This window comes from Megascapheus bottae, chromosome 14 (genome assembly GCF_031878675.1).
Source record: "Megascapheus bottae isolate mThoBot1 chromosome 14, mThoBot2.hap1, whole genome shotgun sequence".
Lineage (NCBI taxonomy): Eukaryota > Metazoa > Chordata > Mammalia > Rodentia > Geomyidae > Megascapheus > Megascapheus bottae.
Window position 1 is genome coordinate 52,472,424 of NC_143522.1, and position 121,896 is coordinate 52,594,319.

General features: G+C 46.9%; 6 protein-coding genes and 1 long non-coding RNA gene across 16 annotated transcripts; 3 read left to right on the forward strand and 4 right to left on the reverse strand.

Moving 5' to 3' along the window:
- The first annotated feature begins 4,681 nt into the window (after positions 1–4,681).
- Positions 4,682–5,588, forward strand: LOC150055290 (uncharacterized). The gene is made up of 2 exons (XR_016537693.1): positions 4,682–4,849; positions 5,372–5,588. It is a non-coding gene; the product is annotated as an uncharacterized LOC150055290 (long non-coding RNA).
- Positions 5,589–24,037: 18,449 nt separating this feature from the next.
- Positions 24,038–28,988, reverse strand: Psmb5 (proteasome 20S subunit beta 5). Its single transcript, XM_090345235.1, has 3 exons — positions 28,771–28,988; positions 27,095–27,401; positions 24,038–24,523 (listed from the first exon to the last, which is right to left on the reverse strand). Exons 1-3 carry the CDS (start codon positions 28,966–28,968, stop codon positions 24,237–24,239), a joined length of 792 nt encoding a protein of 263 aa, XP_090201361.1. The 5' UTR covers positions 28,969–28,988; the 3' UTR covers positions 24,038–24,236.
- A 10,146-nt stretch (positions 28,989–39,134) lies between these two features.
- Psmb11 (proteasome subunit beta 11) lies at positions 39,135–40,159 on the forward strand. The gene has a single exon (XM_090345473.1). The coding sequence runs from the start codon at positions 39,135–39,137 to the stop codon at positions 40,125–40,127; it is 993 nt and encodes a 330-aa protein (XP_090201599.1). The 3' UTR covers positions 40,128–40,159.
- A 3,574-nt stretch (positions 40,160–43,733) lies between these two features.
- On the reverse strand, positions 43,734–52,135 carry Cdh24 (cadherin 24). The gene is made up of 12 exons (XM_090345236.1): positions 51,917–52,135; positions 51,427–51,721; positions 51,144–51,263; positions 50,903–51,070; positions 50,519–50,706; positions 49,892–50,145; positions 48,990–49,126; positions 46,405–46,526; positions 46,215–46,326; positions 45,783–46,031; positions 44,082–45,081; positions 43,734–43,994 (listed from the first exon to the last, which is right to left on the reverse strand). Exons 1-11 carry the CDS (start codon positions 52,115–52,117, stop codon positions 44,582–44,584), a joined length of 2,346 nt encoding a protein of 781 aa, XP_090201362.1. The 5' UTR covers positions 52,118–52,135; the 3' UTR covers positions 43,734–43,994; positions 44,082–44,581.
- Positions 52,136–54,660: 2,525 nt separating this feature from the next.
- On the reverse strand, positions 54,661–104,823 carry Acin1 (apoptotic chromatin condensation inducer 1). 9 transcript variants are annotated; one of them, XM_090345241.1, is made up of 19 exons: positions 104,629–104,823; positions 103,179–103,244; positions 99,800–99,911; positions 99,274–99,393; positions 83,985–84,073; positions 80,980–82,233; positions 79,886–80,104; positions 79,219–79,334; positions 66,835–66,973; positions 63,377–63,419; positions 61,979–62,109; positions 61,727–61,843; positions 60,957–61,098; positions 60,467–60,612; positions 58,790–58,897; positions 58,547–58,654; positions 57,994–58,318; positions 57,811–57,911; positions 54,661–55,508 (listed from the first exon to the last, which is right to left on the reverse strand). In XM_090345241.1, the coding sequence occupies exons 1-19, from the start codon at positions 104,806–104,808 to the stop codon at positions 55,170–55,172; spliced, it is 3,855 nt and encodes a 1,284-aa protein (XP_090201367.1). In that variant the 5' UTR covers positions 104,809–104,823; the 3' UTR covers positions 54,661–55,169. The 9 variants fall into 9 exon arrangements, with proteins under 9 accessions (XP_090201367.1, XP_090201365.1, XP_090201366.1 ...); XM_090345239.1 differs by having other exon boundaries at positions 61,727–61,879; XM_090345240.1 differs by having other exon boundaries at positions 61,979–62,112.
- C14H14orf119 (chromosome 14 C14orf119 homolog) lies at positions 104,811–109,317 on the forward strand. 2 transcript variants are annotated; one of them, XM_090345248.1, is made up of 2 exons: positions 104,811–105,281; positions 107,849–109,317. In XM_090345248.1, exon 2 carries the CDS (start codon positions 107,850–107,852, stop codon positions 108,276–108,278), a length of 429 nt encoding a protein of 142 aa, XP_090201374.1. In that variant the 5' UTR covers positions 104,811–105,281; position 107,849; the 3' UTR covers positions 108,279–109,317. The 2 variants fall into 2 exon arrangements, with proteins under 2 accessions (XP_090201374.1, XP_090201373.1); XM_090345247.1 differs by lacking the exon at positions 104,811–105,281 and adding an exon at positions 105,440–105,641.
- Positions 109,318–110,037: 720 nt separating this feature from the next.
- On the reverse strand, positions 110,038–119,928 carry Cirop (ciliated left-right organizer metallopeptidase). Its single transcript, XM_090344175.1, has 14 exons — positions 119,631–119,928; positions 118,180–118,273; positions 118,043–118,094; positions 116,434–116,577; positions 114,231–114,356; positions 113,951–114,041; positions 113,480–113,619; positions 113,231–113,402; positions 112,977–113,046; positions 112,790–112,886; positions 112,285–112,557; positions 111,328–111,554; positions 110,795–110,974; positions 110,038–110,230 (listed from the first exon to the last, which is right to left on the reverse strand). Exons 1-14 carry the CDS (start codon positions 119,926–119,928, stop codon positions 110,038–110,040), a joined length of 2,157 nt encoding a protein of 718 aa, XP_090200301.1.
- Positions 119,929–121,896: the final 1,968 nt, after the last annotated feature.

Below are 121,896 nucleotides of genomic sequence, written 5' to 3' on the forward strand. Positions count from 1 at the left end.
TATTTATTTGAGTTTTTTAAAAAACTAACATTATGCAAAGAGTTTAGTCTAAAACTTACATGAATGCTGAGGAAAAAGAACCTATTGTTGTTTTGTTCTTTGTAAGGTTTTTTGTTTTGGTTTTACTTATGAGGCCTGAACTCAAGGCCTGAGTGTAGTCCCTGAGCTTTTGCACTCAAGGCTAGCACTCTGCCACTCTGAGCCACAACTCCACTTCCATTTTTCTGGTGGTTAACTGAGGATGAGTTTCACGGACTTTCCTACCCAGGCTGGCTTTGAACCACAATCCTTAGATCTCAGTCTCCTGAGTAGCAAGAATTACGGGCATGAGTCACCAGCGCATAGTTCATCAGTTTCCTCTTTTTGTGCGTGTTGGTATTAGGGCTTGAACTCAAGGCCTGGGTAGTTCTGTCTCTTAATTTTTTCATTCAAAGCTGGAGCTCTCCAATGGGCTATAGCTACACTTCTGGATTTTTGTTGATTAATTGGAGTCTTATGGATTTTCTTGCCTAGATTGACCTTGAACTGTGATCCTCAGTTCTGAGCCTCCTAAGTAGCTAGGATTACAGACATCATGACCCACTGGCACCCTGTGACTGAGAAAGATTTTTTTTTTGCCAGTCCTGGGCCTAGGCTAAGAGAAAGCACTCTACCACTAGACCAGAAAGAGTTCTTAAAGAACCCAAGGGGCTGGGAGTTTGGCCTAGTGGTAGAGTGCTTGCCTAGCATGCATGAAGACCCAGGTTTGATTCTTCGGTACCACATACATAGAAAAAGCCAGAAGTGGTGATATGGTTCCCGTGGTAGAGTGCTAGCCTTGAGGAAATCCCAAGGACAGTGTTCAGGCCCTGAGTACAAGCCCTAGGACTGGCATAAATAAATAAATAAATAAATAAGCCAAGCTCTAAGCCTTGAACACTAAAAGGATGAACGGGGAGGGTGGTACGACATAGTAGAGAAAAGCCTTAGTACCCCCACCAAAAGAAAAAAATTGTCAACCCAGGTGTGATGATGACAGTGAATTTTAGATATGTATATGAATGATGGTTTGACCTGCTGGTGGAAGAACTGATACTTCTTTGCTTAATAAATATGGGATTAAGGCTGGGAGTTGGCCTAGTGGTAGAGTGCTTGCCTTGCTTGCATGAAAACCTAGGTTCCATTCCTTGGTATCAGATACATAGAAAAGCTGGAAGTGGTGCTGTGGCTCAAGTTGTAAAGTGCTAGTCTTGAGGAAAGCCCAAGGACAGTGCTCAGGCCCAGAGTGCACTCCTCAGGACTAGCAATAAATAAATAAATAAATAAATATATAAATAAAGGCTGGGAGTTTGGACTAGTGGTAGAGTGTTTGCTTAGCATGCATGAAGACCCAGGTTCCATTCCTCAGTACCTCATACATAGAAAAAGCTGGAAGTGGTGCTGTGATTCATGTGGCATGGTTCTAGCCTTGAGAAATGCCCAAGGACAGTGCTTAGGCGCTGAGCTCAAGCCCAGGACTAGGGAAAAAAATAGTAATAATAAAATAAATAAACTGGGCACCAGACACTCATACCTGTAATCCTAGTTACTTAGAAGGCTGAGATTTGAGGATCACAGGTTGAAGCCAGCCTGGCAGAATGGCAGAAGAATCTCTGTGAGACTCTAATCCCTAATTAACCACTCAAAAACTGGAAGTGGTAGAGCATCAGCTTTGAGCAAGAAAGAGCTCAGGGACAGCATTCAAGTCCTGAGTTCAATCCCCACACTGACAAAAATAAGTAAACAAATAAGTACAGATGGGGGGTTAGAGATACTGATTAAACATAATTTATAAGACGGAGGTCCACACTGAGACAAAGATAAGGCAGTTGAGAAACACAGCAGTATGTTACAAAAGATGTGTACTTATCTAATACGTTAAATCTCAACTGATGGCAACATATGAAAGTGTGATGTAAATTTCTGAAAACAACTGAGTAGGTCTGAGAAACAAAGCTCAACAGGAAGGTTCAAGCTAGAACAGAGATCTGGAGTCATTAGCAGAGAGTTAGTGTTGAAGATGAACGAGTGGAGAAACTCTCCAACAGTGTCAGGAGTTTAAACCCAAAGGCCAAGGGCAGCCCTTCAACTTATTCAAGGAATGGATTAAAAAAGAAATTTAGGGCTGGGAATGTGGCTCAGTGGTAGAGTGCTTGCTCAGTATGCATGAAGCCCCATGTTCAAATCCTCACTACCACATAAACAGAAAAAGCTAGAAGTGGTGCTGTGCCTCAAGTGCTAGCCTTGAGCAAAAGAAGCTCAGGGACAGGGTCCAGGCCCCTCAGTTCAAGTCCCAGGACTGGTAAAAAGAAGAAAAAGAGGAAGAGGAAGGCAGCTAAGGGCTGGAAGTTTGGTCTAGTGGTAAAGTGCTTCCCTACCATACATGAAGACCCAGGTTCAATTCCTTGGTACCACATACAGAGAAAAAGCCAGAAGTGGTGCTGTGTTCAAGTGGTAGAGCTCTAGTCTTGAGAAAGCCCAACGACAGTGCTCAAGCCCCAAGTTCAAGCCCCAGAACTGCAACACACACACACACACACACACACACACACACACACACACACACACACACACACACAACCTGAAAAATAAAACCAAGTTTTTTGTTTTGTTTTGCCAGTCCTGGGGCTTGAACTGGGGGCTTGAGCACTGTCCTTGGGCTTTCTCAAGACTAGAGCTCTGCCACAGCAACACTTCTGGATTTTTATTCTATGTATGTGTCACTGAAGAATCGAACTGGGGTCTTTGTGCATGCTAGGCAAGCACTCTACCACTAGGCCAAACTCCCAGTCCCAAGTTTTATTTTGAATAAAACATAGTTTTGTTCAAGAAAAAAATAATGAAAAAACAAAACTTGACTACCATAAAATAATATACATGCCTTTTACAAACTCTAGAACTTTTAGAAATGGGTGTGAAGATCTATAATTGTATGAGTTGCCAACAAAATGACAACAGATACCAAACTGAGGTTTGCATAGAATTCAGTATTGGTTTAATTTTAATTCATGTGAAATGAGCCTAGAAAATGTACTTCTCAATAATCTTGATTTTTTTTTAATATTTAGATTAAAAAGATAGAAAACTCATCTTCTCTAAACAGACAGTTCAAGGTGAGACCGTCTATAATCTTAACTATCCCTTCTCTCCCTAGTCACATGTATTTGTGTTAGGACTAAATATATCATATACTCTTGGCAGCTGTCTAGCTTGCTTTTCCCCCATTCTGAGTTTGAATTTTCTGCATGACTGAGTCTACCTCCAAACTATGAAAAAAATATAAGTTTTCTCAGCATTTAATAGATGGATATGATATGGTATCCCTCAGATGATATATGTTCTTAGAATGGGTCTCTGACTCGTTCAGGGTCAAGCTAGAAATGGACTTTTCTTAAATGTGACTGTCGGAAGCATGGCAATTTATATCATAATCTTCATTTTAAGAAACAAAAAAGGAAAATGGACCCTAAAAGTTCCTGCTCTGTTCTCAGTCCTGTTCTTTGACTTCAAGTTGCAAAATGGCTTACTTGTTACAAGATCCTCTCAAAGTCAGTGTGTGTGTGTGTGTGTGTGTTCAGATCCTGGGGCTTGAATTCAAGGCTTGGGCACTGACCCTTAGTTTTTTTCAATCAAGGCTAATATGTTGCCACTCTGAGTCACAACTCCACTTCTGGCATTTTGCCAGTTGACTGGAGATAAGTCCCCTGTTCCAACCAGGATCCACAGATCTCAGCCTTCTACATAGCTAGGATTACAGGCATGAGCCATACTACCCAGCTACAAAACCTCTTTTTCTATCAGAAATGACTTCTCACACAAGACCAGGTAAGCAGATACCATAAAATATGATTTTCCTAAACTTTAAAAGTGAGAGTCTAATTGCCAAAGAATCCAACACCTTATTATTAGGTGTAAATGATGGGGCCAGGACTTTGGCCTAGTGGTAGAGTGCTTGCCAAGAACTAGCATGTGCCAAGACCCGTGTTCCATTCGTAGGGACCACATACATAGAAAAAGCCGGAAGTGGTGCTGTGGCTCAAGTGGTAGAGCTCTGGCCTTGAGAAAGCCCAAGGACAGTGCTCAGGCCCTGAGTTCAAGCCCCAGCACTGGCAAAAGCAAAACAACAACAAAACAAAAAAACAAAATCAAAACAAAAAACTCTACACAGGTGTAAAAGAGACCCACAAAGCAGAATGGGAGCTTAAAAAAAGAATTCCAGATACTCTAATAATGACAAGATAGTTTTGTTTCTGATTTCTGAGACCTCTGCGAGGTAGCCAGGCTGGCTTGGAATTCACAAACCTCCAGCCGCAGTCGACTTGACACCTCCAATAACAGTCCCAGCTATTTATTTATTTACGTTTGCTTAAGGGCAACCTTCGCGGATTAAACTTTCCAGTTAAATATATCTGATGTGAAAGGAGGCTTTTACTGCATTGCTGAGAAATTGAAAAGTTGCGCACTGGAGACTCCATCCTATACCCAGTGAGTCCAGGGTAAATGTAAATATTAGCCGATTAAATATTAGCCAGAGTTGAGGAGGTGAGCAGCAGGGACAGCAGACCCATTCCTGCCCGGGCGGGGCCCTGAGCCTCCGGGCCGAGGCGCGGCCGGGTCCGAGGTCGCTGGGGGGAGCCGTCCGGGGCTCCGCGGAAGGGGTGGCCGCGAAAGCTCGGAGACCCTGGGCTCGCTTTGGAAGCAGAGGGGTCGGGCTCCCGCCGCGTGCGCCCGCGAGGCCTCGGCGGCCGGCTCGGCTCTAAGACCGCGTCGGCAGGCGGCCGCCGAGCCACCCCGCGGCGCCGGCCGTGTACCCGGCTAGCGCGCGCAGGAGGTAAGGCACCGCCCCGCCGGCGCTCTGGCTCGTGGTGATTGGCAGCTGGGCAGCGGGGGAGGCACGGGCCTTGGGACGCTATTGGCGGCGACTCCCTGTCACTCCAAGAGCCAGGGAAGGGAGGGCCTGCTCGGGGAGGGACACGACTGCAAGGCTTTGTCAAGGCCGCCCGACGCCATTTTTAGCTTGTTTTTCTGTTTACTCGCTTTTGTCCTTTGCTGCTGGCAAAGATGTGTACACGACTGTAAGTCCAGTGGCCACACACTGGTTTTCGTGTTTGGTGGTGGCACATTTTTAGTGACGGATCTTTCCGCTTCACACTTGCTAAGTCACGGTTTCCCTCCCTCAGGCGCTCGGGCCCGCCGGCCGGGCTCGGCCCGGACGGAGTCCGGCCAGCCATGCAGTCGGTGTATTCGCAGGGTTCCCCTCGCAGCTACCGAGGAAGGGGCCCAGTGAGGCCGCGGGGTGGGTGCCTGGCCGCCCTGGCCGGCTGGGTGCCTTTCCACGCGCCACCTCCCGCAGGGACGGGGATGGGGCGAATCCCGCCCAGCGCCGCCATCACAAAAACCACCGGGAGCTGCGGGTCTCCGTCTGCAGCCGGCCACCGTCAAGCCAGTCACGGACCCCGCACTGACCTGACCGTCAGGGAGCAAAGACACACCCAGGGTGGGACGACCGCGAAGCCTGCTCCCAGGGCCTCCTTCCTGCTAATCAATTCAAGACCTGGTACAAACACTTACATTGCTGTTGTTTTTTGGGTGTCTTTAATCCCTTCTTGAAGGAGAGTAGGGCACTAGCTGGATGGGAATGCTTGATTACACGAAAGCGTTTCTTGTAATGAAATCTGAACCCTGCCACACAGTGACATTCCAGTTTCTCCCTACTCTTCCCATATACTTCCTATGCTTTCTCATCTTAATCTGTGAGTACACTTTTGGATTATGGGTATTTTCTGTCTGACGCCTGAGATGGGAAATAGTAACAAAAAGAAATGACAATATAGCTCCTCTGATGGGAGAGGGGGTGCTCTGCCCTGAGCTGATTGTCCTCTAATTTATATTTTTCTCAAAAAATAAAAACAACTCCCTAAAGCAAGGGGCGAAAACTTTTCATTTCAAAAATGCAACATAATAACCGAAATGCATCTCTTTATGATGTGCCTTTAACTCCTCCGGCCCCCTTTTTTCATCACCACCACCACCACGAACAGTTTTTCCAATTTGGACTTAACTGGATTCCCCCCTCCCCCGCCCCAATGCTCTACCAGCTGTGGAGGTTTTCAGACAACTCCCAACCAATAAACGACCATTTTGTCAAAAAGCCAAGAAACTTCCCATCTGAACACATCACCCAAACCACACATAAAGGCCAAAATATACACAGCTGTACATTTAAGAACGAGAGACAATAAAAAGCAAAACCACTTAGGAAAAACAATCACTAAAGGCGTTTTTGAACCACACATTTCAATAAACTGCCTGTTCTCATTTGCCACATGCACTATATACTACTACTCTGGCAATTATTATTTGCTACTCCAATCCTTTCAAGAAGAGCAAGAAAACATAACAAATACAGATAGAATGAAAGTGTCTATGTTAGGTATAGGGTTTTAAATTTTACTTTTTTACATGAAATCCTACTTTGATCACATTTGGGAAACACAACAGAAACATTCACATCCTAGGGTCTACTTTGCACACATAAACACTTGAAAATAAAATCTGATATGGCACATATACACATACTGTACACATAAAGAATAAACCCCAATAAATCTTTATGAGATTGCTTAAGAAACACATATACATTGGAAAATGTCCTCATGAAATTGTGTGTTCAAGACACACCGTCAGCAAGGCTCTCCCCTCTCCCCAGGGAAATTAGTGTTCCAACTATAACACCCCAATATTTTCAATCTATTGGCCTTGGATAATTGCCACAAACAAGCCACTTGGTTTTTATTCTGAAGAGGGTGTGTAAAATGCACGCCAAATGGCTTTATGAAGGAGCCTTAAATCTCTCTGCTTCCTTCGATGTTGCTCGTGGTAGAAATTTACATTATCCCTTCAGCCCAATTAAAAAGAAATCTCTATGTCCCAAGAATCTAAAACACTAAATCCCTCAACCATAAAGATTTACCAGTTCTTAAAATGTGATAGTAAAAAGGTGGGAAAATCTCTGTAAATTTGAGTGGAAACAGTTGCACACGGCCATCCTGCTTCTCAACTTCTTGGTATATTCAAAACCTCGGCCAGGAAAAAGAAAGAGGAAGAGAGAAAGAAAAAGAAATGGGGAAAAGAGCAAATTCCCCTTAGCAACAGTTTTCTCACCCCAGCACTGCCACAGATCTCTATTTAAAAAAAAAAAATTTTTTTTAAACACACACACAAGATTAAGGAGGGGAAAAAATGGAAAAAGGATACCCGAAGGTCGTATGGCTCTTTGTATTCGTGTGTGTGCAAAAAGAAGGACTCGCGGAGCCAGAGCGGCAGGCCCCGCCCCTCCCCGGATGCCGGCGCTGATTGGCCGCGGGGTGCCCCGCCCGCGAGCACACGCGCGGAGCCGGAGGCGGCGGCCCCGGGGGGCCTCGGAGGGCCGCCCGACCCCCGACCCCGCGGCCCGGGCCCGGCCGCCCCGCGCTCCCTGCCGCCCCCCCACCTCCGGCCGCGGCTTAGGACTTCCCAGCCCTCGGGTTCAGTCACCAGCACCACAGATCCGTGGGGCGCTGCTGCCCACACTTAGCTAAACTTGGTCAACTACTTGTTACCGGGGACGTTCTAGACGGGGATTCCACCTCGCGGGTGTGGGGCCCGGGGTGCGGGCTTCCGGGCGGAAGGTCTCGGGTCACGCCCGCCCCTCGCAGGTGAGGGGCAGAGCAGGCTTGCCCTGGAGGGGTTGCTTGTGCAGTCTGCGCACCCCGCTCTCCTCCACGGCTAAAAGCGTGTTCTCAGCAAAGTAAAATGGCGTCCTCTCCTCCCTGCCCCTTGCCTGTCGCCGCGTGCGGGGTGGTCGCGCGGCTCCCCGAGGGGCCCTGCTCCAGTGGGTCGGTGGGTCCTGGGAAGCGACCCGGCTCCTCGCCCCGTGCCGGGCCCGCACTCCGGGCCTGCACTCCGGGCCTAGCCCCGTCCCTGGGCTGGATTTGTTGTTGTTGTTCGGTCTTTTATTTTTCGAACTCTGGGCCTGGGCGCTGTCCCCGAGCGCTTCAGCTCCAGGCTGCCGCCCTACCCTTGAGCGCAGCCCCGCTTCCCGTTTTCTAGTGGTTCACTGGAGACGAGAGTCTCACGGTCTGGCTTTGAACCTTGATCCTCAGATCTCAGCCTCCTGAGTAGCTAGGATTACAGGCCTGAGCCACCACGCCGGAGTTTTTCTTTTTTGCTCAAACCTGTTGCTCTACTACTTGAGCCACATCCCCAACTCTGGCTTTTTGCTGGTTAATTGGAGATAAGAGTCGCAGCGACTTCACTGCCAGGGCCAGCTTCAACAGCCGCCTGAGTAGCTAGGATTACAGGTGTGAGCCCCCCAGTCTCCTGCTGTTGGCTTTTTAATTTATTTTATTTTTCTTTTGCCAGTTCTGGGGCTTGAACTGAGCACTGTCCTTGGACTTTCTCAAGGCTAGAGCTCTATCACTTGAGCCTCAGCACCACTTCTGGCTTTTTTTCTATGTATGTGGTACTGAGGAATGGAACCTGGGTCTTCGTGCATGCTAGGAAAGCACTCTACTACTAGGCCAAACTGCCAGCCCCTGTAGTTTTATTATAGTACCTGACACTTAGATATTTAGTAAATGCTGAAAAGAAAATCATTATTATAGTTGCAAAGTTTCATATGCTACAAGAATTTGTCTTTTACAGCAATGGTTTGTATACATTTATCTGGATGGTGGCCTAGTGGTAGAGTGCTGACCTACCATGCTCCAAGCCCTGGGTTTGATTCATGGAGCTCTAGCCTTGAGAAAGCCCAAGGACAATGCCCAGGCCTTGAGTTCAAGGCCCAGGAATGGTGCTGAACACTTTACACATTAATTTGTATACCACTACTTTCTCCATTTTAGAGACGCTATTTAAGGCATTGGGTGGTGCCTAAATTTAAATAGCTAGCAGAGAAGGCCCCATAGCTCAAGTTTATAAACATGGTGACTCACTGATTTTACAGCAGTAAAACCATACAGGGTTATCTGGTTTGATCTTTACAATATTCCACAAGACAAATGGCTTGACCACTTCCAAGATATCAGTAATGATGCAGCCACACACTGAGATAGCAGGACTGTTCCAATTTAAAGAAAAATAAAACATATGACAACTAAAAGCAAAGTATGTTCTAGATTTTTTTAAAGTTATAATGGCTACTGCCAACATAAATAGGGAAAATGAAATATAGCCTAGATACTCTGTAATTTGACTGACACATTGCTGGCATGAGTATTTTACAAGAAACAGATTGCTTACTCAAACCAGCTTATCCAGCACCTCCTCACACACATTTTGGCACTGGCCATCAAACCTTATGCGTGTCGGTTCTCAAAGTCCAGAACATTCTTGGTAAGATCTGATCTCAGCAGAAAGGCCTGCTGTTGCTTCTAATTGTTATTATTTTTACCCAGCAGCACCCACGCGTATGTTCAAACTCTGTAGTAGCTAGCATTGCCTTTACCTGAAAATGAGATGCTAGTGTTTATGCTCTTCTTGGTTATAGGCTTGCTTGTTATTATTTGTTGTTTTAGAATAAATTAGCTGAACAAGGAGGAGGGAGGTTTATGATTTATCAATTCATCCATTCATTGTACTCTGATCAAACTCACCCTCTCCGTCTCCTCTCATCTCTACCTTTTCTTTTTCTTTTTTTTTTTTTGTAGTACTAGGTTTTGAATTTAGAATCTTGCACTTGCCAACTGAGTGCACTACTACATCAGTCATGCCTCTAGCCCCATTTCAGAATAGTTATTTTAAAGACAAGAGACTTGGTTGATGGCCAGATTGGCCTATTTGTGCCTCTTGGCTGTGGGATAACTAATCCCAGCCATTGTGCTTTCTCTAGAGCTTGGGATGAGTTTGAGCCACTGCTCCCCACCCCCTTCTAGCAGGGTTTAGAGGTGTGGCTCAAGTGGTAGAGGACCGGTCACCCAAACTGAGGAAGCCCTGCATTTAAATCCCTGTACCAGAAAAAAAAAAATTGAAGAAACCATTTTTATGCTATTAAGTAGTAACAAGACCAAGAAAAATACATCTTTTTCATCTAAAAAAATGTACAATTCCAACTAAAGCACTTCTGATTTCAGATGTTAGACTTCACAGGTGACTTGTCAGATGAAGAAAAACTGCTTATTTGACTTTGGGTCCAGCAGATCTTCTATTGTCTTTTCTGTGTGTGAGATCTCCAAAAGGGCCTTGCTTGGGAAATAGAACAGGCCTTGGAATGAGGCTAGGAAGCTGATTCATTATCACAACGGAGCATTTTAGAACACGAGTGCAAGGAACTCCTAGGATCAGCTGAGAATATGTCCTCAGAGATAGTAGAGAGGGAAAAGGGAGAACTGGGGTTTAAAGATGAGCGGATACAGAGAGAGAAGACAAAAGGAAAAAAAGACAAAGAAGACAGAAGAGGGAGAAGGTGACAGAAGACAGTGCTCAAGGAAGAATGAATAGGAGTTTGTTTTGTAGAAACTAGGAAGTTAGGCTTTGTTGTTGGTTTTTGCCAGTCCCGGAGCTCATGATCTCTGGCTCAGGACTGGCACTGTCACGCTGGAGCTGAATCTCCCTTGCCAGGTTTTGTTTTGTTTTTTGTTTGTGATCAGTTGGAGTTAATAGTCTCAGCTGAGACCTGAGGATCATGGTTAGAAGCCAGCCTACGCAGAAACATCAGTGAGACGCTTATCTCCAATTAACCACCACAAGAAGCTGGAAGTGGAGCTATCGCTCAAAGTGGTAGAGTGTTAGCCTTGAGTAAGAAAGTTCAGGGACAGCCAGAGTGCAAACCCCAGGATAGGCCCCCCTCCAAAAAAAAAAGAAAAGTTTCAAATTTGTCTGCCTGGAGTGGCTTGGAACATAATCCTCTGATTTCAGTAGCTAGGATTACAGGCATGAGCCACTGGTGCATGTTAGGTCCACATGGAAGAAATGGCCCCTTTCCTTGGCTCTCTCCCCCTGCACCTTGGAAATCCCCACCCAGCACTCTTAACCCTAGAAGCTAGAATGCCTGGGTGCAGTGGGAGATCCCCCAGACTGAGGTATTTCCGCATCCTCTGAGGTCACCACCACTTCCTCTGTGTGGCCACAACCCTTCCCTTATACAATCTCTCTCCTCCTACTTAGAATCCCTTGCTCTTCTGGACTCCATTTTGAGTGGCTGGACATCTCTTTTCCTCACACAATAAACCCTCTTATCTTGAACTTCATGGAGTTTCCTTTTGGCAGACCTTACAGTGCATAGTTATGTTTTTGTTTTTGTTTTTGTGGGCTTGAACTTGGCCTGGGTGCTGCCCCTGAGTGCTTCATCTCAAGGGTAGGACGGTAGCCTACCCTTGAGCCAAGCCCCACTTCCCATTTTCTAGAGGTTAATTGTGTTTTCTAGAGGTTATTGTGCCCAGGCTGGCTTTGAACCTTGATCCTCAAATCTCAACCCCTGAGTAGCTAGGATTACAGGCATGAGCCACCATGCCTGGCTTTTTTTTTTTTTCAGACAAGGTCCTGTTCTATACCCAGGCTGGCCTCCTGAGTGCTGGAATTACAGGTCTGCACCACATCTGGCTCAAGGAATTTTTTCCTAAAGATCATTATTGCAAAAACAAAAACAAAATTAAATATGAACAAATGCAAAGAAGTAAAAATCAAAAGATGTCTGCCGTGTAGCAATGACAGAATGTTTTTTTCTTTTTAACAATTTAGTAAATATAAATGTCAAACTCGGGCCAGGAGTTTGGCCTAGTGGTAAAGTGCTTGCCTAGCATGCATGAAGACCCAGGTTCGATTCCTCAGTACCACATACATAGAAAAAAAAAATAGCTGGAAATGATGCTGAGGCTCAAGTGGTAGAGCTCTAGCCTTGAGAAATTCCAAGGACAGTGCTCAGACCCTGAGCTCAAGCCTAGGACTGGCCAAAAAAAAAAAAAAAAGAAGTCAAACTCCATGAACATATACATTTAAATTTAAATATCATTTTAAGGAGCCAAGGCAGGGGGCCTGGTCCTCTCAATGACAGAATTTTTTAAATCGCCATTTGCAAACACAAGTGGAAAACAGAGGAAGGTTCAAGAGTGTAGGATTAATTACTGTATTTGTTTGCTGGGCCTGCATAACAGAATATGACTAACTCTATGTGGTCTATACAAAAGACATTTTTTTGAAGCTCTGGAGATAAGATTTCCAAGATCAAGGTGTTAACAGAGCTTATTTCTTCTGAGGCCTCTGTTGGTGTCCTTTTCTTTCCTTCTTTTTCCTTCCTTCCTTCCTTCCTTCCTTCCTTCCTTCCTTCCTTCTTTTCCTCCTCTCTCTCTGTCTCTGTCTCTCTCTTTCTTCTCCCTTAACAACCAGTAAGTCAATTTATTAACACATTTGACTTAGGCATCTGCAATGGTCACCTTAGCCTCTACTCCTGGCTCGATATTGATGGACAATCTCAGAAGAACAGTGTATTCTCTCTAATTTTAGTATATGTGCTGCTGAAGCAAGCACCTTTTTCTTTCTTTTTTTTTGTAGTGTCCTTCTTGTTCTGTCCTCTGTGGTCTTTCCACTGTGCACCCTGGTGTCTGTGGGTTTAAACTTCCTCTTGTAAGACCTGTGGTCAGCTGGATGCTGGTGGCTCACCCCTGAAACACTAACTACTCAGGAGGTTGAGATCTGAGAATCTTAGTTCAAAGAGAGCTCAGGCAGTAAGAATCCCAAAGATGATCACCACTTCACCACCACAAAGCTGGACATAGAGCTAATGAAGAGCGTAGAAAATATCTATATATTTTCTATAAACCTATGATTAGCCATTTGTATTTTTATACTTGTATTCATTAGTATTTTTATACTTATACAAGGTCGGACTTGCTAGGGCCAGCGAATTAGGCACAAGCCTGTTAGCCTGTCAGCGTCTGGCCCCTTGTCAGGTCTTTCTCCACTGACCCCATATTGGGTCTTTCTCCTCCCCTGTTAGTCTGGCCCCTTGTCGGGTCTTTCTCCACTGACCCCATATTGGGTCTTTCTCTTCCCCTGTTAGTCTGGCCCCTTGTCGGGTCTTTCTCCACTGACCCCATATTGGGTCTTTCCCTTTACCCATTAGCCAATCAGTTCAAAGCACGACAGCTCGCTAAACTGACCAATGATTAGTCACAACCCTCTTCCCGGTTTGTATTGCACCAAGTGATTCGTTGCCAATGCTTGCTGGGACCTGCCCCTACCAAAGAATGTATTAAAGGTGCTGTAATTTTGTGCTCGTGGCCTCTGGTCTGCACTCGACTATCAGTGCACAGAGACCCGTGCTCGAGCTTGTCAATAAACGACTCATTGCAATTTGCATTGATCTTCGTTCTCTGGTGATCCTTCCAGGGGCCTTCAAGTTTCTGGGCATTACACTGTGGCTCAAGTAGTAGAGCACTGTCCTTGAAAGCTGGCTGGGAGTGTGGCTTAGTGGTAGAGTGGTATCTAACAGGCATGAAGCCCTGCCCTGGCTTCAATTCATCAGTGCCACATGAACAAAAACCCAGAAGTGACCCTGCAGCTCAAGTGGTAGAGAACTAGCCTCAAGCAAACAAAAGAAGCTCAGGGACAGTGCTCAGGCGTTAAGTTCAAGCCACAGGACTGGCAAAAAAAAAAAAGCTAAGAGATAGCACTTAGGCCCTGAATTCAAGCCCAGAAAGATCCTGGTCAGACATAATTAGGATCCACCAATGGCCTGAAGTCAACTTAATAACTTCTTTGTAAAGAGCATTGTCTCACAAGCCATGGGGGTTGACTTACACATATAGATTTTGGGAAAACACAATTCAGCCCATCCTAGGTGTTCTATTATGATTAGCTTACTACTTAATTACAAATGGCAAGCATACCTTTACAATGGGGATGTCTAGCAGACAAATGAATATATTAAGCATGATCAATAATGGGAAAATCTGACTTTTTGTGCCTAATGAAATGTAAGAAAAGGTTACTATATATTCTCCTTTCCTTTATTTTTTTCCTCTTAGTCCTGGGGACTAAGCATAGAGCTTGAGTGCTGTTTCTGAGCTTTTGTGCTCAAGGCTAGCACTCTTCCACTTGAGGTTTTTGGTTGTTGTTGTTGTTGCTTTTTTTTTTTTTTTGCCAGTCCTGGGCCTTGAGCCACTGTCCTTGGGCTTTCTCAAAGCTAGAGCTCTACCATTTGAGCCGCAGCACCACTTCCAGCTTTTTTCTGTGTATGTGGTACTGAGGACTCGAGCCTGGTCTTCATGCATGCTAGGCAAGCACTCTACCACTAGGCCAAACTCCCGGCCCCCTAAAACGTAGTCTTTACCTGACTTAAGTAATTGTACCTTCTTTGTATATTACCTTTATAGTAACAATAAAAAATAAAAATTAAAAAAATTTATGATAGATATTATTGGGATAATGAGGAATTTGAATATGAATTAGATAGTAGATAATATCAGCATTAAATTTCTTGATATGATAATGATATTATGTTGGGGGGGTATTTATTTTATTTTTTGCCAGTCTTGGGGCTTGAATTGTGGGCCTGGGCTCTGTCCCTTTTTTGTATTCAAGGCTAGCACACTACTGCTTGAGCCACAGATCAATTTCTGTTTTGTTTTGTTTTCCTGTGATTGATTGGAGATAAGAATCTCATGAACTCCTGCCTGAGCTGGCTTTAAACTGCAACCCTCAGCTCTCAGCCTCCTGAGTAGTTAGGATTATAGACATGAGCCACTGGTGCCTGTCTCCCGGATGTCTAAAGGTTTGTGTTCTACCACTGAGCTGCATCTCCACTTCTGGCTTTTCAGTAGTTAATTGGAGAGATATGTCTCATGAACTTTTCTGCTTAGGCTGGCTTCAAACCACACCATCCCCAGATCTTGGCTTCCTGAGTAGCTAGGATTTTTGTTGTAAACCAATAGTGCCTGATGATATTATAGTATTTAGTTTTGTTTTGTTGGTCATGAGCTTGAACTCTGGGCCTGAGCATTGTCCCTGAGCTTTTTTTTTTGTGTGGGACATGGGCTTGAATTCAGCCTAGGTGCTGTCCTTGAGCTCTTCAGCTCAAGGCTACCACCCTATCCCTGGGCCTGGGCACTGTCCCTGAGCTCTTCAGCTCCAGGCTACTGCCCTAGCCTTGAGTCAAGCCCCACTTCTCATTTTCTAGAGGTTAATTGGAAATAAGAGTCCCAGGTCCTTTTGTGCCCAGGCTGGCTTTGAACCTTGATCCTCAGATCTCAGCCTCCTGAGTAGCTAGGATTACAGGCCTGAGCCACTGGCACGGGCTATATTATTATTTTTTTTGGGGGGGGGGTAAGAGAATATCTTAGCTGAGTGCTAGTAGCTCATGCCTGTAATACTAGCTACTGTGGAGGCTGAGATCTGAGAACCACAGTTCAAAGCTGGCCCGAGCACAGAAGTCCATGACACTCTCATCTCCATTTAACCGTCAGAAAACCAGCACTGAGGCTCAAGGGGTAGGGCAGCAGCCTTGAGCTGAAGAGCTCAGGCCCCAGGATCCACGTTTGCGGGGTAGAGGAGAGAGAGAGACTAAGAGAGAGGCTATCTTACTCCCCCTATTTAGGGGTAAAGTGTCATGATTTCTATAGCTTTTTAATGATTTAGTAAGATAAACATTAATAAATATACACATACCTAAAGCAAATGAGGTAAAAATAGTAACAGTAAATCAATGTAAGAGTGGTTTTTGTACTGTCCTTTCAACTTTTTTTTTTTTTTTTTTTTTTTTTGCCAGTTCTGGGGCTTGAATTCAGAGCATAGGCACTGTCCCTGAGCTTCTTTTGTTCAAGGCTAGCACTGTACAACTTGAGCCACAGCACCACTTCTGGCCTTTTCTATTTATATGGTGCTAAGGAATTGAAGCCAGGGCCTCATGCGTGTTAGGCAAGCACTCTACCACCGAGCCACATTCCCAGTCCTCCTTTCTTCTGTTTTTATTTATTTATTTATTTATTTGCCAGTCCTAGGCCTTGAACTCAGGGTCTGAGCACTGTCCTTGGGCTTTCTCAAGGCTAGAGTTCTACCACTGGAGCCACAGCACCATTTCCAGCCTTTTTCCATATATGTAGCACCAAGGAATTGAACCCGGGTCTTCTTGCATGCTAGGCAAGCACTCTCACCACTAGCCCAAACTCCAGGCTCTCCAGTTCTCCTTTCAACTTTTTTGATATATTGCAACATTTCATCTTTAAAAATATGCTGGACACTGGTGGCTCAGACCTAGCTACTTAGGAAGTTGGTGATCAGAGGACAGAAGTTCAAAGCCAGCCTCAGCAGAAAAGTCCACAGGACCCCATCTCCAATATAATTAGCAAAAAACTGGGATGGAGGTGTGGCTCAAGTTGTAGAACATCAGCCAAGTAAGCAAGCAAGCAAATAAGGTAAACTTGAGCCTCCAGCTCTTAGTTCAAAACTCTGGACCTGGCTTGGATGCCAGTGGCTTATGCCTGTAATCCTAGTACTTAGAGGTTCAAATCCAACCCAGGCATGAAAATCCATGAGACTCTCACCTCCAATTAACTACCAGAGAACCAAAAGTGGCTCTCTGGCTCAAGTGGTAGAGCATTTGCCTTGAGCTGAAATGCTCAGGGGCAGTGCCCAGGCCCAGAGTTTAAGCCCCACAACCAACAACAACAAAAGAAGAAGAAAGCAAAAACAACTATGGAGCTGGAACAAAAAAAAAATGGATAACGTGTATTTTTTTTTTTTTTTTTGCCAGTCCTGGGCTTGAGCTCAGGGCCTGAGCACTGTCCTTGGACTTTCTCAAGGCTAGAGCTCTACCACTTGAGCCTCTGCACCACTTCTGGCTTTTTTCTATGTATGTGGTACCGAGGAATCGAACCCGGGTCTTCATGCATGCTAGGCAAACACTTTAACCACTAGGCCAAACTCCCGGCCCCGATAACGTGTATTTTTAAGCCAATTTAAATCATTTTCACTTAATAAAATGTAGAGGTTGTAAATCCAAGATGAAATAGTTCCTTCAGTTCAGCTTCTAGTAAGGTCCCCTCAGCTGGGCAGGAGAGGGAAGGATCACACAGAAAGAGTTTTAGTTAGGAACAAGGAAATGATTTCATGGACTCTGGGATTTTATGATTTATTTTAGGATTCCACTGGAAAGCTTCAGAAAATTCCAAAGTAAAAACAAAAAACACCACCTAAGTTGTTAAAGCAATCTTTGTAAAAAAAAAAAATAAGTAGGAAAAACAAGTGGTGATAATTCTAGATTTTGACAGAAACCAAAACATCAAGAAAAAAAATGGCTTGTCTCCCTTTTGAGAACATGAGCCTCTTTCACCATCAGGTGTTAGACCTGTCTGGGAAGAGCAATCCATCCAGATACCCAGACATGGGAGGGGGCAGAGGCCAGGAGCAGGCTAGGCCTTTGAAAATGGATCCAGATATGCTAAAGAGATGCTGGGCAAACTACTCTAGAGACTGAGGTCTGAGAATACTGTTTCAAAGTTACCCTGGGCAAACAAACCTGAGACTCTTATCTCCAATCAACCAGCAAAAAGCCTTAAGTGGGGGTATGGATCAAAGGGTAGAATGCCAGCTTTGAATGAAAAAGCTAAGCAAGAGCAAAAGGCCCTGAATTCAAGTCCCAAAAGAAGTAACATGCACTGCCCACATGCACTGCCCCACCTTCAAGTAAGTTCTTTCTAGGACATGGATCTTGCCTCTCCTTTTCCCTCACCTTTAAGGGGTATTAAATGTAAAACACAATACACAGTGTTTAATGGAGAAAGAAGACATGACATGAGGGCTGGGAATTTGGCCTAGTGATAAAAGTGCTTGCCTAGCATGCACGAAAACCCAGGTTTGATTCCTCAGTACCACATACATAGAAAAAGTAGGAAGTGATGCTGTAGCTCTAATGGTGGAGCTCTGGCCATGAGAAAGCCTAAGGACAATGCTCAGACCCTGAGTTCAAACACCAGAACCGGCAAAAAAAAAAAAAAGGTTCTACCTAAAAACTTTATTTTTTGGTCGGTTGGGGGGCCTTGAACTCAGGGCCTGGGCACTGTCTCTGCGCTCTTTTGCTAGCACTCTACTACTCTGAGTCATATCTCCACTTCCAGTTTTCTGGTGGTCGAAAGCCATGAGGCTCTTATCTCCAATGAACCACCAGAAAACTGGAAGTGGGGCTGAGGCTCCAGGGGTAGGGCGGTAGCCTTGAGCTGAAGAGCTCAAGGACAATGAATGCCCAGGCCCAGGGTTCAAGTCCCACAACCAACAAAACAAACAAACAAGAAAAAGGAGGAAGAGGCTGGGAGTTTGGCCTAGTGGTAGAGTGCTTGCCTAGTATGCATGAAGACCCTGGTTCGATTCCTCAGTACCACATACATAGAAAAAAGCTGGAAGTAGTGCTGGGCTCAAGTGATAGAGCTCTAGCCTTGAGCAAAAAGTCCAAGGACAGTGCTCAGGCCCTGAGCTCAAGCCCCACGATTGGCAAAAAAAAAAAAAAAAAAAGAGTTGTATGTGTGTGATTAGCAGGCACTGAGGCATGGAGAGAAAAAAGGCTGTTGTTGACCCTAGAAGCAGCCATTCAAAGATACTGGATCTATGATTCCATTTACCCTCTTGCTCTGAGAGCAGTTTCTACTTTTCTGCCTTTGGGTGGGCTAGGTTGAGAAGAAGGCTAACAGCTCCCACTTTCTTTCCAACCTTGCATAAGTAATGTAGACACTGGAGAGATCCTTGCCGAGTGTAAGTGACTGTGACAGTACGGGGCCAACATACAGGGAGGCACGTGTTCATTATGTATGGCTGGAGAAATTATCTGTCTCCAGGGGAACATGTTTCACTGTGCATTAGCTTTGAGCCGCTTCCTTCCCTTCTGTCTTTGCACACTCTTCCTACCATTGTCCTTCCTGGTCTCCTTTCCCACTCCCTGTCCCTTGACTACCCAGTCCAGTTCTGCCTGTCAATGTCTCCATCCATCTTCCTCTCCCAGTCTACATCTCCCTCTGCACTTTGCTCCAACTCAGACTTGCTGTTGGTGAGCTGCTTTTCTGCTCTTGTCTCTCATTTTTCTCTGGTTCTCTCTAGCTCCCTTTCTCCCACTCCATCTGAGCTTTCCTCTGCAATACCAGCTTCCTGGATACCCTGCAGCTAGTGATAACCTTTGCTTGCTACAGTAAAGCCTATAAGCAGCACTTGGTTATTGACTGGTTGGTTTTCATTTAACTTCTGTGGAGGAAAGTAGCTTGAGCTTCCTTCTTTCTTTCTGGATCCCAGGCCTGGCACATGCTAAGCACTCTTTCTCTAAGTGAACTACATTGCCAATCCATGAAAGGGATTTTTTTAAAGAGAGAAAACGAAGGGCTAGGTGCTGGTGGCTCATACTTTACTACTTAGGAGACTGGGATCTGAGGATTAAGGTTCAAAGCCAGCTCAGGCAGGAAAGTCTTATGAGACTCTTCTCCAATAAATCAGCAAAAAGCCAGAAGTGGAGCTGTGGCTTAAGTAGTAGAGTGCCAGCATTGAGTGAAAAAACTAAGGGACTAGGCACAGGCCAAGTTTAAGCCCCATTACTGGCACATGTGCACACACATGCACACACACACGAGGTTAGAGAGAATGTGAAAATTGCCTAAGGGCTAAGTAGAGAGTCATCAGAAGAGGTGCACCTGTGGTGTCTTATTCCCTTTGTAAGAAGTCACATCTAGGGACAGCTTAATCTGGACCATAAAGGGTTAAGTACCAAGTTAGGCTTGGCATCTCACTCAAAGGCAAATGCTTCTGGGAAAGGGAGTTAAATAAACCCAAGAAGCTGACGTGGGTAGAATTTCTTCTGCCTGACCCATTAACAACTATGAAGGGGACATTTTAGGAATGTTGAAACGAGTCAGTGGGGCATAGCCTCTGGAAACCAGCACTTGGCTTTGAGGCCAGGCCTGGGGAGTACAGAGGGATGCAGACTATTAGTTGGCTGACAAGGAAAGGGAGGTGAGGGGCCGCCTGGGTCAGGAGAGGCAGCAGCCACTGATCAGGGCAGCTGTAATGGCTGTGTTTGCGCTTGCCTGCTGTAATTAAAGCATTCCCAATATGATTCTGGCTTCCTGAGGACACTAGAATTTACAAAAACAAGTAAAAAATAAACAGAAATGGCAGCGCTGATTGGCTGAAAGGGATGCGTCCTTTAGATCATAAAGCACTTAATTATGTTGTTAGATCACTAGTGTCAATCAGTTTCAAAGCACCTAATTGGTTGTAACCCAGGCAGGAGAGGTTCTTTTAAGAAAGTGAACAAAATAAGAGAAAATAACGAAACCTAGTTACTCACCAAAATAGCCATGTTTTCTTCATGGGCCCCCAAATCCGCGTTTGCTCCTAGCTCAAGAAAATGGTCCTCTCAGAGATCCCTCCATTTCTTCCACCTACCTTATTTTTTAAATTCCATCCCTTAAGTCCTTCCCACACAGAATCCATGGGCCAGAATAAATCAGATGTTTTATTTCCCCTCAAAGGATGTGACCTTCTCCTCCCCAAATGGCTTTGACAGTTTTCTCATTTGCCAGCTGAGAATGGCAAGAGACACTGACTTTGTGGTTTTTGCCTAAAGAGGGAACGCTCAGTACCTATTATCCTTCTGTCTTCTGATCTCCTTCAACTACCCTTCCTCCTCCCCAATGCCTACCTCTTGACTCTGCTCACCCTGCAGTGCTTGGTGGCTCCTCAAGCCTGCTATTGCCTAGTGTAGGGGCACTGTAAGGCACATCTCTCTGCCTCCCTCCCCACAGAGCTCCCTGCTAGCAAGAGAGTGCTCCCGGCCTCTATGAGTACTCACTGTTTTTTAACCTGATTAGTCCTCTTATCTACCATGAGCCATATTTTAGTGCCATTTAGCTATCTATGGAGGGAAGAGAAATGGTCAGATATCACTTAAAGAGTCTGTCCCTTGGACACTTGGGAATTGCTGAGAGAAATGAATCTTTGAGCTGTTTAAGGCAATTTCTTTTCCATCATCCTTTGTCAAGACAACTGCACTGGGAAATGAATCTGAAGGGAATCCCTGAACTGGTCCTCTCCACTCTACAGCATCTTCCCATCGCAAGCAGCATCCATTATCCATCCCCACACAAGCACAGACGGATGACACCGCTGCACAACTCCCTAGCAGTACCCAGCAGCAAGAAATCAAATGCACAGGGAGGATACCACTAGCAGTTTCTCCGTAGCTGTTTTTTGTTGGTCCTGGGACTTGAACTCAGGGCCTGGGTGCGGTCCCAGAGAATCTTTGTGTTTAAGGCTGGTGCTCTACCACTTGAGCCACAGCACCATTTCCAGCTTTTCTTGAGTAGTTTATTGAAGAGAGGAGTCTCCCGGGGACTTTTCTGCCTGGGCTGGCTTCGAACGATGATCCTCAGACCTCTGAGTAGCTAAGATTACAGGTGTGAGGCTCATCTCTGTTTTTTCTTTCCAGAATACCTACCAAGAAACAATCTCTTTCTTTAGAGTCTTGGATCTCAACCCAGGAGGACAGAGAACTTAAGATGGTAGGTTATGCTTCTTCCTGAATTGACTGGAGGTCCAGTGTTTACATTAAATACACTACTGTCCAAAGCAAGGAACTAAGACAGGATCAGGGGAAGTTGACATGTTGTTTGAAGCTCATTTCTTTTCCAGACCCAATTTTCTATTTAGGGAGAGATTATAGAGAATCTGCTTGCTAGCATCATGTAAGGGAATTTCAACCTTCGACTCATCCTCTAGGTTATTTTCCAGGACAATGGTTTCCAAACATTGTTGAGGTTCCAAGAAGAGCCAAAGAGTATGTGTGTATTCGAAGGGGGAAGGGAGAACCAAAAGTGTTGAGGAGAGTGGTTGAAGCAGGAAGCTCAATGGCTGATTCTCTGACCCCTAAACTCTTCTCCAGCCTGGTTTGATTTCTTGCAGGTGTTGCAATTTCATTTTAAAAGGGGGAGGGGGCACTCCTCAGAATGTTGCTTACCGATACGAGTGCTTGCCTAGCATGCTTGAAGCCCTGGGTTCGATTCCTCAGTACCACGCACACAGAAAAAGCTAGAAGTGGTAGAGTGCTAGCCTTGAACAAAAGAAGCTGAGGGACAGAGCCCAGGCCCTGAGTTTCAGCCCCAGGACTGGGAGAAAAAAAAGTGTTTACACAAGCCAGGTACCAGTGGCTCATGCCTGTAATCCTAGTTACTCGGAAGGCTGAGATCTGAGGACTGGGATTTGAAGCCAGTCCAGGCAGGAAAGTTCTTGAAACTCATCTCCAATTAACCACCAAAAAATTAAAAGTGGCTCTGTGGCTCAAAGTGGTAGAGCACTAGCCTTGAGCAAAAAGAGCTTAGTGACAGTGTCATGGCCCTGTTCAAGCTCCATAACCAATAACAACAAAAGCTGAGGGATGGGAAGGAGAATGTAAAGGAGAGCAGATACTGTAAAAAAAAACAAAAAAACAACAACAAAAAACTCATTACTGATTTATGAAACAGCAGCCCCTCTGCACATCTTAGCCTGGGTGACAGCACGACTATTTCAAAGAAAATACAAGGCCTAATTTCTTTCTTTTTTTTTTTGGTTGGTCATGGGACTTGCACTCTGGGCCTGGGCATTGTCCCTGAGCAATTCAACTCAAGGATACAGCCCAACAGCGTAAGACAGTGTCACTTCTTGTTTTTTGGTGGTTAACTGGAGATGAATCTCATGGACTTTAGTACCTGGGGCTTTGAACCGTGATCCTAAGAACTCAGCCTCCTGAGTAGCTAGGATTACAGGCATGAGCCACTGCACCTGGCTACAAGGCCTGATTTTTAAAGATACATATACCATGTCCTATCCTGTGAGAAGATGCTGTAACGTCTCAAGCATCACATATGTATAACCATATGTGGATGATCCATACAGGAGGAAGCTGAGGCATGGCTCCTGCCTGTTTTCACTGTACTTGGGTACATGCTAGTGGACTCCTGGGGCTCCTGAGATACTTGTCAGCAAAATGAATCTCCTAAGGCACAAGTCATTTGTTTTCCAAACTCCGTTCTCCAATCTCACTAATTCCCAATTTCCCTGCATTTGACAAACGTAATTAACAAGCCTCGATCAGTTCCTGGTAGACAGCCCTCATCAATCAATACAAAAACTGCATCAGCTGAAGAACAAGGAAGCCAGCAGGCTGCAGCTTAGGTGAGATGAAGCCTTCCTCTATCTAGTTGTGTGAATGACTCCTCCTAACCTGTCTGAAAAAAATGACACTGGGTTGTCCTCTCAACCACCACTCTCTTCCCTCTGGTCAACTACATACAAAGTGGTCTTAGGTTCTCCCCCATTTTCAGATTTCTCTTGCCAGCACCCTGTATCCTGTCTTCTAACAGAAGAGTCTGCCACCTGCCACCACGACAGCTTGGGAGCCCTGCCAAGTTCTGGGAGTGACAAATGGGCCATCCCTCAATGCTTAGTAGAGCCTCTTCCCACCATACTCCAGTGCTAAAATTCAGGGCTGCTTCTTGCCCAGGCTACAAGACCACATCTCCTTTTGCCATGCTAGAAGACCAAAAGGAAAAGAATCTCCAATGTGGTCACCAGGCTTTCACATTTTACTTTTCTGTTCTTTCTTGAGGTCTAATGCCTTTCCTTCCCATCGGGCTTAACACTCTATCTATAGAGGACCTCATCTCAAAAAACCCCACAAAATTCCTGCTCCCCTCCCCTCCTGCTGAAAATATTGTCAGCTTCCCCTCCCCCACAGCAGGCCAAGAGCTTTTCCCCTGCAGCCTTTCTGGTACAGCCTTGTGCATCTTTCCACCTCATCAACTTTTCATCTTTTTGCAAACCGAATTGGGAAGTCTCTCCCTCTTCCCTGCCTCTCTCTCCTTCTCCTTTGTTATTAGCTTCATGAGTGGGGACATTAATGTATTCACTAGACAATGTCTTCCCACTACCGTTTCCTATAATTACAGTCCCTTCCCTCCCACTGTCCTGGCTTATTTGACTGCAAAGTGCTTAGAGGAGGGACAGTCTGGACAAAAGACAAGACAGGCTGAGGTCGAGTACTGAGTGCTGTAATGGTAACATCCAAGAAAGTAAACAAACAGCAGCTTCTGTAGCAGCTCAACTGTAATGGGTGACACACAGCGCTCAATGTTTCAGGGGCTTTATAAAAAGGTACAGATACAACTGTGGACTCCTCCATTCTAGGGGTGTTGAAATATTACTAATTACAGTCACCCCAAGAAATCCATCATTCAGGGGCTAGATTGACTATACTTTTCATGTAAATCGGCTACATTGTCACTGGAGACTCGGATCCAGCCATCTTCACGCACGTGGTAGAGGTTGACTGAGCCTCCGGAGTAGGCGTCTCTGTAGGTGGCTTGGTAGATGGCTCGGCGGGCCAGATCATAGGCCGCTGCCACTTCCAAATCATAGGAGTAGCCTCGATCCATGACCCCGTAGGCATACACAGAGCCAGAACCTACAGAAAAGGTGGATCCAGAGATCCTGTTCCCTTCACTGTCCACATAGTAGAGGCCTGAAAAGCAGGAGAAAAAAAAAAATCACCATGTATTTGACACTACGAATCTTTTAGGGAAATTTTCTATCCCTTTTGAAATCCAGAAGAAATCAATAAACACTCAAAAAGCTTGACTTCTAAAAAATTATTAGAATCAGGAGCTACTGACTCACACCTGTAATCCTAGCTACTCAAGAGGAAACTGCAGTTTGAGGCCATTCCAGGCAGGAAAATTCATGAAACTTTTTTTTTTTTTTGCCAGTCCTGGGCTTGAGCTTAGGGCCTGAGCACTGTCCTTGGACTTTCTCAAGGCTAGAGCTCTACCACTTGAGCCTCAGCACCACTTCCAGCTTTTTTCTATGTATGTGGTACCGAGGAATCGAACCCGGGTCTTCATGCATGCTAGGCAAGCACTTTAACCACTAGGCCAAACTCCCGGTCCCTCATGAAACTCTTATCTCCAATTAACCACCAGAAAACCAGAGGTGGGGCTGTGCCTCAAAGTGGTAGAGCCTTGAACACAAAAGCACAGGGACAGTGCCCAGGCCCTAAGTTTAAGCTAACAACAACAAAGAGGCTACAACATGCCACCTGTCTCCCCTCACATTCTAATAATTACCCTGCCTGTGTTCTTAGCCCACCAAAAGCAAAAGACATAAGTTTCAAGCATAAGATTTTAGGCACTGTGGGAGAAAAACATGGGAAGTGGTAACAATGCTCAAGAAGTAAATGTACCCACTACCTGATGAATGTATCTGTAACCCTTCCATACATCACCCCAACAATAAAATTTAAAAAAATATTCTAGGCACTAAGGGAGAAAACAAGATATAATCCTACTTCTCCAAGTTCAGGTTAGCTGGAGACGATAGATATCATAGAGCAGAACAAAACCTAACGTTCTTAGTAATGTAGTAAAGACCTGCACTGTCCAGTATGTGACCATCGAACAACTGAAATAAAGCTAATACTATATGCTAAAGTAACAATGGTTTGAATATCCAGGGATAAACACAATATATTCTTTTTTTTTTTTCCTTTTTTTGGCCAGTCCTTGGGCTTTCTCAAGACTTTAGCTCTACCACTTGAGCCACAGCACCACTACCACAGCTTCAGGCATGCTGGCAAATACTCTACCACTAAGCTGAATTCCCAGCCCTCAAACGACTTTCTTCTTCTTCTTTTTTTTTTTGGCTAGTCCTGGGCCTTGAACTCAGGGCCTCAGCACTGCCCTTGGGCTTTCTCAAGGTTAGAGCCGTACCACTTGAGCCACAGCACCATTTCCAGCCTTTTTTTCTGTATATGTGGTACTGAGGAATTGAACCTAGGTGTTCATGCATGCTAAGCTAGGCCAAACTCCTGGCCCCAACATGACTTTTCTATCAGCATCTCCTTGAGTTTTTCTCTTAGCCAATTTAATTCTCAAATATAATTTCTAGGTCTTCTCATTTTATGGAGTAGAAAAATATGTACAATGTTTCATATTAGTTGCTTTACATTTGGTTATTCCTTTTTATTTGGGGATTTTATTATTTATATTATCTTTAAGTGGTTTTCAGAGAGGGATTTTATTTAATTCATTTATGCATGCCAGTCCTGGGTTTAAACTCAGGGCCTAGGCACTGTCCCTGAGTTTCTCTTACTCAAGGCTAGCACTCTACCACTTGAGCCACAGTGTAACTTCTGGCTTTTTTTTTTTTTGCCAGTCCTGGGCTTGAGCTCAGGGCCTGAGCACTGTCCTTGGACTTTCTCAAGGCTAGCACTCTACCACTTGAGCCTCAGCACCACTTTTGGCTTTTTTCTATGTATGTGGTACAGAGGAATCCAACCAGGGTCTTCGTGCATGCTAGGGAAGCACTCTACCACTAAGCCAAACTCCCAGCCCCGAACTTCTGGCTTTTTTTGTTCATGTGGTACTGAAGAATCAAACCCAGGCATGCTAGGCAAGCATTCTACCACTAAGCCACCTTCCCTGCTCTACAAAGGGAGCCACTGGCTTCCAACCCTACTTTTTTTTTTTTTTTGCCAGTCCTGGGCTTGGGCTCAGGGCTTGAGCACTGTCCCTGGACGGCCAGCACTCTACCACTTGAGCCTCAGCACCACTTCCAGCTTTTTGCTATGTATGTGGGGTACCGAGGAATCGAACCTGGGTCTTCGTGCATGCTAGGCAAGCACTCTACTACTAAGCCAAACTCCTGGCCCCCCAACTCTACTTTTTGCTGGACATTTTGGACATGGAGTATACTGAACCTTGAATAGTGTCAAAACTCAATCCTCCAGGTCTTAGCCTTCAGAATAGCCAGGATCATAGGTGTGAGCCACTAGTACTTGGCTTACATATATATAATCATACTCAAGCAACATTATAGCTCACCACTCAATGTAACAGATGAAGAAACAGGTTGAGAAAGTAAGTAACCTGGCCGGCTGACTAAACCAATAAAAAAACACAGCAGGTCTAACTCAATGTCCTTTCTCACCCTGCAATCAATGCCTTCCTTGGACAAGAAGGACAGGCTAAAAGCACATTAAGTCAAAGCCCTTTTACTTTGTCCTATCCTTCCAGGTGACAGACTTGGGACAACTCACCCGGGCCTCTCTTGTCCCAGCCACAGATCATGGTTCCCATGGACAGCCCCATGCCTTTGTACTGGTAAACCATGTTGGCAAGAAGCTTGGATGCCGCTGCTACGGAGATACGTTCCTTATTCCGAAGCTCATAGATTCGACACTGCCGAGCCAACAGCCGCTCCCAGAAGCTGCAATCTGCTGCACCTCCAGCCATGGTGCCCAGAAGGTAGGGGTTGATCTCTATCACTTTCTTCACTGTCTGGGAAGCAATATAGGCTCCAGCTGTGGCCCGGGAGTCAGCTGCAACGATGACTCCATGGAGAAACTGCCAAGATGAGAGAAAAACACAAAACAGGCCCATTAGACCACAACAACATTCCCAATATATCTGTATCTCTCTTTTTAGTGCCATTATAGAGCTGGGCTCTGTCCGTGAGCTTTTTTGCTCAAGGATAGCTCCACCACTTGATTTATAGTTCTACTTCAGGCCATTGGAGGTAAGAATCTCATGGAACTTTTCTGCCTGGGTTGGCCTCAAACTGATGATCTCATCCTCTTGATTTGCTAGGATTACACGTGTGAATCAACAGTGGCCAACTGCTTTTTTCCCTTTTTTTTTTTCTGGTGGCAATACTGGGTCTTGAACTTGGGGCCTAGATGCTTTTTCACTCATGACAGGTGCTCTACCACTTGAGCCACATCCACTTTTGGAGATAAGTGTCTCATGGGCTTTTCTGCCTGGGCTGGCTTTGAACCTTGCCTTCAGATCTCAATCCTAGGTAGCTAGGACTACAGATGTAAGCCACTAGTGCCCAGCTCCCGTGATGTTTCTTTTGTCTTTCTTCTTCTTTTTTATTTTTATTTATTATTATTATTATTATTATTTTGCCAGTCCTGGGCTTGAGCTCAGGGCCTGAGCACTGTCCTTGGATTTTCTCAAGGCTAGAGCTCTACCACTTGAGCCTCAGCACCACTTCCAGCTTTTTTCTATGTATGTGGTACCGAGGAATCGAACCCGGGTCTTCATGCATGCTAAGCAAGCACTCTACCACTAGGCCAAACTCCTGGTCCCCCCATGATGTTTCTTTTGCGGTAATGCAAACCCCGCAAATCTTTCACTGCTCATTCTTTTTTGCTTTTGTTGTCGGTCATGGAGCTTGAACTCTGGGTCTGGGCACTGTCCCTGAGTTCTTCAGCTCAAGGCTAGCACTCTAGCACTTTAGCCACAGCACCACTAACCCGGTTTTCTAGTGGTTAGTTGAAGGTAAGCGTCTCACATTCTCTTCTGCTTGGGCTGGCTTCAAATCCTGATTCTCGGATCTCGGCTTCCAGAGTAGTTACGGTGAGAGGACTCCACCCCGGCGCCCGACTTCGCTGCTAGTTTGCCTAGAGTTGGGCCCGGGAATCCCACTGTCTAGCTCTTACTACCACGGTCCTCGGACTTGACCCAGCTTCTGGCTCTAGCCCGAGACTCGGCAGCGCAGCCCACCCCCACCTTCCCGGGTCGGAGCGAAGGCCGCGCGGGCCAGTGAGTCAGCGAAGCCGGGGGGCCGGGGCCAGAGGAGCGGGCCTCGCCGCCTGCGCTCGGGGGGGGGCGCGGCCAGGGCGCGCGCCCTGCCGCCGGGGAGGCCGAGCCGGGCCGGGCGCTTGCGGCTCGGTCGGGGGGAGGGGGTTGGGGACGAGGCGATCCGCACCTTGAAGGCTAGCGTGGTGGTTCCATGAAGCATTTCGATTCGCGGCTCCTCCGGGACCCCCCAGCCAGGGGCAGCCAGGCTCAGCCCATCGCCGGCACACCCCGGACCCAAGTCCACCAGATCCGCACGACCTCCGAGTCCAAAAAACCCTTGCCGGTTCACCGGCAGCGGCCTCTCCAACACGCTGGCCAGCGCCATGTCTAAAGAGGGCAGGCGGAACGGACTCCCAGAATGCCTCGCGAAGACCTGCCGGGCAACGCCTCCCCGCCACAGCTTCACTTCCTATTAAATCTATGCCGCCGCCCGCCATCTTTACTCCTGGCAGCCACGCCTCCCGGAACACGAGCCTGACGGAGGAGACCGTTTTCCCCGAGGTCGGGGTGCTGGGCGGGGTGGGATGGCTCCGGTACGTTTAAAGGGTAAAAGGCTGTGATCAGACGTTTTTCTGTCTGGTTTTGAAAGCCGTACCGGATCAGATCAGCGGAAGGAGCGATTGGAAGCGTCCGTGTGGAGCGAGGCGAGGGGGGCCATCTTTGAAGAGGGCGTGACTGGTTGAAAACTGGTGTGGCCTCTTGTGGTTCCAGGTCCCCGCCGGGGTCCCCTGGGGTCCCCTGGGGTCCCGCCGGAGTTCCCTCTGCAGCCCAGCTTCGCGCTGAGCCTTTTGTGTAAGGGAGTCCCTGACACAAGAAAGAACTGGAGATGGTTTCCCCGCGATAGGCACACCGAGCCATTGGGGACTCATTGGTTTGGCCGCACTCGTCGCCCTACCACCATCATTCCCGAACGGTGACCAGACTTTTAGGATCCAGTAGTGTCTGTATGTCCGCTCTTTAGTGCGGTTCCCCGACCGAAGGATGGAGTCCATACAAATGCACCACCTCCCAGCCCGGGGGAGGCCTGCAGCTCCATAAAGAGATGCCCCCGCTTCAGAGGAGGCCTCTCTGTCAGGAGTGGGTCGTATTTCATCACCTCTTCTCCTCCCACCTTCACTCTTCTTGAGGGAACTACAACAAGTCAGCAAGTGGGCATATGTATGAAATATTGCCTCCCGCTCTGTGGTTCTGTGAAGTCGGTGTCTGGCCTTCCTTGTTGGATTCCAGCAGCAACATCTATCAACATCTAAATTCCACTTTCCTCTGATGCCCAACTTGGCCCCTCCTCTCCCTTAGCAGACTGTGCATCTGCTGTATTTTTAATGCTGAAATTTGGCAACCCTTTTCAAACCCAACCACCAGACTGTAAGGAGGTAGATCTTTATCAATGTCTCACACTTAAATGATGTGGAAAATGCAAAATACCTCTGCTTGTTGGACACGTATTATTTTGCAATTGGTCTTTGTTTCCCATTTCTTCAGAGGTTCTTCCACTTTCCACTAATAACCACATTTTACCTGACTAGAAATGTTCAAATGTGCATTTATCTCTTACCGGGAGGGTTTTGTTTGTTTATTTTTTGATGGAGGTGGGAGGATGTTAGTTAGAGTTTCCTTCTGTGTGGCTCAGGCTGGCCTGGAACTTGAATTTTGATGCTCCTACCTCAGCTTCCCCAATGCTGGGATTAAAAGTATGTATTCTGAAACTACAGTTATATAACCCAATGATTGGTAGTTTAGGTTTTTTTGGGGGTTTTTTTGTTGTTGTTTTTTTTTAGTGGGTCATGGGGCTTGAACTCATCTGGGCATTGTCCCTGAGCTCTTCAGCTCAAGGCTCCTGCCCTAACCCTGGGCCTGGGCATTGTCCCTTGGCTCTTCAGCTCAAGGCTACTGCCCTACCCTTGAGCCAAGTGCCACTTCCCAGTTTCTAGAGGTTTATTGGAGATAAGAGTCTCAGGTCCTTTTGTGCTGGGGCTAGTTTTAAACCTTGATCTTCAGATCTCAGCCTCCTGAGTAGGTAGGATTACAGGCATGAGCCACCACGCCCGGCTTTTTGTGGGTCATGGGACTTGAACTTGAACTTGGCCTGGGTGCTGTCCCTGAACTCTTCAACTCAAGGCTACCACCCTACCCCTAGGCCTGGGCACTGTCCCTGAGCCAAGCCCCATTTTCTGTTTTCTAGTGATCAATTGGAGATAAGAGTCTCAGGTCCTGGGCTGGGAGTTTGGCCTAGTGGTAGTGCTTCACTAGCATGCATGAAGACCCGGGTTCGATTCCTCAGTACCACATACATAGAAAAAAGCCGGAAATGGTGCTGAGGCTCAAGTGGTAGAGCTCTAGCCTTGAGAAAGTCCAAGGACAGTGCTCAGGCCCTGAGCTCAAGGCCAGAACTGGCAAAAAAAAAAGAGTCTCAGGTTCTTTTGTGCCCACCATGGCTTTGAACCATGATCCTCAGATCTCAACCTCCTGAGTAACTAGGATTATAGGCATGAGCCACCTCGCTCAGCCAGTTTAGTTTTTATCTTATTTCTTTCCCTTCTCTTTCTCCTTCTCCTCCTCCTCCTCCTCCTCCTCCTCCTTCTCCTCCTCCTCCTCCTCCTCCTCCTCCTTCTCCTCCTCTGCCTTCTCCTCTTCCTGCTCCTTCTTCTCTGTGTGTGTTCATGTATTGGAGTTTTGGTCTCACTCAGCTATGTCACTTAGGGGCTAGTGCTATACCATTGAGTAAGCCATGCTTCCAGTCTCTTAGCCTGGAAACAGTCTCCCAGGGTTTTCTGCCCCGACTGGCTTCAAATCATAATCCTCCAAGTCTTAGTCTCCTGAGTAGCTAGAATTTCAGGTGTGAGCCACCAGTGCCCACTGTGAGAGGTTTTAAGCCCCTTAGTAATAGAAGGTGAGGGCCGGGAGTTTGGCCTAGTGGTTAAAGTGCTTGCCTAGCATGCACGAAGACCCGGGTTCGATTCCTTGGTACCACATACATAGACAAAAGCTGGAAATGGTGCTGAGGCTCAAGTGGTAGAGTGCTAGCCTTGAGAAAGTCCAAGGACAGTGCTCAGGCCCTGAGCTCAAGCCCAGGACTGGCAAAAAAAAAAAAAAGTAATAGAAGGTGAGGTTTCTCCTTCCTTCCTTCCTTTTCTTTTTGGCTTTTGTAGGGCTTGAACTCAAGGCTTTGACACTGTCCCTGAGCTCTTCAGCTCAAGGCTAGTGCTCTACCACTTTGAGCCACATCTCCACTTCTGCTTTTCTGGTAGTTAATTGGATAGAAGAGTCTCATGGACTTTAGTACCCATGCTGGCTTTGAACCACGATCTTCAGATCTCAGCCCCCTGAATAGCTAGGATTATAGGCATGAGCCTCCAGTGCCCAGCTTTCATTATAACATTGCCACACATGTACAATATATTTCAGTCATAGATGTGAGTTTTGAATTACAGGAATTTCGTCTTGGTGCTCATTGTATGTGCTCAGTATACACTTGCCAAATGATCAAGTGAAAGAATGACAGTGATGACCTTCTAGTCAGAGTCTTGAAGCCCAGACTCATCTTTGACAGTTTCCTTCCTTTCCTCCTCATCCTGGGAGCTTCAAGTAGATTCTTCCTCTGCAATACACATCATATTCCTTTTCATTACAGTTGATAAATTGATACCACTTTGTGTTGGGGGAGGGGCCAGGGCACTATCTCTGAGGTTTTGAGCTCAAGGCTAGTGGTCTATCACTTTAGTTACAGCTCTGCTTCCAGCTTTGTGATGATTAATTGGAGATAAGAGTCTTACTGAGGGCTGAAAAGGTAGCTTAATGTAGAGTGCTTGGCTTGCCTAGCATGCATAAAGTCCTGGGTTTCACATAACAGAAACATTTGAAGGTGGTGCTGTGGCTCAAGTGGTGAGTGCTGGACTTGAGCAAAAGACTCTCAGGGACATTGCCCAGGCCCTGAGTTCAAGACCCAGGACTGGCATAAAAAGACAAATAAATGAGAGAGTCTTACAGACTTTTCTGTCTGGGTTGACTTCGAATTGCAGTCCTCAGTTCTCAGCCTCCTGAGTAGCTGGGATTATAGCCTGAGTCATTGGTGCCCAGCTTTTGCCTTTGGTTTATTTATTTTCTCACTCTGAAGGACTGACCTATTTTCCTAAATGAGTTTTCTGGTCCTAAATGGTCACTTTGATTCTCTTGGTAGAACACCAGATTCTATTTCTTATTTATTTTAGCGAGTGGAGGTGGAGTCAGGAAGAATTACCCAAGGTTGAACCCAGGGCCTTAAGCATGCTAGGTAAGTTCTCCACCACTGGAGCCATAACTCTAGCCCTTCTTTTGTATTTTGTTTTGTTTTGTGCCAGTCCTGGGACTTGAACACAAGGCCCATATACTGTCCCTGACTTTTTGGCTCAAGGCTAGTGTTTTATCACTTGGAGCTACACTTCTACTTCCAATTTTTGAGATGAGTTAATTGGAGACAAGAGTCTCATGGACTTTAGTGCCTGGGCTGGCTTTGAACCATGATCCTCAGATCTCAGCCTCCGGAGTAGCTAGGATTACAGGCATGAGCTACTGGCTCCAGGCTTGGCTTTTTTGATAGTTAATTAGAGATGAGTTTCATGAACTTTTCTGCCCAGACTGGCTTGGGCAGAAAATTCACAAGGCTGAGATCTGAGGATAGGGATTGAAAGCCAGCCTAGACCTCAGGAAAGTCTGTGGGACTCATCTCTAATTAACCACCCAGAAAAAATTGGAAGTGAGGCCATGCCTCAAAGTGGTAGAGTGCTAGCCTTGAGCAAAAAGAGCTCAGAGACAGAGCCCAGGCCCTGGATTTAAGCCCTAAAATGGACAATAAATAAGAATAAACAACAAATCCTACCTACTCAGGAGGCTGAGATCTAAGGATCAAGGTTCAAAGCTAGCCCCAGCACAAGTGAGGCCGTGGCTCAAAGTGGTAGAGTGCTAGCCTTGAGCAAAAAGAGCTCAGGGACAATGCCCAGGCCCAGGAGTAGATTGGTAGCCTTGAGCTGAAGAGCCCAGGCCCAGAATTCAAGCCTCGTCACCTACCAAAAAAAAAAAAAAGAAAGAAAGAAAAAAGAAGAATTGAGCCAAATTTGGTGGCTTACACCTGTAATCCTAGCTACTCAGGAGGCTGAGATCTGAGGATCAAGGTTCAAAGCCAGCCTGGGCACTACTGAGCCAATAGTCTTATTTTCATTTAACCACTAGAAAAGGGGATGTGGGGCTGTGGCTCAAGGACGGTAGCCTAGAGCTGAAGAGCTCAGGGACAGTGCCCAGGCCCAGAGTTCAAGAGCAATACTCCCCCCTCCCCCCACCAAAAAAAAGAATTGAGTGACTGGCTGGGAATGTGGCTTACTGGTAGAGTGCCTAGTGTGTATGAAGCCCTGGATTCAATTCCTTAGTACCACATAAACAAAAAAGGCTAGATGTGGTGCTGTAGCTCCAATGGTAAAACCCTATAGCCTTCAGCAAAAGAAGCTCAGGTACATTGCCCAGGCCCTGAGTTCAAGCCCAGGTCTGGAAAAATAGATAACTAACCATTGAGTAACATCTTAGGGGGGGAAAAAGTGTCCTTATGGAGGGTTAGATTAGAGTGGAGGGCTGGGAATGTGGCTTAGTGGTAGAGTGCTTGCCTAGCATGCAATGAGTTCAATTCCTTACATACACCAAAAAAAAAAGCCAGAAATGGCACTGTGGCTCAAGTGGTAGAGAACTAACCTTGAGCAAAAGAAACTCAGGGTCAGTGCTCAGGCCCTGAGTTCAAGCCCCAGGACTGAAAAAGGAAAAAGATTAGAATGAGAGAATTGAGGGTAGTGATTTAAGAGACCATTCAAGTTATCCAGACCTGACAACTGAGGCTGAGGCTGAGGCAGATGGGAACCCCACATTACAGAGGTTGTAAGACCTAGTATTTAGAAAGATGAAGGTAACTCACACCTATAATCCTAGCTGCTTAGAAAGCTGAGATTGAGGGCCGGGAGTTTGGCCTAGTGGTTAAAGTGCTTGCCTAGCATGCATGAAGACCCGGGTTCGATTCCTCGGTACCACATACATAGAAAAAAGTCGGAAGTGGTGCTGAGGCTCAAGTGGTAGAGCTCTAGCCTTGAGAAAGTCCAAGGACAGTGCTCAGGCCCTGAGCTCAAGCCCAGGACTGGCAAAAAAAAAAAAAAAAAAAAAAAAAAAGAAAGCTGAGATTGAGGATCACATGTCAAAGCAAATCTGGGCAGAAAAATCCTTCAGATTCCCCTCTCCAGTGAACAACCAAAAGCCGGAAATAGATATGTGGTTCAAGTGGTAGAGTACCAGTCTTCAGCCTAATAAAAGCTCAAGGCCCTCAGTTCAAGCTCCAGTATCAAAAAAAAAACAAGAATTCGAATTCTGACTTTTTATCTCTCTCTCTCTCTCTCTCTCTCTCTCTCTCTCTCTCTCTCTCTCTCTCTCTCTCTCTCTCTCTCTCTTCTTTTTGTTCCAATTCTGGGAACTTAAAATCAGTTCCTAGGCACTGTCCCTGAGCTTTTTCTGCTCAAGGCTAGTGCTCTACCACTTTAAACCACAGCACTATTTCCAGGTTTTTGCTAGTTAATTGGAGATAACAGTATCGCGGACTTTCCTGAACATGCTGGCTTTGAATTTTGATGCTCAAATCTCATCCTCCTGAGTAGCTAGAATTACTAGATTGGAACTCTACCTGGCTTCTGAATCGTCATCTCTGTAGGACAAGGGAAGAAAGGACTTATTGAATGACAGTTTGTACTTCCTGGTTTCTCCAGTCTTTCCATTACTGTCTCTGCCATCTTACCCTGGTCCTCAGTAGTAAGACCTCAGAAAACTATGATGCCATAGTCCAATCATTACAATATCTGAAAAATAAAGGAATCCTTTTCATTTATTTTTATTTATTATTATTATTATTATTTTTTGCCAGTCCCGGGGCTCAAACTCAGGGCCTGGGCACTGTCCTTGTACACTTTTTGCTCAAGGCTGGTTCTCTGCCACTTGAGCCACAACACCACTTCTGGCTTTTTCTGAATATGTGGTAGTGAGGAATTGAACCCAGGGCTTTGTGCGTGCTAGGCAAGCACTCTACCATCCGGCCAAATTCCCAGCCCGGTCTAAGACTTTAGACTCAGTGTTTCATGGTGGGGGCCAATTGTTTCTCCTGCACTCAAATTACAAGCCAGCTTTCTTGCTATTGTGAACTATTCGACAGAATAGAGAGCAGTGGAAAAAAGAGAATTCTACTAGATCCTTTCAACCATATACTCAGGATTTTTTTTTGTTGTCAGTTATGGGACTTGAACTCAGGGCCTGTGTGCTGTCCCTGAGCTTGAGCTTTTACTCAAGGCTAGCACTTTACCACTTCAAGCCACAGTGCCACTTGTTTTTGGTTTTTTTTGCTGTTGTTTATTTATTTATTTTTATTATTATTACTTTGTTGCTTGTGGGACTTGAACTCGGGGCCTGGGCATTGTCCCTGAGTTCTTCAGCTCAAGGTTACCAACCTATCCCTAGAGCCACAGCACCATTTCCGGTTTTCTGGTGATTAATTGGCTATAAGAGTCTCATGGGGGGCCGGGAGTTTGGCCTAGTGGTTAAAGTGCTTGCCTAGCATGCATGAAGACCCGGGTTCGATTCCTCGGTACCACACACATAGAAAAAAGCCGGAAGTGGTGCTGAGGCTCAAGTGGTAGAGCTCTAGCCTTGAGAAAGTCCAAGGACAGTGCTCAGGCCCTGAGCTCAAGCCCAGGACTGGAAAAAAAAATAAAAAAAAAAAGAGTCTCATGGACTTTTTAGTGCCTTGGCTGACTTTGAACCACGATCCTCAGATCTTAGCCTCCTGAGTAGCTAGGATTATAGGCATGAGTCACTGGTCCTAGCTTCACGTCTGTTTTTCTGGTGGTTAATTGGAGTCTCACCAACTTTCTTGCCTGGGCTGGCTTCAACCCACCATCCTCAGACTCAGCCTCCTACACCTGGTTTATTTGTTGAAGTAAAGTTACCCTGAACTTTCCCTCCTAGCTTGAATCATGATCCACTTGACCTTCCCCTTCTGACTTCCGAGCACCTGGGATTATAGGCATGGGTAGTGTGCCTAGACTTTATCTTGTTGTTGCTGTTATGTGTTTCTGATTATAGAGAAACACAGAGCTTAGCACACTTGCTCAGATTTTTTTGCTCACTGCTAGTAGCTACACCTCCACTTCTGGCTTGTTCCTAGGTAATTGGAGACAAGAGTCTCTCAGATTTGTCTACTAGAGCTGGCTGATCAGACCCTCAGCCTCTTGAGTAGCTATAATTCAAAGCTACCAGCACTCACTTTTTTATTTATTTAATTAACTCATTAATAATTAATTTTTGTACCAGTTCTTGGGCCTGAACCCTGTGCATTTCCCTGAACCTTTTGCTCAAGGCTGGTGCTCTACCACTTAAGCCACAGCTCTACTTCCAGCTTTTCAATGGTTAATTGGAGATAAGTGTCTCATGAACTTTCCTGTTTGGACCAACTTTGAACTTCAATACTTATGTCTCAGCCTCCTGAGTAGCTAGGATTAAAAGTATGAGCAACCAGTGTCTGGCTTCTTTTTATTTTATTTTATTTTATTTGTTTGTTTGTTTGTTTTTGTCGGTTGTGGGACTTGAACTCTGGGGCTGGGTACTGGTCCTGAGCTCTTCAGCTCAAGGCTACTGCTCTACTGCTTGAGCCACAGTGCCACTTCCAGTTTTCCGGTTGTTGATTAGAGAGAAGAGTCTCACGAACTTTCATGCTCAAGCTGCCTTTGAACTGCGATCCTCAAATCTCAGTCTCCTGAGTAGTTAAGATTACAGGCGTGAGCCACTGGTGCCTGGCTTTCTTCTTTATTTTTGACAGGGTCTCACTATGTAGCCCAAGCTGGTCTCAATCAACCATTCTGTCTCAGGCTCCTGAGTGCTGGGGTGTTGGGTGATAGGTGTAAACCATCACATCTGACCACCCTTAGGACTCTGTGTGTGTGTGTGTGTGTGTGTGTGTGTGTGTGTGTTAGGACTTGGACATATTATTAGGCAAATGCTCTACTATGAACTCTATTCCCAGCCAGGAATGACATTTTTTCTGTGCTTAACAGGATACGTTCACCCCCAAGGCAGAAGATTGGGGGACCCCATGTTTCCCTTCCCCTTGATTTTTCAGTAACCTGCCTCTCTAGAAGGTATTGGAGCCTCTTTCTCTTTTTTCCCTTTACAAAACTCTTAGGTAGTGCAGGGAGTTTGGCCTAGTGGTAGAGTGCTTGCCTAGCATGCACAAAGACCCAGGTTTGATTCTTCAGTACCACATTCATAGAAAAAGCCAGAAGTGGTGCCGTGGCTCAAGTGGTAGAGTGCTTAGCCTTGAGGAAAGCCCAAGGGCAGTGCTCAGGCCCTGAGTTCAAGCCCCTGGACTGGCAAACAAATAAAAAAAAAACCCAAATAAACAAAAAACCCCACAAAAAAGCAACCTCTTAGGTATTCTCTACTTAGGCCATTTTATTTTTTTCTATCTTGCCCAAGGATTCAAAGTCTGAGCTGAGTCTCAGAGTTAATTGATCTCCTACCCGAGGTCAGTCTGCAGTATTAAGAGATCTTGCCTCGGTGGTCCATAGGACTCTTTCACTTTAGCAGAGTAGAATATTCTCCTGTGCTGATACCTCTTTCAGGCCAGGGCAGAGCCAGTGTGTGTGTGTGTGTGTATGCAGGTACTGCGGCTTGAACTCAGGGTCTTGACACTGTCACTTCATTTTGTTTTTTGTTTTTTTGCCAGTTTGAACTCAGGGCCTGAACACTGTCCTTGGGCTTTCTCAAGGCTAATATGCTCTACCACCTGAGCCACAGCACCACTTCTGGCATTTTCTATGTATGCGGTACAGAGGAATTGAACCCGGGTCTTGATGCATGCTGGGCAAGTACTCTACCACTAGGCCAAACTCCCAGCCCCTGTCACTTTGGTTTTTGCTCAAGACTGGTACTCTACCACTTGTGCCACACCTCCACTTTCTCCATTTTGGAGGTTGGGTGGAGATGAGAGTCTCACTGACTTTCTTAAGCTGCACACCTCAGACTTCAGCCTCCGGAGTAGCTGGCATTATAGGAATGAGCTACCGGCACCTGGCCTTACTTGGTTTCTTCATGCCTATGTCCCATACAGGAAAGGCAAGAGACCCAGCCCTGCTCCCTTTTCTTGTGCCCACTTTCCTTTGTAGTTTCCCTGACCCCCCTCACCCCCGGGAAGTGGAAGGTGACGGTCTGACTGGCCTCATCCCAGCGCTGCCCACTCCCTCCATAGTACTCTGGGGAGCCGGGGCTGTCCCCCTCCGCCAAGCCCAAAGCCTGATTGGGAGTGGGGTGAAATGGAGAGTCAGCATGGATGCTTGCTTAGCGTTCTGGCCGCGGTCCAGCGTCTGTGCAGCGTCCCTCACCCCCCACCGCACTGACCTGAGCCTTCAAATCCCTTCCTGCTCCTTCCCACCTTCACTCTCAAGGATGGCTCTGCAGGATGTATGCAAATGGGAGGCCCCGGAGGCTGAGGGACTGTCTCTTTGCCTGCCTCCTGCTGGCAGCTGGGCTGTGCCCCGAGGCTGTGACCCTCGGACCTTCCAGCAGACCCAGGGCCCCAGCCTGGCCCACGGCACCACCACCCTGGCCTTCCGCTTCCGTCATGGGGTCATTGCTGCAGCGGACACGCGGTCTTCCTGTGGCAACTACGTGGCCTGTCCAGCTTCACTCAAGGTCATCCCTGTGCACCGGCACCTTCTGGGGACCACGTCTGGCACCTCTGCTGATTGTGCCACCTGGTACCGGGTGCTACAGCGGGAGCTGCGGCTTTGGGCACTGAGGGAAGGCCATCTGCCCAGCGTGGCCAGCGCGGCCAAGCTCTTATCAGCCATGATGTCTCGTTACCGTGGGCTAGATCTGTGTGTGGCCACTGCCCTGTGTGGCTGGGACCGCTCTGGGCCTGCTCTTTTCTATGTTTACAGTGATGGCACGTGCCTACAAGGGAACATCTTTTCTGTGGGCTCTGGGTCTCCCTATGCCTATGGCGTGCTGGACCGAAGCTACCACTATGAGATGAGCGTCCAGGAGGCCTACGCCCTGGCCCGCTATGCTGTGGCCCACGCCACCCACCGGGATGCCTATTCGGGGGGCTCTATAGATCTTTTCCACGTGCGGGAGAGTGGCTGGGAGCATGTGTCTCGCAGTGACGTCTGCACGCTGAACACACAGCTACAGGACCTCCCTGAGCTGCACCAGGAGCTGGAGGCTCAGGTGGAGGCCAGCCAGACTCAGCCAGGATCTACCACTCCCCACAGGGCTGGGGAAAGTGGAGAACTGTTTGTGGGGCCCAGAGAGGAGATACCCGAAGACTCCAGGATGCCTGCAGAGACTGAGACACTTGGAGAAACCACAGGACTTGGGGATCCAAACGCAGGAGAGGGTGGGAGCACAGGACAGCTGGACGGTGTCCACGCTAAGTAGCCTCCCTGCACTGGCCTCCAGCCCTGCTGGCTTGCTTGTTTCATTCGTTCCATGCTTCCACCCTCTCTGCCTGCAAGAGAAATGTGTTGATGGCTCTGTCGAACATGTTCCTATTGATGGCCCATCATTTGCTCCAGTCTCCTTTTTCGCTTCAACTTGACCTTCAGCCAACACTTGCTGTGTGCTTAGTGCATCTCAGATCCTGTTCTAGGTACTAGACTCTTTGGCTGTCCTCTTTTCTGCTTCTCTCCAACTCATCCCTAGCCTCGTTCTCTCCCGGGGTGTGTATGTGTGTGTGTGTACACACGATACATGTGTGCACCAATACTGAGGCTTGAACTCAGGGCCTGGTGCTATCCCTTAGCTTTTTGGCTAAAAGCCAACACTCTTACTACTTGAGATACACATCTCCTTCCAGCTTTTTGGTGGTCAGTTGGTGATAAAAGTCTCAAACTTTCCTGTCCAGGCTGGCTTCAAACCATGATCCTCAGATCTCAGCCTCGCAAGTAGCTAGGATTTCAGACGGGTGTGAGCCACCAGTAACCAGCTTGTTTTGGTCTTTTATTTGTCTCAGAATCTTGCCTTTTGAACTCAGGGCCTCACATTCTCCCTTGGCTTTTTTTGCTTTACTGTGTGAACCAAGCTTCCGTTTCCAGCCTTTTGCTAGTGAATTGGAGCTGAGTCTCATAGATCTTCAGATCTCAGCCTCCTGAGTAGCTACAGTTAGGATATGTGAGCTCCCAATGTCTGGCCTTCTGGTCATCTCTCACCTTGTTGAGGTAGGAGAGCAAAGAAGGGAGCAGCCAGTGTTCGAATGACGTGGGGAGAGTGGCCCGGTGGGCTTGGGGCCTAGTGCAGGGATGAGTTCTTGGTGGTGACGCTCTGTCCTGTAGCATGACATAGTGATAACGGTGTTAGTGCAGTTCTCACAACAGTCCTTTGAACACACTGCTCCTCACATGTCGGAGAAAGGCCCAGGTCACAGGGTCATGTGATTTGCCCTACTTACACAATAGGCACAGTGATGGGGCTTGCCTGGGGGGCTCCCCTTCTAGAGCTTGTGCTTCCTCACCCAGGCTCAAGGCCCAGGCTTTCCTTTCTTCCTCACAGGCTTCTGGGAAGAAATGGGGAAGGAGAAGAGCTAGGCCAACCCCTGGCTAGAGGTCAGGGATGAATGATCCTCTCCAGGGGTGAGCCTGGGGAAGCTGCCTCCCCCCCAGCCCCAGTCTTCTTTGGCCCCAGGCCGTTCTCCATAGCCTCCCCCTTGCTTCCTACCCTGAAGACTTCACTCCTGGCCTCCTTTCCTTCATTTCAGTCTCTCCTTCCTGATACTTCCTCTGGAGAATAAAAAAATTGAATTCAAAAAAAAAGATGGAGGCAAGTTCATGAGACTCTTTTTTTCTTGTCTGACAAAGGGCTTGATCTCAGGGCTTCAGTGCTATCCCTAAGCTCTTTTTGCTCAAGGCCAGCTCTGTACCACTTTGAGCCATAGCTCTACTACTGGTTTTCCAGGGGTTAACTGCAGGTAAGAGTCTCATGGACTTTCCTGCCTGGAATGGCTTTGAACCATGACCCTCAGATCTCAGCCTTCTGAGTAGCTAGGATTGTAGGTGTGAGCCGACAATGCCTGGCTCATGAAATGGTTATTGCCATTTAACCACCAAATAGCTGGAAGTGGAGGACTGCCCCCTCCCTCCAAAAAAGAAAGAAAGATGATAGTTATTAATGTTCCTTGTCTCCCACTTCTAAGCTTCCAGTTCTAAGAGTTGCAGTCACTGCTCCTCTCTCCTAGATACAGCAGTACCTCAGGTTAGAAATTGCTCCAGGCAGAGCTGGGCAGATAGGGAAGGATTTCTAGACTCTACCAAGACTCTGCAGCCTCTGGACAGGGGGAAGGAGAGTCAGGGAGCTCCACAAAGGAAAGCAGCGGGGGAGGTGGGATAGAAGCAGGGAGCAGGGGACCTGTAATGAGGAAAGGAAACATAGAAAGTTGCTCAGTATAAAGACTAGCCTGCAATCTAAGCTCAGGAGTCTGTCCTTTACATCAACCACACCTCTGCCTTTTGCCAGTATTGGGGTTTGTACTCATATTCACTTTTTTTTCAAGTGCCTTTGACTGGTGCTTTACCACCTGTGCTACAACTCCAGTTTCACCTTTTTTGCTGGTTAATTGGAAATGAGAGTGTTTCAGATTTGTCTATTCAAACCAAACTGAGATCTGAGATCCACGGTCTGTAGCAAACTTAATTCCTTGCCTATTCCCCAGTCCCCCTAGGCTGGGAATATTCCAGAAGACATAAACCAGAGGTCAGGGTCTTGGGATGCTCTAGAGCCTCTGAGGAAAGGCAGCTTTACACAAGGTTTACATGCTTGACTGCCTCAGGCCCATAGAGGGTGCTGATTCCTGTCCACAGATATGGGTAAGCCTTTCATCTAGGTGGAGGTGAGCATGGACCGGGGGTCTGGGCATTTGAGTGTGGCAGGTAACACATGGGCAGTTGTTGCATGCAAGAATCAAAAAAATGGACCAAAGAGAAAAAGGCAATTTCTGAATAAGGAGGGCAGCATCTTGTGGGGAGCAGTGCCAAGCTTTGCCTCTCCTTTTGGTGAAATGCACCCCCTCACCCCCCCGTAAAGTGGATCAGACAGTGAGTCAATTCTTTCATTTGTCCAGTGATTCCTAGAGGTTAGATGTAGACATCAGGGGGGAGATCAGAAGGGCAGAGATGACCTTCCTGCTTTGAACCGTAAGAACTTGCCCCTCTGAAGCCCTTCTTCCAGTGCTGCCTTTTCAGTCTCCGAGGCCTTGTGGGAATTGTGGGAATAGACAGCTCCTTGGCCTGTCAGGGGTCCAGGAGAGCAACTTTCAGCAGTCAGGAACAGCCCTGGAGGTGAGGCTCCAACCCCCATGGAGCAGGTGTGAGAAGCCGCTTTTTCTTAGTTGTCAGCGCATATGCTTAGCAGGGAGGGTATGAAGATGTCTTGACACACCTACCCCATGTCAGAGAAGCTCGGCCTGGGTCTTGTGGACCTGGGTCTTGTGCTGTTTCCCCAAGGCTCTCCTCGCTTGAGGAAATGGGCACTGGAGGGAGGGCTGGGTCCTGCAGTCCCCTCTCCACTGCTTCCTCAGATGACCTATTCTGCCCAACAGCCTGCTAGTCTGCATCCTCTCCCGCCTTCCTGCTCCACCAGGACTAAGCAAGGAGGGAGCATGTGCTGGGGGAGCAGGGAAGGTGTGAGCGGCGGGCTGAGGTTCAGTGTGACTGTCTCACTCTTTCTCCACTGGCACTCCAAGCTCGGGGAAGGCTGGCTTGCACTGCTCAGCTGTCTACCCACCCACATATTTTTTCCTAGACTGGTGCCTCCTCTTCTTGTTCTCATTCTTTGTCCTCGCCAGCTCCTCCTTGCATTCATCCTGCCTACCTTTCCCTCCTGCTAATCTCTACACATGGACAGTCAATTCCATGCCCTCCAATGGGATGACCCAAATCCAAAGAACAGGACATGGCTCTGTCCAGAAACCTGAATGCAGACACACAAGCAGGGCTCCCGTGTTACAAAATAAAGTGTTTGTTTATTATGAAATTAGAGATGGAGGCCCCTCCCCTTCCTCCCTCTTTCCCCTTTCCCCAGTGGCCTCCCTTTTTCCTTTCCCCCCTTTTCCCTCTGACGTCTGGGAAACACACTAGACAAATGCCTGGAGCTGGAATGCCCAGGGCAGGCTGACAGCTGGGCAGAGCTCCAGGGAGGCGGCCACGCGGGGGCTGGAGTCCCAGTCCTGGGAGGTGGGCTGGCTCCTTCCTTCTGCTGGGGGCCAGTGGAGCCAGGATGAGGCCATGAGTGATGGATGGAACCATGCGGGCAGGTCTGGAAGGACAGGAGAGCTATGAGAGACGGGGAGTGAGGAGGCGCTTTCTCCGACCCTTCCTAAGCCAGCCGCCTAGGGTCACTGACCTGGGGCAGAGCGTCCCCTGCAGGAGGGTGGGCAGCAGTGGCTGGAAGTTTCTCTTGCTTTGGGGATGGAGGAGACAACAGAAGAAAACTGAAAAGCAGTCACGGGGACCCAAGGAGGAGGAGGAGAGATGGAGGCAGGAGACAGACATGGAGCATGGGTGTGGGCAGGGGAGACAGCGCCGGAGAAGTTTAGAATCGCAGAGACAAAAACAGCCACGGAGAGTCACAGTGAGAGAACAGAGAGGTTCAGGGTGAGAGTCACAAAGCCCAGACCCTGACAGAAGGGAGAGTGTCACAGACAGACAGAAATCCCTGGAGAGACACACAGACCGACTTAGGAGTGGGGATAAGAGCAAGGGTGCCCTGGGGAGGGAAGGACACAGGAGCCAGGAGAGGCCCGGGGGCCCCTAGGTTGCTCCCGACTGCCTGGACCCTGAGGGGCTCACTCAGAGGGCCTGTGCCAGCTGCCCCACCGTGGCGGGCAGGGCCAAGGCCAGCACTCAGGGGGCCGGGGGCTCCTTGGCCCCATAGAGCTCAGCCAGGGTGTGGAAGAGTGGACCCCAGTCGTCCAGCGGATCCACAGGTCCTGGGGTGCCACCAGCCTCGCTGCCAGAGCCCAGGGAACTGAGCGAGCCGCAGGACGAGCCCCGCCCCTCGTAGCCATACACCTGCACAGAGTCGTAGGGGGGCACGCTGGGGTCCTCGTCGGCCTCGCGCAGACGCAGGGCCAGGAGCTGGGCCACATCGGCAGGGCCTGGGGGCCTGGGCTGGCGCGGTGCCCGGGCCCGGGGCAGCACATCGCGGCGCACGGGCGGGCCAGGCGGTGGTGGGGCAGCCCCGTCTGGGTTCTGCAGGGCTGTGATGTCGAAGGCCTCCGTGTCCTCTTCGCCGCCGCCCTCGTCGTCGTAGGTGATAATGTTCTCCCGGACATCCTCCTCCTCCAGGACCATCAGCGCCTCTTGTTTCTGCCGCCGCAGGGCCGCGAAGAGCACCACCAGGGCTGCAAGGCAAACGCACACGGGCCGCTGGGCTGGCAGGGCAAGAGCAGGGGCCAAGTGGCACAGGTGTAAGAGGGGTCAGGGGGTCTGAGGTGGAGAGCCCAGGCACTGACATCTGGGAATCCTGACTTACTTTGAGACCACTGGGAAGTTGCTTAAATTCTTCTGAAGTGTGTGTGTGTGTGTGTGTGTGTGTGTGTGTGTGTGTGTGTGTGTGTATGTGTGTCTGTCTGTCTGTCTGTCTGTCCTGGGACTTGAATCCAGGGCTTGGGCACTGTGCTCAAGGCTAGCGCTCTACCACTTTATGCCACAGCTCCATAACTGGCCTTTTGGTGGCTGAAGACCACTAATCCTCGGCTTTCGGTCTCCTGAGTAGCTAGGATGACAGGTGTAACCCACGAGGACCTGGCTCTCTCATCTTCTTTGCCCTTAGTTTACCTATATATAAAACATAGATCTCTTTGGATTGTTGACAGGATAAATAAAATACCACAAGTGATATGCCTAGCACTGCATCTGGCACAGAACAAGAATTAGATAGTTTTTACGGCTGTTACGGCCACAGATATGCAAGTCAGGGATATGAGGCTTGCGGCCTGAGCTGGTGGGAAATCCAGGCATGAGTGGTCATTCAAGCCCTAGGTCCTCCCCCTCCCCAGCAGGCCCAGATCCCACCTCTGTGGCCCACTGTGGCCTGACTCACCAAGCAGGGTGCCCACACAGGTGACAATGGCAAGTAGGGCACCAGTGCTGAGACCGGTGGGTGAGAGCTGGGCTTCGGGCCGGCAGGATGCTACAGAGCCATCTGGCCGGCAGCGGCATACGCTGACAGTCACCGTGGCAGTGCTACTGAGGGCTGGCTGCCCCCAATCCCACAGTTCTATAGGCACCAGGTAGGGGGCCTGGCGAGGTGGTGCAGGGCGAGGGGGCAGCAGCAGGCTGGCAGAGCCATCTGTGGGAAGGAGTTGTTGGACCACATCTTAGGACATCTTTCTGGAAGGGCTAGTCTAGCCCACTGAACGAACTGAGTGCAAACCCCATACCTGTGTTGGGACAGGGGTCAGGCGGGCTGGGCTAGGGGTGGTATTGAGGAGAGAAGGAAGACAGGCATGGGATGGTTGGGGAGGCTACTCACCTCGGTTGTCCCGGACCGTGAAGTTAGCATCAGGACCCACAGGACCTTGAAGGGAGACTCGGCTGCTGTTGCCGGCTTCGTCTCTGTCCAGGGCCCGGATGACCTGGATCAACTGGGAGAAGCAGCAATGGCTTGAAGGAAGTAGACTTGTGGAGCCCTGAGACCCCAGCCGTCCACTTCAGTGGCTCACCTGGCCAGGAGCTGCAGAATCACACACAAAGGTGTCGTAAGGCTCGGCCAGCTGCGGCGCGTTGTCGTTCTCATCCAGGGTCTGGACGGCCACTTGCACACGGGAGGCCTGTGCGGAGCTGTCTAAAGCCAGAACACCCCCCACATACCACACACACACAAAATACATTTTACCCACACCATAGAGTGCACATGCAACAAGTGTAATGTGCAAGCAGCAAGCCATGTGGTTAGGCGAATGGAATAATGCCAAGTGGATGCGACAGTACCAGAGATAAGCATAATAGAAAATATGTGGGCAATAGGAATATAATACCCATGACACAGCAAGTACAACAACCCGTACGCAAGGTCCATGCAGCATGGGTACAAGTGAACAGTCAACAAGAGGGTACATACAGGTGTACTAGCTACTCAGGAGGCTGAGATCTGAGGATCAAGGTTCAAAGCCAGCCAGGCACAAAAGAACCTGAGCCTCTTATCTCCAAATAACCTCTAGAAAATGGAAGTGGGGCTTGGCTCAAGGGTAGGCCAGTAGCCTTGAGCTGAAGAGCTCAGGGACATCACCCAGGCCGAGTTCAAGCCCCATGACCCCCCCCCCCACCAAAAAAAATAGATATGTTTAAATCAAGTATAACATACAGGAGTTTGATATGCCCTCCCATGCAGGGCCCAGAGAACACATTTTTATGCAAAGCCATGTATAGCAATCATCAGATGGACATACAGACAGACACACAAACACATACACACACATCATTAGAGATGAGGTCTAGACAGCTGTAGTACAGCAACCTGTATCACTTTAGAGTTGACCTTGGAAAAGAAAGAGCCTCATGGTCTACCCAAAGCTGAGGTCCCCTCTTCTCTCATCCCCCTCACAGGGAGTTCCCCACCAGAACCCCACCTTGTCTCTCCCTGTCCATGCCACTCAAAATAGAATGCAGAGTGTGCATCCCCATCTCCTAGGCGGGGCCTCCCAGTTCCTTCAGCCATTCCTTAGGCAGGGGAACTGGCTGCCCTGGCCGAAGGGACTGAGTCTCAGCCTGGCTGCGGGAGCTATGTGCTGTCTCTCTGGGGGTCTACTCCTTTACTGCAATAAGGAAGGGCCCAGGGCTTCGAGCCAATAGCGACAGGAGCAGGATTTGACAGGAGGTGAGAAACTAGTTGGAGGAAACACACACATGCACACACACACACACACACACACACACACACACACACACACACACACCTAGAGAGGTACAAGCAACCAACCACAAAAATCCTATGTATGTACATACCTGCACACCTTCACAACTACAGGCACACAGCACTGCCAAGCAGCCACACAACTGCACATTTAGAAACACACTCAGATGCATCCAGTTACCACACATGGCAGAACGGTGGAGCTCACACTTCAAAGCCATCAGCCTGGAAGCCTCCATCACTTATGTTGCTGTGTGACCTTGGGAAGTTACTTAACTTTCCCTTCTTGTTCTTCACTTAACAATGGGAAATACTGGGGCCGGGAGTTTGGCCTAGTGGTTAAAGTGCTTGCCTAGCATGCATGAAGACCCAGGTTCGATTCCTCGGTACCACATACATAGAAAAAAGCCGGAAGTGGTGCTGAGGCTCAAGGGGTAGAGCTCTAGCCTTGAGAAAGTCCAAGGACAGGGCTCAGGCCCTGAGCTCAAGCCCAGGACTGGCAAAAAAAAAAAAAAAGGGAAATACTCCATCATACTATTAATGTATGATAATAAACGTGGGGAAATAATTCTATCTCTTTCATAAAGCTGAAGTGATGATTAAGTGAGTTAAACCAGTTTTGGTACTTCAAATAGTGCCGGGCCCACAGTAAGTAATAAATTGCTGTTATCTGGCCCACAAGCGCCCACATATACAAAAATTATATATCCCTTCCATCCTACATATGCATCAATAAGAAATTTGATACACTCAATTGCAAACACATATCCTAATATATACATCTACTCACAAGTACTTTTCATGCATACACAATTGCACACATTCTAGACTATGTATCTGCATGCACACATACACAATTCTTCCTGACATGGACAAACATGTACACGCAAGCCACTCCGATACACATATGCAGACAGCCTGTGCTATCATGAGCAGGGGGAACAGAAGGGAGGGAGGTTTCTCATTTCCTCAGGCCAGGGGAGGTGAGGCAGCTGTTGTTAATTTGGGAGGCACAACAAGAGCTCCCATACAGTGCTGGGGGGGGGGGGTCGTCTCAGCAAGGCTTTTCTGGGAGGGGCTGCTGGTCCACTCCAGCTTAGCTCCCAGGGGAAATGTGCAGCCTTTTTCTGGGCTCCAGTTCAAATCTGAAGCACAGAATGAAAGGGCAGGGCCTGCCAACACACAGGCTGGGAGCTATGAGGGTCTCATTATGAGGGTCAGGAGAGGAAGGGCTCAGGAAGACTGGCTGTGCTCAGCCTAGACCACCTATGAGACAGAGCGCCTGCTTGATGACACAGGGGGCTAAGCACACTGGGAGATGGCAGCCATGGCCCTCCCTCACCACACTCAGGGACAGCTGGTCCTCTGCAAGGGACCAGGTCAGTGACTCCTCACCGAGCTCTGTGGCCAGCACGGTGAGGTTGTGCCAGACATGTGCCTCTCGGTCAAGCGATACTGCAGTTCGTATGGTACCATCTTCGGGCTCGATGGAGAAGCAACGCTCTGGATCTGAGTGAGGGAGGATGGAGTATCTGGGGAAGGAAGAAAGGGCCTGTGCTAGTACTTGATCTCCTTCCTTCTCTGGGCCTCATGGCTCATCCAGGCAGAGGGTCCAGGGCCCAAGCCTCTTGAGCAGAACCTTCCCCAGGCATCCAGGGCCATAAATCAGGCAGCAGGCCCCACAGAAGGAGCATATCCCTGGGAAGATGTAGGATGAGGAGACTGGGTTTCATGAGTATGGGGAAGATATATAGAGAAAAATAGAAGAGATAAATACTACCCATCTTTCAGACTTCTAGTCTGTGTTTCAGCCCTGTCTGCCTTGGCCCAACTATGTGACCTTGGGGAAATCATTTGACCTCTGTTCTCAGGGCAGATAGGTCCCGATTCAAATCGTAGCTCTGCTATATATATATTGTGGGTAAATTACTGAGCCACTCACATTTTGCCTTGAAAACAGCTGGCAAAGCTGACATTGTGAGAATAAAGTGTGGAGCGGGAAAATACGGGGAGCACGGGGAGTGGTCAATGGAGACCCACTTACCCAACGAGACATTTGCTGGCACTGCCACTGGGAAGTGCCTCTCTAATGTACCCCGAGAATGGGTAGAGTTCGGCGTCATTAGCCAGCCCCTCCAGCCTTCTCTGGCACCCAGGCCTACAGACCAGCAAGCAAGTGCAGGGAGGGAGACTTTTGCTGAGAGGCAGGATGGTAGGCAGATCAGGAAGGTGCATCCTGGAAGTGTCTGTCCTCTTTTCCAGTATCCCTGCCCTACCCAGCATGCACCCCAGCTCACCTGATTGGGCTAGCGGGGGAGTCCAGGTCAGCAGCTGAGATCTGGCCCACCAGGGTCCCCGGAGCCTTGTTTTCTGGCACCACCAGGTGGTAGGCGGCCTGAGCGAAGGCGGGTGGCTCTGGGGCGTCCTGCACAGTGACGCGCACCGAAGCTACATCCTTGAAGGGGCCTCGCCGAAGGTAGGCAGGGTCAATGAGTGTGTTGGTGGCTTCTACACGGAAGGAGTAGGAACGACGGGTCTCAAAGTCCAGGGGCTAGGGTGAGGGGAGACAGCAAATGAGACATATGGAAGCCAGAGCAGGCCCAGCTCACAGTGGAAAGTCTGACACATGCATCCAGTGCAGAGCTGGTAACTCTAGGGCTACCTCTAGCTCCATGACTGACTGGTTAAATGACCTTGAACCAGTCTCTTTCCAGGCCTCAGGGGCTTACCTAAGAGAACCAGAATGTCTAAGCTCCAACAGTGGGTCCTGAGTGTGTCAGACCAGTTAGAAATGTGCCCCTGGGGTGGGGCAGGAGATAGGTGTAAATGAGTCTGCACACATTCCCCCCCCCCACCTCGTTGCAGGAGGATCAAATCTGGGGCTGCTCTCTACCACTGAGCTGAGTGTGACAGCAGGGGCTAACCTTCCGGACAGTGAGGAGCCCATCTTGACCCTGGGAGTCCGTACTGATGCTGAAGGCCTCTGACCCTTCCCCATCCAGGATGCTGTATGCCATGAGGGCATTGTCTCCCAGGTCTGGATCTTGGGCCTGGAGCCGACCCACCAGGGTGCCAGGCTCGGCTGTCTCCACCACAGAGAACTGGTACAAGCCTTCGGAGAGGATTCAGGGAAAACACATTCTTAGAGAGGTCTTGGCCTCCCCCACCCCCTCCCTTCTCCTGGAGTCTGGCTAGGGTCCTGGCTGGGCCGGAGAGGGGGAGAAGGGGGGGCGGGGGGGGGGCGGGGAGGTGGCTCGGCCGAGGTCACAGGGTGAGGCTGTGGTGGCAGGAAAGCGCTGCCCCCTTACTCTGAGGGAACTTCGGGGGGTTGTCGTTGACATCGCTGAGGGTGACTGTCACCGTTGTACTGCCCGACAGCCCCCCCATGTGGCCGCCCATGTCCTTGGCCTGGATCACCACCAAGAACTCCTCCTGGGTCTCCCGGTCCATGTTGGGAATGGCGGTCCGTACTACTCCTAGGGGCAGACACTGGGTCAGGGCTTGGCCCCCACAATGCTGCCCCCTTAGGCTCGTGACCTCTAGCCTCACCGGTCTGGGGGTCCACAGAGAAGAAAGGCAGTCCATCCAGCACAGTGTACACCAGCTTCGCGCTGTTCCCATAGCTGGGGTCATCAGCATCATGGGCTGTCACCTGGATCACAGATGTCCCTGGGGAATCCCAGCACCCCCATGAAGCAGGGTCAGATGGGGAAGAACAGGTGATGAGGCCCCCGGGTGTGAGGGGGGAATGAATGGAAGGAGGTGGCTTCTGGGGCAGACAGCAAAACAGTCAGGAGGTGAACGGGCTGGGACACAGGACGCGGGTGCTCACCGACGTTCGACATCTCGGGCACTGTGGCATGGTAGGGCCCAAGGGGGAACACAGGTGGATTGTCGTTGATGTCTTGCACTTTGATGATGAATTCAGATGGGGGCTCCAGGGGCCGGTTGGAGGCTCGGTCCACGGCTTGAGCCAGGAGCACATATTGTGCCTTCTCCTCCCGGTCTAGGCTCTTGGTCACATGGATATTGCCTGTGGCCTCGTCAATCACAAATACAGTGCCTGCCCCCTCCCCGGTCAGCAGGTACTTGGTGCGGCCCTCACCCCGATCAACATCTGAGTGCAGCTGTAGGAGTCAGGGAGAAATGGTGGAGGGCTTCAAGGGCAGGGGATAGAGGGTCAAGGAGGTGAGGTTTGGGGATGGAGTGCTGGGAAGGAGTCCCAAGGACCAAGGTCACTGCAGAAGTGAAGTTGCAGGGCAGGGCCGAGGCCCGACAAGAGTCGTTCAGAGTGGACATGGGCGGGAGGGGCCGAGCCTTACCTTGCCAATAAGGACGGGCTCTGGACCAGCATATTCCTCAATGACAAAGAACTGGTTCCAGACCCAGCTCCTCCGGGTCCGCAGCAGTGTTGGGCCAGGGTGTCCCCGGAACCCTGCCCAGGCCTGCACTGGGGCTGCCAGACGCCCCATGCAGCCCCAGCCACCCAGCCAAGCCAACAGGAGCCTCATGAGGCCCCACATCTTTGGATTCCAGCCAGGGCTCTTTCACGGGCCCTGGGTGCTGTGGCTGGATTGGCTCTAGCTGCCCATGAGCTGGCTGGGGCGGGGGTAGAGGGGCAGGCAGTTGGGGTCCGGCTTACCCCATGGATCTGCACCTGTGGGACAGGGTGCTGCTGAGGGTCAAGGAAATCCTAAACCTACCGAAGACCAACCAACCCACTGCCCAGAACCCAGGCTAAGACAGTGGAGACAGTCTAGTCTGACCCTCCATCTAGTCTGCCCACACTGACCCCCAGCTCTCCAATGCATATACATCTCAGGCCAGTCAACTCTGAGTAGAGAAGCTGAGAACAGGAGAGGGGAGGATGCTAGGAGGGCCTGGAACCCCCAATCTCTCCCCTAATCCTCCCACCTTGGGCTGGTAGCCAGGGAACTGGAGGAGGGGCTACTAGAAAGCCAGGGCTCACGATGAAGAGGTTGGGATTCACAGAGGTGTGGCCTGAAGGAGTCTAGGTGCCGCTGAGATCCCAAGGAGCACAGCCTCAGGCAGGCTGGGAGCCTAAGAAAGTCCCTCCCCTATGGGGACTCCCACTTCTCCCCAGCACACACTGCCAGCTGCAGTCCTCAAGGGGCATGAGTTGGGGCTGGAGCTGAAATAAGGGACGGGGTAGCCCGCAGGACAAGAAGACTGGGGAGGGGGTGAAGACGGGGGAGAAATGAAGGCTGACCCTGAGGCCACAGACAGCAAGCTCTGGAGCTGGAGCAAAAAAAAAATCAGGGATTGTCCAGCCGTAGACAGAGTAGACTGGATGAGACAGACAGAATGGCAAAAGACAGAACAGGCAGCAACAGTGGAGGAAAAGAAACCAGGGTATGTAGAAGGCAGAGAGGAGTCATAGGTACAAAGGAGGGTCAGAGGGGCTTGAGGGGGGGCAGACAGGGCCTGGGGAACTTCATTCTGGGCAGAGAGAGCAGCCAGGGGCAGGCAAGGGAGGGAGGGGCTGCGGGAAGGGGGGAGAGAGGGGGGACTCTTCTCACTGCGCTCTCTCTTCCTGGGGGGACCCTTCAGGTAGCATCGCGGTGCCCCTCCTCCCCCCCCAGGGCAGACCCACACCTGACAGCCCCTGCGCTGCCTCCCGAGGGAAGCCAGGCCAGGGGGCGGCTGGGGGCGAGAGAGGGAGGCGGGACGAGGAGAGAAGGAAGGGAACGGTGGACTGGGAAAGAGGATAGCGGGGAGGGGAGGGGAGGAAGGCGCCAGGGGAAGGAAAGGAGAGCGGGAAAGGGAAAAGAGACGGGAAGGAAAAGGCAAAGAGGCAGAAGAGAGGAAGAGACAGGACAAGACGGACGAGGAACGGCCGGGGGCGCGGAAGGGGCAGAGAGCAGCAAGGGGGACGAGGAATCGAGGCGACGGCGGGAGAGCAGAGCAGGGGAAGCGGCAGAGCGCGGGAGACCGGCGCTGCCGGCGGCGGGCTCGCAGCCCCGGAGCGCAGCGCTCCGAAGACGCCCGCGCGCTGCGGGCCCCCGGCTGCCCCTGCGAGGGTCCCCGAGCCTCCGCGCCCCGGCGGGCGCTCTTACCTGGCACTGCCGAGGGGCCCAGGACGGCCGAGAGCGCCCCCCGCCCGCTCCCGCCGCCGGCTCCCCGGGCGCAGCCCCGCGCGGATGGAGCGGGCGCCGCGGCTCCGCTGCAGGTCTGAGCGGCCCCGGCGAGAACAAGGGAGCGAGACGGAGGGGGCGGGGGAAGAGGCTCCGCCTGCGGAGGAGCGAGCGGCCCGCGCCGCGCCGCGCGGGAGAGGAGAGCCCAGCCTCCGACCCTCCCCGGCCAGCCGGGGCCGCGCGGCGGGGGCGGGGGCGGCGCCTGGCGCCCGCCCCCTCGGCGCTCCGGGGCCGCCGGGCGCATACAGATGCGGCGCCTGCCTGGCCCGGCCCGGCCCGGCCCCGCCGGCCGCGGGGCTCCGGGACCGAGGCCGCCCCGGCCATTGGAAGGGAGCTGGCCGAAGGGGCGCACCCCAGCGACGCGGAGCGGCCGCACCTCGCCCGCCCTGGGCGAAGGGCGAGCGCGCCGCGGGGCAGGGAATCGGAGCCCACTGCCGACACTCGGCTCGGGACGCCGGCTTTGGGTACTGGCGTGGACCGGCGGCACGTTGGGAGCCGTGCATAGCGCGGCAGCTGGCCGGCCGGGGGACGCGGCGCGAGGGAAGGGGGTGCAGGGGTCCCCGGGCCTGACCCTGGCACGGGCTGGGGACGGGGCCGCGGCGGCGGGAGGGCGGAACCTTCTGGGGGAAGCTCATTCGCGGGGACCGAGCGCGGGGACGCCGCCCCCTGGCGGTGGTCTTGGGAAGCGCCCCGGAGGTGCCGAGCAGGTGACCAGCAGCCTGGAGCCCAAGCGGCGCGCGCCACCCCCCCCCCCCCCGCCCTCAGGGTAAAGAATGGCTTGGGGCTGACAGGAGCCGGGGCAGGGAGGAAAGACCTGGTTAGTCCCTGGTCCACCGGGTGCGTGGAACGGAAGCAATGGGCTTCGGGCTTCCCACAACCACCCTCCCCAAGAAAAGCCACACAAACACTAGTTAAAACTAAGTCAGATTTTATTTTATCTTTCCATAGACCACATCATTTAATAATAAAAAAAATAAAAATAAAAATTGAACAAAAGGAAAAGGTGGATATAAAGTGGAACCACTGGGCAAGAGGCAAAGGCTGCAGGGCAGAGAGTGGGAACTTCAGGGGCCCCGGGACTCAGGAGGAGACTGATTCAGCTCATAGGTGACCCAGTCCCGGCCCCAGCTGTTCCCAAGAGGCTGAGTACCCAAAGGGAGGCAATGCGCAGGATGGAGGGAAAGAGAGGTCTGGGACTCGTGGCCGAACATCTCCCTCCATAACCTAGCCCTCCCCTCTCAGAATTAATGGGCTGCACGGGGAGTGAGGTTACGGAGGGCGTGTGTGTGTGCTTGCACAGATGGCCACAGCTCCACTGGCGTGCAGCAACGGGTGGCCCTTGGTTCCAGGGTGGTGACTGTACCTATCCCTCCCCCCGGGGCTGAGCGGCTGGTACCTGCAGCTCTCTAGTGTTTCCCGGCTAGCGGCGCCCGCCGCGGTCCCGAACTGGCGTGCTTCGACTCCGGCTTCTGCTGTGGCGCTTCGTTTCTCTGCGATCCCTCTCTCTCTCCCTGCCTCGCTCCCGGTCCCTTTCCCGGTCCCGGTCCCGGTCCCCCCGGTCCCGCTCCCTGTCTCTTTCTCGCTCCCGGTCCCGGTCCCTTTCCCGGCTGTGCTCCCGCCGTTTCTCCCGCTCCAATTGTCGGTTCCGTTCCCGCTCAGCTTCCTTCTCCCGCTCCTTCTGCTCCTCCTCCTCTTGTTCCTTTCGCCGCTTCTCCCGCTCCTTGGCTCGCTCTGCTCGTTCGGCTTCCTTCTGAACGATCTGTAGCCAGGCAGAAGAGAAGAGGCATGGCAGGCCTGCTCACAGGCAGCCCGCGGGACCCCTTGGCCTGGACCCCGCGCAGCACCGCGTGCTGTGCGCAGGAAGGGGAGGGAGGAGCCTGGAACCATGACTCATGTGGGTCTCCCTATGCCCAGCCCCTGCTGTTCCCCTAATTTCCATCACCCTGTATGTCAACAAATCCCTCTCTGGTACTGGGCTTAAACTAGGACTGGCATCTAGCCGGGTCTCTTGCTAACTGCTAGAGGCTCTACAGCTTGAGCCATACCTTCAGCCCTGCTCTCCGCTGATTATTTGAGATGAAATCTAGCAAACTTTTCTGCCTGGGCTGGCTTGGAACCACAATCAAATCAGTCTTCTGAGTAGCTAAGATTACTGGTGTGATTTAGCTTCTTAGAAGGTGTGATCTGGCATCTTGTTTAATCTTATTTCTCTTCAAAGGTATAAGCCTAAAACTTCCCAAAGGCCAATCACCAAAGAAACTAAATTTTAAAAAGGAAAATCTCTAGAAAATCCAGAGAAATCAAAAGTTTATCAAACATGAATCGCTCAATTATTAAAATCCTTAAGTTCTAGGAAGCTTGGTTAATTGTGAAATGGTAACCCTTCTGTACACCTTAACTACCAATAATTAAAAAAACAACAGGGCTGGGAGTTTGGCCTAGTGATTGAGTGTTTGCCTAGCATGCACAAAGATCCAGGTTCAATTCCTCGGTACCACAAACACAGAGAAGGCTGGAAATAGTGTTGTGGCTCAAATGGTAGAACTCTAGCCTTTAGGAAGCCGGGAACAGTGCTCAAGCCCTGAGTTCAAGTCCAGCACTGGCAAAAAAAACACAAACAAAAAAAACCCCAAAACCAAACCAAACCAACCAAACAAAATGCCAAACCCAACAATAACAACAACAAAAAATCAAGCTACTAGACTGGGAGTTTGGCCTAGTGATGGAGTGCTTGCCTAAGCATGCTTGAAGACCCAGGTCCGATTCATACCACATACATAGAAAAAAACCAGGAGTGGTGCTGAGGCTCAAGTGGTAGAGCTCTAGCCTTGAAAAAGTCCAAGGACAGTGCTCAGGTCCTGAGCCCAAGCCTGGCAAACACAAACAACCCCCTCCCCCAAAATAAAACCCAAGCCACTTGTTAGCCAGGTGCTGGTAGTTCTAACTATTCAAGAAGCTAAGAGCTGAGGTTTACAATTTGAAGCCTTCCCAGGTAGGGAAGTCTGGTGAGACTTTTTTGGGCTTAGGCTCTTTTTGCTCAAGGTGCTTAGCAGTCTACTGCTTTGAGCCACTTTGGGGAGGGGAGGGTGGTTTCCAGTAGTAGCTAACTGGATATGAAAGTCTCTCAATGACTTTTCTGCCTGGCCTGGCTTTGAACTGAGATCTGAGGATCTCAGCCTCCCAAGTAGCTAGGATTACAGGTGTAAGCCATTGGCACCCATCTTGTGAGACTCTTATCTCTAGCCACAAAAAGCCGAAAGTGAGCTCGGGGCCTGGGCAGTGTCCTTGGACATTTTTGTTCAAGGCTGATGCTTTATCACTTCCAGCCACAGTGCCACTGCCTCTGGTCTTCTGGTGGTTAGTTGGAGACGTAAGAGTCTTACGACCTTGCCTGCCTAGCCTGAGGATCTCAGCCTCCTGAGTAGCTACGATCACCGGTGTGGGCTTTTTTTTTTTTTTGGCCCTTCATGGGGCTTGATACTCAGGGCCTGAACACTATACTGTCCTTGGGCTTTCCTCAAGGCTAAAGCTCTACCACTCGAGCCACAGCACCACTTCCACTTCCAGCTTTTTGTATGTATGTGGTACAAAGGAGTCAAACCCTGGTCTTTATGCATGTTAGGCAAGCACTCTACCACTAGGCCAAACTCCAGCCACCCCGCCCTTTTATGGTGTGAACTCTTTTTAATATTCGTGTGTGTATGTAGTTTTTTGATGCTGGTTGAACTCAGGGCCTGGTGCTGTGCCAGAGCTTTAATCACTCAAGGCTACTGCTTTACCACTTTGAACTGCAGCTCTACTTCCAGCTTTTTTCAGTGGTTAATTGGAGCTAAGAGTCTCATAGACTTTCCTGCCCACGTTGACTTTGAACTGCAATCCTCATATCACAGCCTCTACCAGCACCTGTCCAACCCTACTTCTCAATGCTTAGTTTCTTTCCTTATTATTCTAAGCTAATACCTAAGCCCACTTCAGTGGTATCTCAACAACCACTCCCCGTCCCCACTCACTCTCCTCTCAGCCTTGCTAGCCACTGAGCAGGCACAAAGGAGAGTACGAACCTGGCTGTCGGTCAACGGGAGCCAATAGATGCAAGGAGCCGCCTTTGTCTTACGGAAAAGGTCATCCAGTAACTTAGCAGGTGGTTCTTCCTGGGTTTTCTCTGAGGTGAGAGAAGTGGATCAGATTCCATGTACCACCCTGACTCATCCCATTTGGGTCTCTGTGTCCCCACAGCTAAGTACCTTTTTTCTCGCTCTTTTTCTCTTTAGATTTTGCACGTTCCTTGCGGCGGCGGTCACGGGACCGTGATCTGGACCGAGGCCCTTCGCGAACTTTGTCTCGATCCCATTCACGCTCTGATCGAGTCCGCTCTCGACGCTCCATCTCACGCTCCCGCTCTGCCCATTGTTCTCGCACAGCCCGTTCTTGCTCCCGCTGCTCTGCCCGGGGATGAGGTGGTGGCTGGACTGGGGGTGGTGGTGGTGGGTGCAGGGGTCGTGGCATACCCTGTTCCTCAGCCTTCGTTTCAGAGGGACGGTCTACCAAGAGACCTCGGTGATAATCCAGCTATAGGCAGGGAAGGACAAATGTCAGAGAAGATATGATGACATTCCCACGGGTCCTAGGTGTACAGATGCTTTAAGCCCCCACAGTTCCAATTAAAGCAGCCAAGGGGGCAATAAAGAGGCAAGAACAGAAACTGGATGACTACAGGTTTGGCTATGGTATCAGTTGGAATCTAACAGAAAATGGCCTCCCCGTCCCTTCCCTCTTTCCTCCCCTTAGGTTTCTTACCTCATCTTGCTCAGCATAGTCAGCACAAAGGAATTTAGGATTGGATTGGGGCCATTTGACCCCATGTAGAGCTGTGCGGGTGGCTACGGCTTCCTCTACAGTTGAATACTAGTGGACGGAGAAGACAGAGAGGTATTGTATTTTCAGCCCTTCTAACTCGGTTTAACACCCTTAATACCTGACCCCATTAGTCATAAAAGGACAAGTGGGCCATGACCTATAGAATCAGCTCCATCCCCTTACCGTTACAAAGCAATGAGATTTGATTTTGTCGATCCAGAAGGCCTCTTCCACCAAGGTTCCTGTACGCCCTAACAACTCCTTCAGTTGACCCAAAGTGAAGGGACGAACCTGCCAATGAAAATGGACTTTCAAGATCTTGAAGAAGGGAAGAACAGTCACAAATATAGCCTTTTAAGAGTTTCTGAGCTGCCTGGGAGTTTGGCCTAGTGGTAGAGTGTTTGCCTAACATACATGAAGACCTGGGTTCGATTCCTCGGAACCACATACATAGAAAAAGCTGGGAGTGATGCTGTGGCTCAAGTGGTAGAGCTCTAGCCTTGAGCTCAAGCCCAGGACTGGCAAAGAGTTCCTGAGCTCCATATGTATGTAGCTTCCAGCTCTTCCTGAAGGCAGAGGTTAGAGCATTAATGTATGTATGGAACTGCAAATCCTCATGCAGGAATCCCCAAGTGCCCTATCTTTCAAAACAAGGAAATGGCTGAGAAATTAACTCAAAATCATCAAGTAAGAAAATGGGTAGATCGAGGAGTTGAGCTTCAGAAACATGAATCTAGAGCTCAAACCTGTGTGCAGTGTGTGTGTGCTGGTACTAATGCTTAAACACGAAGCCTGAATGCTGTCCTTAGCTTTTTTGCTCAGCGCTGGTGTTCTACCATTTGAGCCACAGCAGTTCTTCTAGCTTTCCTTTCTTTTCACTAGATATAAGAAGTCTCTTGGATTTTCCTACTCAGGCTGGCTTTGAACTGAAATCCTCAGGTGTCTACATCCCTGAGTAGTTAGGATTATAGGCCTGAGCCACTGGCACCCAACCTAAAGCTCAATTCTTTTTTTTTTTGGGTAGGTCCCTGAGCTCTTCAGCTCAAGGCTATCACCCTACCCTTGAGCCACTTCCCATTTTCTAGAGGTTAACTGGAGATAAAGAGTCTCAGGTCCTTTTGTGCCTGGGCTGGTTTTAATCCTTGATCCTTAGATCTCAGCCTCCTGGTAGCTAGGATTTCAGTCGTGAGCCACCCACCACACCGGCCTTTTTTTTTTTTTTGATACTGATTCTGGGACTTGAACTCAAGGCCTGGGCATTGTCCCTTAGGTTTTTTTTTTTTTTTTTGCCAGTCCTGGGCTTGAGCTCAGGGCCTGGGCTTGAGCTCAGGGCCTGAGCACTGTCCTTGGACTTTCTCAAGGCTAGAGCTCTACCACTTGAGCCTCAGCATCACTTCCGGCTTTTTACTATGTATGTGGTACCGAGGAATCGAACCCGGGTCTTCATGCATGCTAGGCAAGCACTTTAACCACTAGGCCAAACTCCCGGTCCCTGTCCCTTAGTTTTTACGCTCAAGGCTAGTGCTCTAACTCTTGAGCCAGTTCTACTTTGGCCTGCTGGTGTTTTGTTTTGGTCAGTCGTGGGGCTTGAACTCTGTCTAGCCTGGGTGTTGTTCCTGAGCTCTTCAGCTCAAGGCTAGTGCTCTACCACTGTGAGCCACAGTGCCACTTCCCCTGGTGGTGTTTAATTTTAAAGGTATGAATCTCATGGACTTTCCTGACTAAGGCTGGCTTTGAACCATGTTCCTCAAATTTCAGCCTCTTGTGTAGCTGGGATTATAGGCGTGAGACACCAGCACCTGGCCAAAGCCCAATTCCAAACACCCAAGAAGTCTGGAACGTGAGAAACAATGGACTTACCAAATTGGAGATATGGACAATGTTACTGATCTTGCCTCTGGGAGGGGAGGGCGCCTGGGCTGTTCGGACTGGGTCATCAATTGTAATGGAAACTCCAGACTTCTGCTGGCTAATAGACCGCCGAGTTAAGGTATCTCCTAAAGTGACTACCAAAGACAGCACAGGACCAGTTTTCAGTAAAGCAATAGGATTCTCCTATAAATTCTCTACCAAGCAGCTACTCTGCTTGTCTGAGTATCCATAAGGGGCAAACTACAAGGCTAGTCTACTTCCATTATGGAAATGCAAAGATCACACAGATTCAAGACCAGCACTGGTAGCTTAGTAAATAACTGAGAAGAGATAATGCATAGAAGAAAACAAGAAGAAGGAGAAGAAGAGGAGGAGGAGGAGGATCGGGGAAAGAGAAGGGAGAAAGCATAAAGCAGAGGAAGTCTAAATAAATAAAGTACTTTGGGAATTCGTGGAGCTGTACTGACATTTCACCCACCTTTTTTTACTTCATGCTCCACAGGCTGAGGCAAAGCCACCTCTACTGACACCTGGGGAGGGACAGGGGGTTCGGCTTCAGGCTCCTTCTCTTCCTCCTCCTCTTCCCTTTGTCCGTTCTCCTGGCCCTCTGCAGGTACTACCTGTGAAGGGATCAGGTAAACAGATGGTCTGTCAAATACCACTCTAGCACATTCTCTTCAGCCCCTTGTTCACCTCCACCAGGTTCCTCATGGTCGGTGTCTTAATTTATTGTAAGGAAAACAAGGTAGGAGCTGTTTTTGTATAAAACAGTAAAATAACTTTGGGTTTTGTGAGCCCATTGAAACCTCTCATTTCTGGCACTCCATCTCAAATGGCCAGAGAAAAGAGCAAATGAATGGATGTAGCTGTGTTCCAACAAAACTCTGTGATTGGGAATGTGGCTTAGGGGTAGACTGCTTGCCTACCATACATGAAGTCCTGGCTTCTATTCCTCAGTACCACATAAACAGAAAAAGCCAGAAGTGGCACTGTGGCTCAAGTGGTAGAGCAAAATTGGCTCAGGGACAGTGCCCAGGTTTTGAGTTCAAGCCCTAGGACTCAAAAACAAAACAACCCAACAATTTTATTTACAACAGGCAACCAGCAGGATTTGGTACTATGTCCTGAAGTACCCATTAATCAAACTCCCTGAACTAGGAATTCTCTTCTGGGAGTTTACCTTACTCAGCTGCCTACTTTGAACCTAATGCCTCCTTCTCCCCTGATACTGGGGTACACAAGTTTTACCTGAGTGACCGTCCGGCATATTTTCAGTCCCTTGTCATGGGTCCCATCGTCGCCATTACGCTCCGTCTCATCCTCAGAGATGCGAGAGTCATCAGCATGAAGATCCACAACAGCCTCCTGCCCCGCCAGGGGTTTGATGTCGGGGATGAGGCTCTGGGACACAGACACCCCCCACCCCGTTACACTGGGCCCATGTCTACTCCACCTCAACATGTCCTACCCTCCCTCCTTTCCTGGCTCCTCCCACCTCACCTTGAGCGACTCAGTGGTGATACTGATGGAGGGTTTCTTCTGAGTGGTGGCTGTGCTGGCTCCCCAACGTCGTTTTCGGCCAGGCTGGCCCGCCTCTGTGTCACTGTTTCCAGCTGGCACCCCCTTAGTAGCTGCTGTCCCCAAGAAATAGGATCCAACAATTAGTCTCAGGCCCTCTGCTGGCTCACACCACACCCACAGGTTGTTTGGGGGGAGGGGGTTCAAATACATGGTTAACATAGGGAAATAGTATTTGGGGGCCAGGGAAAGCACAGCTTCAGGGTGCACAAGGATGAAGTGACTTTCTGACAGATGGAAACTATGTCTCTAAATGCAAAAAAGGGAGGGGTAACTAGTTTGATGAGCAGTTTAAATTTAAATGGTAGGTAGAAATAGCTGAAGTAGCAAGCAGGCAAAGCCTAAAAGACTTGAGACTGCAGACAGAACAATAAGACTACCATGCTTTTGCAATCTAAAATTCCTCCCAGGGAAAATGTGTGAGGTACATTTTTTCAGAATTCTTATAAATTATAAACTGCTGGACCTGATGGTGCCCACCTGTGATATGAGCTACTTGAGCGATGGAGGCAGAGGACCTCAGTTCAAGGCCAGCCTACCTCAAAATCAGGAGAGACCAGCATAGGACTAAAATGGCAGATATTTATCTAAGAACATGTCCAAGGTCCTGGGTTTTTTATTATTGCCATAAAATAAACTACAAATTGGTAAGCAAACAAAAGAAATCACAAATTGGTTAAAAAAAAAAAAATAGGGCCGGGAGCTTGGTGAAGTAGAGCGTTTGCCTAACATGCATAAAGAAGACCTAGATTCAATTCCTCAGGACCACAATACATAGAAAAAAGCTGGAAGTGGTGCTGTGGCTCAAGTGGTAGAGCACTAGCCTTGAGAAAGCCCAAGGACAGTGCCCAGGCCCTGAGTTCAAGCCCCAGGACTGGCAAAAAAAAGAAAAAAAGAAGTGCCCTCCTGGGGTAAGGTCCGCACAGCCAGACCGTGTGAATTCCGGGACTTAAGCTCAGTTTTCCACTCCTGGCTGGTGCTCTACCAGGTGAACCACATCTTGACTTCCAGCTTCTTGCTGGCTAACTGGAGATAAGAATCTTGAGACTTTCCTGCGTGGGCTGGCTGGAAACCTCTATTCTCAGATCCTAGCCTCCAAAATTGCTAGGATAGCAGGTGTGAGTCACCAGGCCCAGCAAATTTTTGAATTTAAAAATGGAACCACACATATGCTGGGAAGGTGAATACTTGCTGGGTTGAGGGGGATAAAGGGATGATGCAGGCAAAGCCAAGGAGAAAATGGGAGTTCACTTTTCTGCTATGAGAACTGACTTTTTATGGCATTTTTAACCTTCACCGAGGATTTAGGGCTAGACTTACAGACAACGGAGATCTTCCTCTTGAATGATTTGGGCAGCAAACTCTGTATAGAGAAGATAGGGGAGGGGGGACGGGGAAGAGAAAGAGAGACACCCCACAGAGAGGGGGGGAGGAGGTTAAACGAGGCAGTCTTCGAAGAGACTCCAAGACACACAGAAAGACAGAGAAAGAGAGACACAGACAGAGACCAAAACAGAAGCGGCAAACGGCCAAAACGAAGCAGAATCAATGCAAGTTAGAGGAATAAAATAAAACCAAACATCATAGCAGGGGGAAAGTCATTTACTCTGTATTACGCCTGTGTATTAGCTTAACCAGAAATAAGCTGGAAGAGGAAAGGGCACTCCAGCCCTGAGGATGCCGATCACGCCTTCTTCTGCCTTTACAGATGAGGACACAAAGGCCGACATACTGTGTCCAGAGCTCAGCTGTCTAGTTCTGCTAAGTCCTTGCTAACCCAAAGGAAAACAGGAGGAAATAAGGACAATCACCCCTGGGATAGCAGCTTCGGCAAGATAACCCTCCTCCTTTTCTCAAAACCTGGCCAATAGCCACTGAAAATACAAGGGCTTTGGGATGCCTGGACAACCCAGGTCCTAATCAACTCTTTTGGGGCTACATCACTCATGGGAGATGAGGCTTCGGGGTCAAGTGCTAGCAGATATAAGAATTGAAGTGTCTCTGGAAGGGAAGGCTTTATAAAGGTAATATCCCAGAGCTTATTTCTTCTCTAACCAGGGCTCAAGCCATAGGGGCTCTGCCAAGGACCAGAAGAGACCTCTGGGCAAATTTCTTCCTCACTCAGCGGAAAGAGACTACGGACAGAGCAAAAAAGAAGGAAAACAGAAAAAGGGAAAAGAGCATCTTTTTAAAAAAAAAAAAAAAAAAAGACTGAGGTGCTTATTTCTGGAAAAACTAAGACCATTCCTACCACCCTTCTAAAGGATAGAGCAGAGCCCTCTTAATGAAATCTCTTCTCCCATCCACCCTCAGCCCCGTTTGTGTCGTCTAACCAAGTCTCCTTGGTCTCTGTTAAGGGCCAGCCTGACCCCTAGCCAGGCCACTCTCGATGGGTAAGTTAGTGAGGAAAATAAATAAATTAAAAAAAAGATCAATTAAAACAGGAGAAACATGAACCAAATAAATAAATCCAACAAAGAAATCAGAAAAAAAAAGATAAAGAAAAAAATAAAGGGTTTAAATAAAGGAAGAAGAAAACAAAGAGGAAAAAATAAACTAGGAATATGACAAATGTTCCAGGTACCATCTCACACCTGGGATCTTCAGTTCAGCCAATCGCACCTCACTGTGTACTGTATCTAGTCAACCGCCGGTCCAATCAGAATGAGCCCTCCCTGCTAGGCGCTGTGCAATTGGTGGGGGGTTGGGTTGGCAAAAAAGGTGGGCGCACGGCGTGGTAGTCGGCACGGCACTGCCAGAGTCCTCCCAGGGGCGCAGGGGGGGCGGGAGGGAAACGTGTGGGGGGACGCTGCCCAGTTTCCATGATGTCAAGACAGTTCACTGGCGGTGGCCAGGCTCAGCGAGGGGTGGAGGGGGGAAAGGGGCAGAGACATCAGTCCTGGCCCTGTAGGGGCATCATCTTGCAGTCCCTGATGAGATGGCCTGTGACTGGCAGGAAGGGCCCTTGCCTTTTATCATGAAGAGGAAGGCAAGCCTCTGTGTCCATCAGCGGCAAGCTGCAGCAAGAACACCACCCAGTATTTGGAATCCAGGTGATGACTCCAGAGCCCCTTTTTTCCTCTGCCTGTAACTGGGGAGGGGGTCCTCTCACCAAGTGGGATCATGGAGCCTCTGATGAAGGTAGCCTGGGGATAGTAGGTGAATATCCCCAGGACCTGGTACACATTCAGCAGCAAGGTCAGAGAACGTTTCTTCTGGGCTGTGGGTGGCATCTCCTCAGGGACTCCAGCTGAGACCGTGCTTCCAGTCAGGTGGATGAAGGAGCCCCTGCCTCCAGGGATGGAGGAGAAGTCGGAGCAACCAACAAGCTGCCCTTCACCATGGACAACAGGGACCAAAGGAAAGTCCATCTGATGAGCACGTGGTGATACATGGGTTGGGCTGTCATCAGCATTACATCCCTGGGGCACAGACCCTAGTCTCCTGTGGAGGGCTCCTAGTCGTCACAGCGTAAGCAGAGGGCCCCGTCAGTGTTTTACAGCATGACACTGTGACACTGTGATCACAAACATTGACTCTTTACGTTTCTTGATCCCTAGATGGGGATCTCAACAGTCTGTAGCCAACAAGGCAACTCACAGTCCTCAATAGGGTAAGGGCATGTGAACAGGCGCCCCAGCACTGGCATGAGCTCTTCTTGGGGTGCCCCAAGTAGGGAGATGATGCAAGTCCACCCCTTTCCAAATGCTTTTTGTTTTCTCAATACAAGTCTCTCCAGAACAGTGCTCTTCTTGGCCTCCTGATGTAAGCAAGACAGGGAGGCAAAGGGGGCCCATCACATGAGCCCATATACATGCCCCCCTCTGGCCAAGACACCTGGATAGAAGACTTGGCTCTGATTGGGCAGCTCAGTAGCAGCAAGTGGGTCCAGAGGAAGAGGCGGCATCAGCGATTGGCCAGTTGGGCAGGGTTATATTTTACGGGCGGATTACCGTACATGAGGTACTTGGACAAAGTTTTACGGGGAAGAAGGACCTTGTAATAAATAATATTCTGCACATCAAATCACTTTCACCGGCCCCCACCCCCACACAACACACCAGAGAAAGGCTACACACACAACAGTCCCTCCCACCCTGTTTTTCTATTCCCAACCCATCTAATTCTATTACTTGGAGAGGCAGGAAGATTTCGCTGGCTCTGATGTCGGGAGCCCCTGAATTGGGTGCAGGACACAAGATAATACATATGCAAAAAAAAAGGGGGGTGGAGGTAGAAGGGTCACAGATATGGAGCGGGGGACCTCTGGACATCCCAATTTGCTAGCTTCTAACAAGTTACATCTTTTGTCACAAGACCACTGGGGGGCAGATGAGGAACAAAAATTCCTCAGCATGGTTGACCTAGTAAGAACCACCAATGCCCACTAGATGGCGTTGAGCTCTAATGGCTTTTAAAAAGGAGGGAAAGCTCAAGGAGTTATCAGTTGAGAAGCTTCCAGAGATAGCAGGAAAAGCGGACCCAGGTTTTAGAAAAAGGACATTAACAGACTTTCCAGTTAGCCGCAACCTTTAGGGATGTGGACTGTGCTACTACTTGGCATACAGGAAAAGGAAGGTGCCGGAAACCTGTGCCCATCACCAGGGGTCTCCCTAGCTAATCCAGCGAACTCTCCCTTGGTTCTTTCCTGATCCTTGGCCCTGCCTGGTCCCTCTCTAAGTTATCCCACTGTGTAAGAGGGGACCACCAGCATGGTCTACTCTTCCCCCTAGGTCCACTTCTGTCCACCCACCCCAACAGGTGGTGTGGCTATTTACCTCTTTCTTCTCATCTTCAGCACTGCTCTCGGGGCGGTCATCATTGCTGACTTGGTCTGCAATAGGCACAGGAGGCTCTGGAACCTCATTTTCAGGTCTATTTTCACTTGTGTCCATGGTCACTTCTTCCTTTTCCTCACTGTCAGGATGGGAAGAGGTTGGAAGGGAAGGGCAGGAAAGAACCAGGGGAAGAGAGAACAAGGTATCAGCTTTTGGGCCATGAAGCCCCCATGCCTCATAACTTCAGTGTGGTGGGATAGCTGTTCAGATAAGACTAGAAACAGTGCTGCCACAGGAAATGTGGGAAACCATTTTCCTGGGGGGAAAAAAAGCATGGATTACAGCAATCCTATCCACCCACTGCCCAGATGGGACAAAGCTAGTAAGTGTGGGGCTAGGATTCCATCTGTTCTTAGGCAGTATCTCATCAGAGTACTCTTACAGGAAGGGAAGAAGAAACACTTTTCTCTGAAAAGTTCCTCAAAATCGACCACTATACCTACAACCCCAAGTCTTTTCTGGCCCCTGGACCTTGCACGACAGACTAAGGGAAGCCGGATTCATCAAAGCAGTGAGGAAAAAAAATGGCTGTGGCAGATGAGCAGACCTGTGCCTAATCAACGGCTTAATAAGTAAGGGCTTGCTGCCCCACAGGATCTGGAGACATCAGTAACACAGAAATGGGAGTGGGTCTGGTAAGAGTTCAAACTTCAACAACAGCCCCCTTCTCATGTAAAAAGCACGGTTCAAAACTGCAGAAGAGCACATAAAGAATCAAGCTACTTTTACTTGCTCAGAGTAACTGGTCTTACACTGGATTCTCAAGCAGTTTCTCTGACTCCCTCATTCCAACTTCCAAAAGATAGAGAACAGGCCTCCCAGTCAGGACACCCCCCCAGGCCCCCAAAAGGAATCCAACCAACCCTTACTCCTTACTCAGTTTAGCACTCACTTCAGGAGATTTACTTCACACAAAATCTTCCCACCTTCACTTTCTGACTTGATTCTTAACTTCTAATCTCACTCTAGTGCCATGAATATTCTAACCACAAATATCAAATCAAGACAATTAGGAGCCCAAAGTCAAGAAAAGGAAAAGAAACCAAGCTTCCCCAGGGCAATAACCACCACCCGAAAATTCAGCTTTCCCAACAGGCTGCCTGACACTCAAGAGGTCAGAACAGCCTCCCTAGGGCAGTCAGGAAGAGATGCACAGCTTGAGGGGGGAGGGGAAAGTAGAAACAGTGCCCCCAGCTAACAGGCCCCCACAGAAACATGAGATTCAAGAGCTTCAATCCGGGAGGAAAAAAGGCGTATCAAAACCAAAAACAAAACCTCAAGGCATATTCCCCACACAGAGGGCAAGTGGGACCAATTAGAAATCGGCAGGAAGGACAAAGGGGGAAAGCAGAATGACTGAAAACAAACCAAAATGAAAGACGGAATGAAAACCATGAGGAAGAGAAGGAAGCTGAGGTGAGCTAGAGAGGTAGGAAAAAGGGATATGTGGAAATGTGAAGCTCTCACCCTTCTTTGCTTTCTGATAACATGATTTTTTTTCTCCCCCTGGAAGTGCTGTTTATCCCTTTCTGGAATGGAAGAAATAACAAAAACCGAACAAAAAAATCCTAAAAAATTTCAAAAACCAAAACCAAAACCAACCACTTTCCTTGTCCCAAGATCCCACCACCTCCTCCCAGCCACCCGATCCAGAGAGAGAAAATCGAGATGCAGCAACCGGGGATCCAAAAAAATGGTAATGGAAGGGGAGGTGGTGGTGGAGCGGGGAGGCTAAAATAGATCTGGCTTTTAAGAGATAAGCGTTAAGTCCTCACGGCAAACCCCGAGTTCGGCTGGATTGGTCTCTCTGGAGGAGGAGGAAGAGGAGGAGGGCCAGGCTGCTGGTAGTAGCTGGCTCTATTGTACTGGCGGAGCGGCAGCAATCAGCCGGAGACATGCAGGGGAGCCATCTTGCCACTTACCCAGCAGCCCGTGTGTGCGGATGGGGGAGGGCCCTGCTGCAGCAGGGGAGGGGAAAGAAAAGAGGGAGGGAGCTGAGTGAGCAAGGTTCTTATCCTCGGGCAGGCCACTGGGAGTTGGCTGCAGGCTTAAGAGGCTTGGCCTTTTCCCTTCTTTTCTCAGGTTACAAGAGCTACCGAGGCCTACCTCTACAGGGCCCCGGGGCTTCCTCCCCATCAACCCAGAAGGCAAGGGCGGTGGGACTGGGTGGAGAGGACAACAAAAGTTACAGCTGCTGGACTGGAAGACTCCAAGAGGAAAGGAAACAGCAGTGTTGGGAGTAAAAATGATTAAAAGATAGAGCCAAAGCTAAAAAATGATTAAAGATAAAATCACCAATCCACCTACAGAATGGAGGGGCACAAGTAAAATTTTTTTGTGCCCACCACCCTCTAGGCAGGAAACCAAGACAAGGAATATAGAAACCGGATATGTTCAAGGTGGGGAGGTGGAACAGGGATGGTCACTGTCCAATCACGGTGGGTGACCACGTGCTACCACTACTACACTACTCCAACCAGTCTTCCCCCCCCCCCCCAATGGTGGTGGGAAGTGGAGCAGAGACGGAGCTCCTTTTGAATTACTAGTAAGAGGTCAGATGACTGAAGGAATTGATAACTTGGTTTTGTAGAGACTTCAGTAAAATCACTTCTGCCCCACGGTACCTTGGAGGCAGAAAGAAAATGATAACCAGGGATCAGAGACCAAGTACACAGAAGAAACCTGAAGGTCACTTCTTGGAAAGGTGAGCTCAAGGTGAGAACTTAGAAGCAGGTAAGACACTGGAGGGGTAGAGGGACTGGGAACTAAGCAAAAAATATTACTCATGGATATCTTTCACTGAAGCAAATGTATGGGTTGTGGGCCCATGGCTCATACCTATAATCCTAGCTACCAAGGAGGCTGAGATCTGGGGATCATAGTTCCAAGCCAGTCTTGGTAGGGTGAACGCTCTCATCTCCAATTATTGGGGTGGGTGGGGAAGGGAGTGCAGAAGTGGAGCTGTGACTCAAATGGTAGAGTGCTAGCCTTGAGCAAAAAAGCCCAGTTACAAAATCCTGAGTTGAAAGTTCAGGACTGGCACGTGCACATAAGGCACCAGTAACATTCAAAATAATTATTTGGACTGTAAATGATTTATATTCTAATGGTTATTAAAAGGCTTAAGACAAGCTGCTAAGAACTTAGTCATTTAAAAAAATATTGGCGGGGGGTGCGGGGGGAGGAGTGTCAGTCCTGGGGCTTGAACTCTGGGCCTGGGTGTTGTCCCTGAGTTCTTCAGCACTCTTCCACTTCAGCCACAGCGCCACTTTCAGTTTTCTAGTGGTTAATTGGAGATAAGAGTCCAACAGACTTTCCTGCCTAGGCTGGCTTTGAATCAAAATCCTCAGATCTCAGCCTTCTGAGTAGCTAGGAATCCAGATATGAGGCAAGAGCACCCAGCAATTATTATTATTTTGCCAGTCCTGGGGCTTGAACTCAGGGCCTGGACACTGTCCTAGGGCTTTCTCAAGGCTAGCACTCTACCACTTGAGTCACAGCACCACTTCCAGCCTTTTCTGTGTATGTGGTACTGAGGAATCGAATCCAGGGCTTCAAGCATGGTAGGTGAGCACTCTACCACTCCTAGCCCTACCTTACTTCATTTTTGTTTTTGTTATTGTTGTTGGTCATGGGGCTTGAACTTGGCCTGGGCGTTGTCCCTGAGCTCTTCAATCCAAGGCTACCACCCTACCCTGGAGCCAAGACCCACATCTTGTTTTCTAGAGGTTGATTGGAGATAAGAGTCTTAGGTCCTTTTTTTTTTTTTTTTTTTTTTTTTTGCCAGTCCTGGGCTTGAGCTCAGGGCCTGAGCACTGTCCTTGGCCTTTCTCAAGGCTAGGGCTCTACCACTTGAGTCTCAGCACCACTTCCAGCTTTTTTCTATGCATGTGGTACAGAGGAATCGAACCCAGTCTTCATGCATGCTAGGCAAGCACTCTACCACTAGGTCAAACTCCCGGCCCCATGGTGCTTTTGTGCTTGGACTGGCTTTGAACCTCGAACCTCAGATCTCAGCCTTCTTGATCCTCAGATCTCAGCCTCCTGAGTAACAATAATTACAGGTGTGAGCCACCACACCTGGCCTCACTTTACTTTTTTAATACTAGAAGTTTTAGCCAGGAATGAAATTTTGCTCTGCTGCTTAAAATCCTCAACCCACATGCCAACTGCATGGTAACTTGGTCATATTTATGTATTATTGAAAAAATTCCCTCACACAGTGGACTTTTATTAGCTTAGATGAGTGCTAGTGGCTCACATCTATAACTCAAGCTACTTCAAGAGGCTGAGATCTGAGATCCAAGCCAACTCAGGAAGATATTTATACCTAATTACATAGCAAAAAGCTGGAACTGAGGTATAGATCTAGAGGCATGCTAGAGCAACAGCTGTAAGTAAAGGAGGCAAGTGAGAGCTAAAGGTCTCGAGTTCATGTCTCAATATGGCGGGGTGGGGGGAGGGAGAAAGAGGAAGATGATGATGATGATGAAGAGGACTCAGGGCCTGGATAGGTAAGTTTCTGGTCTTCTCTGTATATCTGTAATGTATGGATACTAAAAACACTGAGTTCAAAAAACAGTGTAGTACACACATTCTGGCTTGGATGGCACTTCCAAGAGGAGGATATGTATAACATGTACAGCTGGTGCCAGTGGTTCATGCCTGTAACCCCAGCTCCTCAGGAAGACAGCAAGGACAGGAAAGTCCATTAGACTTTATATCTTCAGTTAACCACCAAAAACCAGAAGTAGAACTGTGGCTCAAGTGGTAGAGTGTAAGCCTTGAGTGAAAAAGCTAAGGGACAGTGCCCAGGCCCTTAGTTCAATGCCAGTCCACTCAGTAGGTCATTGTTTCATGTGATAACACTGCTGATTTTTTTTTTTTTTGTACTCAGGAGCTTTACCATTTGAGCAGTGCTACCAGACCTGAAGATTGTTTTTTGGTACTTACTTGAGTAAATTGCACTAAAAAAAAAAAAAAAAAGACAAGCAAAAAGTAAACTACACTGTCTCTGATGCCCAACTACTTAGTGACTGGCATGACAGATTTTTGGCCATGGCCGTATCACCACTAGTTCACTCCCTCCCTTCCCCCCACCCAGTTCCTCAAAGTCAGGGAGAACATTCTTGGCCCTTAACCCAGAAGAAACAACAAGAAGCGCTCTGTAAATATTTCTGAATTAGGGTGTTATGATATGTGCCAAGTGGATATTTATTTCTTTTAAAAAAATTTTTTTTGGGCCAGTGCAGGGGCTTGAACTCAAGGCCTGAGCACTGTCCTTGGGCTATCTCAGGGCCAGAGGTCTGCCACAAAACCACTTCTGGCTTTTTCTATGTATGTGATACTGAGAAATTGAATCTGGGTCTTCGTGCGTGTTAGGCAAGCACTCTACCACTAGGCCAAACTCCCCACTCTTGAAAAAAATTTAAAATAGAATTCCCCCAAAAATAGTACCCCAGATTAACTATTACCTTCAAACACCTCAAACAGGCCACAGACGTTGGTTGCTTGGCCTGTAATCCTACCTTCTCCAGAGGCTGAAATCTGAGGATTGTGGTTTAAAGCTAGCCCAGGCGGAAAGTCCATGAGTCTTATCTCCTATTAACCATCAGAAAACCGGAAGCCAGGCTCTGTCTCAAAGTGGTAGAGTACTAGTCTTCAGCAAAAAAGCTCCGGGACAGTACTCAGGCCATAAGTTCAAACCCCAAACCAAAACCAAAACTCCTTAAATAAATGTTCCCTACCCCTCCATTGTCCTAAAATGCTTTCAGCTGCTAAATGCCTTATTGTCATTTTGACTTACTTGGAGGAAGATTTTTCTGTTATTGGAAATTTTACCTCCCTTCTAAAAAAAATTTGAATGTCACTGTTTTTTCCTTGGCTTTCTTAAGACACAGGTTTGTGCCTTCTACTTTTTTTTTTTTTTTTTTTGCCAGCCCTGGGCTTGAGCTCAGGGCCTGAGCACTGTCCTTGGACTTTCTCAAGGCTAGAGCTCTACCACTTGAGCCTCAGCACCACTTCTGGCTTTTTTCTATGTATGTGGTACTGAGGAATCGAACCAGGGTCTTCATGCATGCGAGGCAAGCACTCTACCACTAGGCCAAACTCCCAGCCCCCTGCCTTCCACTTTTTTACTGTGATAGTTTGTGTGGGACCCAAGACTTTTATAAGTTAAAAAATATATATATTTGAAATTGTTACATCCTTTTTAGATCCTTTATTTAAGTTCTTGCACAAATATTCCTGAAATCTTCACTCTGAAACTATATGGGACCAAGAGTGGGAAGAGCTATCCACAATTAAATAGCACAAAAAAATATTTGTAGCTCAGAACAAAGGACAGACTACTACATTAGAATACATATGTGAACCCAGATGCTGGTGGCTCATGCATAGCTACTCAGGAGGCTGAGATCTAAGGATCACAGTTCAAAGCCAGCCTGGTCAAGAAAGCCTGAGAGACTCTTACCTCCAGTTAACCACCAGAAAATTGGGAGTGGCTATGTAGAGCTCAAGGTGGTAGAGCACTAGCCTTGAGCAAAAAGAGCTCAGGGACAATGCGCAGGCCCTGAATTCAAGCTCCACAACAGACAAAACACCAAAAGCAAAACAGTACATATGTGAATGAGTAACTTTTACATTCAGAGAAATTAATGGAAAAAAATCATATAGGCATATGTTTCCATTTTGTTATAAAAAAAAAAGCTCATGTCAAACTAAGGACCTAATATGAAAGTTCAGTAAGATTACTGGGGTGGGAGGGGTGGAGGGGTGGGAATGTGGCCTAGTGGTAGAGTGCTTGACAAGCATACATGAAAACCTGGGTTTGATGCCTCAGTACCACATACACAGAAAAGGCCTGAAGTGGCTCAAGTGGTACAGTGTTAGCAAAAAGAAGCTCAGGGACAGTGTCCAGGCCCCAAGGGGGAAAAAAAAAAGGTTACTGGGACTCAGCTGGGTGTGGTAGAAGATATCTGTAATCATAGCATCCTGGGGGCTGAAGCACGAGTATTTCAGGTTCAAGGTCAGCCTGGGCTATATTGAGCTTGAAGTCAGTGGGCTAGACACTGACACTTTTTCTTAAAAAACAAAAAAAGGTGGAGTATGGTTTTAGTAGCCTGCCTGGTCAAGCACAAACGCCTCAAAGTTCAAACACCAGCAATGCAAAAACAACAAAGTCAGATTTTACGGTTATGTCTTTAGATACAAACTCTTCCCCCCCACCCCCCAGTCCCAGTCCTGGGCTTGAGCTCAGGGCCTAAACACTGTCTTTGGGCTTTCCTCAAGGCTTGTGTTCTCCCTGAGCCACCATACCACTTTTGGATTTTTCTATGTATGTGGTACCAAGGAATCGAATCCAGGTCTTTGTGCATGCTAGGCAGGCACTCTACCACTAGGCCAACCTCCCCACCCTAGATATGAACTTTTCAGTGGACAAACTACTAATAATAGAAGATTATGTTTTGTTGCTAAAAAGTTACACATCATTTGTGATAGTGGCATTACCAGTCCCTGGAAAGTTTCTGTTACACTGTTATATCGATTTTTTTTTTTTTGGAGGGGGGGTCAGTCCTGGGACTTGAACTCTGGGCCTGGGCGTTGTATCTGAGTTTTTAGATCAAGACCACTGTCCTACCAACGCCACTTCAGGTTTTCTGGCAGTTAATTAGAGACAAGTCTCAGGGACTTTTTGCCTGGGCTGGCTTTGAACCAAGATCCTCAGATTTCAGCCTCCTGAGTAGTTAGGATTACAGGCATGAGCCACTGCGCCTGGATATGTTATACTGATTTCTCTTTTTTCCTTTCTTTCTTTCTTCCTTGCTTTCTTTTGCCAGTCCTGGAACTTGAAGTAAGGGCCTAAGCACTGTCCTTGAGCTTTCTCAAAGCTAGTGCTCTACCACTTGAGCCACAGTACCACTTCTGGCTTTTTCTATGTATGTGTTAAGGAAGAATCAAACCCAGGGCTTTGAGCATGCTAGGCAAAGCACTCTACCACTAAGCCACATTCCCAGTCCTGTTATACTGATTTATAGTATTTCCTTTCTCTTAAAAAGGCATGAAGATAATATGCATAATAACAAAAGCCTAAAGTCAGGAAATGTGGCTCACACCTGTAATCTTAGCCACTTAGGGGCAGAAAAATGAAGGATTTCAAAGCCAGTCCCAGGGAAAAGTCTACAAGACTTCATCTGTAATTAACCAACAAAAACCTTGGGCCAGCAAGCTTAGCTCAAATGGATAACCAGCCATAAGCAAGAAAGTACCAGACCCTTAGTTCAAGCCCTAACTACCAGGCACCACGAAACACACACATACAAGATACTATTGTCTGCTGGGTCTGTGGACAGATTTTAGAAAAATTCAGGTATAAATGAATTATTATAGATAATATAACTTCCCATATGACATTTCCCCCCACACACCTTATTCCTTTTTTGAAACAAGTCTTGCTATAACTCAGGATGGTCTAGAACTTGCTATGTAGCCAGGCTTGCTTTGACCTCATAATCCTCCAGCCTTGGCCTATAGATCATAGTCATGCACCACCATGCCAGGTTGTCTGTTCTTTAATGTAGAGAAAGTACTACTATTTTTGCTATATGAGAACATTTTTGCTATATCCATAGCAGGCAGAAGACTAAATTCTGGAATAGGGCTTAATAGGACTGAGGGTTCATATACCCCTGGAGAAATGAAAAGATACACCTTACCTCATAAATATAGAATTCCTCAGGCACAATCACAGTCAGAAGATGTTTAACCAAGTACAGCCAAAAAAAAAAAAAAGTCAGGCAATGTCTTAAACAAGTGATGAGGGGTTCCTTAGATAAAGTCTAATGGTCCCCACCAACATATGTACTTTATTAGTTTTTAGTCATGTGACTTATTAAGACAGACAGAAAACCAAGGTTAAGCCCAAAAGATCTTTTCCAGTATGTACTGTTGATCCCACTTTAAAAGTTTCCCAGGGCTGTAGAAGGCTGCCAGACTGAACACTAGCTAGCATTTTGGAGAAGCAAAAGATTAGAGGTGTGTTATGAATCAGTTAAAATGTAGGTAAGCTTCTCAAAGAGTTCACCAAATCCAATGCCAGAGAAGCTCCTGGGCTTACGCCTGTGGACATCTTTGGTAGGTTGCTGAACACACTGTAGGGCAGGGAGAAGGTGATGGGATGAGGAATGTGTGTGTTAACTATTCCTGAGTCCATACTGCATTTCTAATCTACAGGATGCTTAACTGAATTCTGTCTAGACAATAATGGACAATCTCAGTATTTGTCTAAGGTACTACTTACCTATTACTTTGTCAGAATCATGTGACTAGGTTACCTCAGTCATATAATGAAAATCAAAACCACATTTACCTGGAGAGAAAAAACTTTTAAGCTTCATTTACCCTACACCTAAAATGGAAAAGTCCAGAAGTAAAGGCACTTTAAAACAATATAGAAAGCCTTTCTGTTGGTAGGACCTTACATACTCAGAATTAGTAGGGCTTTCAAGGAGCTTTTCATTAGATTACTTCTTTAGGCCCAATTAGCCAGGAATGCTAATACCTACTTTGAAAGTACCTGAGTACTAAGGTCCTGAGTACAAAGATCAGTGGAACAGGGGACGGATGGGTGGCGTAAATATACATATGAAAGGGAAGATTGTCGTGCAGATCCTCACTGGTTCTATAGCTGGAAATTCTAAATACTTTCCAGAATAGGCTGAGATTTCATTTAATGGTACTAGAAGGAAAACTTTTTTCCAAAAGGTAATATATCTTCGTTGGAAATGCAGCTTAGGGGTAGAGTGCTTGCCTAGAATGCATGAAGCCCTGGTTTTGATTCCTTGGTACTAAGTACACAGAAAAGCTGGAAGTGGTGCTGTGGCTTAAGTGGTGAGTGCTAGTCTTGAGCACAGAGGCTCAGGTACAGAGCCCAGGCCCTGAGTTCAAGACCCAGGGCTGTCAAAAAAAAAAAATTGTGTATCTTTAAATGCAACTTTCCAAAAAAATTAGTGAACTTTTCATTTTAAAACCAAGAATGTAATGGCCACAAGATGGCAGCAGAGGCAAGAATATAAGATAGTACATATAATAGAATTTTCCCAAGGTGTAAGCTATGTTATAGAGTTCAAAACTATCATTAAGCCAAGCGAGGTATCTTACAACTATAATCCTAGCTTCTCAGAAGGCTGAGATCTGAGAATCATGGTTCAAAGCCAGCCTGGACAAGAAAGTCTGTGAGACTCTTTTCTCCAATTAACCACCAGAAAACCGTAAGTGGCGTTGTGGCTCAAAAAGTAGTAGAATGCTAGCCTTGAGAGGAAGAGCTCAGGGACAGTGCCCACCACCCTCCAAAATTCAGAACTAAAAGACAGTCTAATGGGGCACCAGTGGCTCATGCCTATAATCGTAGCTACTCAGGAGGCTGAGATGTGAGGATCAGGGTTTGAAGGCATCCAGGGCAAAAAGCCTGTGAGACTCTTATCTCCAATAAATTACTCAGAAAAAGCCAGAAGTGAAGCTGTGGCCTAAGTAGCAGAAGAAGTTTTGTGGCTCAATGTGATAGAACAGCAGCTTTGAGCTGAAGAGCTCAGGGATAGCACCCAGGCCCAGAGTTCAAGCCCCACAAACGGCAGAAAGAGGGGGGGAGGGAGAGGGAGGAGAGAAGGAGAAAGGGGGAAAGGGAAGAGGAGGGAGGGAGAGAGAGGGGAAAGGGGGAAGGAGGGAGAGAGAGGAGAGGGAGAGAGACAGACAGACGAGGGAGGGAGGGAAAGAAGATCAGGGACAGTATCAGGACTGGCAAAAAAAAAAAATCCTTAGGATTTAAGGATTAAAAAGCTTCTATTACCTTTTAAGATCAAAGGATCTTAGGCACCCAAATATAAACTCCTGATTTGATAAGTTGCTCATATTTTGCTGTACTATGTGCGTAAAGGATAATCTATGACTGACAAACTGTAATCAGGGAACATACATAAACTTTAAAAAAGCACTTTCTTGTGCCATTCTTTTTTTTGGGGTTGGTCATGGAGTTTGGTCTCTGGGCCTAGGTGATGTCCCTGAGTTCTTCAGCTCAAGGCTACTGCCCTATCCCTTGAGCCACAGCACCACTTCTGGTTTTACAGTAGTTAACTGGAGGTAAGAGTCTCATGGACTTTAATGCCTGGGCTCGCTTTAAACTATGATCCTCAGATTTCAACCTCCTGAGTAGCTATGATTATAGGCTCGAGTTACTGCACTGGGCTCTGTGCCATTCTTTATACATCTTCGATATACTCTATTAAACTGTGCCAAGTATAGCAGTGAATGCCTGCAAACCCAGCGATTGGGAGGCTAAGGCAGGAGGATGCAAGTTTGAGGCCAGTCTGGAGTACACAGCAAGATCCTGATTCAAGAAAACCAAAGATGATGGATACTGGTGGCTGATACTTGTAATCCTAGCTACTCAGGAGACTGAGATCCAAGGATCATGGTTTGAAGCCAGCTTATCTTCAATAAACTACCAAAAAGTTGGAAGTGATGTGCTTGGTACAGCATTATCCTTGAGCAAAAGCAGCTCAGGGACAGCACCTGAGTTCAAGCCCCAAAATTGGCACTTAAAAACAAAACAAAACAAAAAATGGCAAGGAGGATGGGCTAGTGTAGACTGCTTGCCTAGCTCGTATGAGTGGAATCCTTGGGTGTGACTACTCAGTATGACAGTCATAGAAAAAGCTATAAGTGGTGCTATGGCTCAAGTGGTAGAGCTGTAGCCTTGAGAAGCCCAAGGGCAGTGCTCAGGCCAAAAAAACTCCAAAAAACAAAACTCTAAAAACAAAGACAATGGTTAAGAAAGAGGGTTCACTGGTAAAGAGGGCCTGCCTACCAAATGTGAAGGCCCAAGTTCAAAACCCAGCACCACACAGCAAAAAAAACAAAAAACAAAAACAAAAACCCAAAGACAAAATACAGGTGTAACCAATGAATGGGAGTTAAAGACTGAGTTTGATTTCTTAATTCCCTGACATTGTCAAGCAGAAAAGCAGAACCCTCTTGTTGCTTCTTAAAGGAGTTAAGTATTATCCCACATGTTTTTGGCAGTAATGGCAAGGGGGCAAGCATTCTACCACTTGAACCATTCTTCTAGCCCCTTCTAACCAGCACTTTTCAGACTACCTTAAGGAGTTTTGGAGGTGACACCACCATAGTAACTAAATTTTAGCTTTTGTTCAGGTAAAGTTCTACCTTCATGTTTTAAAAGGACAGTAGGACTCTTGAGTTAAACAGAGAGCCAAGAACTGTCCCACACTCTTGTTACTTGTCATATCCCAAATGAGCTGTATTACTTACACAATGTGATGAATCCTTCTCGATTCTGGTACATTAGAGGTCTGAGTCTCTGAGGTTTGAGGCTGGGTGGCAGCTGGTGGCTCTGCCTCTTCAGCTTCACACTTCTTTGGGCTCCCCTGTTAGAAGACAGGAAAAGCAAATATAACAAAGGAGTTACATCTGCTTGGTTCACTTTCCTCAAATTGGATCTGGAAAAGGGCGAGGCAGGACATATATAGTACTGGGTTCACAAAGCCCTTTGTTATTTCATTCTTGGGATGTGAACTGAAATATGGCTTAAAGGTGACTTTCTATGCCAACAATCATTTTTAGATTTTGGGAAGTAGGGGGTAAGCTCTACCACTTATCTAGACACCCAGCCCTGAAAATTCTGGAAAGCAGTAAGAAAGGGTCCCTTTTAGATAGAAATAAAAGAAGAGTTCTGAGGAATGAGAGCCCTGCTGCTTAGTCTCATGTTCACATGCACTCACCCCTCTACATTTCTCTTGAGCCTTATCCAAACTAATGTTTCCATTTTATAGTTCATACAGATGTACTAGGTATGGTGGCACAACTCTGTAACCCTGTGTTTTAAGGGACAGTCTCAAAAACAAACAAAAACAAAACAAATGCGAGCTATCAGTCTCAATACTCTATACCCAACTAGGGAGAGGTTACAACAACCTACCTGCTCAGGCTGTAACCTCTGGGTCATATGCTTTTCAGCTGGTTCAGGCTGGCTCAGACGCCTTATTACGATAGAGGATGAGGAGGTGGAAGTCCTCTCCTTTGGTTGAAGAATCTGTGGCTGTGGCACAGGTGGAGCTGCAACCTCTTGAACAGAAGAGGGATCTTTGGTTTCAGTGTAGCTGGTGCTGCTGTCCCTGGAGACTCCAGGGCTCAGAGACTGAAGAAACAGAACACAAAGAAAATTATTTGATATATACTGGATAGGTGGGAAGTGGTGGTGTGGCTCAAGTGGTAGAGCGATAGCCTTGAGCTAAAGAGCTCAGGAACAGCACCCAGGCCCAGAGTTCTAGCCCCACGACCAACAAACAGACAAATAAACAAAAAAAGGGGGCCAGGAGTTTGGTCTAGTGGTAGAGTGCTGGCCTAGCATACAGGAAGACCTGGGTTCGATTCCTCAGTACCACATACATGGAAAAAAGCTGGAAATGATAGAGGCTCAAGTGGTAGAGCTCTAGCCTTGACAAAGTCCAAGGACAGTGTTCAGGCCCTGAGCTAAAGCCCAAGACTGGTGGCAAAAAAAAAAAAAAAAAAGGAAAGAAAAACAGACAGACTGGATAGGTGTACACATATATGTATACATGTACAGTATATATAAAGTGCATATATTTGTGTTTGTATCTGAGTAGATAATACATATTTACTAAGTCACTGAGTTTTCTAATCCATGCTGACCTAATTTATACTCTGCATGTTTCCAATTTTGTATTTATCCTTACATAAGTCAGTGATCTTCCTGACTGCTTATTCAACAAATTAATTAAGCTATAGCTATGTGCTGGGTACTAAGATGCATAAATATGTATCTAGTCCCTTGTGAAATTTCTAGTTAGGAGATGAGATAAAGTAACGGAATCAACATTCTTTGAAATCAAAGGAACTCAGAATGAAAAAAGACCTGTTAGTGATCAATGAATTAACACAAGGGAAAAATAACCACTGAAGTGGAAGCTCAAAAAAGGCTTAATTATGACAGGTTACTCTGAGGGTGGAAAACATCGAAGATAAGACCGAACATGCAGATTCTCTGCTTACTTTTCTGCTGCTGCTTGATGCTGAACGGGACCGGGACCGGGACCTGGACTCTGATGTTGACCTTGAGCCTGTCTTAAGTCTACCACGAGGGTTGGCCTGAACTCGTGTCTGGGATACATCTCTCTCCTTGGATCTTGGAGATGAGTGAGACTGAGAGCCTGAACTGTCAGGAGATCGAGATCTCGATCTAGAACTAGAGGATGAAGAGGAGGATGACCGGCTAGAGGAGGATTCGGCTGACTGTTTCAATCTGTGGCTTGGGAAAAGAGTATGAGAAGCCCTTATGCTCTCCTTCTGTTCCAAAGACTGCTGCTGCAGAGACTCCACATTACTCTCTTTGGGCGGTGCTAATTCCTCCACTGTTAGAGGGAGTGGCTGAGCAGATTTTTCTGACTCAGTTTCAAGAATCTTCGGGGCTGAGTATTCAGCCGGTATGGTTTTCTGAACTAGAGGCAAGACACTATCATCTGACACTTTCTCTGCTGGAGATTCTACTTTGGTGTCTGTAGGACTTGACAAAGGAGACGGGCCCCCCACCAACTGGACAGCATGCTGAGATACCATCAGCTCTCTGCTCTCAGGATCTGTATTAGGAGGAGATAACTGAATGAGAACAGGGGGTGCTGGACCTTCCATGGGTTCAGTATCTTCCCCACTCTGGAGTTGTACATGAGGTGGTGGAGAAGATGCTTCCTTGGTAAGTAAAGGTGGAGGAGTCTCCTCTTCACTGGCTGTTTGCTCTGGCTGCAGCACAAGAGGGCCCTTCTCTAGATCTTCAGTCAGCTGAGGAGGGGAAGGAGACTGAGTTTTCTCTTCTAAGCCCTGTGAAGATTTTATTTCTCTTTTATCCACATCAAGGGGAGGAACCATTTGCATTTCTTTCTCTTGCTGCTGTCTGGCCAGATGACTTCTTCGAGCTTCTTCCTGAGATCTTGTAACTCGTCCTCCTCTTTCCAAACTCTCCTGCTGCTCTTGAGATCTTATGTTAGGGTTCTCATCTATCATCTCCTCTGGTTTTTCTCTGGGCATCTCTTTCCCTCCTTCTTCAAACTGTTTCAAGGTCGATGCCTCCCTGGATTTTTGTCCCTCCTCGTCTTCCTCCTCCTCTTCATCATCATCTTCCTCCTCCTCTTCTTCTTCCTCCTCTCGTTTCAAATTTCTATCTGCTCTGATCCTCAGATTTCTAGAAGGTGTTTCTTGATCCTCTTCTTCTTCAGCAGCCTGGCTGCACTCAGACAGTTTAGCTGCTCTTGCCTGGGGTGGGGGGAAGAAAGATACGATGGTTCCAATATATTTGCTCATAATCGACATAGAAAAAGTATCTCATATGGTAACCTCTAGGAAGGAAAAATTCAATGATACTTTCAGCAACACAAAAACAGGTGGGACAGCAGAAAAAGATCACCACAACTACCACAAACTCTTTAGAATCATAGAGACCAAAAGAATACAATAATCAAGCCCCTTCTAGTTTATTTTCCCATCTTTAAATTCAAATACATATATATACACACACATATATATGTATGTATATAAATGTATACATACATATATATGTATATAAATGTATACATACATATATATGTATATGTTTATCTATATTGGGTTGGTACCAGTGGCTCACACTTATAGCTAGGACCACTTAGGAGGCTGAAATCGGAAGATTGTGGTTCCAAGCCAGCCCAGGCAGGGAAGTTCATAAGATTATCACTAATTACACGCACACACACACACACACTTGCACATGCACGGGCGCATGCATGAATGCACCTGAGCTATGGCTCAGGTGGTAGAGCTCAGGGACAGCACCCAGGTCCTGTCAAGCCCCAGGACTAGCATGCAATAAAAAAATATACACATAAATAAAATTGAATAGAACAACTTGAAAGCAAAGAAGAAAAAATTAGTAATATTTAACATGATTAATTGTACCATACTGGCATTTATATTATTACTATTTTATTTTTTTCAGTTCTGGGGCTTGAACTCAAGGCCTGAGCACTGTCCTTGGGCTTTCAAGGATAGAGCTCTTCATAAATGCTAAGTGAGCACTCTACCACTAGGCTACGCTCCCAGCCTCTGCATACTGGCATATTTTTGTGTGTGTGTGGTATTGTTCTGAACTCAGGACCTGTGCTTACAGGCCCTCTTAACCATTTAAGCCATGCTCCACAACCCTTTTGTTTTCGTTCGTTTTAATAGCTAAATAGGCCTTATCATGTCTAATAATCCTATCTAAAATATAAGGCAGTTAACTTTTACCTGAAAGTTTTGAGTATGTATGTATCATGGGTTTTTTGTATGTTTTGTTTTATTTTTTGGTCAGTCCTGAGCTTTCTCAAAGCGAGCACTCTTCCCTTCAGCCACAGCACCACTTCTGGCTTTTTCTGTGTATGTGGTACCCAGGGCTTTGTGCATGCTAGGCAAGCACTCAACCACCTGGCCCCAACATGTATTGTGTTTGAGCTCAGGACATCAAACTCTTGTTTCCCTTTTTCACTCATTTTACTGTTTGAGTCACATCTCCTCTTCAGGCTTTCTGTTGGTTATTTAGAGGTAAGTCTAAATTTGTCTGCTTGGGTTGGCAGATTTCAGCCTCTTAAGTGAGAGAACTTCAAACACGACATAAAAAATATGATCTGATGCCTGTAATCCTAGCTACTCGGGAGGCTGACATCTGAGTATCACGGTTCAAAGCCAGCCAGGCACTAAAGACTTTGAGACTCTTATCTCCAATTTACCACCAGAAAACCGGAAGTGGCACTGTGGCTCAAGGGGTAGTGTGGTAGCCTTGAGCTGAAGAGCTCAGAGACTGTACCAAGGCCCTGAGTGCAAGCCCCAAAACCAACAAAAAAGAAAGAAAGAAGAAATATGACATAGAATAGAAAGAAGATGAGCACATGGAAATGCAGAATTACAACCAAAATAGTTTAAGAAAGGAAGGTAATACAAGGTAATACTAAAAGCACAGCTCAAAAAGGTGAGCTTTAGGAGGCATGAGTTACCTGTCTGACTCTGGATGATCGTCTTTCTCCTTTTCTTGGTTTCTCATCATCAGATTCACCTTTCTCTTCAGAAAAAGAGGAGCTGTTTCCTATCAAGTGAAAGAAAATCAAGTCATGCTCATGACAGAAAAACTCCTCATAGCTTCTAAAATCCAACTATTCATAGCACATGGCTGTTCAGTACAGACTTTTTTCTTTGCCAGTGGTGGGGCTGGATCTCAGGGCTTGGATGCTGTCCCTGAGCTTTTTCTGCTCAAGGCTTTAATGCTCTACCACAGATAGCCACGGGCACATGGCTATTTCCATTTTTTTTCCACGGCCAGTCGTGGGCTTGAGCTCGGAACCTGGGTGCTGTTCCTGAGCGTTTTTTGCTCAAGGATAGCTAGCACTCGACCACTTGAGCCACAGCTTCTCTTTCAGCCTTATCTGGTTGTTAACTGAAGATAAGTCTCAACAGCTTTCCTGCTACTACTGGCTTCAAACTGTTTTTCTGTTGTTGTTTTGTTTTTTTAATTTTATTTTGGGGCTGGGAGCATAGCCTAGTGGTAGAGTGCTCACCTAGCATGCACAAAGCCCCTGGGTTCCATTCCTCAGTACCACAAGTGGTACAATGCTAGCTTTGAGCAAAAAGAATCTCAGCAAAGTACCCAGGTCCGGAGTTCAAGCCTCAGGACTGGCCAAAAAAGTTTCTATGAACTATATTTTCCTCAGATCTCAGCCTCCTGAATAATTAGAATTACAGGTGTGAGCTACCAGTACCTGGCTTACTTGCCAGTTGTTTCTTTTCTTTTTCTTTTTTTTTTTTGCCAGTCCTGGGCTTGGGCTCAGGGCTTGAGCACTGTCCTTGGACTTTCTCAAGGCTAGAGCTCTACCACTTGAGCCTCCGGCTTTTTGCTATGTATGTGGTACCGAGGAATCGAACCTGGGTCTTCATGCATGCTAGGCAAGCACTCTACCACTAGGCTAAACTCCCGGCCCCTTCTTTTCTTTTTTTTTTTTTGGTCAGTCCTGGGGCTTGAACTCAGGGCCTGGACACTGTCCTTGGACACTTTTTGCTCAAAGCTAGAGCTCTACCATTTGAGCCACAGCACCACTTTTTCTATGTATGTTGTACCGAGGAAATGAACCTGGGTCTTTGTGCATGCTAGGTGAGCACTATACCACTAGATGACACTCCTGGCCTGGGTTTTTTTGTTTGTTTGTTTGTTTTGCCAGTTTTTAACACGGCACAAAAGGCTTAACTAATGTACAAACTCATGTTTTACATTAACAGTATTTAAACCAGTGTAACTAAAGCTCTAATAAAAGATCTTCTCTTATTTCTGTTTTTTTTTAGTGTATTTTTTTTTTTTTGTCTTTTCTTTTTTGGCACTGGGGATCGAACCTAGGATGTTGCACTTGCTAGGCAAGCGTTTTGCCACTGAGCTACATCCCAGCCCTTGATCTCCTCTTATTTCTGTATTTTAAGAATCTCTATAGTGCAGGTGCTGATGGCTCACACCAGTAATTCTAGCTACTCAGGAGGCTGAGACCTGAGGATCATGGTTCAAAGGCAGCCTGGGCATGAAAGTCTTTGAAACTCTTATATCTCCAATTAACCACCAGAAAACCGCAAGTGGCACTAGTGTTCAAGCAGTAAAGCCCTAGCCTACTAGAGTTCAGGGACAACACCCAGGTTGAGTTCAAGCCTCATGACCAAATCTCTATAATGAATATGCCCTTTGCTTCTGAAACCAACAAAAACAAAACAAGAAAAACTATACAAAGTTTGAAAAAGTTTTTTCCATAATTACTTAAGATTTCTGAAGATATACCACTTATATCTGGGTAATATAGTAGTATGTACAAGATCTATGATTGTAATATATTGTAATAGTCCAGACACTTACCAATATCTAAACATATATTTAAGACATTAATACAGTAGCTATAATAAATTATTTCAAAACTCAGTGCCCTAGAAAAGGTCAAATTATAAAATAAAACCAAAATAAGATTGTTTTATCATCTATGAATTCTAGGCAAAGGTCCCTTGAAAATAATAGAGGGAGAAGCCAATTTCTTAGTTCCAACACAAACCATGCTGGGCTTAGAGGTACATGATTATAATCCCAGCATTTGACAAAGTGTTGAGCTATAACTACAGCCTCAATCTCAGCACTTGGGAAGGGGAAACAGGAAGAAAAAAGAAAAAGGATGGAGAATTAACTCAGTGGTAGAGATTTGCCTACCATGTACAAGACATCTCTAGCACTCTATGTATCCATAAATAAGTAAGAAAAAAAGTTACAGAATATGGCACCGTGGCTCAAGTGGTAGAGTGTTAGCCTTGAACTGAAGAGCTCAGGGACAGGACCCAGGCCCAGAGTTCAAGCCTCATGACTGACCAAAAAAAAAAAAAAAAAAAAAGTTTTAGAAAAAAGCAGGGAGGGGCCGGGAGTTTGTCCTAGTGGTTAAAGTGTTTGCCTAGCATGCATGAAGACCCGGGTTCGATTCCTCGGTACCACATACATAGTAAAAAGCCAGAAGTGGTGCTGAGGCTCAAGTGGTAGAGCTCTAGCCTTGAGAAAGTCCAAGGACAGTGCTCAGGCCCTGAGCTCAAGCCCAGGACTGGCCAAAAAAAAAAAAAAAAAAAAGCAGGGAAAGACTGGGTGCAGTGGTTGATGCCTACAATCCCAGCTACTCAGGAGGCTGAGATCTGAGGATCTCAGTTCAAAGCCAGCCCTGGCACAAAAGTCTGTGAGACTCTTACCTCCAATTAACCACTAGAAAAGAGGTAGTGGGGCTGTGGCTCAAGAATAGGGCAACAGCCTTGGGCTGAAGAGGTCAGGGCCAGTGCCCAGAGTTCAAGCCTCACAACAGGACAAAAAGAAAAGAAAAAAAAGAAAAAAGCTGGGAGCTGGTGGCTCATTCAGGAGGTGGAGATCTGCCAGCCTAGGAAGACAAATTGCAGAGACTTATCTCTAATTAACCAACAAAGAGATAGGGGAGGGGAAAAAAAAGTGGCAGTGGCTGAGATCTGAGGCTTGTGATTTAAAACCAGCCTGGACAGGAAAGCCCAGAAGATTCTTATCTCCAATTAACTACCCCAAGAGCCAGAAGCAGAGCTGTAGCTCAAGCAGCAGAGTGCCATTTTTGAGCAAAAAAAAAGCACAGTTCAAGCCCTGCTACAGGTGCAAAAAAAGAAAAGAAAAAAATTATGGACAAGGTTAGTGAGCCTTAGTATGTCAAATAACATCAATTTTTTTTGAGGACCAGGAGTGTGGTCTAGTGATAGAGCCTGGCAAGTATGTATGAAGCCCTGAGTTCGATTCCTCAGTGCCACATACAAAGAAAAAGGCAGAAGTGGTGCTGTGCCTCAAGTGGTAGAGCACTAGCCTTGAGAAAGCTCAAGGACAGTGAGTAGGCCCTGAGTTCAAGCCCCAAGGACAAATAAAAATAAAAAAAAAAATTGAGCTGCATCTTTGAAATTAGGTATATGCAAGTATAACAGTCTTATTCCACACCTATTGTAAACTGTGTGCTGTTCTATTATAGTGTTACTTTCATTAATTGTGTTCGCACTGGGGTTGAATTAAGAACCCAGGGGTCATTCCTTAGCTTTTTGGTAAATATTACCGTTTAAACAATTCCACTTTTTGGTGGTTAACAAGAGACAGACTTTTCTTTTGCCATTCTTGGGACTTGAACTCAGGGCCTGCGCACTGTCCTTGAGCTTTCTGAAGGCTAGTGCTCTACAACTAAAGTCACAGCACCACTTATAGCTTTTTCTGTGTATATGGTAAGCAAAGAATCGAACCCAGGGCTTACTGTATGCTAGGCAGGCAACTCTACTGCTCAGCCAAACTCCGAGCACAGAGAATGACTTTTCTACACAGGTTGGACTCAAACTTCAGTTTTCAGATATCATCCTCCTAAGTAGCTAGGACTGTACAGGTATGAGCCACCAGTGCTCAGCTATGATGTTTTACTTTATTTTTATGTGTGTCAGTCTAGGAGTTTAAATTCAGGGCCCTGGTATTCTCCCCTGAACTTTTTTTATTCAAGGCTATGACTTGATCCACATTGCTATTTCTGGCTTTCTGATGATTAGAGATAAAATTCTTATGGATTTTTCTTGCCTGGGCTGGCTTCAAATTTTGATCCTTTGATCTCAGCCTTCTAAGTGCTCAGTGAGGATTACAGGTGTGATCAACCGATACCCAGCTGTATAGTGTTATTTTTGATACAGTGAAACTTCAGTGATAGAATTCTGGATGATTATTCCTCTAAAAACACATAAGGAACAGGTCAAAGAGATTTGGAAAAATAGGCAGAGCTATTTAGAAAGCTTTAGTCATTACTGCTTTGCTAAAAAAGCAAAAAGGAAAGAAAACTGGAAGCCTGGCTCAAGTTGTATAGTGCCAAATGTGAGTGAAAGGAGAAAGAGTAATAGTATAAAATACAAAGGGGTGGCCAACCTCCCACTCCTTGGAAGGAGATGGACTAGTTTCAGGGATACGTGGCTTTTCATTACAAAAACATGGCCATGAAGGGGTATCAGGGCTCGAGAAGTAATATACCTACTATCTCATGAATGTAACTGTAACCCCTCTATACATCATCCCGACAATAAAATACAATTAAAAACAACAACAACAAAACATGGCCATAGAAGGATCTTACAACACATTTTATTAATCCATATAGGAACTAGGCACTTCAGCTAAGTGTAGAGCCAATACTAATAATGGGCTAATAAATGTATTTTATGAGTTGAAAGACAAACCTTGATCTCGAAGAGTCTAAAGCCAAACGCTCTCAGAAGAAAAGGTGGTAGTTAGATAATAAAGAACCTATAAAAATGAGGACTTCAGGGTGGTTGCTGGTGACTCATAACTGTAACACTAGCCAGCTACTCAGGAGCCTGAGATCTATAGTTCAAAGCCAGTCTAGGCAGACAAATCTGAGACTTATCGCCAGAAGTGGAGGTGTGGTAGTGCCAGCCTTGAGTGAAGAGAGTTGAGTACTTAGAGGGAAGCCCTATGTTCAAACCATACTAGTGGGAGAAAAAAAAAAAGCCATCAGGGCCATTCAAAAGAAAAAGTAGTGCTTTGCTTTGTTTTCCCCCTGAGATAGGAAATTGCTATATACTTCAGGCTGGCCTTGAATTCTCAATTTTCCTGCTTTAGTCTCCTGAGTGCTGTGCTAGAATTTGAGCGCTGTGCTAAGATTTGCACTACAGTAAACCTGCATTTATTACATGTAGTTTTGATTAAACAGTGTGTGCGTGTGCATGCGTGTGTGTATTAGCTATATGTATGTTTTATTAGGTACCTAAAAAATTTTTAAATGCAAATTTTATTTTCCCATATGTGCATTATACTGCTCAGTTGATTCGAGATGCTCTCAAATTTTGTATTGTTGTTAGCTGTGTTTTAGTATTGGTATGATTGGGCCAGGAGCATAGCCTAGTGGTAGTGCCCAGCATGCATGAAGCCCTAAGTCAGATTTCTTGATACCTCATACACAGAAAAAGCTGGAAGTGGTGCTGTGACTCAAGTGGCAGAGCACGAGCTTTGAGCAAAACGTGTCCAAGGCCAGTGCCCAGGCAGAGTTCAAGCCCCAAGACTGGCAAAAAAAATAAAATTAAATCTAAAAAAAATAATAATTAAATAAATAAATCAATCCTATGATCGATCTGTTGAGTGGTTTCGCTGACCTCCGTTTTGTGAGAATATACCTCTTAACAAGCAAATGAGTCAGGCTATAATCCTAGCTACTCAGGAGGGTGAAATCTGAGAATCTGGTTTGAAGCCAGCCCAGGCAGGAAAGCCATTGAGACTCTCACCTCCAATTAACCACCAGAAAACCAGAGTGGAGCGGTAGCTCAAAGTGGTAGGATGCTAGCCTTGAGCACAAAAGCTCAGGGACAGTACCCATCCTCTCCCTGCCCCCACCCCTAGTTAAAGTTCCATGACCATCACCCCTATAAGAATAAAAACCAAACAAAAAAACCTGTAAGAATAAAAACCAAACAAAAAAATGCCAGACTCAACTGATATGTCAACTGTGAGCAAAAGCAGCTAGCAAAAGGCCCTGAATTGCTCAAATAGAGTATTTTTCTATTGAGAATCAGTATATTCTTTGGCAGAAGTTGGGTGGTACTATGGGGGAAAAAATGAACCAAACAATGTAGTACTAAATTAAATGCACCCTGATCATTCACGTTTTTGCTCAACTGCAATCTTGAAATCATGTATCCATGGGTAACAAGGGTCTGTTCTATAGGAATGTGCCACTTCTCTAACTTCAAAAGTAGTTTTTCTTTCCCTGGTTCCCCTCAGTTTCTTTCATTTATTTATTTTTGGTGGTACTGGGGCTTAAAAGTTGGGGCCTCCCATTTGTGCCCAGCCTGAAAACCAGTTCATTCATCCCAGAAAAAAAGAAATACCTGGGGCAAGATCTGCAGGATACAAGTAAAGCAATTAGAAATCACAGCAAAGCCTATAGCCAAAGAATACCTATAGGTAGAATAAGCAGCAGCAATTAAGAAGCTTGACAGAAAGGAAAGAGGGTAGGGAAGAACAATCATGTATAATATGCACATATTTTTATCTTTTTAGCCAGTTATGGGGCTTTAACTCTGAGCCTGAGCACTGCCTCTGAGCTTCTTGTACTCAAGGCTAGTACTCTATACTTGAGCCACAGTACTACTTCCGGCTATTTCAGAGTAGTTTCACAGACCTTCCTGCCTGTGCTGGCTTTGAACTGCAATCCTTCAATCTCAGTTGCCTGGGTAACTAGGATTACAGGTATGAGTCATTGACACTCAGCTTTAATGTACCTTTCTTTTTCTTTTCTTTTTATCATGGGGATTGAACTCTGGGCCTGGTCACTGCCTCCGAGCTCTTCAGCTCAAGGCTACTTCCCTAACCCTTGAGCCACAGCGGCACTTCGGGTGTTCTGGTGGTTAATTGAAGATAAGAGTCTCTTGGACTTTGATGCCAGGGCTGGCTTTGAATAGCGATCCTCAGATCTCAGCCTGATCTCAGCTAGGATTACAGGTGTGAGCCACTGTGCCCAGTTTATGTATCTTTCTTAAGGAATCAGTGTTCTCCAAGGAAAAACAAACAAACAAAAAACTAGTAAGGGGCTGGGAGCATGGCTTAGGGGTAGAGTGCTCCCCTAGCATGCATGAAACCCTGGGTTTGATTCCTCAGTACTACATACACAGAAAAAAGCGAGAAGTGGTGCTGTGGATCAAGTTGGTAGAGTGCTAGTCTTGAGAAAGCCCAAGGACAGTGTTTAGGCCTATCTGACCTCAAGGCCAGTACTGGACAAAACAAAACAAAACAAAAACTAATGAAAAAGAACACAATAGTTAAAACATTTTTGTATTTTCCTTGCTCTTTTTGAAATGTATAAAAAGAATTTATACATACCATCATAATGTAGAAGGGATCCCAACAACTTCTGACTAAGGGATTGGATATTGACTCTCAACACCTTATAAAAATCTGAAAAGGAGCTAGGAGTTTGGCCTAGTGGTAAAGTGCTTGCTTAGCATGCATGAAGACCCAGGTTTGATTCCTCAGTACCACATACATAGAAAAAGCTGAAAATGGTGTTGTGCCTCAAGTGGTAGAGCTCTAGCCTTGAGAAAGCCCAAGGACAGCACTCAAGCCTGAGTTCAAGTCCCAGGACCGGCAAAAAAAAAAAAAAAAAAAAGACAAAAAAAATCTAAAGAAGCCAGGCATGTGATTCACACCTGTAATCCTAGCTACTTAGAAGGCTGAGATCTGAGGATCTTGGTTCAAAGCCAGCCCAGGCACTAAAGACCTTGAGACTCTTATCTCCAATTAATCACTAGAAAACCAGAAGTGGCACTGTGGCTCAGGGGCAGGGCGGCAGCCTGGAGCTGAAGAGCTCAGGAACAGTGCCCAGGCTCAGAGTTCGAGCCCTACGACCAAAAAAAAAGTCTGAAGAGATCTAAGTCAAGAGGAATGCTGAGCTCCAGTGGGTCGCACTTTTGTATTCCTAGCTTCTAAGGCTGAAATCTGAGGATGGAAATTTAAAACCAGAGGGTACACAAATGTAAGGGACTCTTCTAACTAACCAGCAAAAAAGCTACAAGTGAACTAAGTGCTGATCCCAGTTACTCAGTAAAGCTGAGATCTGAGGACAGCAGTTAAGTCAGTCTACTGCAGTAAAGTCCAAAGGACTCTTATAGCCAATTAACGAAGAAAAGAAAAAAGGGATCAATACCTAGCATGCATCAAGCTCTGGGTTTGATTCCTCAGTACCACATACACAGAAAAAGCCAGAAGTGGTGCTGTGGCTCAAGTGCCAGAGAGCCGCCAGCTTTGAGCAAAAAGTGTCCAAGGACAGTGCCCAGGCCTTGAGTTCAAGACCCATGATTTGCCAAAAATAAAAACAAACTTCAGGTACAGTGTCCAAGGCCCCAAGTTCAACCCCTAGGACATGGATAGATGGGTAGATGGATGGATGTAAGGACGGACGGACGGACGGACACACACATCCTTAAAACAAAAAACCAGCTGGGCGAGTAATCCTACTCAGGAGGCTGAGATCTGAGGATCAAGGTTCAAAACCAGCCTGGTACAAAAGGGCCTGAAACTAGAAAATGGCAAGTGGGGCTTGACTCAAGGGTAAGATAATAGCTTTGAGCTGAAGAGCTCAGGGACAATGCCCAGGCCGAGTTCAAGCCCCATGACCCATTAAAAAAACGTCATGACCTATAAGTCGAGGTGTGGCTAGAATGGAAGCCTTGAGTGTAAAATTTAACCTAGATGGGTGAGGTTTTTTTTTTTTTTTTTTTTGCCAGTCCTGGGCTTGAGCTCAGGGCCTGAGCACTGGCCTTGGACTTTCTCAAGGCTAGAGTTCTACCACTTGAGCCTCAGCACCACTTCTGGCTTTTTTCTATGTATGTGGTACCGAGGAATCGAACCCGGGTCTTCATGCATGCTAGGCAAGCACTTTAACCACTAGGCCAAACTCCCGGCCCCATGGGTGAGGTTTTGAGCTCAAGCCCTAGTACAAGCAGCACCCCCCCCCAAAAAAATTCAAGAGGGGAAAGAGGATTTTATAATCTTAGATTTTATTTATATATAGCGTAAAAGAGATTCTAATAAAATATAACTCAAAAACTGTTAGTCATTCTTTGTGTGTGTGTGTGTGTGTGTGTGTGTGTGTGCCTATACTGAGACACTCAGGCCCTGGACACTGTTCCTGAGCTTTTTTTTTCTTTTTCCACTTTATGGCTCAGCTCCATTTCTGGCCTTTTGGTGGCTAACTGGATAAGAATCAAAGGTCAGTGTGCTGGCTTCCAACCTTATCCTCAGAACTCAGCCTCCAGTGAGGCTAGGATTGCAAGAGTAAGCCACCAGTGCTGGACTTCACCAGGGCTGGGCTTTAGTTAGTCATTCTTAAATTATTCATCCATATTTTGTGTGTGTGTGTGTGTGTAGGACTTACATTCCCAGAAATTCTTGGATTATGGCACAGGAATCCCTACTTTTAAACATACCAAAAAACCAAACCAAAACAAAACAACCCCATGCCTCAAGTGTTATGAATAATAAGCAAAATATATTGCCATGGCCTTTCTTTTCTTCTTTGCCAGTCCTGGGGCCTGGATACTGTCCTTGGGCTTTCTCAAGGCTAATGCTCTACCACCTGAGCCACAGCACCAGTTTTTTCTGGTTTTTTTTTGCCAGTCCTGGGCCTTGAACTCAGGGCCTGAGTATTGTCCTGGGGCTTTCTCTAGGCTAGCACTCTACCACTTGACCCACAGCACTACTTCTGGCTTTTTCTATGAATGTGGCACCAAGGAATTGAACACAGACCTTCCAGTTTTTGCAGGGTTGGAGCAAGTCTACCTGAGCAATAGCACCACTTCCAGTTTTTGCATGGTTAAAGGCAAGAGTCTCAAAGTGACTGTTCTGCCCCGGCTGTCTTCAAAGTATGATCCTCAGATCTCAGCCTCCTGAGTAACTAGGATTACAGGTATTAGCCACAAATGTTTAGCTCCTTTCAAAAATCTTATTCACAAATAAAGCAGGACTGGGGATATAAAAAGAACAAACCAAAAACTATCCAGATATTCTGCATCTGAAACAATGTGACTTCTGGGTAAACATCAGGAATTAATGATTCTTAGAGCTCCAAAATACCACACTTACAAACTTGACAAATTTTGTACAGTATCTTTTTGTTTGTTTCTAGTGTTGGGGATCAAATCCAGAGCCTATGGGATGCTAGGGAGGCAGGCATACTATACTAAGCTGCACCTCCAGCCCTATAGTATACATTTATTTATTTAGTTGGTTGTGGGACTTGAACTCTGAGCCTGGACGCTCGCTTCCCTTAGCTCCTCAGTTCAAGGCTACTGCCCCCCCCCTTGAGCCACACCACCACCTCCAGTTTTCTAGAGATAAGAGTCTCATAGATTTTTTTTTTCTCAAGGCTAGAGCTCTACCACTTGAGCCTCAGCATCACTCTGGCTTTTTTTTTTTTTTTTTTTTTTGTATGTATGTGGTACCGAGGAATCGAACCTGGGCCTTTGTGCATGCTAGGCAAGCACTCTACTACTAGGCCAAACTCCCGGCCCCATAGAGTCTCATAGACTTTTGAACCTGGGCTGGCTTTGAATGGTGATCCTCAGATGTCTCCTAAGTAGCTAGGATTACAGGCATGAGCCACCAGCACCCAGCTTTTATACTGTATCTTAATTAATTTTTGTTTATTTTGCACAAGGCTAGCACTCTATATCATTTAAAGCTGCAGCTATAATTCTGATTTTCAGGTGCCTAATTGGAGATAAGGGTCTCAAGGATTTTCCTGCTTGTGCTGACTTCAAACTGAGATCCTCAGATCTCGGCCTCCTGAGTAGCGAACATTGGTGAGTCACCAATTCCCAGTCCTATCTTAGTTTTTTGTTTGTTTGTTTCTTTGCTTTTCCCCATTCTTGGAGCCTAGGAACTGTCCTTGAGCTTTCTCAAGGCTAGCTAGTGTTCTACCACTTGAGCCACAGCACTGCTTCCAGCTTTTTCTGTGTATGTTCGATATCAAGGAATGGAACCCAGGGCTTCATGCATGCAAGCATTCTACCACCAAGCCACACTTCTGGCTCTTAACTTAGCCTCTTAACTTAGCCTCTTGAATAGTGACAGTTTAAATAGAGAGTTTCAGGCATACATCATGCCTGCTGGTAAGATTCATATTGAAGCCAAGGTAAAAGTTTATAAAATACAAAATATATTAAAAAGCACTAAAAGCCTACTGTTACCCTGTACTCTAAAATTTGCAACATTTGTGTCTTCTAATTTATTTCTTTTCTCTCTTTTCTTTGTGTATGTTTTCCTGCATCAATTAAATACACAAATAGAATACTACTAATGAATAAAATACTAAAGAGACTGGTTGCCATAGCTCTAAATATTCCACACACACACACACACACTTTTTTTTTTTTTTTTTGGTGCTGGTCCTGGGTCAATTCAGGGGCAGGGTTCTGTCTTGGGGCTCTCCCCCCCCACCCCCCACCAAAGCCAGTGCTCTACCGTATCTGGCTCACTGATGGTTAATTGGAGATAAAGACTTTTCTGCCTGTTCTGGCTTTGAATCATGACCCTTAGATCTAAGAAGGTAGGATTACAGGTGTGTGAGCCACCTGTATCTGGCTCAATGTTCACTTTTCAAACCTATGTCTCCTCATTTTCACTTCAAGTTCCATCTAGATTTTTTTTTTTTTTTTTTGCCATTCCTGGGGCTTGAACTCATAGCCTGAGCGCTGTCCTTGAGCTTCCTCAAGGCTATAGCTCTACCACTTGAGCCACAGTAACACTTACAGCCTTTTTCTATGTATGTGGTACCAGGGAATCAAATCCAGGACTTCATGCTTGCCAGGCTAGCACTCTACCCCTAAGCCACACTCCCGGCCTCCCTTGTTAAGTTCTTAGTATAATTTTTAAGTCTGAGTATGGTGGTTCATGCTATAATCCCAGTTACTCTAAGAGGCAGAGATCAGGAGAGCTTCAGCTCAAGGACAGCGTAGACAAAGAGTTAGTGAGATTCCCCCTCAATAAATAAGATAGGCATAGTGGTGCACACTTGTAATCCCAGGTGGGCAGGAGGCAAAGAAAGGACCACCACAGTCCAGACCAGTCCCACAATTCTATTTAAAAGCCTGGGGTATACTCAAATGGTAGGGTACCTGTTTAGCAAGAATAAGGCCCTGAGTTCAACCACCAAAACTGAAGAATTTTCAATAGTTTCCTCATTATCTAGAAAAAAAAAAGCTCATACTTACAGACTTTTTTTTTTGGCCACTCCTGGGCTTGAGCTCAGGGCCTGAGCACTGTCCTTGGACTTTCTCAAGGCTAAAGCTCTACCACTTGAGCCTCAGCACCACTTCCGGCTTTTTTTTCTAAGTATGTGGTACAGAGGAATCTAACCCTGGTCTTTGTGCATGTTAGGCAAGCACTCTACCACTAGGCCAAACTCCCGGCCCCACTTGCAGACTTTTAAGCCCTCTGTAATATTATCACTGTAATAGTCTATTCTTGGATATAAGAATTTTACTGTGGTTCTAGCAATTTGCCTTTCCTTCAAAAATATTTTATGTGGCTTAGTGGTAGAGTGCTTGCCTAGCATGCATGATGCCCTGGGTTTGATGCCCTATTATCACATAAACAGAAAAACTCAGAAGTGGTGCTGTGGTTCAAGTGGTAGAGTGCTAGCCTTGAGCACAGAGAGGCTCAGAGACAGTGCCCGGTCTTGAGTTCAAGCCCTAAGACTGGAAAAATAAATAAAAATATCCTATCTATTCCTATGTATATGCCTTTGTTCCTTTCTAAAAATATTGGCTTGAATACTCTCTGTCAATTTAAATCCTATCTATTTTTAAGGCTCATCCCAAATCCTATTCCACTGCCATCAGGCATTTTCTGGTCTTTACTCTTCTGATTTCTATACTGGCTGGCAGCACTTGGGAGAAGAAGGAGGACCTCAATTCAAAGCCATCTAGGCTACATACCAAGACTGGGCCTCTAAAAATAACAAATCTATGTATGGCACATGTGCCTGTGTTATGTTGCATATTACCTTCTACTGTTAGTTTTGTGTTGAATCATTCTCTCTCTCCCCGATATACTTGTTTTGTTTTGTTTTGTGCCAGTCCTGAGGCTTGAACTCGGGGCCTGGGCAATGTCCTTGAGTTTTCTCAAGGCTAGCACTATACCACTTGAGCCATAGCACCATTTCTGGCTTTTTCTGTGTATGTGGTACTGGGGAATCGAACCCAGGACTTCATGCATGCTAGGCACTTTACCACATTCCCAGCCCTCCAATATACTTTACCAATGTGCTAAATTCCAATATACTCTAGGCAAGAGATAAGTATTCAATCAATAGTTTGTTGACTTTTATGAAAATTACTGACTATTCATTAATAGTAGTCATTTTTTTCACTGGGTGCTGGTAGCTCACACCTATAATCCTAGCTATTCAGGAGGCTGAGATCTGAGGATCATGGTTTGAAGCTAGTCCAGGAAGAAAAGTCAATGAAACTCTTCAATTTACCATCAAATATCTATGTCTCAAGTGGTAGAATGTCAGCCTTGAGCCAAGAAAAAGCTAAGGGACAGTGCCTAAGCTTTGGTTCAAGCCCCAGTTTCAATGCACACATGTGCACATGTACGTGTACACACAAATACACGCGTGTGCGCACACACACACATACATACACACCCACACCCGTGCACGCACGCACAGATATACACACACACACAACAGAACTTTCTCCTCCATTTTGAATTTCTAATCAGGAAAATGAGCACCAACAGTAAAGCAGATCAACTGAGTGTCTCACTATATTTACATTTAGGCAAAAAGAAAGGGGGGAGGGGTTCATGAAGAAACTTAATCCCAAAGTGTCAACAGTACTACATTAAAAAGTTCCCAGGGCTAGAAACATAGTTCTAATGTTAGAATGTTTGCCTAGCATGTGTGAGACCTTAGTAAAAACCCCAGTACTACCACTAGAAGTCTCCTTTAGGGACTAAGACTAGAATCAAGAAAAACAGACAGAGTAAATCAGAACCATACAATTACATTAAAAGGTCCCTCTATTTTTTTTTTTTAACTTTTAGGAAATTTCTCTCCCACCATTAAATATCCCCCCCAAAATTCGATTTTAATATCGGAATTAATCAAATGTTTAGAATTATTCTAATATTTTCAAAGTGTTACTACAGAGGGATCCCTACCACTAATGATTACTAATGATTCAAAATAGTTATTGGTTTTACACATCTACATATTGTTCATGTCTCCTATACATGTTCTCCTGAAAAGGTACACTGGCATAGACAGTTCCCAAAAAGACTGTATTTACAATTGATACTATGTATGTGATATATATGTATTTATATACATATAATACACACATACTCACTATGTATATGCTATGCCTAATAACTATAATGTGAAAAAAATGAACTCTGCCTTAACCAATCCCAAATAGTAGGTTAGAGTTCCCTGTATTACAGGGCTCACATAATACTCTGCATTGCTGTGTGTGTGTGTGTGTGTGTGTGTGTGTGTGTGTGTGATGGGGCTTGAACTCGGCCTGGGCACTGTCCCTGAGCTCTTCAGCTTAAGGCTACTGCCCTACCCTTGAGCCAAGCCCCACTTCCCATTTTCTAGAGGTTAATTGGAGATAGTCTTAGGTCCTTTTGTGCCCAGGCTGGCTTTGAACCTTGATCCTCAGATCTCAGCCTCCTGAGTAGCTAGGATCACGCATTAACTTTAATAAGAATTTAACATTAGTTATGTAGTTATTTGCTGGATGTCCATCTTCATAATTGACTGTTAAGTTTACTTAGGGAAGATCTGTCTTTATTTCTCATATATTCCCGGTTCCCAGTTCATGCATGGGATATATAAACTGCATCAGATGCTCAATTTTAGAGAATAACTGAATATACAACACATTATATACAGGAAGGGTAAAGAAATGAAAATTGTTGCTAAATTTAGAGGTACAAGAATCTAAAGAGGTACAAACGAGAAGAAAAATACCACCTGTAAACACTGAGAATACAAAACATAGGTGAATGACTTCAAAAAGGACATACTTTCCCTGAAAAACAGATATCAAATATCAATGCCACAGAAATTCTCCTGAGACTTTCATGGAGGATTAGCATGAAAGGAGGTGTAACTACCTCCCCCCACCAACTACGCAGGATTGCCAAGACAGCGCAGTGGGGAGGGAGATACGTACTGGGCGAATGTCTGCTGAGCTCCAGCTCTGGTCTCTCCAGGCTGCTCTGAAAGTCAGGAGGCAGCAGGGAAGCCATTCCCTCAGGCTGGATCATCTCGTCCTCCGACTCAGCTGAAGCTTCTGTAAAGCACAGATTGGGTCGGGGCAGGGAGGGAGTGAAGGGCTCAGCACATGGGAATATGTAGAGGAATGAGGGATATAAAAGTCATAGACACAGATGTATACCAAAAGAGCACTGTACATAAAGAAGATACTCCCTAGAATTAACCTCTACTTCATGTAAACAGTAGCCTAAATTACTTTTAACTCTTCCTTTTGGCAAGAACTGTTTTCTATTAAGACAGTTAAATTAAATGTCCCTTTCACTGACAAAAGTAAATAGTAACTCATTTGGCTCCATAAAATACCAAAGCAAATGAGTAGCAATCTCACCCTGACTTAATCCTGAAAGTTCCTAGTTAGACCTATCTACTTGATTATAGGGATAAAATGGAAGAAACTTGTTAGAAATGACAACTGGGCTTACCTTCGAGTTCTGCAGCCTCTCGAGCTTCACGTTCTAGACGCTGCCTAAGTAGCTCCTGCTGCTTTTCCAGATACTGTTTTATGAAACTGTTCTTGCTCATTTCCTCCCCAATCTGCGGAGAGGAAATGAAAAAAGAAAATCTAGTAATACAAACCAGAAAAATGAAAGAAAATTCCACAGAGCAAGGAACCCTGCATTTAGCTCAAACCCAAGAAGAATAAACCCTTGGAGGACCCTTTTCTAAGTTACTCCTATAAAAACCAGAAAAAATAAACCGAGTGGCAAATAATGGCAAAAAAAAAGATTATATTAAGTTAGCTTTTGCTTTTTTTTAAGTTTTTTTAAATACATTTTTATTGTAATTAATAGAAGGGTTACATGATATTTGCCAGATAAATGGTGCATTAATTCCCATACATTGTTTTTTTAAGTTTTAACAGGGATTTATAATACAACAGGGTTAAAGTAGGAAGAACAAGATATAAAGAGAAACATTTTCTACTCCCATGTAAGAAATGGGAATTAAAGACCCCTACTTTAAAAGAAAAAAAAGTTAAAATATTCAGTTTCTAATCAAAGAAGGATGCTGGTATATAAATAACTTAAAAAGAATTAAGAAGCCTGGCTGATGGGTCACACCTATAATTCTAGCTATTTAAGAGGCTGAGAGCTGAGGACCAAGGTTGGAAGACAGCCTGGGCAGGGAAAGTACATGAGACTTATCTCCAAATCAGCAAATAGCTGGAAAGTGGAGGAGGGCTTTAAGTGGTAGAGTACCAGCTTCAAGCAAAAAAAATCCAAGCAAGAGCATGAGGCCCTCGAGTGCAAGCCCCAGTATTAGCATTCCCCCCCAAAAAAACCCCAAAACTTGGAACTATGTCTTTTTTGGGGGTGTCTAGATGGATATCAAATCCAGAGTCTCATGCATATTAAGCATGTATGCTTAGCAGTGAGCTACATCTCCAATCTAAATTATGCCTTTTTACCTAAAGTTTTAGACAATCTAGAATACTAATAACCTAAAATTTCCTCTTAGCAGCAAAACTGAGAGGGGGAAAAAAAAAGTACTAATTCTTTTTATTCAACAGACACCTATAAATATAAGGTGCATTGTATTAGAGAACAAGTATGTTATAAACATTTTCTTTAATTAGAAAAAAAATTTTTTTCTTTAGGGGCTAGAAGTTTGGCCTAGTGGTAGAGTGCTTGCCTAGCATGCATGAAGACCCAGGTTCGATTCCTTGGTACCACATACAGAGAAAAAAGCCAGAAATGGTGCTGTGGCTCAAGTGGTAGAGCTCTAGCCTTGAGAAAGCTTAAGGACAGTACCTAAGTCCTGAGTTCAAGGCTTAGGACTGGCAAAAAAAAAAAAAAAGAAAAAAAAAAGGAATATAATTGTAATGACTATTTTATACTATTTTATACAGTTACTTTTGGGTTTTTTGTTTTGTCATTTTCTCCCCCCCCTCCCCACCAACTCCCATCCTGGGACCTGAACATAGGGGCCTGGGTACTGTCCCAAGGCTAGCACTCTACTACTCTAGCCATAGCACCACTACTTCCAGCTTTTTCTAAGTAGTTTATAGGAGATAAGAGTCTCACAGACTTTTCTGCCCGGGTGGCTTGGAATCATGATTCTGATATCCTCCTGAGCAGCTAGGATTACAGGCTTGAACCATGGATGCCCAGCCTGCTTCTTCCTTAGGTTCTAGGTAATGACTAGATTAGGATACCTGTCACTTAATGATGTGGTAACAAGGGAGTAGGAAAGCTTTCTTGTTTTCCACAGTACCCTGGGACTTCAGCTGCACAAAACTGTGCTAACAGAGACTGGGATTTTTCCTTTATGTGTTTCACATTATAATGAAGGTATTTTTAAAGGCAGAAAGGAACCTTACCATACGAAGTCTAAAATTTTTTCTTTCCTTCTTTCTTTCTTTTTTTGTGCCAGTCCTGGGGCTTGAACTCAGGGCCTAAGCCCTGTCCTTGGGCTTTCTCAAGGCTAGAGCTCTACCACTTTGAGCCACAGCACCACCACTTCTAGCTTTTTCTATGTATGTGGTACCAAGGAATCAAGTCCAGGTCTTCGTGCATGCTAGGCAAACACTCTACCATTAGGCTAAACTCCCAGCCCAAGAATTTTTATTGTTAATTGTAGAATAATTTCTTCAAAAGAAATCCTATCCTGAAATTCAGTATATAAAGCACATAAAAGCAGACCTAATCTGGCTTAAGCATGGAGTATGAATTGTTCCGTCTTCTGAAGAAAGTACCTTTACTAGGAAACTTTTTAAAGCAGTGTCACAAAAGCTCAGTAAAGCAGTTATAAAGCTATGAATTTTGGGCTAGGCCAGGTGGTTCATACCAGTAAGCCTAGCTTAAGAAGCTGAGACCTGATCATTACAGTGTGAAGCCAGAACATAATGACAAATTCAGGAGATAGTCTCCAATTAACCGGCAAAAAGCTAGAAACTGCTAAGTTTCTTGTCCTAAGAATTATTAGTAATTGTTAAGAGTAATTCCATATGGGTAAGCAATCAATTCCAGAAATAGTAGGCCATTTATAAAGGACTGAGTATCTTTGAAAATCTATGCCAATAAAAGAGGTTTCCTTTTCTTTTTCCCTCCAGCACTGAGGCTTGAACTCAGGGCCTGGGTACTATCTCTTAATTATTTCACTCAAGCTCATGCTCTACCATTTAAGCCTCAGTTCCATTTCTGGTGGTTAACTGTAGATAAGTCTCATGAACTTTTCTGCTCAAGGTGGGTTTGAACCTGTTACTTTCAGATTTCAGCTTCCTGAGTAGTTAAGAATTACAGGTGTGAGCCAGCTACACATGACCAAAGGGTATTTTTCTACACTAACCTATTCATATCCTACTCATATCGATATTCAAAGGTATCAACCACTTTTCCCAAACCAATGGCAAGTAAAAGACATTAGATCCCTGTACTATACTTAATCAGAGCCACACCTTTTGTTATACTTAGTTTCAACATTCAGAAATTCACTAACAGTCTGGGTGCCAGTGGGTTCAGGGCTATAATACTAGCTACTCAGAATGCTGAGCTCTAAGAATCAAAGTTCTGAGCATGAAAGTTCAGGAGACTCTTATCTCCAGTTAAACACCAAAAAACTGGAAGTGGAGCTGTGGCTCAAGTGGTAGCACAGGATAGTGCCAGACAGGCTGAGTTCAAGCCCCAGGCCCAACACACACAAACGTTTGTGTAAAACTGCACTTGATTAGACTATCCTAGCATGAGAAAATTACTCATCAAAGGCACTTTGAAAAATGTGGGCAAGGAATTAAACATCAAATATATTAACACCAAGTCATTCCGTGTATTTGTATCCCTAAACAGCCCACTTCTTTCTTACCTGGGAATTTGGCTGGAATGCAGCATGGGGTGTCGAATGTTTCTGTAAATTTTCTAGCATTAGAGCCTGGTATACAAAAGGGCAAAAGTCAGGAACCAGGAGAAAAAGAAGAAACCAAATCTCCACTTCTCCCCACCTCTTCAATTAAATTGGATGACTTAAATACACACTTAACCATTTTACAGAGTCCCCAAATCCCTTAACTAATACTGTTCTCATTCATCTTCACAAGACCCTTAAAGGTAACCATGGTTACTGCTCCTAAATGTACAAATGTAAAACACAGGCACACAGAGAACCAGTGACCTGTCTTATTTCACAAAGTCCAAGACAGTGACAGAATCTGTACGACAACCTCTATTCTCTTTTGCAATTTTGACCGGAACCCTCTTTAAATCTGTCCAGGAGGCCCAATCACTTCAAAAGACTCAAACAAGCCTCAAATATATGAAACTACCACCGTGCTGCCAGTTTGGGCCTGGCTGAATTCTTGGTTAGTGACCCAGGTCTAGACTCCTCGAATGAAATTCAGGGGTGTCGTTCTTTAGCAGAGGGACAGCTAGGTTTACCAAATTTATAAAAATGTCTTACAAGGCAATGGCCACCGACCCCGTAACCCGTGGACCCGACCTACTCTGCCCACGACCCCACAAAACTGTCAGCGTCTCCACCAGCAACGGTCTGCCAACTCAACTCCAGAACCAGCTGGGCCCGAGCTCAGCTGCCGGCCACAGATCCCGGCCAAGCCCCGAGAAAACCGAGACCTTCGCATCTCCCCTCCATCCGCGCCAAACCTGCACAGCGCAGCCTGTCTGGTGAACTCGGACCGATTCGAGACCGCCGACACCACCCACCAACCCGCCTCCTCTTTCTCATCCACCTCTCCCCCAGGCGGCTTCCCCACAAATCACACACCCCCTCCCCAGGCCCCTTCAACCCAGACTTCGCCTCGTCTCACCTCCTAATCTAACCGCACAGACATTTTAACCCCACCCCGACTCTATTCCTGCCGGTACGGATATCAACTGCGTCCCCACGCCTCGGTCCAACCGTACCCCCAACTCCAGCCTAGCCCAACTAACTCGTCCCCCTCGGGCCAGCAACGCCTGGGGTTGTAGTGGGCTTTAACTCCCTCTGCAGCGCATGCGCCGACACCACCGACACAAACAAGGAGGGGGTGGGGGAAGGAGGAAGGAGCTTAAGACGCTCCGGGAGAGTAGCGCGCACCCTCCCATTTTGGGCTCGCGCCGCTGCCGTTAGGGCGGGAACCGGTGCGATCTCCGTTCCTGCGCGAGCCGCAACCAACTACCGAGCGCGCGGGACCGCAGGCTCGCGCTGGCGGCCTGAGAGAGCTCGCGCCAAGCCCGGACACTGCGCCTGCGCCGCGGCGGAGACTCGTCTCTACCGGGTCCGCTCCCCTCCGACACCCCCGGTCACGCCGCCTCCTCACCCCTTTGAGCCGCTTGACCAGGGCGCTCTTCTGTCCGCTCTTGGCTAGGCCTCGCTGCTCCAGCGCGGCCTTCAGGTCGGTCACCCGCAGCGCCTGGAGAGGCTTCCCGTCCAGAGTCACCTCCTCCAGCTCCGCCATCTTGCGTGAGGTACTCGGGTCCGTCCCGACGGCTTCGGGCATCTTCGGGAACTTCCGTCAACGCCCCGCGAACGTACGGCGCCGACCCCGCCCTCCGCCATAGTCTACCCCTCGATTACCACTCGGAGCGCCCCGCTTCCCCCGAGGCCGTTCGGGCGTCCCCGCCTCCACGTCGGCACCAATCGGCGTCCGCGCGGCCGGTCCGCGCCGCCCCCGCCCTCTCCTGGCTCCCGGGCTCGGCGGGCTTCGTCCCGGCCGAGGCCGACTCGCGAAGGCGTTCGGAAGGGTCGCCTCCGGCCTCGCCCTGCTCGGAGGCGCTCGGCCATCTCCGGAGCGGGCGCGGGGCCGCCTGGGCGATCGGGGCAGGCGATCGGGGCCCCGTCCAGGCCGGAAGTGCGTGGGCAGCCCGCCGGCCCCGGCCCGGGTTTTGAGGAAACATGGACGCAGCGCAGCTGTAGTTGGAACTGGAGGACTTTTGTGGTGATCCCGGGGTGCCCTCTGAGAGGAAAGGGGAGGTAAGAGGGGAGGAAGTGCCTCCCTGGGCCAGGCCTGCTGAAGGCCACCGGCTTCTGGGACCGGAACCGCTGCGGCGGCTCGTCTCCTGAACCTTCGCCATCCCATCTAAGGAATACATTGCGTTCCGGGGGCATGGAAGTAAGAGGCCCTTGGCTTCCAAAATGGGCAGGAGTCAGCGTCGTGTGTTCGCATTCAGAAAAAAAAAAAAAATGAAACCGATCGATGACCCTGAACTTGAGTTCGGTGGAGGCCATATGGAAAAGTTTCCCATTCCCGCGGATGAGAGAGTAAAGTTCCTTCCGGAGGAGCTGCTTTCTGTAGCATCGCTCTGAATATGGCTACCACCGTGAGCCATTCTGGTATCTGAACTGTTGTTTAGCAGCTCCCTTATTGTCCCTACTAATCTTCCAGTTTGAAAAACCAAAAGCACAAACAGTAACGGAGGTCTTAGGCAAACGGTATACGTTCCTCTGTTAGAATCGGAACTGAAAACTCAAGGCAAATTTGGCTGACTTTGCACTTGCATTCGTGATACAAAAGTCAGTAACAGGGCACCAATAGGTATTGAGATAAAGCACACACAGTAGACCCCGCCGAAGCCAACAATGAACAAGCTGGATTATTTTCAAAGCCTCTGAAAATCTGTCTTTATTTTGTTTTATTTTGAACTCGGGGTCTGGACACTGTCCCTGTGCTGTTCTGCTCGAGGCTTAGCACTCTACTACTTTGACCCAGAGCTCCATTTCCAGTTTTCTGGTGGTTGGTTGGAGATGAGAGTCTCAGACTTTACTGCCCAGGCAGACTTCAAATGGATCCTCAGATCTCAGATTCCTGAGTAGCTAGGAATACAGGCACGAGCCACCAGCTCCCTGCTTTATTTGTTACTTTTTTTGTTACTTAATCCTATTCCTTAATGTTTTCTGGTGTATTCCAAAAATATTAAGCAAGTTATATGAAATTACTGACATATTGCAGAGGCTATATATACACAGTTGCAGAGAATTTTTTAAATCTTAGTTATTTTTTTCTCTCAGCAGCTTTGGAGGAATGATCATTTAGGCCCTGACTAGTTGCATGTGCCTGATTTAAAAGACTGCATTTTTTTTTTTTTTTTTTTGCCAGTCCTGTGCCTTGAGCTCAGGGCCTGGGCCCTGTCCTTGGGTTTTCTCAAGGCTAGAACTCTACCATTTGAGCCACAGCACCACTTCTGGCATTTTCCTATGTATGCAGTACAGAGTAATCAAACCCAGGTCTTGGTGCATGCTAGGTAAGCTCTCTACCACTAGGCCAAACTCCCGGACTCATTGACTTTTTAAGTTGCATATAAGACTAGTGGAAGCTGGGCGTGATAGCTCACACCAGTAATACTAGCTACTCAGGAAGCTGAGATCTGAGAATCAAGGTTCAAAGCCAGCCCAGGCACAAAAGAACCTGAGACTCTTATCTCCAATTAACCTCTAGAAAACGGGAAGTGGGGCTTTGCTCAAGGGTAGAATGGTAGCCTTGAGCTGAAGAGCTCAGCGCCCAGGCCAAGTTCAAAGCCCCATGACACCTGCCCCCCCCCCCCACAAAAGACTACTGGAAGCTGGGTGCTGATGACTCAGGCTAACTACTCAGGAGACTGATCTCGAGATTGAGGTTCAAAGCCAGCCCAGGCAAAGTCTGAGACTTATCTCCAATTAACTACCAGAAAGCCAGAAGTGACCCTGTGGCTCCAGTGCTAGAGTGCTATCCTTGAGCTGAAGAGCTTTGGGACAGTGCTTAGACCCAGAGTTCAAGCCCCATGACCAACAAGAGAAATAGGAGCCGGGAGTTTGGCCTAGTGCTAGAGTGCTTGCCTAGCATGCACCAAGACCCGGATTCGATTCCTAGGTACCACAAACATAGAAGAAAAAGCCAGAAGTGGTGCTGAGGCTCAAGTGGTAGAGCTCTAGCCTTGAGAAAGTCCAAGGACAGTGCTCAGGCCCTGAGCTCAAGCCCAGGACTGGCAAAAAGAAAAAATTGCAGGAAGTGGTGCTGTGGCTCAAGTGATAAGAGTACTATCCTTGAACAAAAGCTCAGAGACCCCTGAGTTCAAGCCCAGGACTAGGAAAAAAAAGGGGGGGGTGTAACTGATTGAAGTGATAAAGTATCTTTCTAGTAAGCTCAGGTAGACTCAAATCCCAATACTACCAAAAATAGTAAGTCAGGTGCTGGTGGTCAAAGCCAGCCCAAGTAGAAAAATTCCCAGGACTCCACATCCAAGATAATCAGTGAAGCAAAACGGTGTGAGAGAAGTGGTAGAGCACCAGCCCTAAGCCAAAAAAAAAAATTTTGAACTGGAGGTATGGCTCAAGTGATAGAATCCTAGTCATGAGTGGTAATCAAGCTAAAAGAATATGAGACCTTGAGCTGAAACCCTAGTACAACCAACAATAATAGTAATAGGATCCTGTTGTTTTCTTATGAACTGAATCAAACTATTTTCTCTATAGATGCAAACTTAGTGCTATAAGATTCACTGTTGCTAGGAAAACAGGTTTTGGTCACTGTTTGGAAAATATTTAACAATACTTTCATGTTTCAGGATGCCACTGGAATCATCTTCCTCTTCGCTGCCACAATCCTTGCCTTCTGCATTACCCTCAGTACCCGACAGCATTACCAACTCCTCCCCACCTCCAATGTCTTATATCACGTCCCAGGAGATGAAGTGCATTCTTCACTGGTTTGCCACTTGGTCTGGTCCCCAGCGGGAACGTTTTCTCCAGGACATGGTAGCTAAAGCAGTGCCAGGAAAATTACAGCCTCTACTGGACAGCCTGGAGCAGCTTAGTGTATCTGGGACAAACCGACCACCTTGTATCTTTGAGTGTCAATTACGTCTTTGGGATCAGTGGTTTCGAGGTTGGGCTGAGCAGGAGCGCAATGAATTTGTCCGACAACTGGAAGTTAGTGAACCAGACTTTGTGGCAAAGTTTTACCAAGCAGTAGCTGCTACAGCTGGAAAGGACTGATAACTCAGATCAAAAGAAGATACCATAGCTAATGGAGCCAAGGCTATGACTCTTCAGTGAAAACTGTTCAGATGTGTCACTTGAAGATTTGGGGGTAGTATCCAGTGAGCGGACTGAACTTGATAAGCACAGGCATACTTATTTCAATATTAGCAGTGTATCAACTGGACTTGGTAGAAATGGTATTTGTCTAAGCAAATTGAGATATTAGTATCCTACTTTGCTTTCCAAGAGATGTAAAACCTCAAGAATTCAATGGCTTTTGCAGCTATAACCAAAAAGTACCTACTTGCTATTACCAGTCTGTGGTCCATAATGGGTATAAAGTAAAATCCTCCTTCTGAAACAGGAAAGAAGAAAAATATAAGGTATTTTTCTAGTTTAGCTGCATTTAGATGTCTGGGTTTATACTCTTATCAGACACTACCACAATGGAGTTCCTAGTGATGATTTGAAAAACTAGAAATTCAGAGGAGTGGGAGGAGAGTGTGGAGTGTGGCCTAGTGGTAGAATGCTTGCCTAGCATGCACAAAGACCTGGGCTCAATTCCTCGGTACCGCATACATAGAAAAAGCGGTAAATGGTGCTGTGACTCAAGTGGTAGAGCTCCAGCCTTAAGAAAGCCCAAGGACAGTGCTCAGGCCCTAAGCTCAAGCCCAGGACTGGCAAAAAAGAAAATCAGTGGGGATCGGAGGGGACAGCAGAGAGAGAGCAGGAAGAAGCAACATTGCCCAAAAATAAATGTACTCTTTACCTGACTTAGGTAGTTGTAAACCTTCTGTACATCATATTTCCAATAACAAAATGATTTAAAAAGAAAAATTAGGAAAAGGAGATACTTTATCCTCTATGCTGTTTGACTCCCAATAGCAGTGAAAATATTGAATAGCAATGACCTAAAGTGTATGTAATACCTTGGGACTTGGTAGCAGATGTTCCAATTCTGTTCCTGTCCTAAAACAGTGTAAAGTGATACTTTATAAGTTGGGCAGTGTATTTTTTTAATAACAAAATAAAGAATGGATCTTTATAACCATAAGACTGCCTTTTTTTTTTAAATTGCAAAGCTATTATGAAGTTGATAACATGAAAAAGAGGCAATCTGAAGAAAGAACTTTAGTGTACCTAATATATTTTGCATCTAGTTATCTCTTAAGTCATTCTCAAGCTGGGCAGTGGCTCACACCCATAATCCTAGCTACTCAGGAGGTTGAGATCTGAGGATCTCGGTTCAAAGCCAGCCCGGGCACTAAAGTCCTTATCTCCAATTAACCACTAGAAAACAGGAAGTGGTGCTGTGGCTCAATGGGTAGGGTAGTAGCCTTGAGCTGAAGAGCTCAGGAACAGTGCCCAGGCTCAGAGTTCGAGCCCTACGACCAAAAAAAAAATCATTCTCATCTGCCAGTTAGGCACCACTGATGGCTCAAACCTATAATCCTTGCTAATCAGGAGGGGCTGAGATCTGAGGATCACAGTTCTAAGCTTGCCTGGGCAGGAAAGTAACCACCAGAAAATGAAGTGGTGCTATAGCTCAAAGTGATAGAGTGTTAGCCTTGAGTGAAAGCTCAGGGGCAGTTCCTGGGCTGTGAGTTCAAGCCCCATGACCGAGAAATAAAAAGTATGTACGTATGTGTGTATGTATTCTCAACCCTCATGTTCTGGGTAACACTGCATTTTTTTTTTTTATTGTGAAGGTGATGTACAGAGGAGTTACAGTTTCATACATAAGGTAATGAGTACATTTAGCACAGCAGTGCTTTTATTCCAGTTGGGTTCCTCGTTCCATGTGTGTTTGGTGATGACAAGGGGTAAATGGTCCTACTTGAAGGGCAGCTCGTTTCTGATAGACCACAATTCCCAGTATCCCCACCAAAATTACCAATGATAGACAGAGTCCCATGGCCAGAAATAGGTGATTCATAGGCAGGTTACGATCCAAGGAAATCAGCAACCTAGAAATAGAGAAAGTACTATTTAGCCTGGATCAATGCAGGCTTAGGAGGTGAAAGGCTTTACATTTTCATGAGTTATTCATGAAATCAAGCATTAGATTTAACAGGAAATCAGGGAATATAGAACTGGAAAGTAGGAATAAGTCCAAGATTAAGTCCTATCTGGTGCTGGTGGCTCATGCCTGTAATCCTAGTTCCTCCCGTGGTTGAGAACTAGAGGATTGTGGTTTGAACCCAGTTTAGGTACAGAAGTCTGAGATTCCATCTCCAAAATAACCAACAAAAAGCAGGTCTGGAGGTAAGAGCTCAAGTTATAGAGTGCCAACGAAGTGAACAAGCAAATCAGGACTGTGAGTTCAAATCCTTGTTTGACTTCCCCACAAAAGACTGGGATCCATTAATACCAGGAATGGGGAAATCCATTTGTATGTGTGGAGAAAGTGTGATAGTAGAGGGATCTTTGTTTCCCTGCATAGGACAATCAATACGAACGTGTGCTTAGCAGATGCAGTTTTAAACATTTTGATTCCAGGTATTAAAGAAATACTTGGAATATTCTTTTACTTGCTGTGTTGTGTGGTAAAGCTGGCGTCTCCATGATATACTTCAAGAGGCTTCTTCTGGAGAGTCAGGGTCAGGGTGTTGTACAGCACAGCAATAGAAGGGCCTTGACAGCCAGGGGACTTCCACATATGCACAGTGAAGATCAAACCCCTGGTGACTGATGGGTTGTGGAAATAGCACCTAAGTAGACATTGGATGTCTTAAGGATAATACTTCTTTAATGAAACTGGTATAGGCGTTAAGAGTGGAGTGAACAGCAAGTCGGCAGAGGGCTTATGAAATCACGGACTTCAGCTTCATGCCTAGGGTACTCTGAAGGCTGAGATTGAGGATCATGGTTCAAAGCCAGCATGGAAGTCAGTGAGAATCTTATCTCCAATTAACCAACAGAAAATGAAACTGACACTGAGGCTCAAAGTGGAAACCCTCTAGCCTTGAGTAGAAAAGCTCAGGGACAGTGCCTAGGCCCACAGTTCAAGCCCCATGACTGACCAAAAAAAAAAAAAAAAAATCAGCTTGACCTATCTCTTTACCTGCCAGTGCCACTTCTGTTCACTAGAGCCTGGAGTACTGTTTCAGCTAGCTCTTCTCGCTGCTCCTTCCCCAGTGAGTGGCCTGGAGGCCCAGCCAATCCTAAAGACAGCTGGAATAGCAGGTCTTGGGTTGCAAGACTCACAGATGAAGTAACTTCACTGATGTTTTCATCATTCTGACACAGCCGACCTTGTGGACAGTAGAGAAGACCATAGTACCCAGGCATCTGCAATCAAACATGTTGCAGGGTATAGCCACAGCCTCTGTTACCTGCTCAGACCTTTCTTCTAAGGAAAATGCATACTTCAGAGTATTTGAGGTATTAAAGAAGAACAGTACAATGGGTTACACTGGGGCTAAGGCTGTAGTTCAGTGATAGAATGGTTGCCTAGCAGGTGCAATGTCTTGGTTTGATGCCTTGTACTGAAGAAAAAAAAAAGGTCTTTTCCAATTTCTTGTATGTGTGTGTGTGTGCCAATAGTTGGGCTAGAATTCAGGGCCTGGGTGCTCTCCCCTGAAAAAAAACAAAAAACAACCACATCTCTACTTTTCTGGCTTTCTGGTAGATAATTAGAGATAAGAGTCTCATGGACTTCGCTGCTTGGGCTTGCTTTGAACTATATGCTGAGATCTCAGTCTCCTGAATAGCTAGGATTGGAGGCATGAATCACTGGCACCCAGTGTACTTTCCAACTTTTTCTTCTTTTTTTTTTTCTTTTTGTCAGTCATGGTGTTTGAACTCAAGGTTCGGGCATTGTCCTTGGACATTTTCACTCAAGGCTAGCGCTCTGCCACTTGAGCCACAGCACCACATCCAGCATTTTCTGTATGTGTGGTACCAAGGACTGGAACCCAGGGCTTCATGCATGCAAAGCAAGCACTCTCCCACTAGGCTATGCTCCAAGCCCCCACCTTCTTTTTACTAGTATATCCCAACTGTTCATCTTGAACCCCACCTGAATAGCCTTTCCTGGAAGGCATGGGACCCAAGACGAGCCCTCCACTTGCACCTTGTACTCTCCTTTCTGTGCACATTGATGTAAGTAGCATCGGCCAGTGAGCTCTGCTTCCTTGAGATGTGGGACTTGAGAGGGATGGCTGGTTTCGTCCCCAGGGAACAGTTGTGAAGTGAGGTTGGCAAGGAAGCAACGACTCTGGGGATGGTAGATCTCCCCATGTGGATTCCCAGCCCCAGCCGCAGGACCATTTTCTTTCTTCCAGCATTCACTCTGCAGTGCAGGGTAGAAGGCAGAATGGTGTTATCTTGATGCTTTAGAAGTGATTTCCCAGCCCAGCCCTGGAGCTCATACCCGTAATCCTAGCTACTCAAGAGAATGAAAACTAGAGGATCACAGTCCAACAGCCCTGTTGGAGGTATGGCTCACACCACAGGCAAAGCAGGTAAGCAAGCAGGCCATGTAAGAGCACACTGTTTTATTCCCTGTTCCCTAGTCTACTCACCCTATTGACTAGGGGTTTGTACATGTAGCAGCCTTCCAGCATGGGGTCTGAGGAACAGATTCCCTTGTCCAAATGCAGGTAGTGGCAGCCAAGCCCGCTAGATAGAAGGGATGGAAGAGTGACACTAAGATAACTCACAGCTGTACAGCCCCCCAGTTACTCCAGGCACACACGCACACACACACACCTGCCAGTACAGAAGAAATCTGAGGAGTCAGTCCCACATGTAGTCACCAGGCCAAATTCTAGGCCAGATCCTGCTTGGGAGAGAAGAAAAGGAAGATCCCTCAACAAATGAAGGCCAAGATATTATCCCTCAACATCTAGCTACTTTTATAGCTTGAACTCCACCTTAGTACCAGATAATCCTTTCTAACCCATACCATTCACGACCTATCTTGGATCACGCATGCTGCTCTTGAGATTGCCCTGGTTTCTCACCATGGCCCCACAACAGCTTCTCTGCAGCACTGTAGTTGACCTGATACCAGCCTGAATCTTGGAAGGCAGAAAGTGTGATTAGGTCAAGTTGAGTACGTTGAGCACTATCAAAAGTAGCAGCCATAATAGAGCCCTGAAAGAGCCTGGCCTCCCAGTGTGAAGACAAAGAACCCTGCGGGAAAGAGCAAAGAGCTGCTTATTTGCCAACACCTTCTTGCTTCTGTCACCCCAATGTGTTAGCATTCTCACCTCTTCTTCCAAGGGAACGCCCAGAGAAACTCCTGTTACTCCCAAGTGTTTGGCCAGGCTGTGGCCAACAGCTGGGGTGATAAGAATCAGCTGTCCCCACTGATCTCGTCTTGTCACTTGTTGCCTTGTAGAACAATTCTCTTTAATTGACAACAGAAAGGGAGGAAGGGATTTTTTTTTTTTTTGCCAGTCCTGGGCTTGAACTCAGGGCCTGAGCTTTCCTCAAGGGTAGCACTCTACCACTTGAGCCACAGCACCACTTCTGGCTTTTCTACATATGTGGTACTGAGGAATCAAACCCGGGTCTTTGTGCATGCTAGGCAAGCATCTACCACTAGGCCAAACTCCCGACCAGGAAGGCAATTGTTAAGGAGAGGAAAATGTAGAAAGTGGAATTGGAACAAATGAGGGGAGGAAGTAGTAAATTTCTTCCATTTAACATGGTGGGAAATCCTTCCCCTCCATCCTCGCTTTTACCGCTGATTCCTGAAGGGCAGTCCCGCCATTTCTTGAATAGCTGTCCAGAGAAACCCAGAGCATGGAACAATTCATGTAGTGTGACCTAAGGACAGATGAGTGCCACGTGAGGGGGTGGGGCTGGATGTGATAAGACTCTGCAGTCCTTTTGCCCAATCATCTAGAGCTTGGTCCATCTTCATTTCTTCTACTTCATGGGAAGCTGAATGCCCCTCCCCCACCCACCCAGGACCACCACCTGTCTGCTTCTCCCAATTCATTATGCAGCAGTCACCATGACGATGTCACTGTGGCTGAGGCTGGGGCTGGTGAGATGTTGGGCACAGTAGACAATAGTACCAGCCAGGGGCCTGTCTTCTGAATCCAGTTGACAGCAGGCAGCATAGGCTATAACAGAAGGCTGCAGATGGGCAAGGAACAGGTGAGGTAGAAAGAGGTAACCTAAATAGAAGGGATATTCCTGAAAACAGAGGGCCCAGGTACAATGCAGAACTCTATGGGGGTGGAAACAAGTGATGGCTTGGCAGCTCCCACCCAGCCCCTTTCAGTTTGTTGGTTTTTCTTTGTGCTGGAACTGGAACTTGGACTCCGGGCTGCAAACTCTTGCTTAACTTTTTCTTTTTCTTTTTCTTTTTTTTTTTTTTGTGGGTAATGGGGCTTGGATTTGGCCTGGGTGTTGTCCCTGAGCGCTTCAGCTCAAGGCTACCTCCCTACCCTTGAGCCAAGCCCCACTTCCCATTTTCTAGAGATGAGTCTCAGGTCCTTTTGTGCCCCAGCTGGCTTTGAACCTTGATCCTCAGATCTCAGCCTCCTGAGGGCATAGGATTACAGGTGTGAGCTACGGCACCGGCTTGCTTAACTTTTTCTGCTCAAGATTGGTGCTCTTCCATTTGGGCCACACCTCCACCTCTGACTTTTTGCTAGTTAACTGAAGCATCTCTTGGATTTATTTGCCCAGGCTGACTTCAAATTCTTGATTTTCATATCTCAGCATCCTGAGCAGTACCTGTTTTTTGGACAGTCCTGGGGCTTGGACTCAGTGCCTGGGCACTGTCCTTGCTTTTTTTTTTTTTTTTTGGCCAGCCTTGGGCTTGGGCTCAGGGCCTGAGCACTGTCCTTGGACTTTCTCAAGGCTAGAGCTCTACCACTTGAGCCTCAGCACCACTTCCAGCTTTTTTCTATGTATGTGGTACCGAGGAATCGAACCCGGGTCTTCGTGCATGCTAGGCAAGCCCTCTACCACTAGGCCAAACTCCTGGCCCCTGTCCTTGATGTTTCTAAAGGCTGGTCTAATACTCAGCCACTTGAGCCACAGCACCACTTCTGACTTTTTCTATGTGTGCAGTACCAAGGGATTGAATCCAGAATTTCACGCATACTAGGCAAGCACTTTACTACTAGGCCACATTCCCCCACCCCTTTTTTTTTTAATGCCACTACTGGGTTTAAACTTAGGACTTTGGCTTTGTGCTCAGGGCTGCTATGGAATGAGCCACACCTCTAATTCTACCTTCATTCAGTTTAGACTTATCCACATGCCCTAAGCTACCCCCCAAGAAGGACAATTTAACAAAATCTGTCTTCTCCTCAATAATCTCAAATCTCCTCCCAATATTTGAGATTAAGGGATCCGAATGCCAGATCATAACTATAACATTAGCAACTCAAGGGGAGGTTCAACACTAGCCAGGACAGACAAATCTGAGAAACTCTTGTATTTGTCTGACCAGCCAACAAAAAGCCAAAAGTAGAAGAGCATCAACCTTGAACAGAAAAATCTTAGCAAACTGGCACTGGTGGCTCAGGTCTCTAATCCTAGCTACTCAGGAGGCTTAGACCTGAGGTTGGAGGAGGATCGAAGTCAGCTCAAGCAAGAAAGTCCATGAGAATCTTATCTCCAATGAACCACCAGAAAACTGGAAGTAGTAGAACTCTAGTCAGCCCGGGCACTAAAGTCTATGAGTCTCTTATCTCCAATGAACCACCGGTAAACTGGAAGTGGCGTGTGGCTCAAGGGGTAGGATGGTAGCCTTAAGCTGAAGAGCTCAGGGACAGCGCCCAAGCCCAGAGTTCAAGCTCCATGACTGACAAAAAAAACAAAACAAGGGGCCGGGAGTTTGGCCTAGTGGTTAAAGTGCTTGCCTAGCATGCATGAAGACCCGGGTTCAATTCCTCAGTACCACATATAGAAAAAAGCCGGAAGTGGTGCTGAGGCTCAAGTGGTAGAGCTCTAGCCTTGAGAAAGTCCAAGGACAGTGCTCAGGCTCAAGCCCAGGACTGGCAAAAAACAAAAAACAAAACAAAACTCACAGTGCCCCATCCTGACTGACAAAAAAAGAGAGTGAAGAAAGAAAATAGAAATCTAAGCAACAGCTAAGGCCCTTAGTTCAATCCTAGTAGTAGACCAATTGGGCATACACACACACACACACACACCATTAAGAGTACAGAGAAAGCAGATATGGTTGCAACCTCACCTCTTGATGGCATTTGGAAGTGTGACCAACCCACGTATACAGGAGAAAATCAGCGTTTGGGACCCCAGGCCCGTCTGGCTCGATTAATTGCGGGGGACCTTGCTCTGGCCACAAGGCATAGCCTCGGAGATGGGTATCAGGTATCTGGCAGGGAGTGGAATGTAGCAGCTAGCTTAGTGGATGGATAGGGACGGTGGAAAACTGGGTGTAACGAGGAGAAAAGAGTGAGCACTTGTGTTCTGTCTTAATGACATCCAGGCAGCTAATTAGAGAGCAGAGTCTGCCTTCAGTTATCCATGCTTCTGCTGTAATATATTTTGGAGAGTACGGATAGAGAAAGACTGAGGAAGCTGGGTACTGGTGGCTCAAGTCTGTAATCCTAGCTACACAGGAAGCTTGGCTCTGAAGATTGAGGTTCCAAGACAGTCTGGGCAGGAAAGTCTGTGAAACTCTTGTTTCTAATTAAAGAGCAGAAAACCAGAACTGGAGCTGTGGCTCAAGTAGTAGAGAGCCAGCCTTGAACGACAAGCTAAGGGATAGCGACTCAGCCTTGAGTTAAAGCCCCAGTTCTAGCGCAAAACAAAACACAAACACAAACCCCAAGACTAACTTGGCTGGTGGGTTACTAGGCCTGTCAGTGCAGTACCTGTGACTCTGCTCCCTGGCCTGAGTCTATTTAAATCTGAGCCAGCTTAGGCTCTAGGATGCCATTACCACCTGTCTCCATGTTCTGGTTTTGTGTCCAATCTCCTGGCTGTTTTCCTCATCACCGTGGTGTCATAATCCAGCCCTCCATTGGAGTTGAATTGACTTATTGAACTGTGTCTGTTGTTTCTGTCATCTCTGGCCTGTTTCCTGACTGTATTGAGTGTGTTTTCTGAGACATGAGTTTGCCATGCAGTCACTGGCCTTTTAATAAAGACTCTCGAACTGGCAAAAACAAACAACAACAACAAAAAACCCCAAAACACAAAGAACAAAAAAAACACAAGGGAATGGGGACAAAAACATAAGAAGGGGTATCAATGTGTGAGAAACAAAGTACCTACTATCTGGCTAATGTAACTGTAGCTCCTCAATACATTATCTCGATAATAAAAAATAAAATGAGGAAAAATACCTCTCAAGACTAAAAAATCCATATTACTTGGGAGGTACATAGAGTAATTCTTTTTTTGGGGGGGGAGGGAGCATAGGGCTTGAATTCTGGGCCTGGGCTCTGTCTCTGAGCTCTTCAGCTCAAGGCTACCACCCTACCCCTTGAGCCACCCTACCCCTCGAGTAGTTAATTGGTGATAAGAGTCTCAGGTTCTTTTGTGCTCAGATCTTAGTCTCCTGAGTAGTTGGGATTACAGACATGAGCCACTGTGCCCGGCTACATAGAGTAATTCTAATGCTGAAAATTCTCTACCACTTGAGTCACAGCCCTACTCCCAGAATTTTCTGTTTATGTGGTCTTAAGGAATCAAATCCAGGACTTCATACATGCTAGGCTAGCACTCTACTACTCAGCCACATTTCCAGTCCTGAAAATTCTTACACTAAAGGTGTGGGGGAGCTCTAACTAGGTAGACATCTTCATATTCTAAGACTGGAAAGCTGTTCTCACCTTTGCCCCGAGGCAAGTCTCTCCTTTGTATCCTGGATTCAAGAGACTGCACCTGCCAGCAATGAGTATCTGTGAACAATTCAGCTCAACCATTTCCTGTTATCCCAAAGTATCCATTCTCAAGGACACAAACTCACCTGTGGTAATTTGGAGTCTCTGGATCTCCCCAGACAGCGTGGCAGTACTGTGCGGGGTCTCGACTCAAAAGCAAGGGTCCTTGCACTGGAAGAACTTCACAAAATAACAGGACACTTTTGAGACAAAGATGATCAAGATGCACTGTACTTATAAATGGACTTGTTGGATTGAATTCCCTTTATAAAACTACTTAAAGATAATTTTTAAAAAAAATAAAGATTTTTTTTTTTTTTTTGCCAGTCCCGGGGCTTGAATTCAGGGCCTGAGCATTGTTCTTGGGCTTTCTCAAGGTCCAGTGCTCTGCAACTTGAGCCACAGCACCACTCCTGGCTTTTTCTATGTATGTGGTACTAAGGAATCGAACCTGGGTTTTGATGCATGCTAAGCAAGCACTCTTTTTTTGTGTGTGTGGGTCATGGGGCTTGAAGCCTGGCCTGGGTGCTGTCCCTGCGCTCTTCAGCTCAAGGTTACTGCCCTACCTATGAGCCAAGAACCACTTCTGTTTTCTAGAGATTGATTGGAGATAAGAGTCTCAGGTCCTTTGGTGCCCAGGCTTTGAACTGAGATCCTCAGATCTCAGCCTCTTGAGTAGCTAGGATCTCAGATTTGAGCCACCGTGCTCAGCTTAGGCAAGCACTCTACCACCAGGCCAAACTCCCCAAGACAGGATTTTAAAAGGAAAATAAATTTGGCTGGGAGTCTGGCCTAGTGGTAGAGTGCTTGCCTAGCATGCATGAAAACCCAGATTTGATTCCTTGGTACCACATACATAGCAAAAAGCCGGCTGTGGCTAAAGTGGTAGAGTTCTAGCCTTAAGAAACCCAAGGACAGTGCTCAGGCTCTGAGTTCTGTCCCCATGACTGGCAAAAAAAAAAAAAGAAGAAGAAGATAATTTCAATACCTGTACATTCAGCTCCTTTCTTTTGCTGGTCCTGAGAATTGAACTCAAGGCCTAGGCACCGTCCCTGAGCTTTTATGCTCCAGGCTAGCACTCTAGCTCTGGAGCCATAGCTCCACTTTGATTTTTTTTATTTTTGCCAGTCCTGGGCTTAAACTCAGGGCCTGAGCCCAGTCCTTGGGCTTTCTCAAGGCTAGCGCTCTACCACTTGAGCCCACTGCACCTTTTCTGGCTTTTTTCTATGTATGTGGTACCGAGGAATTGAACCCGGGTCTTCATGCATGCTAGGCAAGCACTTTAACCACTAGGCCAAACTCCCGGCCCATTGGCCCTCCATTTTAATTTTTCACTAACTAATTGGAAATAGGAGTCTCACAGGCTTTCCTGCCCCTGCTGACTTCAAACTGTGATCCTCAGCTCTCAGCCTCCTCAGTAGCTTGGATCACAGGCTTGAACTATGGGTGCCCAGCCTATATTCCCTTTTGTGCTGCTCTTTTCCCTCAGACCCCTGCCTCCCTCAGCCCTCCTGATGCCTCCTGTCCCCTCACTCACCTGCTAGGATGCCCTGGATTCGCTGAGTGGCTTCTCTCACTGCAGCCAGGGCTCGGGCCTCCCCTCTTTTCATCCCATCCTTCTCAGGAGCCCAAACTCCATCTGATATGTGGTCTCTCATACAGTAGATCTGGATTCTGAGGGGTTGGGGATCATGGGATCTAGGGACAGAGAGGGAAGAGGATCGGAGATCTGTGGGCAGTAGGGAGGGAGGGGGCCTGAGAAGGCTCACAGACTTCTGAGTCTCATCATGTACACATCTGCTCAGGGCTACCCTGAGAAAGAGCAGCAGCAGCATCTTCTGCAAGTATCTCCACAGCCTGCCCTGGACCCTCTTCAATCCTCCTTTTCCCTGGTTCACTTTCTTCAGTCTTTCCTCCTTCCTCTCTGTTCACATCCCAACCACCACTCTTGCTTGTTTTCTCAAGATTTGAAGGTTGGTGACTAAATCTACAGTTCCTGCCAGGAGATGGTATATAAAGCACGCTGGCCACAGCCATCCTCTTCTGTGGGGGAGGGAAGAGAAGCTACAGGTAGAGCCCTGGGGAGGAGCAGGTGGTCCTGGGGCCTCAGCCTCTCCCAGGATCCTGCTTCTTCCATAAGACCCTCTCTTAATCCTCTTCTAGCCTACATGCGAATTCTCTTACCTTTTGGAATACCTTGGCAACTCCACAGAATTTTCAAACAATAACAACAGAAAATTAGGTGCCAGTGGCTCACACCTGTAATCTTAGCTATCTAGGAGGCTGAGCTAGGAGGATCAGAATTGAGGTTCAAAGCCAGTCTGGGCATTATCTCCATTTCACCACCAAAAAGCCATAAGTGGGGCTGTAGCTTAAGTGGTAGAATGATAGCCTTGAGCAAAAAAAAGTTCAGGGATAGCTTCCGGGTCCTGAGTTCAAGCCCTAAGACTGGCACCAAACAAAAAGGTGGCTAGCTAGGGCTGGTAGCATATGTCTATAATGTCAGCATTAGGGGAGATGCTAAGGCAGGAGGATGGTGAATTTAAAGCTAAAAAGAAATTGGTGTCAATATGGGGGGGAGAGAGAGGAGGTGTTGTTGTTTTGTTATTTTGATACCAGTACTAGGACTTGAACTTAGGTCCTGAGGGCTACCCTTTTTCCAATTCCAGCTTTTTACTGGTTCATTGGTGATTAGACGTCTCACAGACTTTCAGCCTCAGGTGGCTTCGAACCACAATCCTCACATTGAGATCTGAGCGGGTTGAGTAGCTAGGGTTACAGATGGGAGCTAGCAGAACCCTGGCAAGGGGTGTTTTGATTCATGCATGATGCCTAACTGCCTCCTTAGAGGTGAGGAGACAGGCTTCTGCACTTTACTGGCCCTAGGTCAGAACGGTCTGTCCTCAAACTACATGCCAAGGTTTCAGGCGTCTCCTCTTCTGTGTGTGCTGCCAGAAGATAAATAACCAGTACTTGTTACTTACTAACAAGTCCTCTCTGAGGCCTTGGGTCTGGAAGGCTTCACAGAGCCCACTTACAGGATTGTAAGGGAAAGAAAATAAACACTACAATATGGACAATCCTAGCTGTTCAAAGATGTTCTTAGGAACTGGTAGAGTGCTTTTTGTTTTTTTAGCTCACACTGTGCTTTCACGTCCTGTTTCCCCAGCTTGGACCACCCCCCCCTTCTTCCCTCCCTGGGGATCCTTTCTTAACGTCTCCTGTCCAAATTCCACATCTACCAGAGGTGGGGACCATCTCAAAGGAGGTTCCCATGTGCAACCCCCCCCCCCCAGCTCCTGACAACACTCCTCTTAACTCGTAAGTGTTGGCTTAGAGTCCTGCCTCCTTGAAGTACACCTGCTTCCTGTGGGTCTTTCCCACAGCCTATTGGGCCTGGTCTTCAAGGAGTGGGTAAGGCATAATCCTAACCTCATTATTGAACTTGTTTGGGAGGGGGGTAGATACAGCTAGGATTTCCTCATATAACTCTGAACAACCTCTAAATCACACTCTTCCTGTCTTGGCCTCTTGAGTATTGGGATTATAGAAGTGTGGCATTTATTTCTTCAATGAAAGAGGACATGTCTTAAGGGAACACAGCTACTTAGTGACAAGGACTGGAGATTTTAAAATGCTGATGAATTCTCAGGGAGGCTAAGTTCCATACTTTCATGCGTCAGAACGGTGTGAAACTACTGGTAAGAGGGATGCATCCAAACTCTGGTGCCAAAGCTACTTTTCTACCTCCTGTTCATGTCATTTGGACCAACTGCCTTAGTTTTCCTGTGTGTAAAATGGGG

Excerpts from the sequence above, each read along its gene's own strand:
- Acin1 (XM_090345238.1), bottom strand. The coding sequence starts at position 104,808 with ATGCCCGAAGCCGTCGGGACGGACCCGAGTACCTCACGCAAGATGGCG. Across the intron at positions 62,113-63,376 it reads GAGGAAGATCTCCGTTGTCT|CAGCTACTAAGGGGGTGCCA; the intron begins GTAAGTCTAGCC and ends TCTTGGGGACAG. Across the intron at positions 57,912-57,993 it reads GAAAAAGAGCGAGAAAAAAG|AGAAAACCCAGGAAGAACCA; the intron begins GTACTTAGCTGT and ends CTCTCACCTCAG.
- Cirop (XM_090344175.1), bottom strand. The coding sequence starts at position 119,928 with ATGCTGCTGCTGCTCTTTCTCAGGGTAGCCCTGAGCAGATGTGTACAT. Across the intron at positions 118,274-119,630 it reads AATCCAGGGCATCCTAGCAG|TTCTTCCAGTGCAAGGACCC; the intron begins GTGAGTGAGGGG and ends TATTTTGTGAAG. Across the intron at positions 111,555-112,284 it reads TTCCAGGAAAGGCTATTCAG|ATGCCTGGGTACTATGGTCT; the intron begins GTGGGGTTCAAG and ends GTTTGATTGCAG.
- Cdh24 (XM_090345236.1), bottom strand. The coding sequence starts at position 52,117 with ATGTGGGGCCTCATGAGGCTCCTGTTGGCTTGGCTGGGTGGCTGGGGC. Across the intron at positions 49,127-49,891 it reads TCCCCCGCTAGCCCAATCAG|ATACTCCATCCTCCCTCACT; the intron begins GTGAGCTGGGGT and ends TTCCTTCCCCAG. Across the intron at positions 46,527-48,989 it reads CGTGCTGGCCACAGAGCTCG|ACAGCTCCGCACAGGCCTCC; the intron begins GTGAGGAGTCAC and ends TTCTGGCTTTAG.
- C14H14orf119 (XM_090345248.1), top strand. The coding sequence starts at position 107,850 with ATGCCACTGGAATCATCTTCCTCTTCGCTGCCACAATCCTTGCCTTCT.
- Psmb5 (XM_090345235.1), bottom strand. The coding sequence starts at position 28,968 with ATGGCGCTGGCCAGCGTGTTGGAGAGGCCGCTGCCGGTGAACCGGCAA. Across the intron at positions 27,402-28,770 it reads CCACCACGCTAGCCTTCAAG|TTTCTCCATGGAGTCATCGT; the intron begins GTGCGGATCGCC and ends TCATCTTGGCAG. Across the intron at positions 24,524-27,094 it reads CTGGGACAAGAGAGGCCCGG|GCCTCTACTATGTGGACAGT; the intron begins GTGAGTTGTCCC and ends CCTGCTTTTCAG.
- Psmb11 (XM_090345473.1), top strand. The coding sequence starts at position 39,135 with ATGGCTCTGCAGGATGTATGCAAATGGGAGGCCCCGGAGGCTGAGGGA.